Below are 122,436 nucleotides of genomic sequence, written 5' to 3' on the forward strand. Positions count from 1 at the left end.
AGCATGTCCCGCTATGGCTAAAGAAGAGAAACCACTTTTAATCCACATTAATGAACTATTTTGTCATGCTGGCCTACACAGTAACTGTATTTAAAGTTGAATACCTTGTACAGTGACTGGCCAAATAATTGGGGATTGTCCTTAATGGCTGGCAGGCCCAAGCAGCTCCTGACACAGAGTTCAAGTGGAAGCAGGTGGTGTTCAGGGTTGAAGGTTTCTGTGATTGGCGCTGCTGTAGCCAGTCCATTGCTTGTCCAAGTAGCTGTTATTCTAAAGCCTCGGTTATGATCCCTTGAACCCTTTGCATCTGAGAGTAATAAAGTATCTGAAGGTTAAACCCACATGGCAGAAAGAGTGCAAACAGCACATGCTGCTCCTGACTCTTTCCATCTTCGATAAGAACTGAAATACATATATTAAATTGTGTATGATTGTCACCACAGCAACATTCCTGGCTCCATAAACAAATACTCACACACACTGAAAACTCACTATTTTAATAATTAGCTACATTTCGTCTTCCGCTTCCTTCAGATTATATGGTAGTGATCTGAAGATTCATGACTTATGAGTATCCTATTGGATCCTGATTCTCCTTGGATATAGAGCTGTTTGCTGTTTTTGAATTCTCATTCTCTCTCTCTCTCTCTCTCTCTCTCTGTCTCTCTCTCTCTTTAGCTAGCTAGCTAGATAGATAGATTTACAAATGATTTAGATCCCATCCCTGAGTATCATTTTACTATTATCTACACACACATGCACACTTTACACATAATTTGCAGCTTCAGAATCAAACAGTTTGCACAGACACACACTTGCTTAGCAGTAGATGTAATCTGGTTCTTTCATCATTAAAACCTGCCTCTAATGACTTGTTTGTTGTCATAAGTCCTCGTCCACCCAGTTGTCTTCGAGCAGGGTCCTATAGACTCTTACATGGGGTGACAAGGCGCACAATTGGGGTTTCTCTCCACAGGGCTGTCGAGTGAGGAAAGGCTGCACACGAGCGAGTTCTGTCCCTGGTGAGAGCCTGTTGTTACACTACCTACTTTTAGTTTGGATGATTAAGGAGGTCAGGCGACAACACTGGATTTGTTTCAACCAAAATTAAAGAGACATCTGTCTCTGCTGTTGAAGTCGTTCATGTTCCCTTTGTTTAATTTAGGGTGCAAATATACTGGATACAGTATTACAGACAGTATGTGCTGTAAAATATTTTTGACTAAATACAATAGCACTTTTAAGATAAAAATGCAGCCGTGTTTGTGTGTGGTTTACTTTGGTCTTTTGATAAGTAGATAATTATCTTTTGTCTCTCAATTAGAAGAAGCTTTTCATTGTTGAAGTAAGGAATGTTTTTTTTTTTTTAAAGATGTAACGATGAGTACAGTATGTACAGCCACAAGAAATGTTTAGAAATATCAGTTTTCACTTTAACATTTAAAAACAGAAAACAATGAAAAGCGAGATCTGCACAGTAAATGTTTTTTTTTTTTTTAAAGCACACAAAGACACATATTGATTAATGATTTATTATAATTTTTGTAAAAGCGTAATAAAATTAGCAGTGTTACAAAACTAGTGACGAACTACACAAGAATATGTACCCTGGAGTAAAACACTGAGATCTGTGTAATTCCATCTCCAGTCTTTATAGTCTGCATATAATAAAACTGATGCACTGTAGATTTTGGTGAGAATGTGACACCTGTTGACATCATCACAGGCAGTGTGGTCTTGGGTTCCAGTGAAGGCCAGAGGAGCTCATGCCAAGGGCATGACCTTTGACCTGCCTGTGCTTCAGTCCTCTCATCATTAAACTGAATTCATTTCGGGACATTAAACTGCACGAGGCAGGTTTCAACAGATGGTGAAGAGTGCTTCCTTGGGCATCAATGCCTTCCCCATTGGAGAACTGATGCTGCCTCTCAGCTCTGTTATCCTGGGTAAATTATTTCTAAGTAACAACATAAAAAGTTAGATCTAATATGGAAGCAGAACAAAATTTGAAACAGTTGCCTATTGTGATTAATTAATATTAAGGTCTAAGCTAATTGCTAGCAATGTGTCTTAATGTACTAATCTTATCTTACCTCGATCTACAGATTTTATCTGTGTGACAGATTTATGTCACTGAAACAGCCCTTTTTTAATTGTACCATAATGGAGTACAGACCAACATTTTTTTTTTCAATTTTATATTTATACTACATTTCTTATTACAGGTTTGCAGCTCTTAATGAGTTATTTTTTGGTGAAATAATAAATAATAAATCAAATCAAATAAATACCTTTGGGGATCCCCACACCTCCATCTTGAAGCTCTTAAGGAAAAGGATTATTTTGTGTTTGCTTGAGTAAGCATTACACTTGGCACAGAGAGTAGGATCTGGGGGCACAGCCGTTATCAACTTGCAATACTGCAATAACACCACTGAAGTATGGATCTTGAAAGCTCTTGAAGTGGATCTCATTAAGCTAGATCTCCTCCTGCAGTGGCTCAGTGTGTCCTGATGACATCATGGATGAACTTTAATTGTGTTGCCCAGAGATACTGCAGACATGTGCTAATACAGTAGGTTCTTGTCTCAGCTATCAAATCGGTATCTTCCGCAGACACTTTTGTATAGGCTGAGACACAGTCTGAGAGTTAACACAGCCTGTACTGAACAGGATATTTACAAGTGCCTCCTCTAACAGACAACTGGTGCTTTACTTTCATAACCCAGATTTATTCGTAGTTATACAAATATTAAGCAGATGATGTTGAACAGATGCGTGTTTGAAGGAAGTACGCCACACTCTTATTTATCTGCAAGCATAGCTGGTTCAGGAAATGTGGTTCAATATTTTGCAGAGTTTAGAGCCAGCCAAACTAATATATGCCCACATAAGTCCCCTTTTCAGAGACAACAGGCAACATGGCTGCCAGCTGTCCAGCAGGGTTTCCCTGGACAATCACAGAATCAATATTCTAATGACACCTGGAGGTTCTCTGTTTTCTTTGGCTGAGGTTGGTCAGGACTGTATATCTAGGCCATATTAAATTAAGAATTCTTTGACAGTTATAGTTTTGACATATTTATATGTATACAGTAATTTGTTTATAATTTACACCTGGTTTGAAATGAAATACTGTAAAAAAAATAATAATAAAAAAGTAACATTTTTTCTATGCATTTCCTTTAGTATATTATAACTTTTGCATATGATGTAACTGTGCACTAATAAAGATAAATGGGACACTACTTGAGCTACCTTTGCCACAAATGATACTCTGCTAGTATTATGAAACAAGTTATACAGCAGAAAAACGTATGTGGGCGTGGATTTTAGTTACTCTGCCTAAATATGGTAAAATTAGGAGCCACTGGGAAAATTACTTCCAGCCGCACAAAACTACAGAAAAAGACATAAATACTGAAAACCTGGGAACGGATTGCTATCTGATTCATCGGTCTTGGTTTTAGTTTAGGTTTAAATGTGCTTAAACATTAGGAACAAGTAAACTTTCTGTTACCTCTGCACAGCTGATGTCAAGCAGCTACAACGTGACAGCTTTGATTTATTGGTAATTTTTTTTGGGGGGGGGAAAGAGACACGACGACTTTGTTTTTACTTTTACGTTTTTACTGTTTTAGAACTTCCTGCGTTCAGTTTAAGTTTTCTGTATGCAAGTAGTTTTCTTGGTGGTGTTACTATGATCACACAGACCGAACTTGTTTAGAAACAGTTATCTCCCCGAGCTCATGAATAATTAATGAGACAGTGCTGCAAGAGACGCCTTTGGAAAGTTGAGTTTACAAACTTTTTTTTAGCAGAGTCCCAGAACAGTGTAGGAACGTTGAGACAGTGGTTAGGTAAAAGGCAGCAGGAGTTTTAAATAACATTTTTTCCGAATCTGGGAATACAAGCGACCTGGTATATCAGGAATTAAAGCTAGAATCGATACAATAATATTATTATTCAGATCAATGATTTGGAGAATCGGAAAGAACACAAAGGATATAGTCTACGTATAAAACTTTGTTTTGAAGAAATATAATCTATTGTAGATTTTGGACCGACTGATCGTAACTAAGCGGAAAGATTTTAAGGATTTTAAAGAGTTTTTTTTTTGTATTGTCTATTTTCCCCACCAAAAATGAACACCAATTCTCTTCACCCTCTGCCGGGACAGCAAGTTATCCATGTCGCCCAGGACCTCGACACTGACCTGGAACAGCTCTTCAATTCAGTCATGAACCCCAAGCCGAGTTCCTGGAGGAAAAAACTTCTTCCAGAGTCCTTTTTCAAAGAGCCAGAGTCAGGCTCGCATTCCCGGCAGTCTAGCACTGATTCGGGCAGCCTCCCTCCCCGGTTGACGGTTCAACATGTCCGATCACATTCCTCCCCTGCCTCGCTCCAACTTGGGACCGGAGCCAACGGGACCCCCAGCCCGGCTCAGCACGCACATCTCCGCCAGCAGTCCTTCGATGTCGCCGATGAACTGCAATTGCCACCAGGTTGGGAGATGGCATTCACCCCGTCCGGACAGAGATATTTTCTAAAGTAAGTGATGCAAAGTACATACAGTATCTTAAAAGTTAAATGGAAATGGTGCCACTCTCTGTTAGTTACCTTCACTGCGAAACCAATGTTAATTGTAGTACTAAAATACTCATTTAGGTGTATATTAAAAGAAGGCTGCCTTTTTTGACAGCTCCACCACACACTCTTTTTGTGAAACCTTCATGATGTATATAACTTTACAGACTGAAACTGTTTTATCTGTAAATACATTATAGTACCCATTAATTGTTCGTTTTACATTTAAAGTAACATTACTGTTTACTAAAATAAGTGTCTAATGTGTGTTATTAATTAACACGCAATAATAATTCATATAACTTAAAAAACACGCGGCTAATACTAGGCTCAGTCCTGTGGTTATTAAGATAGATGACCTAAGTTTCATGTCGGTGTGTGATAAGTTCCAATACATACAGGGCCAACGAAAGAGGGGACGATATGGCTGCTGTTCTGAAGGTCCTTAGTGTCAGTGAATGATGTTAAAACTACTGGTGAATTACTAAATGATTGTCATTATCATCTATTTCTATGAAGCATAAGAGTCACACTCATTTCAATATTGATTATAACATTATTAGGGGTTTTGTTGACATAGGGTCCACATTTACTGTAAAACCCCCATATAACAGAATGGTTTAAAAACCTTTGACACATTATATTGTATGCATTTTCAAAAGAGCATTTTGACAGATGGTATTTAAATAGCTATAGTTCACAAGTGAAGTGTGGTATAATATATGAAATCAAAGGCTGTCATTGGTTTAGCTTTCAGATGACCCAACACAATGCGTTCTAGCAAGTGCGTAATAGGCTCCCCCTAGCCTGCCTGCCCAGTTTGATGGAGTACACTTTTATTGTGTCTAACTCACAAAGTCAAACCCATTCTCTTTGTAACTAACTGAACTTTTAAGAACTAGTCACCTCTCACCGTGCTCTGTGAAGAACATGATAGAAATCTTCTGTTGAATTTTGATCATAGCTGGGATTTAAGTTTAATTATGGTGTTACACCTCATACAAACTGTGAAAAAGATCATTTCAGTTCGGTTATGCTAAAACCTCTAATTTCCCCATCAAAATATCAATTACCTTTATCACATGATTTTCGTCAGTTGTTATGTGGTTCTGCTTCAAAGCCGATTTAAGAACAGTGGCGCCAGAATTTAAATTCAACCAATAAATAAGCAGGTGGCCACACAAGAGGGTCTGGAGCATATACACACTGAGGCAGAAGCCTCTCCACGGAAGGTCTTGTTTATATTCCACTGGACTGTCATGACTAGGCAGTTTTGTTTCAGTGCGTGATTTGTTTTCAAGGCAGTGTTTAAGTAAAGTCTGTTAAGAATAATGCCGCTTTTCTGGACACAGATACTAAGGGGCCTATTCCTTTCCGTGATGATATTGGTATTTTGAGACACAGCCCATGCTGAGAGCTTGTGAAGAATGGGAACGGTTTCTTTCTGTCTGGACAGGTTTTTCACGCATACTGTATGAACACAACACATAAAAGCATGTTGGAACTTGTTGAGGTGCTGGGCTTGAGATGTGAACAAGAGTGAAACCAAAGTCTACCCCACCCTGTAATTAAATCTACAGGAAAACAAAGTCTCCATGTCGGTATAACTACCTTTTCTTCTTAACAGGTAAAAACTCAATGGCTCTAAGATCTACCCCTTTTTCATAATACAGAGTGCCTACACATTTCTGGGGCACTGTTCTATGTAGGGCAGTAAATGTCACTGTTTATCATATACTGTGCTGCAGTGTAAAGAAGACCTCTTTGCTTGGTATTCAAACCAAGTAAGAAGCCACGCCACAACGTCACAGCTGTGGGTTTCTGTTTCTGCATTGCATGTTTTCAACTGTTATAAAATGTTTTCAGGGCACGTTATTTGTTTTCCCGTACAATTAATGAAGCATGAAGGTACAATAGGTGGTGGGTTAACATGAGATAACCGCACACTTAGGGCTTTATAAGGCCCGACGTGAAGCGGAAGACTGTTAGCCCGCAGTGTGTGGTTATCGCATGTTAACCCACCCCCTGGAATGCCTTAATGCTATCATAAATCGAATTTAAAATTACTACATTTATTTACTTTTTAAATTAACACAGCAAATTAAAAAAATATGTTCTATAACAGTAAATGTCACTACGCACAAAAAAATGGTTCCAGTGTAATGTAAACAAAATTTGTTTAAACATGTTTATTTTTATATGTTAACACACATTTAATTGTAAATATAGCATGCATTTTTAAAATGTTAAGTACATTTCTGTATATCAATTACATTAACATATTCTACTAATTCATTAATGGCCATATATAACTTTGTAAATTACATAAATAAGTCTGATAACACGTTTTTTTTTTAGCTTCTCCAGGTCTGCAGGTGTTATTGAGGGATAGTGTGTTGCTTTGTCAATTCCACTTCGTCTCAGTGTTTTTAATTACTGCTACAAATACATTGTTAGCTGTGTTAAATGCAGCAATTTTCTGCTGTACGGTGGATCATTCAAAAAGTCATTGACCAGCTCGCAGACTGATAAAGCTGGAAATGCATTTTCTAAGGAGACTGTTCAGTTCTTCCTGAGAAAGTAAACGAAAAGTAACAGGTTTACCTTTTTCTTGAAGCCAGTTTTCTATGATGTACACAGCCCATTTGGAAGCTTTTATTGTGTTTTTTTTTGTTTCGTTCAAGTTGGAGTTGATTTAGTTCTGATATTCCACTGTGCCATTTTTCTATTAAAGTAAAGTTAATTACTGGTACCGGTACTTTGTCAGATTCGGGAAATTGATCTTCATACCATTCGTCAAGAGTTTTTCCATTGAAAATATCAAAATGTGATTGTGGGTTTGACTGCCATTTTTTTTTTAAATTAATGATAATTTACAGATATTAAACATAGAATAATGCTTATGAATTTCAATTCAAAGCTTTTGGTGATAATTCATCCTTGAAAGGTTGTGTGGAATTAACGTATGGCTGATAGAACACAGCTAACCAATCAGAAAGGAGGATTTTTCCAAGCAGGTTTATAATAACAATTAATGCCACACAAAACAGTTCCATCGCTAGCTAACATCAAATAACTGGAGTGAGTAATCTCTACATTATTTAGCAAGAAATACATACATTGTTTACTAAGTACGCTAATGAACTGTTTAGATAAATACAAAATACTGGTAATGACTTTAGTGAGTGATCTCTCTGAGTTCAGTTGAAAATGACTAAATGTTTAGTTTACTAAAACAGACTACTCCATATTCTAAACCATGTACAGCATGTGGCTCGAAGCTGGGACCAACAAAAGCTGTAGCACTGATCTTTGGTTCGCGGTTGGGTCGCTCTCCCCTTGAATTAAACTATCAGTCATAGCAGGTCGCTCCTAAACACACCTCTGCATTATTTGTTTAACCTTTATTTTTCCAGGTTAAAAAAATGTTTAAATCAAGACAGTTTTGTAAGCTTTCCCCTTCTAGTATTTTTGTTGATAGACAGTCATGCTTATATCCCTTTCAAAGCTGCCTGTGGCTACAAAATGCTGGTAAACAGCAGAGTTAAAGACTTGAAAAGTTCAAGAAAGGCAAATAATACAATTGTATTGCTTTCTGTAACTTTAAGGGCAGTTCAACTCTTTCCTGTGCTTCTTGAACAAACACAATGGAAGACCTCCTTTATAAACCACTGGCATAAACCATATATTATGATGCCTCATGCCTGCCATTCGTTGCAGAAGTTTAAAGTTTATGCAAAACTAGTTAATGAATGCCTCTTGGAAACTAGCAAAAGCTCTGCCACTATCTGAGGAGACTTATACCTCAGAACTTGTTAATGAGTGTTTGAAGTTCTGAAAGCAACACTGGGCCTGTGTCTTCCACTGTTCTGTAATCATAAGGCATGACCTATATAATTTAGTAAAATTATGCAGTAATCACACTTTCTGTAATTATACTCTTTAATTCATTTTAATATTATATGTCGCTTAAACTGCTATATTTAACTTAAATGAAGGGTTCGACACAACCTTATAAAATAATTTATACTTGTATACGCCAGCTATAGTTAGTTATGCACAAATAGTACCTTTGCTGCGCCCTCATACTTGACTGTAAAACTTGTACATAGCGAAAACCAAAGTGTGCGTATTATTACTGTGATTAAAATAATGAACTAAAAATGTCCTGGTATAAATTCTGCCAGTGCACTGTAGAGATAGCATGAGCCGCAGTGGAGTTTTGATGTTTGTTTGCCACTTTGCCTTTGCTTAACTTGCTGAAGCACGTTCACGCAACATTCCCTCACTTGTCCAGACGGCTTTCTCCGGTCATCACTTGATTTCCTATGTAGCCTGGTCCCCTTTACGGATACTGTGTTGGCAAGAGGAAAAAAATGGACCTGAAACTGTTCAGCTTCTTTTTTTTCAAACTGCCTTGAATAATAGCCTGTTTTATTAAGTTCTTCCAATAAAATGGGGGAGTAGGAGGTTTTGTTCTTGCTGGCCTTTAGGTCTGGAAATCCAGTGATTGATGCAAATGTAGGAAAGGTCAGGTCTTAGTATTTAGTAAGTTGGAGAGAAGCGCATTGTGCAAGGAGCATTCAGTGCATGCTGAGACATGCAGGGGCCAAGGGAGTGCACTGTGATAATAGAAATAGAAGGGTACGAGCAATAAAACTGGATGGATGTTTTGCAATTAAGCTGGTCACTTTTTAATTCTGCTAGAACAACATACAGTTTCTTAACACGCTACACTTGTCATGTAAAGTAAGAGTTTTGACTAGACATATTGACGAGGGATTGAAATGTGAGGAGCACAGCATTGCCTAGGTTATGAACCATTTGAGATTTTGTAAATGACCGCCCCTTGGGGTTTTCTCAAGACACAAGCTGATTTCTTATACTCAAATACAAGGTGTTGTACCTTTTTCATTCAAACTAGATAATTTAGTTCTCACTTTAAAATGTGATTATATTGTTGTTACACCTGGATTATTCTGCAAGAAGTAATGAACTAGTCAACAACAGGGTTCTTTGTTTATACAGGTCTGTGTTTTATTCCCAATATGTTTGCAGTCATGTGATCTAATCTTCAAAATCTAAGCAAATCAAACAGAGCAGCAGTGATTTGTCTGTGAAAATTGCATACCCTTATGAAACACAATGAAAACCACATCCCCTTGTATCCCGATGCAACTGAAAGGCATTCAGGAGCAGTGGGCAGCCCTAAAGTGCAATCGGTATGACAGACATTGAAATCTTTGTTCGATTTGTTGAACGTAGCTTACGTTTTAATAGCTATCAAGCTGCTGACATTTACAGTAGAGATGGTAAACAATAGGACCTGATACAGATTCCAGAGGGAACGAGTACTTTGTGACCATTGGTCGCATGTGGTCTTAAAAACCTATGTATTTTTTGGACGGCACACTGTGATTTGTGGTACAGTCCAGTCCTGTCACTCTTAATGCTGAAAGTTCTTTCTGAAGTATTATTTCGGTTGTTTCAAAATATCCTTTATTTTATAGCAACGGTTGCTGTTTCTAAACATGCAATTTGTTGTTTTGAAACGCATTCGAAGTACAACAATTTGATTAAACAAAAACACACATTTTTGAGACGGGGCCAACCATTGGGAGCAAAGAAAGAAACGAGAAAGAGGTTTAATGGGGCCGTCGCAGGAGAAGCAGATAGACAGTATTTGAGCTTCCTCTGGCTATGGGAAGTGAAGGATTTCATCTAATGGTGGGTTTCAGGGTTGAGGCTATATTTGTAGGGCAGTGTTAGGAACCTTTACTGTGCTGTACATTTTGTCTGGGAATAAATGATCAGTCTTTAGTCTCCCTTGCCAACAAATCAGCTCTTTTCAATAGCACTCAATTTCAGATGTGTTCCATGTTTAACATACGGTGTGACCTGTCTGGAAGTTTTATACAGAAATCAAACTTACCCCTCTGAGATTCCTAAAGACAGACACACATATAGACACGCAAAAAAAAAAAAGAGAAAATCACTTCAGGAAAAACAATGGACTTGGCTCGCAATTGTAAATAACATCATCTCAATTCAGACCCCATCTGTTGAACAGCCATAATAGATTTGTCAAGACTGCTGCAGCCGGTCGTTCTCAGCAGCAGCAGTGTGCTGTGCACTCTATCATTTCAAGTTTTTTTTTTCTTTTTTTTTTTTCTCTCAGATTTTTAGTGGAAGAGCCAGTGGCGAGGCTTGAATCACTTCCTGTGTAGTGTGTAATTTGAAAGGGCTTGAAAACCTGTTTGTTTCACTCAGCCTGTTGGGCCTTTTCCACAGGCCTCTCTTCTGCTGATGGAGGGTATTACAGGACAAGAGTGTCTTTGTAACAAAGCATGTTCCGTGATCTGGGGCCTAGCGTGACTAGGAGATATAAATTGTATGGAAGCAATTAAACTTGAAGGAAATGTCATGTGGGCTGAATTTAAACCTACGGCTTTGTGGCCTGGTTCAAGTTTTCTCTGTTTTTTTTTTTTAATTATTTTTTTGGCTGGATAAGTTAATCTGCTGTATAGTATGTTGTGACTTCAGTTTAGTGTGCTTGTATTGGAGTATCTACCAGTCAAAAACACAGTTACAGTATTTTCTAATACCCTTAAACATATTATTGAAAAGCTCAGGTGGTGTACTGCTATTGTGTAGTCATGCATATCAATACTTTTATCGGAGAATCAGGGAGGCTGTTGAGAGTTTTGTGTTTATCCCTGTTAATTTAATCCTGGCACCCCTTCAGAAAACCTAAAAATAAAAAGTTGAGACACACACGCAGAGCTGTCATTGAGGTCTTCACTACCTAAAACATAGCAGCTGTACGAGAGGAAAGAGAAGATATTCCTAACACTGAGCAAAGGGATGGAGATATATTATGGATGTTGCTGGATTTGCAGAGCGAGTATATTGAACACTGCAGTTTGTTTTTTAACACTAGCACTGTCTGACGGCCTCACAGCAGCTGCTGTATTAGTTTTCTAGATACTCCTGGCTCGGGCCTCCCGGCACAGTTATTCAATACACAGAAACAGTTTGTTATTTACGGTCAGTGGGAACTAAACAGAGACTGCCAGACCCTGTTTGACTTATAACCTTTGATGACCTTTTAAGAGAAATAAGCTCAGATACCAGATCTAGGGCTGGATTTAGATCTGGACACACTCTCCAGCTTTTTGTTAGTGTACCATCTGAGCTTGTTATAAAAAGAAAACAGCAATTAATTACTGCTACACTAATGGCTGCCAGTCACTCAGTAGTGAAATATAACAAACAATAATTAACCCTGTTCTGCCTTCTTGAATTGATTGTTTACATTGTAACGTATACTGTCCTGGTAATTGAATACGATATGTGAAACTGAAACAAAAGCAAAATATAAATTTGACAGTAAATACTACCTGTTTTGTGAATCATTGATTCTGTTCCTCTACCTTTTTTTTGTCATAGCTTTTTGGTTTTATTAGGGATTTTATTCAGTGTTGGGTTTTGCATAACCAAACTTGTGTGTCTTGTTCTAATAAACACTAAAAAGCTATGGCAAAAAAAAGTCGCAAAATTCTACCAGAAGCCATAATAGTAGTACAGTACTTCATGTTAGATTTCGAAATGTCACATTTTTCTGTTTTTGAGAGTTTTTCGTGAAGTATATGGAAAAAGCGGTATGTAATTCAATATGTTAATGGAATATTATTCAGCAGGTTTCTTTTGACTTTCTGATGCAAAATGAGTTCATCCTATAGGGTGTGTGGCAGGGCAAGAGCCCTGGACATGGAGGGTTTTTTGTGCATGTATATATTGTAAATAGTATTGTGTGTAATATTGTAAATCATTAATGAAGTGCCTGGAGCTCCTGGGAGAGGCTGCCTGCTACGTGTGATTACCAGCTGTGAAATCTAATCAGCAGGTAGGTGTGTCCCAGCGGGGTATAAAAAGGTCCTGCTTATACACACCTCTATACTTTAAGGGAATCTACAATCCCTGAACTAATCTTGACTCTTCAATAAACAAACCCCGACTCCAGCTACACATTTCGGTTTCTTGTTTGGGCGTCGATCCCAGGTTACCCTCCTGGCAATCTTGAGGCTTTCAGCAAGGCGATCTGAGGCTTGTCCGGGTAGCGGTGGACAATCTTCAGCCCCTTGGCTATGGCTTTGCAGCAGCCCCTGAGGTGTATAAATGGGAGCCATAGCTGTATTTCCTCTGGTGTTCACAGCTTTTACCTTTTAACTTGAACAGCTTTTTAGAAACAGGACAGCAGCTGACTGCTTCCTAACGAGTGCAACAAGGAACATGAATATTTTATTTCATGCATTATTGCCAAGCAGTTTTTAAGTTTTAGGAGCAGTATACTAGTCTGATTTAAATACTGGAGCCAACATTTCAATACCATATAAGTGCTTCAAAAATGTCTTGATTCACTTGCATTACAGGCTTTTCTGAAAATATACTTACAATGGTTTTATTTTACAGTAATACCAGATTTTTGCTTGGTATAGATGTCATATTCTGTTTGTTTCAAAATTCTCAGAAGCTATGAGCCCACATTATAGCAACTTGTGCAGGAATTTCAGATTTTATGTAAGCTAGTTTTAGACTTACACTGAAACTTTTATTTATACAGGGTGATTAGAAAGTAAGTTTACCACATCAATGATATGGTGTGTTGATGTGGTAAACTTACTTTCTAATCACCCTGTATACTGAAATCCCAAACACACTGAGATTACTTTTTCTCCAAAACACTACATGAAAATTGTTAATATGTATTTTTTTTTTTTTTTTAAACCAGCAAAATGTTTCATGTTCCCACATTCCACCCCCCCCCCCCCCCACACACACTTGATAAGCCTAGAGAGCTGTCTCTTTCTGAGGATAGTGAGTCATGGTCATTTCCTTTGCTGCAGGAATAACGGCTGCAGCGACGGCATTGCTCACATGTGGGGTTTCTTTATTGCAAAAACAATAAACATGATTCATTTTCCTTTAAAAAAATAGGAAGAAGCAAAGTAGTGCCTCACTGGAAAAAGGAAAAAAAAAACATGGAAAAGCTTTCTTTTGCTGTTATGATTACAGAGATATCCTGTTAGGTACTGTAGAGCCAGGCAGAGTTGAAACACCAATGCACATCTGCACTCAATTTGTACTTCAAGATAACGCTTAAAGTGGTGCAGAGTGAAAAAACAAGAGCCTGTTTTAAACTTTGTTTACATGTTACCCATTTGTTTATACACTTTGTGGCTTTGAACTTGGTTTCTGGAGACTAGGTTTTAGGACACTGCATGGCACACCAGGGGAGACTGGGTTTGATACAGCAAAGTTGCCTCGAAGTAGGTCTTCTGGAACCAGATTTCAAGCCACTATTCCTGAAAAGGTGACTTTTTGTTTCTAGCTACTGCCTCAACTGGGAGTGACAGGCAAAAACGTTTTATATTTGCTATGGTTTGCCATTAAGCAAATTGTAAAAAATATTTCAAGTTGTAGGGTGGTGTAATGGGTTAATCCAATTAATGGGTTAATGACAAAGTCTCCCCTGAGTGTGTACAGGAGGGTCACTGTGGAGTTTACCCTGCAGGTATAGAAGACTGGATTGCGCAAGTTTCAAGCTCCTGGTCACTTAAGTAATATACTTAATAATGGGCAGTTCTGAACGCAGGGCAGGCTGCAGGTGAGTGTGGGGTTCAAGCCCTGCTTAGACCAGTACAATAACCTTGCTTGACTCACTGTAAGTGTATCACAATATGCAATCACTAAAGTGAACAAGTTGAATAAATAAACATTCACTGTAATGGGGTGAAAGGTCATTGAGCAACTTCCTTATGGTAAGAAAACAAAAATAAGAGTTAGACTTCACACTGCCTGTCAGCATTTTCACCAAGCGCTGCTTTAAACATTAAACACAATTAGTGCTTTCCTTTGACCTGTCCATGTTTCTCACAAGACTTTTCTTTCACCAGAGGGATATTCGCAGATGCAGAAGGTAGTTCCTTCTCTGTGATTGCACAAAATGTCACCTGTTAAACACACAAATAGTTATTTTGTAACTTTAGAAACACTGAGAATGGAATAAATCCATAATGCAGCTCTCTATATTGTTTCACATTTTCTTACAGCTACAAACTGTTGTTTTTTTTTTACCTGAGTAAGAGAAATTGTGATTTATTAATATACTATAAAATAAAATATATATATATATATATATACAAAAAACCTGTGAAATTACATGCCAACCCCCATCCCCATATTTTTTTTTGTACACAAACTGTAATATAGAATATATGCAGTAGGAATTACACACTCAAATACTGCCAGAAAGAGCACTATTTCCAGCATATCCTACTCTGTATGAATGCATTGGGAAGTTTCCAGTGTGTCTCTTATTGAGTTTAAAGCAGTGTTGCGCAGCGGTGAGGAGAGGGAGCCCTGCAGCTGCTGCAGCCCTCTCTATTCATCACCAGGAATGTGAGCAGTAGCTATGTGGGTGTATTGTTCACAACAGGAGAAAGGATTTATCAAACCTAACAGCAGTTCTATACTGTTGGCATTTCATTCACCAGTCCAGTGGTTGTGTGAACATTTGGCAGGAGTTGCAAAGATAAGACACCTGAAAGAGTACACAGCCTCATTCATTCATTCATAAATCAGCTGTCTTTAACCTTTGGACACTTAGTGACTACACAGAATGGTAACTCAAAGATAAACAAGGAAAAATCATAAATGGGAATATCCAAGCCTGGTTTACTGGCCTGCTGTATACTATGCCTTATTGAGTTATGCTTATAGACCTTTTAATAAAGCCTCATTAATGGATATCTCAGTCAGAAATGAATGGTAGGAACTGGCATATTTTACAGGATTTGTTCCTTAAGACCAACAAGACAAGTTTAATGCAACACCAGGATACTTTTTATTTTTTCTGGCAACTTTCCAATCAACTACGGGGTATTTTCAGAAGCTCAAATTAAGATTGTTTATGTATTGTGGCTTAAACTATTCACACAGAGAAAATTGATTAAAAATGTCCCCATCAACACGTTGCCCAGAAATTGCCCGGGAGTTTAAAATTTTAACCAGTGTGTTGGTCTTATTCCTACTGAATACACTTCATTGGATTTCCAGGTGTTCAAGTGGAGGGGTCTTGATTTGAGTTCCTGATGGTGCAGAGGAAGGAAAGAGCATGAGTGGCTCGGGGGCCCAGGGGCCTTGGTTAACAGCACAGCCTCCTCCTGCCACATAGATGGCTTTCCCAGTACCAGTTTTGTAGTTTCTTTTTTAATTATTACAGCTGTAACATCACACCCTGTTCATCAGGACAACATCAACTGGTGACAGACAATGAGTCTTATTCATGCACATAGTTGCAGGCACACAACCCTTTTTTTAAAGTCAGAAAATCGTGAGAAAGTTGCTGCAGAGCAGCTGTCAAGTTTGTTTTTTTTTTAGTTATTTTTTCCTGGTTCACTTTGTTCAGTAACATACAAGTGACAAGAGTTGCATGACTGTAGAATATATAGCTTTTATTTTTATTATTACACTTTTGTATCTTGGGCCCATTGCATTTTACACACACAAGTAGCTTTTGCTGTAGGAATATGTTGCTTAAGATTCTTGAATGTTATCACAAGAACTCTCGATTAATCCCTCTGTAGCACTTGTGAATTAACCTGTTGTTTTGTTCAGTCAGGACTTCTCGGGTTGTTTCAATAGCGACTGGTGACCAGTTTCAGATGGTAAAATGACCTTCTTTGTCATAAGTGCATTGGTCCTTATCCTGAAAGCAATATTCCAGTGCTAAGTTTGCATATGTTTGTACTGTAAAAGGAAATACAAAATGTTAATGCTGCAAAACTTTGAACAGGTAAATTGGTTGAAGCCAGCACAATCTCAGGAGGTTAATGAAATAACTGTAACAGTATAAAGCTAACAAGAGACAACTTAGTTGTAATAAAAAAAGTAATGAACTGATTGTTTGACATCGTTTCTTGCTAGTCTTATACTGTTAAAATGAGTTTTATTCCTCCCAGACATAGGGCCCTGTACTGTATATGTTAGGAGTCCATGCTGCACATACCCTAGCTCTGTAACATTACCCCTTTGTTTACCAGTGCAAACTTAGCACTAGAGGAAATGCTTTGTGATTCTATCCCCTGTTTTAGTGGCATTTATTGATCTTGTAATACATGTATGCATATATTTATTTAAAAAAAACAACAGAAGAGCAGGTTGTTACTTAGATCTACAATGGGCAAGTGCAGAAACACTGGTGTTCAAAGAAAAAAAAATGAGAATGGCTATTACTGACTACAAAAGCTATTTAATTACACAGATTCATGTTAATAATAATTTAAAAAGTCTGTCCTTGCCTGCCTTTGTACATGACAGGCTATAAAGAATGCAAATAGAAAGAAATAGAAAAAAAAGCTTTGTAATTGTATTGCAGGAGGTCCCTTATTCAGTCTACATGCTAAAATATTAATCTTAAATCTGTATTGAAGGCTGGATTCCTTATGGTGACTGTCTTCATTGGCATTTCTACTGTAAGGTTTTTAATAAAGGGCTCCTTTGTGTCCCAAGGTGTAGCTAATTTCAAGTGATTTATTATTTCTCAGAACGAAGTAGAGATTGTAGAGATGGTAGAGAATTCCTTACCCTGAATGTAGAGTAAAACAAGTTCTACCACACAAGAAGCAAAGAAAAAGATTGCATGTTATTGGAGGCATTCAAATGGAAGTTGTTGGTACAGTATGTGCAGTGCAGCTAACTGATCATTAATTGAATGAAAAACGTTTTACTGGCTTTTATATAGTATAGTTTTGTTGAAGCTGTCTGTGTTTTGTCATTTTGATGTGTCTGTCCTCTTATTTATAGTACTTTGTTACAGAACTGTGGAGATCAGCTCCAACTAACACAGCACTAATATTTTTAACCCAGCTGTCACGAAGAATGAGGAAAAGTGGGATTTCGGGAAGTCATTCATAACGATGGTGTCAAAAAACACAGGAGGTCGAGTGTGCTAACGCAGCCACTGCCTGAGGTTTAAGTTCTTGGACCGACACAGCCAGTATGACAAGAGCCCTGCTACCTTTCCAAAACAGGGGTCAATTAGCTGCTAGCAGACACAGTTTCTTTATTTTGGAAGGGTTTTCTATAGGCAAAGGACTTTTTTTATCCAGGCCTTGCCAAAGTCTGTTTTTGATGGCAACAGACCTTTTTTCCTCGTCTTTAGCAAAGAGCAACTGTCTGGTAGGGCTTCCTGCAAACACCACACCAGACTAGCAAGAGGACATCTCTCCAAATGAGTATCTATGAAAATTACTTTTAGGCACCCCGACCGCTCATCACAACGATGTTATTTTTGCATTGTTGTTTTGTTTCAGTGGCAACAGCTACTGTAGATTGTTCTTGTAATTTTTTCTTCACAGTAATATAATATACATTTGCATTAATGTGACTGAAATATATCTTTTTTTTTTCTTTTTTTTATCCAATATGTTTTGAGCTGTCATCAACATTCCTCTTTTGTACATGATTTAGTGGTCCTTTTTGAACACGTGTGATTTTAAATGTGTGCAGACAAATGCCTACAGGTATGTGTTGAATTAGTTGTTTATTCATTGTGTGTACAATGATTGTCTAAAAATAAAGAAATAAGGATGAATAATTGACAAATTGTGACATCAATATAGAATATATCACCAATTTAACTAGCTACTTGTGTGTGTGTGTGTGTGTGTGTGTGTTTAAAACCAGTGATTTGTTGGATGTTGCAACTTTTCAGCCATTTTCCACTCTGCATCTTAAAACCAGGAATGCTGGGCATTGAGAGCTAATATGTGGTAACCATGGCTACGACAGAAATGCAGTGTAGGCCTAGTACATCTGCATGGTCTGATTGCATTGCATTCCTATTTTCTATTAAACACCAAAAGAGTGTTGCTGCCCAAGGTCACCGAGGTACAGGCTGGAAGCTGTTACCATTTTCTGTAAGCTAATCAATTTATTGACCTGGAAGCCAGGGTTGTGAGAATTGGATGGTGTACCAGACTCGGCTTTGTACCAGTGTGTACCCATTTCTCTGTGACCAGCTTCCTGTTTACAAAATTCCTGGAGACCCTGTGGTCTTATCAGCTGGAAATGGCCTGACGTTCAAAGCAGGGAGGAGCCGAGATGGTGGTTTGGACTTCCATAGGGGAACTGCAATAAACTCATTCTGGATCTCTGTTGGTTATCAGTTTATTTTCAACTTGTGTCAAATACTGTAGTTAACATTCTTCGCTCTTGAAAAGAAAGCACTTAAGCACAGTGATTTCAAACTAATGCAAAACTTCAATTACAGAATACTCCCAACTAGCTCCTGCATTTGATAGACTTGCGTCTGTTGTCTTGGCTTGTGGAGTTGGTTCTTTTAGTTAAACTAGCATATAGTTCTCTTTCTAACCTCTTCTTAGATATTCATTTTAACCATTACATGTGATAATAATTAATACTTTATTAATATGATGATGTGGGTGATGTGTTAGGGAAGGAAACAAGTGTTTCCTCAATTTTTGTATTTGTTTGTTTTTAATGAGAGCATCTGATTTTGAAGCCAGTGTAATTTGATTTAGGTGTACCGAGTTCTTTAAGATCCTCTCCATCTTCTAGTTCAAATATGTTGCAAGCACTGCGGCCCCCTGCATCACTATTATGGTGTAGTTCTTAATTATTCCTAACTTTTCTGATTGCCATCAAAGGAAGTAATTTATAGGCCATGTTTGATATATTTTATGTTAGGGTGGATGTCTCCCCTCTGCAGCTCTTGGGGAATATAGAGTCACATGGCTTTGATCTAGTAAGGTAAAAAATAAATACATAAACAGTACAGGCAATGTTTGTGGTCACCCCAGCAAGACTGGAGATGTAACTTGATTCTCAGAACCTCTGCAGTGACACCAATGCCCTTCAAACTCAAAAGATCATACTGCAAATGCATTGTAACACAAGGTAATAGACATGCAGAAATGTATCTGGAGATCAGGAAAAAAAAAAATAGATCTTTTGTGTTCCCTTCAGAAGTATCTTTGCATATGAATGTTTAACTTGACAATTTTCTTCTTGTTTGACATGAGCCCCTTTCATGGAGTCCTGCAGTTATTTAGCGTACTGGGCCTGTAGCCAAGCTCTTCAGATTATATTATCAATATGGCTGAATGGTGCATTTGTTTCTAATTCGTGCCGCTGCCTCGCTGTTGGTGAGGTTCACATGAATGAATTTGCTACAGGGAAATTAATCTTGTTAGTGTTAGCTGTAATTAATTAAGTCATTAGGAGATTTGTTGACAGAGCGCACTGTCTACCAAGCTGTGTCTGTGGTAGTCGTCCTATGAAAGGAGCTGCTTTTTAAGAAGGTTAAGCTAATTTCCTAAATCCTATTCACTTATACAGGTTTTTTTGTTTCTGTGTGAAAACACTTTAATGGAAAATTCATTTCAAGGGTTTATCCAATTATCTTGCTCTAAAGACAATGGCGTATATAGTGTCACGCTGTGTAGCTTTTTTTTCACATTTTTACTTGGAGTCTGTTGAACGTACTTTACTTTAAGATTTCCATATCCTGGTATAATGTTAAGCCAATGAAGATTAAAAAATAATCAAATAAATTATTTAAAAAATAAAATGCTTTATAGCTGTTTGGAGTTTAACAGCAAAGTATTGGCACAAGACACATTGTATATGTATACGCCCTTTTGAATTTTTTAAAATTATTAAATTATATTTTAAAATCATTATATATCTACAATATCATATAAGGATTATGATTTTGTAATAAGGTGTCCTCTGAGTGTGTTGTTTACTGTCTGTTGCGTGCACAGCAATATTCTTCCTTGATGTTCTAGCTGTTTAAGTTTGGTGGCTCCACACTGTTTCTGTGCGAGTTTCTACTGTAAGCCCTCAGCTAGTGACTGATACTGGCAGAGAAGTGTGATAGCTATAGTTAGAACGTTCCATGAACAACTGTGCTTCAGTGTCTGGTGCAGGGTTCCCACCAGTTGTTTCAAGGGTAACAAGAGGAGCCACCCATAGTGCTTTGCAACAGTTGTAAAAGTGGACCTAAGGGAAACTAGCCCATCTACGAGCTTACAAATATTCCCAGATCGCACCAAGAATACACACTGCATTAAAGATTAAGCATTGGTGTCACATCTGCATATTAAGAAAAGCTTTGCTCAATAGGTTTTATTTTAATTTTAGCACTCAAATTCTATGGCATTGTAATCCTAGTGCTACAGCACTGATGAAGGCATAGCTGAAACATTTATCTTCTTGACTGTTAAATCCTATTTGTCATTAGTAGAAAAATGTTACCGGCATGTGACGTGGAGTAAAAAAAACTCATAAAATATAATATTCGTTTACAGTAAGGGCTGAGATTACAGCAATATCCACTTCAATGAAATTCTGCAGCTCATGCTTTTTTAATGTTTAAGAACTTGAACAGTTGGAATAATTAAAGTGACATGTATTAAAATGTCACGTTTTAAGGCTACTTTCAAATGGTGAAAACTCTTGTTTCTTGTGTGCCGCTTTGTTTCAAAGAATTTAAGGGCAGACTTGAGTTCCCAGATGCTTCTGTATCTGAGACACACAAATGTTGATGTTTGTCTTCTAGTGAGAACTTACTTTGTCGCAAATTACCACTCCTAACAAGGAATTGGCACGTACTGTATCCCTCCAGAACAATGAAACACCTTGCAGACTCATCACATTGAATCTGTGCTGATATTGCCAAACTATTAGCAATCTGGATATTTTCTAATGTACTTCAAATAAATGTTAGGATTGAGAATGACAGACATAACTTTCTTGAGGTTGAGCAGAGACATGGTTAAGTTCCAGTCGCACAGTTTGAGTTGTTCAGACATGTATTTGGTAGGCTCTGCATTACAGTCCCATACTGGCTTGATTATCCAGAGCAGCTTCATAGTGTTGTGTTGGTTAATGGAACAATCTATTAATAGCCCCGCATTCCATTTCCTTCTCGTCCCTCCCTTCCATTTTGTAATTCAATTTAATACATCTGGCTCCAAAATTCCAACTGGGGTGTCTAAATGTGTTGCAGCAGCTCCAAACAATTTGAATCCTAAGATTTCTCTGGGTGGGGAAACAAGTATTTACTCTCTGTTCTTTGAATAAAACAGTGCTCAGCAGAATTGCATGCTTTCTTTTTTTATATATATAAGTTACAAAATCAAACCACTTAAAACCAGACATGTGACTATTTCTAATTAATGTGTGTGGTCGAGTGGGGGCCCAAGATATTACCTTGCCATAGACATCAACATAAATGTACATTTCCAGACTGGTCAGGTTACAAATTAACCTGTTTTTGAACCAGTAGAATCCTAACCAGCGATTAAACGGTCAAGAGAAGAAATGCTTTAGCTATGTCTTCATCAGTACTGTAACACTAGGAAATACCTTGTTTCCTATTGTAAAGGACAGCCTATACGACTGCCCTCCTTGGCGCCCAGACCTTGCAGACATGCCGTGTGGAGAAGGACATCTTGTCAAGTGCTCCTGGATTTTATATTTTAAACTGTTTCAAACATAACCTATCTGGTGCTTTCTGTAGAATACATCTGATCAGAAACATAAATAGAAAATAAAGTTTAAACAGTACACTCAGGAACGTCCCAAAAGAAACGGCCAAGTCTATACAACGTGGGCCCCTTATTTAGAGTATATTGCCTTAAGAAATATGGGACAGGTTTGGGTATGTATACTGTAGGGCTTCCCTACCATGCCCCCCATGCGTGTGTGATAATTCAATTACCAAACCCTCATTCTTTGTTTTCAGAAGTCTCAACTTTTGTCTTTTGTCTAGAGTTTGCCCTAACAGAAGACTGTGTGTGAAATGTATCATATTAAAAGGGAACGGGGAGTTCGAATGAATCCCTTCAGTACTAGATTATTGTTACCTGTCTGTCGAGTCTGTTGTGGAATTAAAAAGGGTTATTGAGAGAGGTGTCAGTAGGAATGTAACAAAAGCAAACTAGTGTCACATAGAAGCTACATTAGGAGATCAAAAGCAGAGAGAATTTAAATCCTTTTAACTCCTTCTAGTCCATATCTGATAAATTGCCATGTTTAGGTATCTGATGAATGAATGGTTGAGTTGCAGGGATTTGATAGTTTGATCGACTCTCTGGTTCGTCTGTCTGTAATAGAAGGCCAGTTTTAACCTGATAAGATCTCTTGTCCTCAGAACACCAACTGTAGTTCTGTTCTTGTCACCATTTCAAGAATCGCCACAAGGTACTATACACTTTCTGTTCAGGCAACTTCATGGCAACATTCAAACATTTTGTTTGTGGGTCTGTGCCAAACTAAAAGATTACACGGCACAAAAGATAAAATAAAAAGATTAAACAGGTACTCAAATACCCCTGTGAGGTATTCTGTGAAAGTACAAGTTCAAGAGGCTCTGTGAATGTCAGTAGCACAGCCCCATGAGCAACAGCCTGAGACCAGACTCAAAGCCTGATTCCAGTACGGCCCTGCAGAAAGAACACGGCCCACTTGTGTCGGTGGAAACAAGGTATTAGTGCTGTGCACCGACCACTTGACCAAATATCCTCCCGAGTTAATTACAAAATGTCCTTTGACCTCTGCCCCTACACTGACATATGCTGCAAGTAAGATGTCTTTCTGGAGCTGATGAAAACAACCAGCAATGGATCTGGGAACTAGCCTAGAGCAGGATGGAAATTCCCAACAGCTGCCCATAGCTGCTGCCTGATTACGCCCAGCCTCAGCATCTTCATGGCCTGTTTATTTTTAGTAGGCTTTATCCACATTCTTCAAATAAGTCTGTATACTTGGTATGACAACAGTGGCAACTAGAAACCCCATAGGAACTTTAGAATCACCAATATTATTTTGTATAGTCTTACCAACAGAACTTTAAAAGCTTATACTTGCGATCATTTAGGAAGCCAAAATTCTGTATTTATTACCCCCCTCCAGAACCCTCCATGAGTGGAGTGTAGTGGAGATTGCCATACATCCAAAGGTATGACAGTCACACAAAATACAGAATCAACATTCCATAGCACAAGTTCTTGAAAATCTAGTAAAAACATAAATTATGGTTACATACTTAAGCATCATTTCTGATTTGTTGGGCTAATGGGCAGCAGTGTGGAGTAGTGTTTAAGGCTCTGGACTCTTGGCCGGAGGGTTGTGGGTTCAATCCCAGGTGGGGGACACTGCTGCTGTAAACCTTGAGCAAGGTACTGTACCTAGATTGCTCCAGTAAAAACCCAACTGTATAAATGGGTAATTGTATGTAAAAATCATGTAATATCTTGTAACAATTGTAAGTTGCCCTGGATAAGGCCGTCTGCTAAGAAATAAAATAATAATAATTAATAATAATGAAGCCTACATCTTAACGGCTTGCCTGGAATTAATGCATGGACGTTACCCTATTCTATTTTGGGCTTTTGAGCCAAATCAAGTTGCATTCAGTAAAATAGTGTGACTGACACAAGATATAGTTAGTAGAATAGAAGCAGGTCTGGTCCCAAAAGACTAAGAGCAGGGTGAGTTCAGTCTAGAGAGCAGAGACAAGACTTATTATAGAGTAATTATTGTTCTTCCTGTGAGTGCAGGCTGAGTCGTGGTTCACAGAAACAGCTTGGAAACACTGTTTCTGTGCATTTCCTTCACCAACAAAATCAGAGTCACGCAAAAACAGAAACAGTCGCTGCAGCTCATAAAGCATTTGATATTTATACAGCATACATGCAGATCTAACTAAAAGTCCCAATGTGATATTGTAACCTGGACCTTATCATAGACAGTAAACGTGTCCTGCAATAAAACTGTTAAATACATTAGGGCTCACGAAGACGCCCATTTTAAGAGATTGTGTGTTTATATTTGGTACTGGCAAAAGCATTCAAGCATTCAGCAGAACGCTAGACGGCCATTGTAGCAGGTGAGACGAAACAGGTTTTTTGAGTTCCTGGAAAAGAAGGCCAGTTTACGAACTGCTGTGTTTTTCTTTCTTTCTTTCTTTCGTTCTTTCTTTCTTTGGGTTTATTATATTATATTTCTGAATCAGTAATTTGATCGTTTTCTACATTACTACTGTGATCTGGTACTAAAATCTGAGACCGGTTCCTCTCCTCTTGGGATTAGTGAGCATTTTGCTCGCCCCTACCCTCCATGCCTCATGAGTGACTCGCTCTGCAGCTCTGCAGCTGCCCAGCACCTGTTGGGGTAGAATCCTGAGGTTGGCTGGGCCCCCTAAGCAGCAGGGAGTGACCCGGCAACATTGGCCTTGTTTCTAGGGCAGGCAGGCAGACCAGGAGAGGGCTGTAGATATCTCTTGTGGGAAACAAGGTCAACAAAGGAACAGCACTTTTATTTTTGTGGTGCTTTTATATCTAAAAAATTGCAACAAGCAGCAATCAGTTAATTTAAGCACTCAATAGGATGTATCTGTATTTCTATTGAACCTCAATAAAACCAGCTCTTGTGTTGTGTAACTGCTTTGATTTACATAGAAAAAGGGGTGACCAGGTTTCCCGGTGTTTAAAATAGGCAGTGTACAGTGCAGCAGGAAGTGGCTAATCTTTTCAATGCATTGTGAGTGGTGCAGAGTGAGTCACTCTGTGTGGGTTGGTTGTTGGTGGTGGTGAGTCAAAGATTTGTTGCCTGCACTGCACTGGGTTTTCTTTCAAGTATGTTTGTGTACAACTGAGTCAAACGGCACAAGAGAAACTCCCGCCTCCCCACCTCCGGACACACAAAGCCAGCCTGGAAGGTCGGGTGGTCATAACTCGATTTGTTCCTTTGATGCCTAAGAGTGTAGTAACTCCAGGGGCAAGCTTCCGACATGTTGCCAGGGCAACGTGGGGAAGCTCACTCTTGTGCTTGTCCCTGGTTTGTTAAATACTTTGCTGCCAACCCTGCAACTTTCAGGAACGCCAAAATGGTATCTGTCTGAGTGCAAAGACCTTGCTACTACTGGTCTACTGTGTGTTTTTGTATTTTTAAAAGTCTAATGGTGGTATTGCGAAGTGACACTTAAGTGTTAATGCTTACTTAAGGGGGCACAGTTAATGGTCACATGTATTTAGAAAGCTCACCTAAGTGTTGTTTCTAAATGTGGTCATTAAACTCAGATTGCCTACAACTGTGCCAATTGTTCAGGATTGAGTACAGGGATTGAAATAAGACTTCTGTTGCATAGCAGATTGATCCTTTCCTGGTTTAACTATGAGTTTAATAAAACACACTTGAGCTTGTTATACACTGTAGCTTATCAAACACTTAGTAATACCTGGAATGGGTGAAACTGCTATGCAATAGGAGTCTTATTTCCATCCCCAAAGTGGTGAATTAATTGAGACCAACTGGCCTCCAATACTTTCACATATTTGAATCTGAAACTACAGTACACCCTCGTTATAACGGCCTTCATTATAACGAACCTGGCACCTGGACCCCGAATACAAAAAATTAAAAAAATATAGTATAAACATACACTGTCAACATCCCGGTCTGTACGCACGGGATGCCACCTCCGCAGTGAAGTCAACTCTTTTGTCTCATTGTTCGAAGGAGTAATGCAGGCATGTCGTGTTTATCGGTTGTCAAATAGGTTTGGCTTGTTCAGCAACCATGTGGCAAAACACACTTGATTAAAGAAAAAAAAAAACAACAACAGAAAAACTTGAGGATCTGATGAACTTTTCATGTAGGGTTGATTTGGAATAAAAGCTCAGTTTGGGATTCGGGACTTTTGCTTTTTGTGCTGTGTTTTAATTCTTTAACAAATAGGATAAAGCAAAGGCAGAATACTGCATACACGAGATGAACAGGTACATGTAATTCTACTTTTATTCACAATCTCATCTCATTAACTTACTCCCAACAGTTTATTGTTCCTTTTGATTGTCCTTTCGCTATAACGAACCCCTCGATATAACGAACAAAAGGCTTGGACCCCAACAAGTTCCTTATAGCGATGGTGTACTGTATATGAATTTAAGACTTCTCTCAATAGCCACATGGTTAAGGACAGTGTGATTTCTAATATGCCCTTGGACAAAAGAGTAAAGCAAAGACATTTCATGTTTGTTTTTCATATAAATGGCTTCTGAGAAATTCAGCCAGGGTACAGATTAAAAGGTGGGAGTGCCTAGTTGAGTGCTAGTGACGGGCTAAGCTATCAGGCTTCATGGTGTTGCAATTCAGGTCATATAATGAATTCTGAGAAGTCAACACTAAGTAGCAAGATCTGATATGAAAAACACATGGTAAACAACACAGGAAAAGTTTATAGCCCAAAACTGGTGTGTACTATCTGAATATGTCCATTGTTGGATATTATAGTTTCAATATAAATGCATGTCTGGATTCACTTAGATTTACAAAACAAAATGTAAGAATAGTGAAAGCACCTGCTGTAAGTATGCAGTTGGAACAATGCGTTTTGTATAAATTGAAAACCAGTTTTTTCTTATTTAGTAAACTCTTTGCCAGCTTTGAAAGCAGGAGCCTAAACAATAGTCAATGGGCAAAACAAAATCTATCTTAAAAGACAGGGTTGTTCTTACTTAAGTGTTGATGCAACCTACAAAAATGCAGGACAGCCGGAATTTCAAAACAGCAGACGATTTACGAGACTGAGAATGTGAGAATCGGGTGCTCAAGGAAAGTCGGCCTCTGTCTATAGACTGAAAAGCAGAACAAAAAAGAAAATAAGGAAATTACGTTGCCCTCACCACAGCAGAAGGCTTCCTTACAGATTCCAAAGTATGGATAGACTGTAGATTCAGATAAATGACAGAATGTAGTTTTTGCTTCAATGACCATTTCAAAAAATATAAATGTAGATTCAATTCGCTGTCTTTAAAGTCATAAGACAGCTGAGGATTTGGGTTTCATTTTGGCAGTGGTAAATATTTGATTGTATTGCTCATTAAAACAAACTGGGGTTGAGAGTTTCAGTATACCATGAAAGTACAACATGAACGAGGGGCTGCTGTGTTGCGAAAGTAGTTTAAGAGTCAAGGATAATTACTGATTAATGAATGATCTAACACCAAGAGTGTGCCAATACATGTAGGTGGGGAAGTTTATTAAATGACATTAAACTACAGGTAAAGGATGAATCATCCATTTTGGCACCAGTGTTGCATGCTGCCATGACACATTAAAATCACCAGAGACTGAAAGGCTACCATTTCTTTCATGCTGGATAAATCTTGTTTTTTGCACATTTGTTAAACCTAACATTTTTAGACAATAAAGAATTTGATACCTCGCCAATCGGCTTATCAGTGCCCTTTTTCAGAAGCAGCGCTAAGTGCTAATTCATACAAAGTGTGTGCTTTCTAAATAAAAGCAACCATTAACTTTGCACACTGTAGTGAGAACCGGCACTGGAGTGCTGTTTTTGAATCAGGGTGAAAGTCTTCATTCACTGCCATAATGCTTATTATATGTAACTGTTGGGCGACCTGTAGCATGGAACTTAGAATTGATTCCTTGTAATACCTGCTAAACATTAGAGGGTGGAGTAGCCACTCTGTCTTATATACCCTGCTGTGCAGCATTCTTGAATTGATTAAGCAATAACCTATGTATTTCATTTTGTATACAACTGTAAGTCGCCCTGGCTAAGGGCGTCTGCTAAGAAAGTAATAATATTAATAATAATAATAATACCCGAGCAAGACGGGGTAGGCTGTCATGAGATAGTTGTTGTCAGTCAAGCAAGGCATAGGTGAAAGATTGAATACACAATGAGGGGCCAGCATGAGCCGCTGCATTGTTATTATAAAATATATTTTGCTGCAAAAGCATTGTTTCATTGTTTTGGCATCTAGCTGCTTTTTTTTACACGTCGGGTAGTTTGTTGAATTGCAGGACCCCCCTCCTCCCCTGCAGCCATAGCATAAACAGACATAACACATAAACCTCATGCATTTCAAATTTGAAAAACTCTTTGTAAAATCAATTCCTTTTTAAAACTTTGTACCTGAAGCAAACATAATAAGTAATACAATAGACAGTTAATGCTGCTTCTTTTTCTCTGCCCTGTACAGCCACATGGAAAAGATAACCACATGGCAGGATCCACGAAAGACCATGAGTCAAGCGATGAACCAGATGAGCCTCCATCCACCGGCCACATCCACACCAATGCAGCAGAGATCGATGGCAATGTCTCAACCAAACCTGGGTGAGCCTCTCTTTTTTGACACCAATCACAAAACCCCAAGAGCAGGAGATTGTTTGGGGTTCATCCTGTTGGCCTGTTCCCGTCCAGGGGCACTCCTCACCTGGATGAGCCACACTGATTAATGCTCGCTGCCAGAGTGTCTCATATTCCAGACCAAGAGTGTGTATGGGGTTCAGCAGGACTATATCGTACCAGCATTCCTGTGGGCCCTGCTATTTCAATACACCGGGCCATATTTTCAAAGCGTTTACTCCAGTCTTTAATTAACAGCTGCTTTTTGAAAGAGGTGCACCTGTTAATTTTACAAAACTAGACCCAAACAACTATGTTCTATATTTCCAAGTTCTCTTCTGCACTCTTGAGGTGTTTTGTATCTCATTTTGTGACATTAAAAATATTTTTTTCTTTAAAAAAAGATGTCACATAGCTTCTTATCCTGTGATCGCAACATAGTAGTCTCAAATGCTTTATACATGTATGTAGAGTTCAACCATATATGTTTTTAAAGCTTATCGTGCCACAACATCAGCTTGCTTTAATTAAATTAACAGTCATGAATTTTACATCTTTAATCAGTTTAGATATATCATGGTAGTGGAATGGGTGTTTGATGTAGCATTATTTTTAATTTTTATTACTTTCAATGATAGAGCTGATAAGTTCTATGGCTTAAGACAAAAACAGCTGTCCATAGCCGTTATGTTTTTTGCTTCAAATAATTTTTGAATTGGCATCCTGTTCACTACTTGTGTGTGTGTGTCATATCTTAGTAAAGCCTAAAATGTTCAACTCCACTAATCCCATTGACTGTATAAACTGTCCATAACTTTAAAATTGCTAGCTTAACATCGCTAACATCCGGAGATGGTAAAGGATATGGTTAAAAAAAAAAAAAACGGGGTAGTTTATTTGAGTAACTGCAGCTTCTTACGCAAGACAGACTGAAACATTAAACACTAAAGTTCATAAATTTCCAATATGTCTGGAAAGGAGCTGGAAACTAGATAAAACTGAAATCTTGGCAGCAAAACAAGTGGCAGCCTGTTGGAAAGAGAGTGTACGACTCAAGCTATGACACTCTTCTTTGTTACTTTCCCACTGCAGGCAAGCTTAAAGAAAAGCTGCCTTGCGGCATGTGTTTGAACTATTTCATCTCTGTCAGTCTGTACAGTAAATTAGTACCAAATGTGAGTTCCTCGTTAGGCGTCTTGTGATGAAATGGAAAAAGGTGTCTGCGAGTTTTGCCAGTAAGCACTTGAAAAGCTCCTTGAAGCTCTGTTATCTGAAGGCTTATTAGGGTGCCCGAGAGGAGTATCAGAGGAATCAAAAACAAGCAGACGTGTGAAGCAAGGCGTTTCTACAGGGCTTGGGGCAGTGGTGGAAACTCAGGATTAAATACACTGGAAAATGATCTTACTCATTACTGCAGGAAGCCCTTGATCAGCTCAAGATGCAAGAAACAGGAGTCCAGATATATAATAAATCAGAACTAAAAGCAGGTAGTGTAACAACAGGCTCTCACTGGGGACAGAACTCGCTCGCCCTGTGGAGAAAAAGCCCAATTGTGCGCCTTGTCTCCCCATGTAAGAGTCTATAGGACCCTGCTCAAAGACAGCTGGGTGGACCGAGGACTTATGACAACAAACAAAGTCGTTAGAGGCAGGTTTTTATGATGAAAGAGCCCGATTACATCTACTGCTAAGCAAGTGTGCGTCTGTGCAAACTGTTTGATTCTGAAGCTGCAAATTATGTGAAAAGTGTGCCTGTGTGTAGATAATAGTAAAATGATACTCAGAGATGGGATCTAAATCATTTGGATCTGTCTGTCTGTCTATCTATCTATCTACCTACCTACCTACCTACCTACCTACCTACTGCCTTTTTCAGATAGCATGGTAGAGATAGCTAGGTAGAGTGATGTTGTTGTTTAAGTTTGAAAGTTGCACAGCGATTTACAGGTTTTTTAAATAAATGGACCACATTCATGAAAATGTCACCCTATCGTTCAATATTTCTTATATACACATGTGTAACATTTTTATCTTTTAATGAATTGAGCCCTAATGTTTTGGAAAAATATCTAATGCTGTTGTTGGTGAAAAAGCACCAATGAATACCGCATGATTTATTGAAAATAAGAGCTGAAAATCTGAAGTATGCAACATAACACCGGATCAGGAGCTTTTCATGACTCCCTTTCAGTGTCTCTGAGCTGTGAAGTAATTGGTAACCCTAATGCTGTTGTGTTAATCGGGCATTCCTAGCAAAAGTCTGTTATGTTTGCTAATTCTTCAGCAGTATTAGACACCATACAAATCCATCCATCTTACACCTTTGGAGACTGTATTCTATACTTTCTTCAGCTGTTTAAACTGACGGTGTACAAAAACAACAACCAAAAAAGCTGAGGTATGTTTTTCACAAAGTTGACAAGCTGTTTCTGAAAGGTAAATAACCAAGTACAGTATCATCTTTGTGTGCTGTTCTGTCTACTTTATCCTGGCTTATTCTTTAGGGAAGCTAGAATGGATAAAACACTTTTACTGTGCATGACAGAGAAAACAATTTACCAGGCGGATGGGAGGATTAAAATCCACCTCCACACGTCAGCAACGCAGGGCCCCCCCTATTCTGAAGAGGGGAATTTTTTAATCGTCTGACCACCGCAGGGAGCAGTAAATTCACACTGGGATTCTGCAATCAGTCTTAACAATGTTTCTGGACTGCAGTGTCAACACGCTGGTAGCACCCCCTTTCTCATCTAGTAGCTGAGCGGAACAATGCTGGAACAAATCCCAGTGTTTTTAAAGAGCAGTTCTATTGGCTGAGTCTGTTGCTGTTATGATGGGTATTTTCCACTTACCACATTTTTTTTTCCTTTTTTGAAATGGGTAAAACAGAAATGTAGTAAAATTCACCAATAAGTAAGGATGTAAATCACTTTATTGATCATCTGTTTGTATGTACAGGGAAACATACTCTCTTTTTAACACTGATATATTTATATCATATTTTAAGTGCTATATTTGGAGCTAATAGTGCCTGTTGATAAATCTGTCAATTTGCCTTGAAAACCACTAGTAGAGTTTGACATGGATTATTATCATGAATAAACTACAGGGTGACAGTATCCGTTTTTACCAGAATAGCTGGTTGTATTTAGTAGTTGGATTTGAGTGTAAGATATTGATACACTTTTATATCAATACTAGAGCAATGACTGCATCTTTGTAACACAGTGAACCCTGCTGGCAAAGTTATTTCATGACTACCCCTGGAGATTCCTCAGACCAGTCTTAGGTTTTTCTTCACAGCAGCAAATAGATCATATATATTTCTCTTTATCATTAAACAGATCCAGGCAGATATATCTTTTTAAAATGTGTCTTCCGACAGGCAGACCTGGGTTTGCAACTAATATCCTTTGAATGTGGTGGATTTAACCCAATACTTTCCCTGTATGCGGAGCTATACGCATGGACTACAAAACCCAAAGCATGTCCTGGCCCCACCCACGGTTGGATGCAAGTAAGTACCACTGTCGACTGTGACCTGCCCGATCCAAAACCGTGAAACTAAAGAACAGAACACCTCCCCACCATCATCACCTTGTGACCTGCGTCGTACAAACACAGAATTGGGGGACTGCTTTATACCCAGATGAGGAATGAGGAGTGAGGAATGAGTGGAACGCCGTGCACCAGGGTCTTATAACCTAGTCCAAAGATGCATTTTCAAAGTACTGTTCTGGATTCCTGGTGCTCACTATGCTGTGTCAATTGTCAATGAATTCCGCTGGTCATGCACTAATTCCTGATGGACAGAATCTCAAATTACCACCAATGCCAATTACACCAAAGCAGATTCATTATAGTCTATGTTTTTCAAGTCTAGCAAGGCACTGGAAATGGTGCTAATTGCAAACTGTGTCTTGAAATCTGGTGCCAGGTGTTGCCAGTTAGTAGGCAGTTTACACAGTTCAAGCAATGGGTTTGCTGGTTTATAATGTATAGGTCCCATTTTTACACCAAAATCTCTTGGTTGTGAAACTCTGGCTGTTAAGTATGTATACAATGAGATAAGCAAATTGCAACAGTCATCGTGATCTTTTTACCTGCTATTTTGAAACCAGGGTAATACAAAGCTCAGTATATTTGCATTATGATAGAAATTAAATGTTCTTAAAACAAACAAATCTGGATACATAGTTTGGCTTTGAAAAGAAAATTGCTGGAGATTAAATATGCCTATCAAGGCCTGATGTGAGAACATTTCTGTATTGATAGATCTGGCAATTTTCATTTCATGTAGAAGAATGTCACCATAGAGCAGGCAAAAAAAATTACAAGCACTATTTACCATTTGCTTGATTAACAGACCCATATGATGAATAATAAACCCTCACATAAATCAGAAATCTGAGAAATAAAATATCCAGGAGATCTAAGGCGCAAGTTAAATATCTGGGTTTAGCTGTGAAGCATCCCCAAGATGAACCCTTTAAACCCTGTGTTGACCAAACCTTCATCTGTTTGAAACGCTCGCGAAAGCAAATGATTAAGGTGTTATAAATTCTCTTTTAAAGCAGGAGGATGTTCATAGAGATCACCACTTCTTGGTTGGTTTTGGCTCATGCTATGAAAAGAAGTCTTGTTTGGAGAGGGATTCTGCAGACTTTATGCTGAACAGATTTTTGGACTGAAAAAAGCCCCCCCCCCCCCCCCACCCCCACCCCTCCCCCACTAGAAAGCAGTGCTTTTTTGCTGACCCTGTTGGATAGCTGATGCTGTTTCTGGGAAATAAATGAATCAAGAAGCTCTTTGTTGGCAGAGCTGGAGTGCTTGCTCCTTTTTCTACAAGATGTCGTGACTACGTTGGGAAAGTAGTTCTGGCAGGTTTTTCTTTCTTCTCTGCAGACATATGTTTTTCATCAGTGTGCTGCGTGACACCTAGTGCTAGCCAGTGGAGATGAATTGAGATTCAAGCTGCTCGAAAACTGGGACTAAAGTCTTCCACAGCTGGTCTACTACACTTTAGACATTGAAATAATAACTTGTACAAGTGAGGCAGTACATCTGTCAGGGGCAATTTACACCTGTGTATTCGGAGATCTGTCAGCCTTAGGTTAAATAATATGTTCCCCTTTAACCCTATAGAATTCATTTTTAGATTCCCATTGATGTCTTATTCATATGAACCACTCTATAGAAATGTTTGTTTGAATTGGAATGCTATTTTTTTTTAAATGTGTAAAAGCTTTTCATGGGAAAAATAAATTGCTTTAGTATTCAGAGCTAGGTCCATCCAAAGATTCTCATTTGGCACGGGGCCTCAGGACTTCGTAGTATTAAAAAAAAAAAAAAAAACACTTTTATTTGAGTAATTTCAAGTAGAACTAAAAAACAAAACTCGAAACCCTTTAAAATAAATGTTGGTTTGTTTAGTTGTGCTAAACAGCAGTGGATCCGTATAATTTACTGCCTCTGTTTGAATCATTAAAATAGAGCCTTTCCTGATCCAAGATTTGCTTTTTGTTGGTAGAAGTGTCCTATTTAATTATTCTTAATTGTGCACTGACTTGAAGGACTGGAGATAATCTGCTATCCCGTTTTTTCAATGGACTTTTTATGTCGCTTCACTTCTGATACACAGACAATTTTGTAATATTCAGTCAGGTACTTTTTTTTTAAAGCATTATTCACATTGTTCACTATTATGGAAAAGTTTTTTGCAGTTTTAAATGAGATAGAGCAGTGCTTTGTTTTAGCCCAAAAGGTCTCCAGCAGTAAAACAATTGTAAAGGAGCTGACGTAAATGTCTCCCATTGTTAATGCAGCAGCTGTAATTTCCTTTTTTTGTTAGCATTCGTGCAATTTTCAAAGAAACCAATTTCAAGGTAACCCAGGCATTTAGCTGAAACCTCAAGGGGAAATAACTTGCAGGGACTTATCATGCAAACCATTAAGACCCTGCAAGAAAACAACAGCAGAACCTGCTTTAACCTGAAACTCACGGTCAAACACATGCTCACGTCTGTTTAATTATTACAGTGTATCGGTTGACAGCAGCAACTCGCTGAACCAGCAAAACCATCCTGCGTTTCAGAGTTGACCCCCTCAAGTATAGCAAAGGTTAAATTCATGGCTGGACCTGCTTCTGCTAGTGCTGTTTTGTCAGTGTTCATGTATGAAGGATTAGGTAATGCTCTAAGGAGACACTTGCATCGTTTGACATTAAACAGATCTAATGGTTTATTTGGAATACAAGCCTGCAGTATGTTCTTCATCTTCAAGCAGCTGGGAAAACAGCCATTTGACATTGTGACAATAAGCAAGTTATTTGGTTTCTCACGGCAGATTTCTTTTTCATACAACAACTTTTTTTTATACCCCTCAATTTGACTGTATGATTTTGACTATATGGTCCACCTAACTAGTAATTTCAGTCGGCTATCTGTATCAGACCTTTCCTGTGGGCTTGTCTCCTTCTTAATCCCTTTAAATTCTGACTAGATTGTTAGAGAAGAGTGCAAACCTAATTATTCTAATAGTAATGATCATACCCATGTGTGTGCACAGCTTTGATGTGCCCCCCTCATTGATGGCTTACCCACTCAGACTAATCCTTTCCCTTTAAAGATGTACATTGCTTGCCAGCCTCTTTAAAATTCATTTTCTTTCCTCCTCAGTAGCTTTAGTGCCACAGCTCTTCTTGTTAGTTGTTGTGTGTTTTTTTTTTGTTTTTTTTTTTTAATTTACTTTTCAGTTTTGGCACCAAAAAAGTCGAACTGGTATATTGTTGACAAACAGTTGACCTTGATTTTGTAAATGCTCTGAAATTCAAAACAAATGTGTTTCTGGTCCTTCTGCAGTGATGAACCATCACCATCAGCAGCAGCAGCAGCAGCAGCAGCAGCAGCAGATGACCTCCAGTCCCCCAGTCTCCCAGCAGAACCTCCCAACCCCCAACGCCCAGGCTGGGATGATAAACCTGCCCAACGCACTGACCGCCCAACAGCAGCTCCAACAGAAGATGAGGCTGCAGAGGATCCAGCTGGAGAGAGAACGCATCCGCATGAGACAGGAGGAGCTCATGAGACAGGTAGCCATAGCAACACTGGCCCACTGTTTAGTAGACCGCACGTTTCATCCACGTGATCGGCCAAACGAATGGCTAAAATCACTTCCCTTTTTAAAATGTGTTATGGGTTACCTCTGATGCTAACTGGATTTCCACTTTACCACCTAGAGACAGAATATTGTAAACCGTCTCCATGTCAGATTTTATCCACTTCAGAACACTTATCTCCTTTATGCTCTGTTCTCCCTATAGGAGTAATTGAAATGTGTTTAGCTGACAAATCACCTGCTAATTTATAGAACAGAATTGAGTCTTGTGGACAAACAGATCATTAACATCGTGACATACTGTACTGTGACTCGTGTACGAGGAGTTAAATACAACACTAAAACATGCTGCTAAATGAACCATGTGTGTTTATTAAGGGTTGTGTTCAGAGGCATTTCAGTACTGAGGGTGCAGTTTGCACTACTTGCTGTTTGACAGTGTTTGGCCTTTAAGGAAGGAATGCAGTTGGCTGGCTGTAAGAAATCAGTCCCTCGCTCGCTGCTGGCTGGATGTTACTATCCTGACTGAACACTGCTGCTGCTGCAGTGTGGAGCCACACCCTGCTCTGAGAGCTTATCTCCAAAATAGCTCCTTTTGTAATTCAAAAACAATAGCTATAGAAATCAAATACAGCAGTGGCTACCAGGACAAGGGTAAAATACTTTTGTTATCGTTAATATTAAGTCAACCAGAACACTAATTCACTGATTTCTGCTTTTAATTGCAAATATATACATATTTAATGTCCTGTTCTGCATAAAGGGGGTATTGCTTGTAACATGTTTTGGACACTTAAAACAGTGTTTTTATTTAAATGTTTTAAAGTACTCCTAGTATAAAAAAAAATTGTGGATTTGAACTGAGAAATATTCTTAACATTTAAGAATAATACCTACTAGTGCATTTTTTAAGGTAAAGTGGCAGTCACAATTTCACATAAAATACGTAAAATATCTTACAATACTGCTGTCCAATTTGAATTTTATTAGAATGCTTTATATTATAGTAGTGAGTGTTATTTTTCTGTTCTATTCATGTTTGTGTTAAAAATAAACATTGAACCTGAAAAAAACGACATCAGTTAAAAATGATCTTTCATTCATTGGCTTTACCCTGAATTAGGCACCCCCTCTTGGCGCCTGTTGGGAATTAAAGTGCAGACATGGTTTCTCACTAAACGTGTTTTCCACTCTGTGACAAGAAAAGGGTTACTTCTAATGCACCCGACTAGGAGCAATTATCTAACATTAAAACAGTGTTGAGCGTCAGATTTCTAGGATATCATTACCTGTGGTATAAACAGCAGACACCTGAAAGACAGTCCTCTTAGCAATTTGGCAGCAACAATCTAAAGAGGTAGAAAATTCTTATTTACATTGAGTTATTGATCATCCCTGCCTTGTCAAGAGGTCCTCAGTTAGGGTTACACTTAAATAATAGCCTCTCTGTTTGGAACATTCCTCACACAGATTTTCTTTAAAACAGCACTCGCTTAAAACAGCATAATTGATAGCTGGGTCTTTATAATGTCTTATTGAGATTATAATCTCGGTAACAAAATGCAGACAGGCAGGTAGTGCAGGTGACTAAAATACAGTAGGCTCTGTTTTTTCAATTCTTTTCACATTCTGTCACTTTGTTCCCTCCCAAAATGCAGATCCAGACATGTCTGGTTGTTTGAAAATGCCTTCTGAAAGTGGGACAAGAAGCAGCCAGTTTTGTTCACACAGGAACCTGGTTGCTAGTAAAACCTTGTTTAACCTTTTTCAAGTGGGAAAACTGTGCCATTTAGCTGTCACAGTGAAGAGAGGCGGTAATGCTAACCCTACTGTATGTCAGGCAAACTGCTTAGAAGAGTATTGCTGAGAAGATTAACTGTGTTGTTTTGCCCCAGGAGGTGGCGCTGTGCAGACAGCTTCCCATGGAATCGGACAATATGGCTCAAATACAGACAGCAGTCAACACACCCGCCATGACACAGGACATGAGAACCATGCCAACCAATGGCTCCGACCCCTTCCTAAACAGGCAAGTGCTTTCGTGTTTACTACCACCCTCTCCCACATTCTATAGTGGGACCTCAGTACTGGGTAGCAGCTTGGACCCCTGAGGAACTATTGGCATTATTCTTCGGTGCTTACACATTTTGAGTGGCTCCAAGTGTTCCAGTTGAGTGGGCAGCCCTTTCTTGGGGCGTATTTGCAAGGTTGCAAAGCAATTCTGTATTTGTAGTAAGTGAAAGCGCTATTGAAATATGTTCTGATGGCAGCCGTTTGAAAGGCAGGTTCATGGAATACGTTGTAACGCAGTGTTCCGCTGTTGTTTTTTCATTCTTTTAGCGGACCATACCACTCCAGGGAACAGAGCACAGACAGCGGGCTAGGGTTAGGCTGCTACAGCATCCCCACCACTCCCGAAGATTTTCTCAACAATGTCGATGAAATGGACACTGGTAAGAATGGACAGATTGATTTATTTTTCTAAATGGCCCGGAATACTAGCTCATTTCAGATACCGGTTGCTGTGTCTCTCTAACATTTTGCATATAATCTGAGAATTTAATGCAGATGATTTTGTAATGTGAGTTATTGTTTTTATGTCCTTGGCGGTGGAAGGGAGGGGGGAATCAAATTAAAAAAATGTTAGTGGCAGCAGTATTCAGAAAATACAGCCCCTTCGTGATTCCCCTTGTTGTATATCGACATTCACTCTAACTCTCCAGAGGCATGTTATATTTCTGCTTCAAATTTAAGTGACCGTTGAATGTTCACACAAGTTTCTGGAATTGTACTAATTATAGAGTGATTGAATAGCACCACAGAACTAGGAACTAATGTGGTCTGAAATTGTGATTGATTGTTTGAAGCTGGTGGAAAGTGTTCACAACTGTGAATGTTATTCCCGCCCCTTGCAGGAGAGAGCATGGCTCAGACCACCATGTCCGTAAACCAGCAGAGCCGCTTCCCAGACTTTCTGGACTCGCTCCCAGGAACCAACGTGGACCTCGGCACGCTGGAGGGAGAAGACCTGATCCCGATCCTCAACGACGTGGAGTCTGTGCTCAACAAGAGTGAGCCCTTCCTCACCTGGCTCTAGGCAGGGTGGAGCTTCAACAAACACAAACACAAACTGTCCAGATTTCCTTCTGGGACTGGAGGGTGAGGGATGTAGAGCAAACAAACACACCACCCCATCCAGCTAACAAGACTTTCTATTTCTGCTTTCTCTCATAGCATGTTCAAGTGACACTTATTCTGTCATATGTAGACAATATTCACTACATTTAATGTACTCACTGGTAGACCATTAAGCTAGACCTTTGCTTCATCCTCTGCCCCATGGGAATAAGCATCCGATGCTTGTTGCTCATAATGAACCAAAGGACATGCTGCATTGCTGACAAAGGCTTGGTTTGGTTCAGGCACACTGATGCAGAGTACAAGTTTGGTGAACTTATGTATAGATGGTACCAAATACTTTTATATAATGTATTTGTGAAAAAGTAAAGCTTTAATGATTATCCGTAAACTGTATGTTTACAGTTTCAAGTCTTTTTTTTTTTAAACACAATTACAATAAACACACTTTGCTAGTCAATCAGATAAACCAATTAGGTATTCTAGTCATTTTAGATTGTCTTTAGATGTCGAGATATACAGCCTGTGTTTTGATAGTGATCACATTAAGGACACTGTGGGTTTCTTTTCCCTTTTTTTTCTTATTTTTTTTTTTTAGAATGAATTTGGGAAGAACCATTGATTTTTAAAAGTAGGTGTTTGATGTTTGAAGCACTAGAAGTCAGCAATGAATTGTAAGATTTCTCAAAAAAAAAAAAAAAGAAACAATGTTGTATGTTTGGGAGAAGAATTTAAATACAGTTTTCAGGGCCCACTTTGTAAATTGTAACTTTTAACGCAAAAAAATGTGTTCGTATGGCATCATAAAGCAGACTTTTTTTATATTAACTTCAACTAGTGAGAATATTATATTTGCAAAGTGGGCTAGAATGATATACCTAAAGAGAACAACATAGAAGTGTGTTCTGCAGGGAGTCTGGGGAAAAAAAACAAAAAAACAAAAAACATTTTGTATTACTTGGGTTGTCCAAGTATTAATGTAAATAAAATTAGTGATATCTTCAGTTAGAAAAATATGGGTCGAATATCAGTATCACAAGACACTCTGAAGTCCACCTGCAGCACAACTTGATCATTTGTGATGGTAATCTTTTATTTTTTCCTGCATGTTGGATGCCTTACCTGTTTTTCCTGATATAGGTGATTTATAATCATGTTATTTATCATGTCTTCTGTATTATTTTATTTTATACAGTCCTATTCATGAAACTGTAGCATATGCCTTATTTAAAGACTGTTTTCATTTTTAATTTGGTATCCATGAAACCTTTTGTTACTGTTTATTAAAGAGTCTATGCAGTTATTTTTTTTTTTTAACAGTCTCTACCTTTTTAAATGTTTACAAAAACTTAAAGACTGTCTTTGAATGAAGAGCCAGCTAGAGTTTCATGCGAAGGGCTTATAGACTTTAAAGGACTGAGAAAGCAACAAAGCTGCTGGATTATTAAAAACAGAATGCATTCATTAAAGCAGTTCCTCCAGCACTGCTCATGACGTCCAAGCAAAGCCAGCTTCTGTAAACTGAATCTAAAGTATATTAACTTTTATTTGTCGGACTCTTACGTACACAGGAGTCCAGAGTTCTAGTTCCTGTGACTCATGTGTTATAAAGCGAGGGGATCACAGTCTGCCAGCTTTTCTTGCGTGAGGGGGAACAGTCTAAACATTCGCAGGATGTTGCGTTGGGTTTGCACAGGGAGAACTTTTGAGTTTATTCTGTCCGACAAACGGGGAAGAAGCAGGTAAAAGAAAGGTCAGTGTGAATGCTCTTGGCAAAAGCACTGAGAAGAAGATTGCAGTGTCTGAGAGTTAATGGATGGCTACATCTAAACAGAAAGTCAGTAAATCGTACACTAAATAAAGAAAATGCTCAGTGAGTATCCCAAACTAAACTGGGTCCGTGGAAATTAAGCTCTGTTGTTTCTACTATATAGTATTATTACAATAAAAAAAAAAAAAAAAGTATTAGTTATCCGAATGTAGATAATTGCCAAAGTCATTATAGTAACCAGAATCGCCCCAAAGTGGTATTTGTTGTTCTGCAATCATTGAATTAATTGCTGTATAGCAGTCAGAAAAAATGCCCAACAGCAAGGTAGATGAACAGGTAGAGCCAGTTGTTCCATAGGTCACATTCCCAGTCATGACACATGCAGTGCCTGGATTTACTGGGATGCAATGACAAGTCCTCCCTGTGCTCTTATCAGTAGAAGGTTTTAGTATATGTGAGTGGTGATAGCATGTCAGTGAATGCTGGAATCACAAACTAATGTTGTTACATGCAACAGTGTGGAGTTCACATATAAGAATGTAACCCTCCATGTGGAGACTTTGAATAGTCATGTAATGCTATATATATATGTTTTAATACAATATTGATTGTTGAGATATTAGATATGTTTCTCTGTAAACTTGATACATACTGTTTTGTGCCTGTTTTCAAGTGAAGTGTGTGTTTCTATTGTTGTTTTAGCATACAGAGAGTATGCATGCTAAACCGATCACATTACAGTTTATTATATACACTTGTTTGGTACTGGTTTTTATTTCTTTGGTCTTGTACTTGAACAAAAAAAAATGAATAAAAACAAATATAACTGAATTAAACATTCTACCTTCGAAGTTATATGTGATACCATGTTAAAAGAAAAGTGGGGCAAGTCAGCAGCAAGTGAAGTGACAGCATGGTTCCTTATCCAAATTGTATATATTTACATAAGTGAATTATCATGGTGGGTTAGTTTGGTAAGTTAAGCTGAGGGAACACAAGACCACTTTGTGGATTGGAACTTGGTTTCAGGAGACTAAGTTTCAGATCACTGCATGACACACCAGCGGAGACTTGGGGTTTGATACAGCAAAGTTGCCTCAAACTAGGTCTCTGTCTCCTGGAACCAGGTTTCAAGCCACTGTTCCTGAAAAAACTCTTAACACTAGAAAACCAGGCTGTAACTGATGATAAATCCTTACATCTTCAACGTTATTTTATTTCAGTGAACATGAAATATGTTTTTTCCTGTGTGTAACACATGTTCTGTAATATTAACTTTTTTTAAAAATGCATATTTAACACATCTATAAATGTGTTATAAACTGTTATTTGTAGTGTTAGACATTTCAAAACTACTTAAGTTAGGTCTCCAGTCTCTTTCGAAAGTACGGCACAATACAAATTGACAAATAAAATAAATTTATGATGACACTAGTGAGTATGTGCCATAGTCAACACTGCATACATTTACCAAAGTATATTTGGCATCTTTCTGCAAGGCATTCTCAACATCAAAGTCTGAGACATCTAACCCACAATGTGCAGCAGAGCTCTGGATCTTAAAAGTGAGACCTTTGATGAGAATCCTAACCTTTTATTAAGAGTTCAGCAGCACCCTGCATAGGCAGCATGAACCTATGTAACTCATTACAGCTGTCTGGTACAAAACAATCTAAGTGATAGATTCTGCAACATTATGCAGGTTGCAGAATCTATCACTTAGACACAGTAGTGGTTTTGACTGGACGGTTTAGAAAGAATCTGAAAATATGGTTCTGCCATTATAAAAGGTGAATTTGACACCATGCCATGTTGGTGTGCCTGGTTTGTGACTCTGGAGCTTGCAGACATCGGCACATGGTGAGAAGGTGGTCTTAATGATAGCCCGCAGCACTACCATTTCTTTCCCACACTACTCCAGACTGACAGATCATTCCTTCTCAAATGGAGTTCTGTAACAAAATGTACTTTCCTCTTAATTTCATATGGAGATCTATTCGATCAAACTGTTAAATTTGAAGCATAAAGCTTTGGCAGCTCATTAAATATATGTATTAAAACGCAGAGAACACTTTGTTTACTTTGTTACGAAATGTTTATGTTGCTCTGTAGGAATTCTACTCAGGCTGTTAAAACACAGCAAATTCTTGGTCATGCATGCAGTAGAAGGCAGCTGTTTGGAGCTTGTACAGGGCTTTTTTTAATCGGACTCGTAAATCATTCAGGGGTGATGGCACATTCAGATTTCATTCAGCTTAATATCTCCATATATAGTAAAAGATGGCCTTTTGCAAAGGGATGGGGATTTCAGGGATCGGCTTAAAGCAACAGCAGCCAAGTGGAAGTGGCCATGTTATATGAGGGGCTTAGTTTGTAGTCAGACAAATGCTGGACCACGGTCATTACAAATTAACCCAATGCAGTATTTCCTTGCAAGAAAGCTGCTTCCCCTTAAGTGCCCAAACGATGGCACTGCCCGCTGCATTTCATTAGCTCTCAAGAAATTGAGGAGGGAGTATCGTATCTGAATGGCAGTTTCAGGGAGTTTCCAGGATTAACAAAAAAAAGGTCCCTAGTTTGAACAATTATGGATGCTGAAGGCACAGCTGTATGAAAATGGATGAGTAATTGCCCTGAACAGTGTGTTTTGATAAGGCTTTCCAATGTAGTTATATTATTGTTATTTATTTCTTAGCAGATGCCCTTATCCAAGGTAACTTACAAATGTTACAAGATATCACATTATTTTTACATACAATTACCCATTTATACAGTTGGGTTTTTACTGGAGCACTATAGGTAAAGTACCTTGCTCAATGGTACAGCAGCAGTGTCCCCCACCTGGGATCGAACCCACGACCCCCTGGTCAAGAGTCCAGAGCCCTAACCACTACTCCACACTGCTGCCCCTATATTTGCATTACTTAATTCTGATTTGTGGACAGAGGACAGCTTTTTTGTAAAATTTGCATATATCTCTTGTTATTTTTTAAATTTTTTTAGCTAATGTTTGTGTTTGCCAGGACTTTAACTTTTTATACTGTTCAAAAGGCAATTTGACTGTTCTTTTGATGTGCTGAGGCAACCGGAGATTAACTCAGTTCAAATAACAGCACAGATGTGAATCAGAGTGCAAAAACAATGAGCACAAAACAAGCTTCTGAATGTGATATAGCTAATGTAAAAACTTAATTATTTCAGAAGACCTATTATTATTATTATTATTATTATTATTATTATTATTATTATTATTATTATTATTATTATAGCTGTCAATTATCAAATGTACATTTACAAATGACTAGAAATATATTTTAGATAAATTCCATCAGGGCTTCTATATGCCAGTTAGAATCCCTCCAGGAAAAAACAAAAACAAAACAAAAAAAACATTTGACCTTTTGCAAGAAGATCCGGCAGTTTTCAATTCCTTTTTCACCAAGGTAAAAATGCAGACCATTTCTAGACCATTATTCAGATTTTGAAAGATATCGATACTATACCCGCATCTGCTGGACATAATACAACATTGTCATGAATACTCGGGCCATTTTCAGCTTCAAAGAAAATGGCCCTTAGCATCTCACATGACCAATAAGTCACCCCACACAGCAACTACTGATGAGGGGCTGACCATAACAGCATATGTATATTGGCCTGGGGGGACCCAGCAGATATGTACATATTAAAAAAACGCTAACATTAAAGCTTTATAGCAAAAGGGATTTTAATATACAGTACACATCTTTTCTTAGACCAGCTTAGCTAGCTTCTCCACCAGCAACCCCCTGAACCAGCTAGACCATCTTAAAACCATTAATCCATGCGCTCTGACCAGTATACCCCGGTGCTGTTACGCTCATTTTTACTATTCAGCGGTTTGTTTGCATTCAAGGAGGCTGTGTGGTATCAAGTTAATTACGTCAAAAATGGGTTTTACTTCCACATTTCCTTTACACATTCTTACTACAGGTAAACACTTCAAAAACAAACTTGCTAACAAGAACACAGTTTCTAGGAAAGGTCAAATATCATGAACCGATTCACTAAATAATAATACGGAACCCATTTTACAAACGGTATCAAAGTATATCTGGAACTAGATCAACTCTGTTCTTGAGCGTCACCTTCACGCTGGCTCAACGCTCTGAAAAGAGACAAACACACACAGGTACAGCAATGTGAACAACAAAGTGGATATTACTATTAAAAATGTATATCAGGTGTTCCACAAATGGTTACAAACTGTACAATAAACGCACATGCTCAAACCAGAAGAGGTGGTGTAGTGTATGTCTACAGCTTTCAGTTCATGACATAGCGGGGAATTTACTTTCACAGTGATCTATTGACCAATATACTGCACATGAAAGGGATATTGTTCTGCGTTCGAATGAACAAAAAAGGGAAATTCTTATCTCATGTAGTACAAAGTGCTTTGAAATACCTGCTTGCAGCAGTTATAGTTTCCACAAAGCACAACCAGCATCCCGTTTATTAACTGAACTAAGCAGAGGATGAACTCGATGCCACTGAGAGCCAGGAGAGTCGTGAACAGAGTCCAGTTCCACAGCACGATATTTGCTGGTTCCGTGCATGTTCTCCATACGGAGGGATCAGACAGGTAGCTGTGCAACAAAAATAAAAACAGAATTACTATGAACTGTACAGATCTTTCTGAGCATTCTATTTCGGATTTTAAATGCCATTATTCCACTGGAATTACACATGTAACATGTAATGGGTTACCTATAACAATAGGACCATGTTTACTACCTTTTACATGTGGATACCTGCAAATATTATTTGTATGTGAAGTGAAACTATATTATTTAATTTTCATTAATCTTTATTTTTGCTTGCAAGATCTATGCTAGGCAAGGCTTATTTTCCAGCATAATAAACATGTGCAACACGGTACTAGGAATCAGTGAGTTATAAATAAACACTTTGTACGATTCAGGTTTGGATAGTACCTGCCAAAGCTCTTTGCAAAGGGATAGCGCCATCCTGTGGTGGTTAAACAGTAAGGACCTTGAGTAAGAGCCAGGACTGAAACAATGAAACAGTATCCTGAGCCAGCTATTCCAATCAGGACAACCAGCAGCCAGTAAAGCATCTATTGGGTGGGGGGGGGGGGGGGGGGGGAAACAAAAACTATAGTACTGTGAAACAATGAAATGAGCTTCATATTTATTGTATGATTTGAAACAAAACGAGTCTTACAGAACAGCCACGCCCACACTCAGCGTTTCCACAGCAGCCGCAAGAAACTGTTTTTTCCAAACATGTGAACATGACAGAAGGTAAAATCACCTGTAAATTAAGCAAACATAGCTTTTATTTGTGGATATATATATATATATATATATATATATATATATATATATATATATATATATATATATGGCAGCTGGCTCTTTGAGCTAATATATATATATATATATATATATATATATATATATATATATATATATATATATATATATATATATATATATATAAAGCCCTTGTAAAAGTTTTAAAAGTAGCCATTAAAACCATACTTCTTTTCCATAGTGTATAATCATTAAGACAGAAACAAAAACTATTAGAGCATACAAAATATATTTAATTTATATCAGATATAAACTCTATATTTAAGTTATATTTAGTGAAGAGCATCCAAACAAAATAATGGTCAAAGATGTTGACATGAATTTAAATGTTTAATACAGTCTCCAGATCTCAAATATTTGACTGGAAGAGTCAGATTCAGAAAACGCGTTAAATGTTATATTCCCACAATTAAATTATTCTGGTAGCAAAGTGCCACAGATATAAGATTACTGTTTATTCAAATGTGTAAAAACTGTAAACATTTGTATCTCATTGATACATCTTTTAAGAAGGATTTTTTCTTTAAAGACAGCAAACTATTTTCCTTTATTAGATGTTTGTAACATATGCAGTAGAATTTCCTCTAGAACCCATGAACATATTTATTATAAACACACTTAGTGGTGCACTGTATATTGCCTGTATTGAGAAGACTTACCAGAAGTCCGGCTCCAACAATTCCTTCAAAGAACCACACAAAGTTAGTGAGCTTGTTGTCGGTAGCAAATTGGAACTCCCCATTGGGGAAATACAGCAGTACATCAGCAAGGACACACAGCACAGCCAGTGGAATCAGAGCTGCTCCGATGTATTTTGTGCATTTCTCGAAACACATCTCCACACCTCACAGTGAAGCTTCAGTTAGCAGTTTCATTTCAGATAATACAGTATGAGGAAACCTGTACAGATCTCTCTCTCCCTTGTGCACATCTGTCTTCTATTTGTACAGGCCTGTGCGCATCCTGTATCTTCCCTATATTTTATTAACTGATTTGGTCTCTATGGTAGGAGAGTTTATTCAGAGATTATGAGCAAAGCTTCACTTCTTAACAACAGAGTCTATTACTTGCACCCGGCTAGATTCCTGTGAAAAATATTAAACCCAGTGAAATATCTTTTGTTTAAAAAGATAATTTGTTTGAGGATTTTGCAACTGTTTGGCCTACAATTCTAATTTTAGGATGGTAGAAGATCTCTCAATATGCAATATCTGAACTGATCATTGTTTTGTAATGATCCAGTGGGGGCTTTAACCACCACACAAAAGAGCAGTAAGAAAGTCTCTTGTATTATCGCTGATCACCTTGTCTTAACTGTAGAGGTCAGTCACCTAGCAATACTCTCACAACACGTTTACCTTCACCACCCACTCTACAATATTAGGGTAACACATAGTTTGGAGTCCAGGATTAGAGAATAAAAAAAACAAGGAGTCTCAGAGACTTTACAAACTGAATTACCAGATGGTTTTTCAAGCGTATTCTTTTAATAATGAACAAAATCTTTTGTCATAGTTACAGGGGAGTACATTCAATTGATTTAAACGGATCTAAATACTGCCATATTTCTTTTTACCATCTCTTAAATACAAAAATACACCAAAGAGATGTTGGTGTTCTCAAAGTACCCCTTCTAAAAATAATTAAAATAACGTTGGTATTTAGATCTTCCATGGTTAAAACCAATGTAATAGTCCCAACAGTGTTTTTAGGGTCACTTTGGTCTCCTCATGAGAAATGTCGGCCATTTTAGGCAGCTAGTGCAATTACATGTGCTGGCTGGAGCTACAGCGCCCTCTATCAGGCCTATAGTCCTAGAATCTTGTAGCCTGTCTGAAGTGAACAAGTGACTTGTGTTATTTATCACAGCAAGTCTTTCACAGTGCATTCTGACATATACTAATATATCATTTAATTAACTCAATTCTAGAGATTAAATCACTTGTTGTTGACATAAATATTTATTAAAAAAAAAAAAATCTCAGGTCGTTTATGCAATACAATTTACACAGGTGGTACACAGTAAATAATGTGTGAATATATAACCAACCATCAAATACTAATCTCTTCTAATTGATTTGTGATAAATGTTAAGAGTAAAAAAGACATATAGACATGCCATATAGAAGTACATAGCTGACTGAGTCATAAAATAGTCAGAAGCTTTTTCTCTGTATACAAATACAAAATATTAAAGGTAGCATGTTTGTATGTTTATGAGTTATTTAATGGTTGATGAAGATCTTTGGATACACTTCAAAATACAAGTCCAATGACTACTCTGTAGCTACACTTACACATTACTTACATCAGTTACCACTTTGTTAAACACATGTGGTTAATGTTGGAGTTCCATGCTCACAGTCATGGAATTGTGTACTAAATAGAGAGAATAACTGTTAATAAATGGTAACTACAATGCCATTATGTGTAGTTAATATATCTGTATTTTGAAGTGTATTCAGATCAATACGCCAACAGACACAAGTTGAAGGTAAATCTGCTAAAATTTTAATAATCAATATATATATATATATATATATATATATATATATATATATAGATAGATAGATAGATAGATAGATATAGATATAGATATATAAAAATGGCATCCGTTTTGTGCATCTGTTATCATAAGACAAACATCCTCCAACAAAGTATAATAAACAATGCCCTGAAACAATATTACATTTCTGAAATAGGAAAATAAAATGTAACACTTGTAAACTCGTTTTCAATGAGAAATGTGTCACGCTTTCTTCTTTTTATTCAGTGCAGTTAGACAGGTCCATTGCCCTAAAAAAATAAAGAATACAAAAATTAATTACATAGAAAATATGTAAAAGAGATGCTAGTGTGTGTTAAGTGTCATGTAATTAACTGGGCATTAAAACATTACTTTAATTTTCGCCTCTTTATTGTGGGAAAGAACAGTGGTGTGCCTTTATCAATCAAAAAGCAGACAAAAAAAGAAAATGAACGAGTGAGAGAGAAAGAAATACTAGCTAGAGAAAGTTGCAATTAATGGGGAGTTAAAACATCATTTTAAATAACTGGGATTATTGGGATCATTCTAGCCCAACTCTACAACATAGGTGATCAAAAACAGATACACGTTTGGCTCAGTAAAGCTGTATGCAGGATTCTCAGACTGTTGTTTGTGGGGTATCCCAGATTAAACATTTTTTTGTGGGGTTCAGAATTTTACAACGGTTTAAGACCCACAACCTCACAGAGAAGGTAAAACATACCTACAGTATGCCACATTCATTTTATTATGAAAACACAATATCAACTTTATAGAAACAAATGGAAGTGCCTCCATAAAATAATTACCCCACAGCAGCCACAACAGTCACCACATATTGCGCCGATGAGTCCGTTAATGACCTGGACTGCACACAGCACCGCCTGGACAGCGCCCATTATCAACAGCATGGAAAAGAGGGTCAGGTGCCAAGTAACAATGTCTCCAGGCCCTTTACATACAGTCCATAGTGTGCTGTTTGACAGATAATCCCTGTAGAATAAATGCATGGTCTTTACATAATTCAGTAAAGACAAACGATAAGAACTTCATATGTAAAGGATACTGGATAAAGGATTGCGTGGAGTCCATTATAAACTCTGTATATATACAGAGAGGATTTTGATTGCTTGAGACAGACAGTTGCGTTAATAATTATATACTGAATAATGCATGGCGAGGCCCGAGCAGTTTATCCAAGCGTCCCACCCCAAGGGTGGGCGTTCAGTTCTCATTTATCACACATTACCTACCCCTTGCAGTATTTTTTATAATCTCTGGTGAGCATTGTTTTCCTGCCAGAGTTCTAAAGTTCTGTGTTGCTTGTTGTGGGGGAGGGTTACTCTACTTAGCCTATATCAGTGAGTGATTAGCTCACGCGTGTTTTCTGTAATAACCATCCAGTTGAGCCTATTGAAAAAACTGCTCACAAATAATAATAATAATAATAATAATAATAATAATAATAATAATAATAATAATAGGTCTTCTGAAATAATTCAGTTTTTACATTAGCGATATCACATTCAGAAGCATGTTTCTTACCCATTATCAAATGGATACCTATATCCTTCAGCAGTTGAACATTTTGGACCTCTATCAATGGCAACAGCAGACACTATGAAAGAGTATCCTGCCCCTGCCAGTCCCACTGCAGCGAATATAATAGAGGTGAACATCTAGAAGAAGAAGCAGCATATACATTTTATACAAGGAGGTAGAGTTCAGTATGCCACATTGTGTTATTACAGATCATCTGTATTTCTGCTAGCTCAGTAGGGAAGGATACTGAATTGGGAACAGAGAAAGTACAACACTGGCAGCTACAGTCAGCTTTCCCCACACGGCACATACAAGCATATCTCAACCCTGCCTGGGACAGACTACAAGGTAGGGGGCGAGAGGGTCTCCAATTTGCCTATCCAATCCTTCGCCTCTGGGAGACCACCAGACAACATTTAAAATAAGCCTTCAAAATCCTTCATATCAATACAGTATGACTTTTAATCACAAACCAGTCCTGGTGCTTGTTCCAACCATGTTCTAAATTGTTTAATTGAACCAATTAAAGCTTCATCCAGACCCTGAACTTGTTAATTATCTCCTTTTACCTGTTTAACCTTAATTGAACCTCCAGGACCATGATTGGATACCCCTGCTCTAATCAATGACAGATCCAAATGCTGCCACCCTAAGATATGGTCTTATTAAAAATACACACATTGGTTTCATTACCTAAATACATAAAAAGTTCAATTTGAATTAACTTAAAGGGGGCTGTTATTATATGACCTACTGTAAAGGTTAGGGTGTAATTAATGACCCATTTCCAATACATTAGGCCACCCCAGGTAAAGGGTTTACTTTGGTCTTTAAATAAATTCCTATTTTGTTTTAAATAGAGAAAATTCCTTAATAATATTAGAAAACTGAGAAAGAACTTCAGAGACCTTGAATTATTTCACGAGGTTGTTTGGCTTCTAGTTTTGTAATATTAAGAACAATAATTTGTACTTAAAAAAAATAGGATTTAATTAAAGACTAGCGTTAACAATGAACATATCCAATACCTGTTTGCTGGATTTCTGTACAGCCCTATGAATGGACCATCATTACAAAGTGCAGTCGTTTCAGGTATGCTCATATTTGATGTTTCTATTCATTTCTTACCGCAAAGCGTTTCCCACAGCTCTCATTCCCGCAGCATCCACAGCAGTCATTGTTTTTCAGACCCAGAAAAACCAAGGCAGGGAATATCATCTACAAACGAATGCAATGCATATCTGAATTGAACCCCAGTACTGATAACACATTTCTCAGGATGTGTCGTGATACAGACTGCTTCAAACTGTGCATTATGATCCTTAACACCATGAATCCCTATAAGAGACAAAATAACACTACTTCTTTTTTATCCTTTGCTAAAAAGCTCTCTTCAAACGATCACTTGCAAATAAATGTTTATTTTGCCTGATTATACATGTTACAAACTGAATTTAGACAACAACAGAAAAACATATTTAAATGCAGTTATAAGTAGAGCATTCTTTGGAAGATTTTGGTTGTGCTCTGTCTCCTCTCCACCAGCTTGTGGCCAGAGCAGTTAGTTATTTAAAATGGTCCGGTCATACTTTATATTAAATAGGCAATAATGATTACAGAGTTATTATTGACAGTACTGCAGTTCTCTCTAATGTTATGATTGAGGTTAGTGTTACGACAATAACATTTAATATTACTAAATGGTTTGGTAATATCAATGGTAATATGTACCGTTAACTAAAAAAGATATTTGACTTATTTATGTATGTATTTACTTATGGCATAGTACTTCACACTTACTAGAACTCCAGACCCCATTAACCCTCCGAAGTACCACACCTCTTCTGTGATGTTCTCATTCTTATCTACTGTTTTCCCTCCTGGAAAAAACAGTAAAATGTTTGCAAGGGTGCAAAGAATAGCAAGAGGAATGAGAGTGATGCCAAGGCATTTGGCAAAGCTACCAGAACACATTATTCAGAGAAAGACAAAAAAGAAGAGCCAATCAAATGTCCTTGAAGTCTGGAACTAAAGCTTGTTCCTTTCTTTAAAGAATCCAATGTAATATGACATCCAAAAATCTTCCAATAACTTTGATCATTTCTGTTTGGTGAACTGTATATATAGATCCAAATGCCCATGATGTCACTGTGACACTCCTTAAAATAATTAAGGTCAGTTCCATGTGCTATGGCAACCATCTGCTTCAGTTAATATTCTACTTCACTGGTTGAGCCACTGTCATGTAATTTCAGAGATAACCTCATAATGTCTGGGTTATCACAGGCTAATACGAACCCACCCATCAGTAATATAATGTTGTGACAAATTATTTATATCAGTTAAAGCTTTGCTTTGAGCGATTAGGAAATCCATCAGTCTTTTAACCATGTTACTTTAAATTATAATCTTCTAATTCCAGAAATAATTACTTAAACTGTTATTTCTCACGATTTATGAAAAATAGAACTCATGTTTGGAACGCTCTACAGAAATATTTAACAATCTATTTAAAAAACAAACAAACAAACGTGCACAGGTGTGTTGTTATGAAGAATACCCTAAACAATAATTGTAACTGCTTAGGCCATTTGGTCTACAAGTTGCCTTTTTTATTTTTTAAATAAAAATCAGCTAACAGCTGCGTCACCTTCCAAAGTCCACATTTAACATTTTTACAGCTAAGTGAAAAAGTTCTAGTGCTATTAGACCTGTTCCTAAAGTACTTAATGTTGGGTGTATAAAGCTACAGTACCAACAAAATCAGCAATTAAACCAGGAGCATGAAAATCAACATATTTCCACAACCAATTATTATGTTGAGGGTGTGAGACTGTTACCCCTAATGACAAAAGTAATGTGCAGCAATCTTGGATACAGAAGCTCCTGCCAACTGAACCCCTTCTTTAGCAGGGAGATGCAGCCTTTAACAGGATATATGTCAGGGATATCATTTGCATAATAATAATAACAATAATAATGAATAAAACATTTAAAGACAGTTAGCTAATTGATACAACAAATAACAAGCGTGTGCTGCATTACAGGGGTTTCCCCACGGTCTAAAAACGAAACAATTTCTAAATACATTCCCATTTAAGGCGCTTAACTATGTTAATTGTGACAACCGATTATCAAGGGCAATGCTAGTCATGTTAATGAACAGCCCTTAAACAAATTAATAAAATATAAAATTTCGACTTCTTCGTCCACGTGAGTCAAGAGTAGATTGTACTCTCTGACACGCTACATTCCCCACAATCCTTTGCAAGCTACACTGCTGTTGTTGGTGAAGTGAAAGCTTTCTCTCTTGTCACTGGATGGTATCAAATACCGTAGTTTGTTTTTTTGTCGGCGTAGCTATTTAACATTATATTGCAGTGGGATCATGAGGGTTTTTTTGCCTGTTTTGTACAGCATGTTTATATGTAAACTATCTTACAACAGAAAGTGACAGCGGCGAGTAAAAAAAAAAAACTGAACGTCTGTCGAGTCTTTTTTTTAGCAACTTTGTTTTATTGAAAACATGCTAGCTCATTTTAATAATTATAATAATAATACGCACACACAGAAAGCTCAGTGTTTGTAATATGTAGTTTTGTTTAAGATGTTTGTTTACTGCAAAAACAGAGCTAAAGCCTTTTCACAGTCATGATTGCAGAGAGATTATTCATTAAATGATTTAAATCATTCACAAAGCATAACCATTGCAAATTTCAGTCTCTCTGGCCTATTTTAACCTGAAGAAGAGACCTTTGACGCCTTGTAAGCTTGTGATTAATTATTGTTTAGTCAGTCCAATAAAAGGAATCGCATCTCATTGTCTATGTATGCACTTACACAAATGCATGTTTAGAGGAAGAGCCCTGTAGAATCTATACAGAAATACATTCAAGGAATATAGGTATATATCTATAGGGTATTCTCACTGTTGCATTTAGGAAGACATGTCACCACCACACCTGGCCTTCTCCTCTAGACGGTCACCTGTTGTTTGCACTAATGGCTGTGTTGCCTCAAGCCAGCCTTTAGCAACAGCTATTGGCCTGGGTAAGTTTTTTTTTTTTTTTTGTCTTCGAGGTTACAAATAACAAAAAAATAATAATGAAAAAACGAAATAATATGTATTACACTGCCTCATAAAACATTAATCTAACTTCTGCAGGCAACTGGAAACATATGCCTTAGAAATGACCCAACAGTGTGTTTGCGGTTTATACAATATGTACCATCTTATTTGTATAACATTATAAAGCACACAATTAAAATACTGTTTTTTTCTTTCATTTTTAAGGTAAAAACAAATGCAATATAGTTATGAATTAAACATCTGAAACCTAAATATCTGGGTTAATTGCTGGATGCCCTCTGAGAGGGATGATCAAGTCTGAAGGGTCATAATTATTGAGCAAATTCTGCTTTTCATTTTACAACAAATGCTGATTGAGAAGATGCACGCAGATATAGAAAAATACACCATAGGATGCATTCTTGTAAAACAAGCATAGCCAACTTGGGCTCTTCCATGTCATTTCAGCGGGGTCAATGAAATAATCAAGGACTGGTTGAAGCAGTCTTGCAATGGAAAGGGCATGTTATGAGCAGATCTGCACAGCTTTTGTGTCAGATTTGCTGGCAACAGTTGAACTTAATGTACTGCAAAAACACATTACAAACACACAATAAATTAAGAAGATTTGTGTCTTCCCAAGCAAAAAAAAATGATACTATGCTTTGTAATATGTGATAATTATCCAAATGCATTTGATTTTTTTGGGGGGTTGGGGGTGCTGTGAAATGTCTTCCAGATATATTAAAGAGAGGAGGGAATGCTGCAGATGCTGCTGTAGCAGTAGCAGCTGCTTTAAATGTGACAGAACCCTGCAGCACTGGCATTGGTGGAGACTGCTTCTGTCTCTTTTACGATGCTAAAAGCAGAGAGGTGAAAGGACTGAATGGAAGGTAGGGAAAACAGAATAAAATAAATATCTTCTGCAACTGTCTGAGAACTCGTTTAATTAAGTTGTTTAATGTCTGATTTCACAGACCCTGATTAGCACTACTGATAAAGTAAATAGCAAAGGTGGTCCAAAAACATATTGTTTATTTATTGTTAGTTATTAGTATAGAGTATCAGAAGTTAAAAAAAAAAGTGTAAGCTGTATTATTGACTGGTTTAATTGTAGAGACCAGTACAGAGAAACCAGTGAGATCAGTACAATAAAACCAGTGAGACCAGTACAGAGAGACTGTTACTGTGTTTTTGAGCTATTAGGTTGAGTGTGAGTCTGCACAATCCTGCCCCATTCTAATTTGCCCTGCTTCAATGATGGAAGGTAGGCCCTTCGTTTACTCTCTCCCTTCAGTGGCAGAAGTCCTCAAGCCCTCACGCTCAGTTTGATTGAGCAGTATGGTTTTGATGAGGCAACCCCCCCTCATCCATTCCATGCCCTGAACATCACTGTACCTGGAGCAGCAGCTGGCTGGTGTGACACTGTTGATTTCTTTGGCAGCAAAAAGGTACACTTGAAACATTAATGGATATGTAAATAGTGTTACATGCCGTGGGACTTAAAAAACCCATGCCTTTCCGTAAGATACAATAATGGGCTTGACCTGACATTACTGATATGAAAATGTGTTAAGACTGTGCAAACAGTTACTAGCTACCAGACCAAGTATAAACACAATGCACAGACACAATAAAGAAATGTAGCTTATTTTTGTCATGTGTTTTATTGTATAGAAACTATGGAATGGATAGCCCCAATAGCAGAATTGCAGCAATAAGGTCCTTACCCTAAGTAATGTGTTTATTAAAACAAAAATACACAATGTACTATATTTACTAAAGCACACTTTTTCTCCAGGCAATGGAAAACTGTTTCAAGAAAAGAAAAAAAAAAATCCTAAATCTATTATGTATTGCCATAGTTCCATATTTAAACTGTTTTATTCTTGGCTTAAGAACAATGATGGTAGATTTCAGGAAGTCCCAGACCAGTACAGTACATACCACACAAATGAACAGTTTTAACTTAGACATACAATAGCCTTATTAGGGACTTAGGTAAATGTATTATAGGTCTAGAAATGTAAAAAAAAATGTTGCCAGCCTTTTGTAGTTACAACACGAACAGTGTGATAAATGTTCCTTTAACACAGGATTATGTTGCTCAGGAGTATTTTAGAAGTTTCAACAAGAATCCAAAAGTTGTTTATTTTATATGAAAATAAATACATTTTCAAGCAGTTCAGCCTTTCCGAATTAGATTTGTTTTATTAACTAATTTATCAATAATGCACATTTTACACACATGCTTGTTGCAGCTTTCTCTGAGTGACATTCTGCAGCCTGCCATTGAGCTTGCAGAGAGGGGGTTCCCAGTGGCAGAGATCACTGCATTCCAATGGGCAAAATGGGCGGAGGCCCTGGAAAGATCCGGAAAGAAACTGGAAGCCTTCCTAATCAATAACCAGCCACCAAAACATGGACAGGTGTTTAAGAACCCACTGTTAGCTCAAACTTTCAAGGTATTTATTATTGAGCATATGTGATTTGAATAAAACATTTCTTCTATTATATTCCACTGTCTTACTCAATCAATAAAAACTAGTCAAGGTAGACAGGCTTTCTCTTACCAGCTCCTCAAGCCAAAAATCTAGGAGACACGCGTTTAAACACTTTATTACTTGTGTTGGTTTCAGTCACAATGGGCAAAGAGATTCTCTTGTGTAATGTGGTGCTGGCGCCTATAATACAGGCTTTACCAACGAAGCAGAGTTTTTTTGTATAAGATGCGTCTGATTCACAAAAGAGGTGGGTGTGTCATGTTTTTATAAGGGAATTCTGGGTCCCATTGTTTGTTTATTATAGTGTAGTTGATAACTATGTTAACTAGGAGGCTGTGGTCCACTGGTTAAAGAAACAGGCTTGTAACTAGGAGGTCCCCGGTTCAAATCCCACCTCAGCCACTGACTCATTGTGTGACCCTGAGCAAGTCACTTAACCTCCTTGTGCTCCGTCTTTCGGGTGAGACGTAGTTGTAAGTGACTCTGCAGCTGATGCATAGTTCACGCACCCTAGTCTCTGTAAGTCGCCTTGGATAAAGGCGTCTGCTAAATAAACTAATAATAATATGTTAAAGGTAATCCACTTACTCTGATAATGGAAAACAAATATAGGGATCTAAATACCCATGTAATGTATTAGGCATACTATTAAGAACTATTTATTTATAGGTTTATTTACCTCTTATTAGGCTTTTAAACTACAGTATGATAACTTTAAAAATTGGTTAATGCCATCTCTAAAAACTAAAATTGCTGTTAACTATTTAATTACATGTGTATAAATATGTAAAAAAAATATTTAAAAAAAAATACAAGTGACTTATGAAATATTTCTCCTAATGTCTGATCTAGCACGATTAAATTACTTGCTTAGAGCATCCTATTTTAAAAATGAGCGGCAGGCAAGTAACAGAAAACGTGGTCTATTAAGTGTTTTATTTATTTATTTCTAAAACAAAATGTAACTGTCTTCCATTTTAATTGACATCACAGTAGAGACTACTGTCTGTTAACTTCCCAAGCCATGCAATGCATTGGTAATTATTAACTTCCATATCTCCGATGTTACTGTGGATATTCAATCAGCAACAATGACTAGTTCTCTTTCTTTGGTTTCTAAACTGGTACTAAAATAAGCAAATGAGCCGTTCAGTGATAGGGCAGTGATACAGTTACTTTTTATTCAAACATTGCACTGTATATACTTCGTCCAATGTCCACCTTAAGTCTTCTCTCAAGAAAAATAGATTTCTTTCGTAATATGCAAGTGACTAGGTTCAAAAGAACAGGGTGTAACTTATTAATTATATAACTTGATTATGGGTGTAAATGTTTTAGTTTAGAACCCACTGTATGTTTTATTTGTCACAGATGCATTTTCAGCTTTGTATATTCATTACTTACTGATTTGAGGGGAAAGGATTCCCTGCCCGTAACTGCATATAAATTCTTATTCGTTGTAGCGGTCTACAGTAGTAAAACCATTGACATGTTTATTTTGCCTTTTTAAGGCAGATTTTCATGTAACTTCAGTTGCTAAATTGTAAGTCAGGCAATGTAAGCAAACATACTTCTGAGTACCCATTTTTTGGGGGAAATCAATCAGTGAAAAAAATGATCACGACATCAGAAAAAGGCAGACTGTATTTCATCTGAAGAGCTATGTTTGTGCTTCTTCTCCAGGAGCTTGCTGAACATGGCAGAAGGGGATTCTATGAAGGAAGAATTGCTGAGGCCATTGTGGAGATCATTCAGCAGAATGGCGGGGTCATGTGTTTAGATGATCTTAAGAGTCATGCCAGTTTGAATGTAACACCAATTTGCACAGACTATAAAGTAAGCAAAAAAAGAACAAAAACATGCACGGTCGAATCAGAATAGCAGAATAGTGTTTCATATGAAGTTTGCTCTTAGAAGCATTATATCAAATGTACATGAGATTGGGGTGACTATAGGAATATGACTTGAGTTAGTAAACCAAGAACTTGTCAAGGGGGTAATGCCATAAAAGTACAAAAAAAAACCTGTAAAATACCCTTGATTTAAGTAAATCGGAGTATTAGTTACTCTGTGTTTTTATTGTGTATTGTTGTATATTTTGTTTTAGGGGGTGAGACTCTGGGAGATACCTCCTAATGGACAAGGAATCACTGCCCTGATTGCTCTCAATATATTAGAAAACTTCTGCATTAAAGGTATTTTACACATATATTATTATTATTATTTATTTCTTAGCAGATGCCCTTATCCAGGCCGACTTACAATTGTTACAAGCTGTCACATTATACATTATTTCACATTATACAGATATCACATTATTTTTACATACAATTACCCATTTATACAGTTGGGTTTTTACTGGAGCAATCTAGGTAAAGTACCTTGCTCAAGGGTACAACAGCAGCGTCCCCCACTGGGGATTGAACCCACAACCCTCCGTCAAGAGTCCAGAGCCCTAACCACTACTCCACACTGCTGCCCATATATACACATATATCATGCAGTAGTGATATGCTGACTAGATAATTTACTCAGCTAAAGGTATTTTACACATATACACATATATCATGCAGTAGTGATATGCTGACTGGATAATTTACTCATCTTTTTTTAAATGAAAGCATACAATATGTAATGATTAAACTCCAATTAGCACAAATATTGCACACAAATGTGAGTATAAAAAAAGTCTGTTTAGTGTGTTCTTTTCTGAGACAGAACCCAACGGTATTCAATGTAATAGCTTTTCTTTTTTGTTCACAGAGATGGGCCACAACACTGCAGATTACCTCCACATTCTTGCAGAAGCACTAAAACTCAGTTTTTCCGATACGTCTCATTTCTGTGCCGACCCTGATAAGGTTAAAGTACCAGTTCAAGAACTTTTGTCGAAAGAGTATTGCAAACGGCGTTCAGAACTTATCAGCTTTCAAAAGTAAGCTTAAAGTTAAATGACTAATTGTTGAGTCATTTTTGTTCTGTTTTTTTTTTATATTGGGCATGGTAATAGGGAGAAACTATGAAGAGCACCACACCAGCACCCTCCCTTGTGAGGTAACTGCGAGTACCAGGGACCGGAGGTTTATTTTAGATAGGAGTGTTTACTGACATTCACTGATATCTTGATCAGCAGAGCTTGGCCCCTGCATGAGCTGTATATTGATTTAGTCAATAACGAGTCATAAGCTTCTGTGGACTTTACTCTGTTTAGTAGCGTCACCAGTTTAAATTCAATTACATTTTTATTCTTCAGCCCACCCCCAAATGTGACCCTTTTCATTTCAGATGCATTTATATTACCTGGTGTTGTGTATATGTCTGCCTTTAACCTCCCCAGAGCAAACAGCCAGCTGGAACATGGCATCCCTGCAGGAAGTGACACGGTATACTTCACTGTGGTGGACAAAGAGGGCAACGCCTGCTCATTCATCAACAGTAACTACATGGGGTTTGGAACAGGTCTAGCTCCTGAAGGTTGTGGATTTACTCTACAAGTAAGCACTAAGGATGAGCTGGCACACAGCTGACATGAAAATAAATATTTCTGGAAAATTACTATAACTGACTGTACTTAGATGCCACTCATTAGATCTACACTTCCACATTAGACACAGATCTACCACATTAGCTTGTTCAGGGCCTAGCTTGGGATGCTCTCTATAGATGTTCTTGTACTACCCAATGTTACCTTAGGTAAGGTAGTCTGAGAATAATGCTAATCGGGGTCTGTGACACCAGACATCAATGATAAAATCTGATTAAAACGAAAGAAACCGACTCACATCTTCCCAAAATGTATCAGCACTGCCCTTGTATATTCTAAATGTATGAAAGCTTAATTACTCCTCATCACAAAAGCTTAAATATCATAAAAAATATTTTAGGAGAGGTTTGAATAATACAAGATAAGTCTTGTTTCAGCTATTGGAATCTTAATAAGTAAAAGCATGTTCTTCAAATGTATACAGACTAAAAGTATACAAACTTTTTTATAATGTTGGTACTGTTGTTCATAAATTGTATAGTGTAAAACACCGAAACAAAATTCAAATAACAACACGAAAAAACAAATGAAAACATGACCAAAACTGGAGAAAAAAAAAAGTTGGATTGGGAAAATCTTGATAAAAATAACACTTAATGGCCATATAAAACTTAACAGCTAATTACACATTTAGAAGGAAATTGAATACACAATGATATCGCAGAGTCATGAAAGAGGCTGACTGTTTGGACAACAAACTACTTGCCCTGCCCTGCCTCTAGTCTATTGTATGATTTCCTGTGGAAAAAATGATTTGAATCCCGAACTTTTTTTTTTTCTCTAATGTTTCTAATAAAACTGTTCTCTTGTTGTTGTTGCTACATTTAGAACAGAGGGGCTTGCTTCAGTTTTGCCCGCGACCATCCAAACTGTGTGGCTCCAGAGAAGAGACCCTATCACTCGATAATCCCTGCACTGGCAACATCCACAGCGAGTGGAGAGCTTCTGTGTTCCTTCGGAGTCATGGGGGCTCTCATGCAGCCTCAAGGCCATGTTCAGGTAACAACTGCTCTGTGACCTGTGTACTGTGGAGCTAAACAAAAAGAGTATGATTGTCTAGTTTCAGAAAACCATGCTAAATAAAAAATACCCCAAACCTTCATATCTTATCAAGAGGTTTTATTTATTGTCCTGTTATCTTTTTTTATTCCTTATGGAAAGTTAAAACAAAAGGAATTCAATATAACCGACACGCAGGGCTTTTTTTTTTTTTTTTTTTTACTGAATCCCACGGGTAAAGGAGTGATCATAAAGTGAATCCTAAACCTAAAGGTAAAAATAAATTAAATAAACAGCACCTTGCTGCACAGTGACCTAGTTCGTTTGTACCAGTGGGTGCTGCTCTACATGCCATAAACATATTTTGGTTTTTTTTGGCATTCGTGTGAGACAAAGCTATGGCCAAATGTTTTGCATCATCTAGATTATTAGGATTAAGGCATAATAATAATATTAAAAAAAAATGTATATATATATATATATATATATATATATATATATATATATATATATATATATATATATATATATAATTTAGATATTTTATTTAACATCATGTAATCAAAGAAACTGCAAAATGATATCAAGTGTCTACCAGAAGCCATAATAGTAGTATAGTGTTTCATGTTAGATTTCGAAATGTCACATTTTAAAATTTGTGTCACTTTTTAATTAAGTATACAGAAAACTACAAAGTTGTCTGCAATTCAGTATGTTAACATATTCAGCAGCTTTTATTCGACTTTATGAAGCAAAATGAGTTAATTCTATAGGGTGGTGCAAAACCTTAGGCCATAACTGAGAGCTTATTGCTATTGTCCTATCGTCTCTACTGTGTGAACTAAAGAATAATGGTCCAATTATTTTTCCGCAAAGGTGTTGGTTAATATGCTGGAATTTGGAATGGATCCACAGCAAGCTCTTGATGCAGCTCGTCTTTATGTGCAGTACAGCAAGCCTGGTAAGTTGGTATTAGTCGATCAGGTAAGACAGGGGAGGTGTACATTTATACAGTTTTTTGAAGGCTCCCCTTCAATCCCAACATATATGCAGCATACAGAGAGCTTTAATCAAGATACAATATCAAGGATACTGTAGTACATTGGTCCCGATTTATCAAAACCTTTTACACCAGTGGAAAACAAATGGTAACATAGGAAAAAAATAAGTTTTAAGTAAATATTACTGGTTTTGTAACATTATTGGTATTTTTTCATTTGATCTAAATTGATTCCTGGGGTAAATATCTTCAATAAATATGGATTATTGTGCAGATTACATACTAACACAGTACAATTCCCTAGGAAAAAGCTTTGGTTTATTTTTTACCACATTCAAAATAGTTTTCATGTTTTGTGATTCAATATTTACATGTGTACTGTCTGAATGAACTAAAAACAACAGGGTTTGATCTTGAAAGCTTTCTTTCAACGAGTGAACAGTCGATTAATCGCATATCTTACAAGTCGCAAATGACATGAAATTGCAGTAACACCCCATACATTTTCCGTAAAACAAGAAGTTATACTTTAACACCAGAACAGTTTTGTTTACATACATTCTTTTATAAATTTATAACAGCTTATTTAAGTTTAATCGACCACATTTAATTGATTGATTCATCTTTAATCTTTAAAAAACAAAACAATCATTTATGCTACCAAAAAAATACACGGTATAAGACTCATTTTTAAACCAGTCAACATTTTTAACAGACAAAAAATGGCACGTGTCACTGGAAGATGGAATTGCAGCTTGTGTGGCCGAGGATCTCATGGAAAGAGGTCATGATGTGCAGTGGCCTGTAACTGGACATGACCGGGCGCAGTTTGGACGAGGACAGGTTATTGCCAGTGGGAGCTGGTGGGAATCTTTGAGTTCATGTGATTCCAGTAAACAAGAAAGGGTTCTGTGGGCTGGATCCGATGCACGGGGAGATGGCTGTGCGTTGGGATATTAGGGTTTTAACTCTCACCTCTTTAAAAAAAAAAATAATAATAATAATAATTTTGATTGTTTAAGAATGGTGCATTTTCACTGATTTTATATAATCTGCAGAACAGTGCTGAAGAATCATCTTTGGGAATTTTAAATGTACTAAAATGTATTTCATTTAAAAATCACTCTCAATAAAGACATTTTCTTTTGAAGACTGTACTTTTGATTTGTACACCAAGGATGGCATGAAAAAAAAAAAGATATCGAGGTAACAGATTGTGCTTGGGTGGGTACGCTTTTGTTACAGAAACTGCTGTCCCCTGCTGGTAATGTGAGATCAATGCATTAGACTAAACCTCTAATGGGTAAAGTAAAAAATTGGCTTTTTAGACAAGGTCATAGTATATGGTAAGCGAGCCAGAAAAGCAGGAAAAACGTCATTGTAAAAACTAAACAACCCACATAAAGTATTTTGTAATCTAGTACAGTAGATAAGCAAATGAAATCAAAAACCTGTTGCAATATAAAGACATAATATTTGCAGACTGCATTTTTTAGCTTATCGGTTATTGCTTATTAACGCTAGAGTTGGCATGGGAAGAGGTCCTAGAACCCAGGCACAGCCTCCACGCTAGGCTGTAAAACCTGCATTACAGGACTCTTTCCCTCCCTCTACAATATGGGTTCTCACCTCCTAATGGGTAGGTTACAGGTTTCTGTATTGTACAATAATGAAAAAAATGTATTTGACTAAAAATGAGATCCGGCCTGGGGCATTGCTTCTTAAAATACACCACCAGCTCTGGCACATTAGGAAAACAAAGGTGTAAAGCAATGTGTAAGATATGAAGGAACATTTACTAATAATGACACCAAGTTTAACTTAAAGGTAATCTAACTTTAACAAATGCCATAACTTGTCGCATAGTAACACTAAGAACACAGCGTTGTTTAGGCATTATGTATTATTATTTGTTTGTTTAGCAGACGCCTTTATCCAAGGCAGCTTACAGAGACTAGGGTGTGTGAACTATGCATCAGCTGCAGAGTCACTTACAATTACGTCTTACCCAGAAGACGGAGCACAAGGAGGTTAAATGACTTTGTCAGGGTCACACAGTGAGTCAGCAGCTGAGGTGGGATTTGAACCGAGGACCTCCTGGTTACAAGCCCTTTTTCTTTAACCACCAGACCACACAGCCTTCGTTATGTGCTCCGGCCAGTAATAGGCTGAAGCTTACGTAAAGCAACACTAACTCATTTGGGTATTACCCAGGGATAATTGTAGCACCCATATTTATAAACGATTGTTGCTGTACAGTAAACACCTTAGTCTTGTGCGTATATAATGTAACCGATGCTGCAAAGAGCTTTTTTTTCACTAGCATGTCTAACTTTTGCAAATAATATTTTGTTCAGGACATTTAACAGCTTAGTTAAGTAAATTCTGACATAATAAAAAGTGCACAAAACCCACACAATTTACCACAATTTAGCACCTTTGTAGGTAGTCCTAACCAAAAATCATCACAAAAATGATTTAGATTAGTGTCTGAAGTTTTGAGAAAATGTTTTTAAAAAAGTGATTTTTATAAATAAGTCTTCACAAATCACCTGTTTCAAAAGTTTACAAACAAAAATATACATAGCCAAAAATTATTTATTGTGTAGTCCTTACTGACTGTTGTTATAAAATGTTCCAAAAAAGATCCCCTTTTCACTTGTGTTTGCATTGACATATTCTTATTTTAATTGTTTCTCTGAAGAAGGTAGTCACAATTGTCTAATTTTGTGTCCTTGCATGCAGTGTTACTTAAGAAGAAGACTTGAACTTCTTAGTAGGCTGAAACTAATACAAAGAACATGGGCACAGCATAGGTGAGCATGCATGCATGTGTTTACCAAGGTTAAGCATCAGAACAAAGCCTCGGTAGTGATTAGTTATATTCTGTGATGCATAATACCCCCACCCTCCTCCTCCCTTCCCTTTAGCCTGGTGACCACTGTATGAATCATGTCAGTGGCATTAAGTGGTTTTGTCATTGTTCTCTGAGTTGACAGAACTTGAGAAGTGCTTGCTTAAACAACTGGCTCATTGCCCTGGTAACCAGCTCTGTAGTTTGCTGTATATAAGGACTAGCACTCAGAAGAAGCCCTGTGAAGTCCTGAAAGGCTGTTTGGCTGCTGAGAGGTCTGGATCTGCTCTGCTTGTCCGTACACATATTTCACTTTCTACCATGTGTTTTCGGGGATGTGCAAAGTGTCTTGGTTACTCCTTGATGCCATTGGCAGTGTGCTGCATTGTTGCCAACATTTTGCTTTATTTTCCGAATGGAGAAACTAAGTATGCCAACGACAATAACCTGACTAACTTCGTGTGGTTCTTTCATGGAATAGTGGGAGCAGGTGTTCTGGTGAGTAATATTTATAATTAAATATGCAGTGTATGAAAATGCTAGCTAGCTTCCTGGGGAAGTTTATGGATCCACTTTTATGGATAAAACACATAAACATTGTTTTGGTGGTGTTTTTTTAAAATCTTTTTACAGAATAACACATTTATTCTTTAGTCATTAGAAACAGATATATGGTACAACAAGACAGGTACAGCAGATTTTTTTTTTATTTTAAAAACATTCTTTGATTTTGAAAAAATAATTGATATGTTTTTCACTGAGAGAAAGGATAACAGCAACTGACTCATATCATCTCATAGAATTGTATGCATATCATATTTCTTTTCTTTTTAGTGTTCTGGAGTTGTCTGGTCTTTATATTACACACAAATAGAGTAAAATGGGGCGATATGTTGTTTGCAATATTAAATAGACTGCATTTCTTACTGTTAAAAGAGAATAGCATTAATTTCAGTAAAAGGAAATTCAGTGTGATGTGTTAATAAATTAGTTTAATGTGTGTGATCACCACTGTTTCAAAGAAACACCACTTTGTAAATATTATTTGTATTGCCTGTTGTCTGTTACCATGGGGTTGAGTATGAAATACACAGCCATTGTATTCAACACCTGTTCTATGATGACCATATCTTCTTAGAAAAAAAGCTTGTTCAAACAGTACTTTTCAGAAGTATCTCTTGCTTGCACAAAAGCACTGTCTAAAGGTTTAAAAATGAACAATGTTTTATCTAGATTACTAATACTCTTCTTGCTCAGGGTCACACAATGAGTCAGTGGCTGAAGTGGGATTTGAACCGGGGACCTCCTGGTTACAAGCGCTTTTCTTTAACCACCAGACCACACAGCCTTTGTTATGTGCGCAGGCCAGTAATAGGCTGAAGCTTACGTAAAGCAACACTAACTAATTTGGGTATTACCCAGGGATAATTTTAGCACCCATTTCTATAAATGATTGTTGCTGTACAGTAAACACCTTAGTCTTGTGTGTATATAACGTAACCAATTACTATTATTATTATTTGTTTATTTAGCAAATACCTTTATCCAAGGCAACTTACAGAGACTAGGGTGTGTGAACTATGCATCAGCTGCAGAGTCACTTACAACTACGTCTCACCCGAAAGATGGAGCACAAGGAGGTTAGGTGACTTGCTCAGGGTCACACAATGAGTCAGTGGCTGAGGTGGGATTTGAACCGGGGACCTTCTGGTTACAAGCCCTTTTCGTTAACCACTGGACCACACAGCCTCCTATTTTTTTTGTATGATGCTGCAAAGTGCTTTTTTTCACTAGCATGTCTAACTTTTGCAAAGAATATTTTGTTCAGGACATTTAACAGCTTAGTTAAGTAAATTCTGACATAATGAAAAGTGCACAAAACCCACACAATTTACCACAATTTAGCACCTTTGTAGGTAGTCCTAACCAATATTATATATTTCTATTGCTTTGACATCACTGCAATATCTTATTTTATAATATGGGTACATAACGGTTCCAAGAATAGAAAAAAGTTGCTTTCAATACAGTAAGCTCAGGGAGTGGTCTGTGTTAAGATTTTTATCTATTATTTTCAGCAGTTGTTGACGCTCACTTGTTCTGTTGCTTTCTGCTACCAAAAACAATGGCAGAGCCTTTCTTAACACTATCTTTTCCTCTAACAAATATGCTAAATTTAAAATCATACAAAAAAAAAAGTTAGATTAGATCAGATTACGTCAGATTGCTTGATTGATATTTGATCGATTCCCTTATTTCTAAATGTCACCATTGTCTGCCTGTCTCATGTGCTGAAGTCTGCTGTGCCTTCTCTTTTTCTGAATTTTTGTAATTGCTCAATCATACTTTCAGAACGGGTATGGTGATGCAATATTCACAGCAATCATTACATGTTTGTTTTCCTAGATGTTCCTGCCTGCTGCAGTTTTTATCAGACTGGAGCATGACAACTGCGCCGGGTGCTGTGGAAATGTTGCTTGCGGGGAAAGATGTGCGGTAAGTGGTGGTGTCGCCTGTACTGGAATAAACAGATCACCATGGACTTCAAAACCATGCTAACCTTGCCTTGCTTCTCTTTAGATGCTGTCCTCAGTCTTGGTGGCCCTGATTGGATTAGCTGGATCTGGGTACTGCTTTATAATTTCTGCCCTGGCTCTGCAAGAAGGCCCATACTGCATGACAGGAACAACGTGGGAGTACCCTTTTGCAAATGGAAACGGAGGGTATGATATTGCATTCCATCCAGTGTGTTTTATTTGAAAAAGAATGTATATTTGAGACTCAAGGGATGGCTTGGTGGATTACCCATGTGTTGAAGCGTCCCACCAGGTTGCCAGTGTGCTTGCAGCTAGTTCTGCTGCTTATGATGTCCTGTTTTCACAACTGGCTCAGAAGTCTTTCATATTGGGGTCTATTTTAACAATCTACACAGTGTAATATTATATTTGTATTTACCCTGCTGGTGTTTTCCATTAGGGGTGATTTGCTGTCCTCTTAGTCCTCTTTCTTAAAATCAATACAGTAGTGCTGCAAAGGATATTATCAGTTTAGACACCCAATTGTCTTGTACTGAATTGATCATTCATTTGCATAATAATGCAGTGTATTTTAACGTTAATTTCATTGATTGACAGGTACCTAAAAGACCACAATTTGTGGACCAGCTGCCTAGAGCCTGCACATGTGGTGGAGTGGAACGTCATTCTCTTCTCTATCCTGTTGACCCTCAGTGGAGTGCAAGTCATCATCTGTGCAGTGCAGATCATCAACGGCTTGATTGGAGGAATATGTGGACCCTGCTGCTGTGGGCAGGAGTACAGCATGAAGGCATAAATGTAGAAACGCAGAGACTTAATGTAATTCCGAAAAAAAAGGTCACTCAAATACAGTTCATAAGAAATTTTGGGGACATCCGTAAAAGATAAATCCCCATCACATGTCCACAGCTGTTGGCATGGTCCCAGTCCCTTCTGCCATGAATGCTGTTCATGGGTGACCCCTTTTTCCAAGTGAATTTATACTGAATTAATTGCTTATTTTCTTTCACAAATAATGATATGTAAATTCCAGCCAAGTATTGTAAATTATATATATATATATATATATATATATATATATATATATATATATATATATATATATATATATATATATATATATATATATAGTGTAAGTTTATTTTAAATTTTAATATAAATAGTTTGACTTTATATTTAGGCTGAATGTTGTCAAGTACTGTGGGGTGTACAATATAACTGCAGATCTAAATCCTGACACTTAGAATTAAAACTAGTATGCAAATCATACATGTAACCCTAAATGCCTCCTTTTTTTTCCTATTTCAGTTTATAAAAAATATTTAAACACTGGGTAGGGTCCTATAATAATGATTTTAATAACTTTGATCAATTGAATTGAATGCGGCGTGTGTCTTCTTGTCACAGGGAATGCTGAGTAGACTCTCTCATTTAAACAGAGGGCATGTCTTCTGTGTCTACTTTTGCAATTTATCAGGCGTTATAGCTAATGGACCCGGAAGATATAACAAACCTTTTTTTTTTTTTATATTAATATTTACTGCAAAAAAGTAAAAGTGTGGAAATAATATTTCAGCATGGTTACTGAAGATTTGTATATGTAAGCTACAGTACTGTATATGCATTTTATATATCATTTATTAATAAGTATTCTGTGTGTTTTTTTTCTTCTTTTGAATGCAGTTCTGTACACTGCAATATACATGTATTTATTTTATACTAAAGGAATTGTATCTTTTTGGAGAACGAAGTGAGTTGAACTTGTTTATTGTAAAAGTGAAAAGGTGTATTAATAAAATATTTATATGTTAATACTTTGTTGGTTTTAATATTAAAATATAAAATGTATTTCCCAAAGCTGGGTATTAGTTTTTTGTTAACTTACTACTTGGTAGGCAACAAGCCAGGCACTGTACAGCACATGAGACACAGAGGCCATACACTGCCTCGGAATTAGGGTGAACTGAAAGCTTATGTCAGTGTGTCTCATAGCTTTTTAAAACAAAATGTTTTTAAATCCAAAGCACAGCATCTACACACACTTGAATAGATTGTATTATTACAGAAACTTGTATTGCTGTCAATGTTTGTGATGGAAAGCATAATCTTGCTTGTAAATTAAAAATGTAAAAAAAGTCACACAGTTTACATAAATTCTAGTATCTTGTAAAGGAATGTGTTTGTTTGTTGAACTGGTGGAAACGGGAGCAATTCTGGAAAAGCAGTCTGTACTAAACTGTTACAGGAACTGCTTGAAACTTTACCAGATAGGGTATTGCATCAATGAGGTTTGCTTCGGGCCTTGGAAACTCTTAGGCAATGCTTCCTAGCAAGCTATTCAATAGCTTTAGTAGTTAAGGACTGTATTATTACATTCATTTCTTTTAAAATAGTCTGTTTGCAAATATTTTATTTTTTTGCACAGGTACAAAACTAGCAAGATGTTAAACTGAAATATCAGAGTTGTTTCATTCAAGTCTTTTGATACTTTATGCTGTTTTTTTCTTCTTTGTACTGGTTTAATGGATACTGCTTCACCACAAAAGATACTACTGTGAAAGAACTACAGTATAACAAACTGTGTCTAAGACCACGTTCACACTACTGTGAAAGAACTACAGTATAACAAACTGTCTAAGACCACGTTCACACTACTGTGAAAGAACTACAGTATAACAAACTGTCTAAGACCACGTTCACACTACTGTGAAAGAACTACAGTATAACAAACTGTCTAAGACCACGTTCACACTACTGTGAAAGAACTACAGTATAACAAACTGTGTCTAAGGCCACGTTCACACTACTGTGAAAGAACTACAGTATAACAAACTGTGTCTAAGACCACGTTCACACTACTGTGAAAGAACTACAGTATAACAAACTGTGTCTAAGACCACGTTCACACTACTGTGAAAGAACTACAGTATAACAAACTGTCTAAGACCATGTTCACACTACTGTGAAAGAACTACAGTATAACAAACTGTCTAAGACCACGTTCACACTACTGTGAAAGAACTACAGTATAACAAACTGTGTCTAAGGCCACGTTCACACTACTGTGAAAGAACTACAGTATAACAAACTGTGTCTAAGACCACGTTCACACTACTGTGAAAGAACTACAGTATAACAAACTGTCTAAGACCACGTTCACACTACTGTGAAAGAACTACAGTATAACAAACTGTGTCTAAGACCACGTTCACACTACTGTGAAAGAACTACAGTATAACAAACTGTGTCTAAGACCACGTTCACACTACTGTGAAAGAACTACAGTATAACAAACTGTCTAAGACCACGTTCACACTACTGTGAAAGAACTACAGTATAACAAACTGTGTCTAAGACCATGTTCACACTACTGTGAAAGAACTACAGTATAACAAACTGTGTCTAAGACCACGTTCACACTACTGTGAAAGAACTACAGTATAACAAACTGTGTCTAAGACCACGTTCACACTACTGTGAAAGAACTACAGTATAACAAACTGTCTAAGACCACGTTCACACTACTGTGAAAGAACTACAGTATAACAAACTGTGTCTAAGACCACGTTCACACTACTGTGAAAGAACTACAGTATAACAAACTGTCTAAGACCACGTTCACACTACTGTGAAAGAACTACAGTATAACAAACTGTCTAAGACCACGTTCACACTACTGTGAAAGAACTACAGTATAACAAACTGTCTAAGACCACGTTCACACTACTGTGAAAGAACTACAGTATAACAAACTGTGTCTAAGACCACGTTCACACTACTGTGAAAGAACTACAGTATAACAAACTGTCTAAGACCACGTTCACACTACTGTGAAAGAACTACAGTATAACAAACTGTGTCTAAGACCACGTTCACACTACTGTGAAAGAACTACAGTATAACAAACTGTGTCTAAGGCCACATTCACAGTACTGTGCTGGCCCAGGGCCGCCTCATATTTAGGTCTGCAACCCTGTTCGCTTTGTGTGTTCACAAGTGTGACTGAAAAGCAGGCCTAAAATGTGGCAAATTGCTTTTTTTTTAATGGAACTATAGCCTGCAGTCAGAATGGAAGAGCTACTGGGATATACAGTAATGCAGGAAACAGCAACTTGCTAGTGTTCACAGGTAGAAATATTTATTTTCGTAACGGACTGCAAGTGACTAACAGGTTGTACATACAATGACTGCCATTCACAAGACGAGCTCACTCCTAAGGAAAGACACGGCATTAAATGTGAATTGTGCTTTGTTTTCGTGTAAACTCCCTGCGGTGATTCTGAAACAAAGGAAACCTGGGAGTTGTATTCATGTAGGTACAACCCTATCGTTAACCACAGAATCTCTTGATTTGTATGAAATCCTTTTACAACATGAAATCTGCTGTAACTATCAAATACAGCAAAAACCCTAACTACTTAAATAACTCAGTAACTTTTATGGTAAATTCAACTACAAACATATAACAACTAGGCACTGTAGAGGTCACGCTGTATTTTAATGATTAAACTGGAGGCCATATTTAGACTGGTTAGATCATTAAACTATGGTCCAATGCTGCAAAACAATATTATTTATAGAAATATACATAGCATTATTATTATGGGTAAATAACTCTATACTGTCACTCTACTTATCTATACTGTTAAAAAATCAAAAGGTTGAGACCAAGGGAGTGTTTAATTGAAACAAGACTTTATTAATTTGGCTTAAACTATGGAATATCTGGTTCATTCTAGAAGATAAGAATAGATAAAGCTTTGAAAGCCTTTGTTTGTTCATGGTAACTGTAGCAGCCTATGTTCTGTGTGTGCACAATTCACTTGCTATTTACTCTTTTGGCTGCTTTGATAAAATAACATATGAAACAGCCAACTGGGTATCTGAGCCTTTTGGTCTGATTTTCTAATTTTTTCTTTCAATGCAACAGCTGTGAAAGATGCAACAGGTTAAAGTTTCTTGTTCAACCAGCCTTGGCCTCACTGGAGTATTAACGCTAAGATTATTACACCTTTTTAGATGAGTAGGATGAAGATCCCAGCCATCACAATGTCACTCACATTGTCTCCTCAACACATGTTAGATTACAGATCCAAGTTGTTTAGCAGCATGAAGCTTTGGAAACAAAAGCACCAGTGGTTCTTGAAGATCACACCTCCATCGGTAAGCAAATCGTCACAATGATGGGTGCTGATGGACCACATTTCCACACAAGCAGCGCAATGTTAGATCATTAAAATAAAGAGCTGCATTGACAAGACAAGTAATCAGATCTGCTGTAATGAAAATACTTATTCTCCTATTTACCTTGATAACACTCGCCAGGTCATTGTGAAATCCCTGTCCTGCTATTGGTTAAAGCAAATAAAGAACCCACTGTGTGTCTGACCTATAAAAACCAAACAAGTTACTACGAGATGAGAAACCACCGCTCTTAGTTATGCAGTATTCTTAATCCAGAATAAAAATGAAAAACTTAAATATCTTTTTATTGTCCTTTTATTTTGCTGCTGGTACCGTGTGGGCAGCAAACAGAGAATATTATATAGGAATTGAAGAGATAGAATGGGATTACGCACCGAAAAAGATGAATTTAATTTTGAACAAGTCACTAAGTGAAGATGAGTAAGTGTTTCTTTTTTTTACTTTGATAAGACTGAAAGTGTTTGAATCTTTTGTTCAGCTGTGTGTGAGTTTGCAACTAGATACAGAAAACAGTTTTAAAAAAATTGCACAGAAAATATAGGAGTTATATATGTTTTAAACTAAAAATGAACAATTGTATTCTGATTTCAACGCCTTGTAAATTTTACAATGCCGCTAATTATTACTATTATTTTTTTATATAACTATGAATGACAAATAAAGTGCAAACAGGTTAATGAGGATTAATTTCATTACAGGTGTACTATACTACAGTGAGGTGGCATAATACATGTGATTTAGCAATACCACACGCACTCATAAGAAAGCATTATTGTCTGTCCTTCAACTGGACATTTTTCATATAAAAAAAACCTAACAAAACAAAAGGGGCTTATGAATGAAACAGTACACCTTTAGAGACGGCAAGCTCCAAATACGTTTTATGTTACAGTTAAATAAAAGTTATTTTGTGTTTCCACACACCTAGCCAAGTGCTATTATTTGGTACCGGCAATGACGAGCAACCCAATGACGCAGTCATTTTTTTTTTTTTTTTACATAGTGGCTCTGCAGAAGCTCTTATGTACATATTACATGGCTGATTAACTGGTATAAAATCTAAACAGAAAAGAGAGAGCAAACTGAAAAGAAACAAGAGATTTAAACAAACAATCAATAATCATAGAAATGGAACACCCAAGCTTTACTATCTCGTCGCTTCACCACTGCCCAATATATACAGCTTTATTTACAAATACATAAAATACACACCAGCACACACAATATATATATATATATATTTCACAGGGGTGTCCAAAGCTGGCCCTTCCATTCCTAGTCATTGTTCCAATCCTGTTCTAAATTGTTTAACTGAATCAATTAAACCTCCATCCAGAACCTGAAGTACATAATTATATCATTTTACCTGTTAAACCTTGAGAGGAATGATCCTCCAGGACTGTGATTGGACACCTCAGCACTCTACATTTAAAACTGGAGGTAAGGACAACAATTCAAAGTCTATTTGCTTCATGTTTTTTTAAAGGCACGCTGCCACCTTTCTGCAACGAGGGACAGACCGTATTGGAAGTGTTTACAAGAAGGCTGTGTACAAGCAGTACACCAACAGCAGCTACAGAGAGGAAGTGATCAAGCCAAACTGGATGGGTTATTTAGGACCATTGATAGCAGCAGAAGAAGGGGACACAATTATTATTCATTTGAAAAACTTTGCTTCCAGGCCTTACAGCCTCCACTCTCACGGAGTGAAATACACCAAAGAACACGAAGGTAAATTACACCCAGCCCACAGGACATTTTAACTGCACATTGTTGTATAATTCCTTTAACAAGTAACAAATAGGGCGTCTGATTTTGGGGTTTTACCCGATTTAATCCGATTCCCTCCCACCCCCAAATGCTTTTTTCTGCATTTGGGTTAAACCTGAAAACTCACCGAATAAGTTAGATTTTTCAAAATTACAGCAATATAGCTTTAAGGTTTTTGCTTTTTTTGCACACTTTTCTTTCCAATTATTGGTTTTATGAGTGTGTGTTTAAACCAAGAGCACTTAGATGTAACAGTCGATCGTTTTTCTTGGTAAAACAGCATGGAGTAAAGTTGTTTAGTTTTCCCGTATGTTCTGTGTGCAATTATACTCGCAACTCCACTACAAAATAAAACTTGATTGGAACAGAGAAATGCCTCTATACACAGTGTGTGTCTATGAGAGAGAAAGAGAGAGAGAGAGAGGGGAGAGAGACAGATGTCGTCAAAAGTTTGCATAACCCAATGTGTGGAAATATACATACGCTGGGGATTTAAACTGTTGAAGACAACTTTGTTGTCAACACTTTGTGCTTAAGCATTTGTTTATTTCTTTCTAAATATTTTTACCAGAATATTTATTCTTTCTTGTTTATATATTAAAAAAGATCCACCCGATTTCACCCGATTTTTTCATTAAATAAATCTGATTTTTAAAAAAAGCATTCACCCGAATTTGGAAAAAAATGTCACCCGAAAATCAGACGCCCTAGTAACAAATAAACAGACACTGCCAAGAGGTAAATGCAACAAGTTGTATTTATGTTTACCAACGTGGACAAGACATATCACATTCTGTAAGCAGCCATGTACATAAACTACTTAACTTCCTGTCCTCAAACTCTAAAGAACACCAAACACAACACAGGGATACAGGCCTCGTGTCAGGGTCAAGACAGCATCAAACGATTTAGTTAAAGAGTTCACAGAATACCAAAGCACTAAAGTCTTCAATAATGTGACTGCTTGAGGAAACCATCTGTTTAAGTGAGGAAATAATAGCCTGAAACTACTTCTGAAGCTACATTGTCATTTTGTGATTCCTAAGGTGCATTTTACCCAGACAACACCTCACAGGACCAGAAGAATGACGACCATGTTTATCCAGGGCAGAACTACACCTATGTGTGGGAGGTGTCCACAGACCACGCTCCAGCTAAGGATGACACAAACTGTCTGACTCGGGTTTACCATTCGCATGTGGATGGTCCCAAGGATGTAGCCTCTGGGCTCATTGGACCTCTGATCACTTGTAAAAAAGGTAATGAACACTATATTAAAATGGCTACAAAGTAGATAAACATTTTTGATCAAAAACAAACAGTTAGTAAGCTCCTATACACAGATGCGTGCAAAACCCATTTTTGCTGTCTGGTTCATTGAATAGATTGCGTTTTTGGTTTCAGGTTCATTGGATATCTATGGTGACAGCGAGGCAGAATACATATATACCTTGCTGTTTAGTGTTGCTGATGAAAACCTGAGCTGGTACCTGGATGAAAACATTCAAACGTATTGCTCAGCGCCCCCTGACACAGTCGATAAGAGCAATGAAGACTTTAAAGAGAGCAACAAAATGCACGGTGAGCAACAGACAAAAAAAACACAGTGCAGTAAATAAACAAATAGGCTGTGCAGTGTAGTCCTGAATGAATAGATAAACCAACCAGCTATGCGGGAGCGGGCCTGGCAATACACACCAGGTGCAGCAGGGGGTGCTGTTGGTGGCTCCGTTTTAGAAATCTACCAAAGATCCACACTGGTGTGAAGGGCACACTGCTGGTGATTCAAGCCTTCCATTACCTTTATAAAAGTTCTTACTAATCATACTGCATTAACCCAAGAAAGGCCTAAAGTGCCCTTTTATCTCACCTCCCTATACAAACCTTTTCCATTTGAATATATATATATATATATATATATATATATATATATATATATATATATATATATATATATATATATATACATAGTTGCTGTTTTTAAACAGACACGTCTTGTATTACAGCAATAAACGGTTTTGTTTATGGGAACCTGCCTGGTCTGTTAATGTGCGCTGGAAGTAAAATACACTGGCACCTCTTTGGAATGGGGAATGAAGTCGATATCCACTCGGTCTACTTCAGTGGGCAAATGCTAACTGACAGGACCCATCACGTTGACACCATCAGCCTGTTTCCTGCTACATTTGTCAATGCTGAGATGGTGCCACACAACCTTGGGAAATGGCTGCTCAGCTGCCAAGTCAATGACCATGTTCAAGGTATGAAACGACTTAAACTAGAAATAGTTTAATAACATTATGAAACTGCCATCTGAAACGGTGTAGGCGAAATTAGCCTACACGCTCATACACACTTCCATTATGTGGATGCTTAATTACTGTGAAATATATATTTAATGTGAATCTTATACTACGGTGCAAACGTCTATATTTACAATAAAACAGTAATAATAATACAAGAGAAAACAATGACTTTTACCTCAACACAGATGTTTTCAGTTTATATAAAACAACTTTAAACCCACATCTTGTGTCTCCCATGCTTTGTTTCAGCTGGCATGCAGGCTTTCTTTGAAGTGAAAACGTGTTTTCCCCCCGTGCACAGAGCTAGACCTCGTGGAGCACAAAGAGAATACTACATCGCTGCTGAAGAAGTGATTTGGGATTATGGTCCATCAGGGATCAATCACTTCTCTGGAGATTCGTTAACCACTGACAGGTAAAACAATATCACTGCCATTTAACGATGCATATGCGGCACCTGCAGCTGACGACTGTGCTACACTGAAGTGTTTTCTCTGAGCTGACAAATATTTCATAATGCTTTCACATCTCTTGCCCTTTTGACTGACTTGACTATCTAGTGATTCAAGGCCATTTTTCGAAAAGGGTCCACATAGAATTGGAGGGAAATACAAGAAGGCTGTTTACATTGAATACACAGACGAAACTTTTACAACGCGCAAGCAGCGGACCGAGGAAGAGCGACACCTCGGGCTACTAGGTAATAAAAGCGGGCATACATTCCATTTCTCTGCTTCAATGCTAACATGTATCTCACCTTTTTTGTTTGTTTGTTTGTTTTTGTTTACAGGGCCAGTGATAAAAGCAGAAGTTGGAGATACCATCCATGTCACATTCTTTAACAAGGCGACCCACCCTTTCAGCATTCAACCTCATGGTGTAGAATTCAATAAATATAACGAAGGAGCTTTCTACAACTCCGTTCCAGAAGGTACGTTACTTTGAAAACAAATACTCCACATACTAGGCAATATTCATTAAGGAATGTGACAAGTGAACTGTGTGAATAGATTCACTTTGTTGTTACAGAACGTAATGTATTTAAATACTATGTGTGTGTGTTTTATCTCATTTTGTACGCTACAATATTTACCAACAGGTCATGTAACTCCATCCTCTGCCTCCCATGTACTTCCTGGCTCTAATTTTACCTATGAGTGGACAGTCCCAGAGGATGGAGGGCCGGTGTCTGATGATCCAGATTGTTTAAACTGGCTGTACTACTCCGCAGTGGATTCTGTAAAAGACACCAGCTCGGGTTTAGTGGGACCCCTCTTGGTCTGCAGAAGAGGTAGTCTCAGGTCTGGTAAACAGGTACAGCACTGTGTTTTTATATACTTACTCTGAAAAGGCAGAAAACTAAATGTCTTTGCCTTTGACAGCTGTGATTTGGTATTTGCAAAGCATTGGCTTATACTGCCAGTAAAATATCTCTAATGCTTTTAATAGCTCTATACGACCTTGTCAGAAGTCTTTCGTGGAGTGATGTGGCTCAACCATGACTATTATACATTCAACAGGGCTGAATTTAGAAATCCCAAAAAGAAACTCAAATCCAGTAGAAGTCTTTTTCAATGCCTTCATTGTGTGGCAGAGACGCTGGAACAATTTTTATAGTGGGGGTGCTGAAAGCCATTGAGCAAAACTGTAACCCCTGTATATGATGGAAGCCGCACCCCCAGCACCCCTAGTTCCAGCGACCGTATTGTGTGGGGATTTTTTTTTCTTCTAATGTCTAATGAGGGCTAGCCTTAGATCTCTTATTCACTGTAACAAAGCCCTTTGTTCCACAGAAAAATGTAGATAAGGAATTCCATCTGCTCGCCACTGTGTCTGATGAGAACCTGAGCTGGTATTTGGAGGACAACATTAAGATGTTCGCAGGGAAGCCTAGTGAGGTGAATGTAGATGATGAAGACTTTCAAGAGTCAAACAAAATGCATTGTAAGTGTCACAGCTTGAACAGTGGTCTGGAAGTGAACTGCTTTCTAAAACAAAAAGACAAGTAGAAAAATGTTATATCTAATGCATTTATGAGCGTCAAAGGCCTTTGTCGAAATATTTCTTAGAAGTTTTACCATTTGAGTATTGCATTGATGTTTGAGGTCTGAGACACATTTTAAGCTATTCATTATGGGGTGGGTAAGGGTTCCAATGATATGGTAGAGATTATCACCCCTTCATTATCCCTTTGAAAACTACTGTATAATATCTACTTTTCTAATGCAGCGATCAATGGGTATATGTATGGTTCTCTGTCTGGACTGAACATGTGCAAAGGAGATAAGGTTTCCTGGCATCTTAATGGTATAGGATCTGAAGTTGACATACATGGCATATTCTTCAGTGGGAACACTTTCATAACTAAGGGGACCAGAAGAGATGCAGTCAACCTGTTTCCACATATATCTCAAACGGTTATCATGGAACCAGACTCCATAGGTAATGTACATTTTCATTTCTGTCACCCTGCAGTACTTGTGTTAAGTAAGGAGCATAGAAGGTTGTGTGAGCTTTTATCAAAGACTGCTACCGCACAGTACATTTACATTACTTTCAACACTTCATTTCCTACACTTCATTTCCTAAGAAACGCTCACAGATATTTCGGTTGCGATCTTGACAGCAGTTCTCTCCCCTATTACGTCCGACCTAAGTTTCCCTAATTAGTCTGGACGACCATCTAAATGAAAACAGGCGTGCTTTGTTAAATTTAAAGGGACACTTCAATGTATTTTGGTACACATTTTGATCACCTTAACACTAACCCCATCTACAGGCTGTAGCACTGAATTACAACTTACATAAAATTGAAAACCATTGATGTTTTAGTCATAGTGGCACAGAGATTTAAAAAATACAAGTTGATGTCCAGATCATTTTTAGGACCAACAGGTTAAAAATGCAAGATGTCAATACTATTTCTATTTGAAATCAATTTTCACTAGATGAGACCTATGCAGGATTGAAAGGTGGTCCAATGAAAGGCTGCACATTCCTAATGAATTCTGTCTGAATTCCACAGGAATTACACCTGCATATCTTATGCACTGCCTCTGACTTCTGACGTCATTCATTTTGAATTCAGCCCTGTTAGATTTAATGTCTCTTTTTAACAAATGATGTTGAGCACATGTATAATGGATGCATGAATTAGCACTTCTCACAATCCCCTGGGAAATGCATGAATGCATGCCTTATTCATGAGCACATTTTTTTTTTATATATATTTTTTATGGCAGTAAAATTAAATGTCTATCAACAGTAACATGAAGCTGTAAACAACAGAAACGTACTAAAATGAGACATTTGCTTGCAGATTTTGATAAATCATTTACAAGCTCAAGGTTTAAACTCGGTCACTCGATCAGGAAGTTTTGTTTGTGTTTCAGGAGAGCATGGCGTGGTGTGCAGGACGACAGACCACTTCACTGGTGGAATGAAGCAGCACTACAAAGTGGAAAAGTGTCACTGGTGGAATACTAAGCTGGACCTCTTTACTTTACATGAAAAGAAGTTCTACATTGCAGCTGTTGAAATGGAGTGGGATTATTCACCAAACAGGACCTGGGAGGATGAGATGCACCAGTTCAATGGGGAAAGGTACAGAAAGCTTGCTACTTCCCATACAATATATGTCTTTAATTGCTTGACAATTTAGCTTTAAGGTTCAAGTTCAACACCTCTTTGACTGTTATGGGTTGGATCGATCAACACCTCTTTGACTGTTATGGGTTGGATCGTTCAACACCTCTTTGACTGTTATGGGTTGGATCGGTTTCCTTCACTGTCTGTTTATTTTTCTTTTCCAATATTTCTTTTATTTTGAAGCCCTGGAAATGCCTTTATATCCAAAGAAGATAAATTCATTGGCTCCAAGTATAAAAAAGTTGTGTACCGTGAATATAGCGATGAGACATTTACTACACCCAAGGAGAGAGGAGAGGATGAGGAGCACCTAGACATCTTAGGTATGAAACAAAATAGACTGGAACAGTTTTTACTCTCCCCTCCAGCTCTCTTTTCCTTATTGCCCCTATCTCATTTTCTTTGAAAGTAGGCTCTGTAATAAACCTTTTTTGTCTTTTTTTTTCCACAGGACCGATCATTCATGCCAGTGTTGGAGACAAAGTCAAAATTGTATTTAAGAACACAGCTAGCAGACCTTATTCTATACATGCTCATGGAGTAAAGACAGATAGTGCCAAAATTCACAAAACTGAACCAGGTAAGGTTAATGCAGGTTTGGATACATCTTTGGAAGTGTGTGTCTGAGTATAATCTGTAGCTGTCAGCATCACAAAACCATTACACAATGTGAATTAAGAAGCACCTTTGCATGGCTAAAGATTAGACCTTACATGAACACCAACATTCGCTTTCCTGCCGTATATCATGGTAGAAACACTGCAAAGTGTTATAAACTTTAGTAAGAGCATAGTGACATTATATAAAACACAGATACAGCAAGCATGGTAAATCACAGATGTAGGGCAAAGCATTGCGAATGTGTAAAAAAAACCATACTAGGCTGCAAAATGATCATGCAACTTTTACATTCAATTTTTAAATTTGTTTTCTCTACATATAAAAAAAAGTAACCGTGATGTCTCCAACATCCCCGTACAAAAAGCAGATTTGGACTACCAAACAATTACTGAACCAATAGTTGAATATACTGGAACTTGATTGCCCTAAAGCATGTCTGTCTTCTCTCAGGTGAAACGCACACCTACACTTGGAGCATTCCTAAGAGATCAGGTCCTAGCCAAGGAGAATCGGAGTGCACTGTTTGGGCTTACTTCTCCACGGTGGATGTTGTCAAGGTAGAGAGACACCGTGTTGTGCAGTTATGTTTTAATGGAAATGAAGCTTTAAGTCTGATCGTGAATGATTTGTAATTGGCTGGCTACCATCTGGTATTCATCAATGTAGAGAAGGGATTGTACCCAGCAGTCAAAGTCAATCTGCACATCAATTTCAAGCATTTCTTTTTCTGATCTTTGTTTTTTGTAATTCCAGGATATGTACAGTGGATTGATAGGACCTCTTGTTACTTGTAGAAAAAGCATCCTGCGAATGATAGGATTGAAGAAGCAATTGCAAGAGTTTGTTCTTCTGTTTTTGATCTTTGACGAGAATAAATCCTGGTTCCTAGATGAAAATATCAAAGCCTACGTGTCGAATCCAGAGAAAGTAATAAAAGAGGACAATGATTTTATTGAAAGCAACAAGATGCATGGTATGTTGAACTGGAATCTAATTTGAAAAGATGAGATGTTTTTAGGTCTTTGTGAGCTGAACTTCTCTTGATGCTTAGTGTCGTCAGTGTCTAGAAATGGCTGGTTATCTTTTTACAGCTATTAATGGCAAGATGTTTGGAAATCTACATGGCCTGACAATGCACGTTGGAGAAAAGGTATACTGGTACCTCATGGGGATGGGGAATGAAGTGGACATACACACTGCTCATTTCCATAGTCACAGCTTTGATTACAAGGTATGCTGTTCATTTCCAATTCAAATCAAATCAGCACCAAAGCTTTACTGATGTAAAATCCATTGTGTAAAACCCTGAGGTAGAGGAGCCTGAGACAGTGGTCACAATGATTACATGGAAATTATCTCTGCACCAAGTCATTTCTTATACGAGACTTTAGTTGACTTTTGTTGAATTCCAGTTTGTTTTTGTCTTTCTAACCAGCTGAGTGGCACCCATCATGCAGATGTGTTCGACCTGTTCCCAGCGACTTTCCAAACAGTGGAGATGCAGCCTCTGTACCCAGGAACCTGGCTCCTGCACTGTCACGTGTCTGATCACATGCATGCTGGCATGGAGACCACATACACAGTCCTGGAGAAAGAGGGTGAGTCAGAAAATAGGGAAGTGTCCTGTACTATTATAGCCATGCAGCACCACGGATTATTTAGAATAAATGTAATACTGACCATTTTTTCTTGTGCTGTCTATTTTATCGTAGTTTTGTTTTATAATAAATATTTTCAGTAAAAACATCCAAAGCAGCAAATCATTTTACTATAGATTTCTTGTAGCTGATTGGAGTTTGGGTTGGAACACACATAGCAATATATATCTATCTATCTAATATATATATATATATATATATATATAGACAGTCAGCACTCGGATATCCATTACTCAGATACACGTCAGTCGCGTAATTAATGCACTTCCCGGTCATACTCTTCAATGTTACAATTTATCTGAATATCCGTCACAGCCCGCCAAATCAGTCTGAAGCAGATGCTGTTAATTAATAGATATAGACAATAAATCCACCCACTACCAAACCACGCCCCATGACAGTGGCAATTTCTTTATATTTTATCTTTATCTTTAATTATATTTTTGTTGTATTTTACTGTTTGCGTTTTGTGTTTTTTTTGCGGTAAATAGTGAGACCCCTGTGCAGTTACAAAGCGCTTCCTCCATATTCACCTGACGAAAATGTAGCCAAAGCGAAGAGACAAGCTACAGTAATGTAACAGTTAATCATTAAACAGTTTTAGATACTGGGATGTGCTTTTTAAATCTGTGATCTTTAGTTGTTTTTGTGCATTTTCATTTGCAAGTGAACTGTGACATTTGGGCCTTATCGAGCACTATATTCTGCAACTTTTGATACTGGTTTAATTCTGGAAACTGCGTCGTTGTGTGTGTGTTTTTTTTTGTGTGTGTTTTTGTTTTTTTAATCTTTTGCAAAATTGCATTACCTTTTATGTTGTATGCAGTTCTGTGCATGGGTAACATTTTGATTTAATTTTGCTGTTGGTTCGTTAACAGGGAATTTTACATACTGCTACAATACATATCAAATTTAAAAATATGTACTGTATTACAATCCACGGGTCGTCTCTTTTGGCAAGTGATATTTTCATTATCGTATCGTTCTGATTAAAATACTACTTCTGAAAATATAGTACTGTACAAACAAAACAAATACAGTACATCTAAATGGAAGGCTACTTAATTTAAAATACAGTCCTACATATATAATGCTAAGCCGTTTTCCAATTTAGAACAAAGCAAGTTTCACACATACACCACACAAAAAAGGTTTTACACACTACCTTCGTTCTGGATACCACACAGGTCTTTTTACAAATGACTCTCTCTCATTCCTATATATGTGGGTACTTCTCATTGACTCTCACTATATTTTTATTTACTATTTCTAAATCAACAAAACTCCATACAGGATGAAAGTCGACAACTTTTTTTTAGTGAAGGCATATCTTAAAATGTTTTACAAAGTGGGGATGTTCCCCACAACGTCGTTTTCTCAGGAGTTACTATCTTTGTGGGGACATTTTTCTCAAATTTTGTCCACAGTTTTGTGACAGTTACGCAATTGCCAAAACCGTCACATTATTTTTTTTACATTTTTGTCTTTGCAGAGCCCAGTGGCCCTCTACAGAATGTGAAGATGTTTATCAAAGAACACCTTGGATTCAGAAAGGACTAGAGGAACAGTGAAAAATACAAAAATAAAACCATTTCATGTTTTTTTTTTACAGAACACATTTCTCACATTCACACTGTGTTTCTGGATGAATTTCCCCACACTTTGAATCTGTATATAAAATGTGTGTACTGTACATCACCTGCCATAATGACTTACTTTGGTAGCTTTTTTTGTTCAGTTTTCAAATAAAATGATTTTTCTTGCAATACTACAGCAGTTCCCAGTATTTATGCTGAACTGCCTATTATCTGAGAAGATAATGGATAGGGCTCTGGACTCTTGACCGCAGGGTTGTGGGTTCAATCCCCAGTGGGGGACACTGCTGTTGTACCCTTGAGCAAGGTACTTTACCTAGATTGCTCCAGTAAAAAAAAAAAAAAAAAAAAACTATATAAATGGGTAATTGTATGTAAAAATAATGTGATATCTTGTAACAATTGTAAGTCGCCCTGGATAAGGGCGTCTGCTAAGAAATAATAATAAGATAAAGTAATTCATACATTTTGAGTAATTGAGACACAAGAGTACACAAGGTTTGTGTCTGAATAGTAATAATCTAATACTGGAAAAAAAAGTGTGTGGGGGGGGAAGTAGTCCCAACGGATTATTCAAGGCAGTACAGCTTATCTGTATTATTTAATTTAACGTGTATCAATTAATTTTGCAATAGCCACAGAAATATGTTTTATTACCACAGTTAAATATGTTTGTTTATTTTTTTTTAAGAGTATGTTTTACATATATAAGTCAACTTCTCCATATTCTAAAAAGGTAGCCAAAGCAGAAACCGATAAATTAAAATGAATATTTATATAACACTGGACTTAAACTCATTAATACAGACAAATGTATATTTGTTTTACAGACAAACAAGTAATTGCTACAAATAATACTTTTAAATAATACATAGAATATAATACATTGATTACAGAACTTGGGTGTAGCAGCAAGAAATCGATGTTCATCAGTAGCATTCTGTGAACTGAAGGGACAGACTCCCTAGATGTATCAGCCATGGAGTGAATGTATCCTGGGTCAATACCAGTGGAAGCTTGTATGGTTCTCTGTCAGCTATTAGGTGAACATTGCTGTAGTGCTTTTTTTGTTTTGGTTTTACAAACAATTGTTTCAACAGCAGGGAGTTTTCTTCATGTCATCAAATTCTTTTGACTGCATTCAAGCACATAAGGCAGAAAAAATGCTGCTGTTCCATCATCTGGTATCAAGTTCAGAAAATCCAGAGGGTCCAGCTCCATGGCAACAACCAATAATGTTTCTATATATCGAAAAAAAAAAAACATTATCTGAATGAAATAGTGTGCACTAAAACGCTTTAAGCCAATACCTGTTTAGATCACATATAGCTCCTTTCAGAATGTAAAATTGCAGAGCAAATCGTGGACATGTGACAAATCGTGGACTGTGGTGACCTTAGTAATAGTCCTGTACCACTGCAATCAGGACTAAACAACGCTATGCACATTCATCTTGTGCAAGTTAGCTGTGACTGTAGTTTTACTTGAGATGGGCATCATAAAAAGGTCACACAAACTGTCCCATACCTTTCAGTGAAGACAAGAAAGTGTTGTTTTCATTCCCCTCACATTTTGTTTTTTTACAAAGTTCAGGCAAAACCTTCTGCCACCAAAGAGGCTAGAAAAAAGAGAAAAAAGGAATTGTAATAACATAATATATTTATTATAACCTAAATTTATAAAGCAGCTTTTCCACACAGACCTGTTTTTCATGCTGAAGCTCATGGTTTGCATACGGTATAATGGCTTGTGGGCATCTCTCCAGTAGCTTGTCAATGCAGCTCTCATAGTCTCCCAGTTTCGTGGCACAGAGAACATGTATACTGAGCCCAGGGCTCTCGTTATCAGACAGTTGCTCCAGTAAAGGAAATATTGATGATGGATCAAGAGAGGGACCGCTTAACAAAGACTTATGGAAACGATAAGACAAGTTCAATCAGTGTAACAGCACTCCAAAAGAATCTTTGAATAGGTTTAAGAAGCAAGTTACATATTATTATTATTAATAATAATAATAATAATAATAATAATAATAATAATAATAATAATATATTTTTGAAAAGGTTCGTAACATACCTGTAATTTTTGCAAGTCTTCCTGGTAATGGTGATCCATGTTAAAATCAGACGGGGTTATAACACTCACCCATGGGAAAATCAATCCATAGTGAGAGCAAGAATTGATCTGTAAAAAGAGAAAACAATGTAATTTTTTTTTCTTTTTTTACAAAATGTTACATTACTGCGCCAGTATTACTGGGACTCAAACTAGTTACTATATGCTATTAAACTGATATAAATGCAACTGCTTACCAGATCTTCTGCCGTTTTTAGCGGCTTTATGCCAGAGTTCTCTTTAGTGGAGATTCGATCAATGTACACTGTTGACAGTTTAAACAGGAGCTCCTGGATTACTGCTTCCTGGGTAGAAGCCACTAAGAGTGCTTCCCAAAAATCAACTAACAGCTGAGGACCATCTTTCTCATCACCAGTCTCTCTGCAGAGCTCCTGAAGACACAGACATGAATGATACAGTAAAGCATACACTAGATCTGTTAAAATGGTACTTCTTTAAAACAAATTAATAATGGTACCATTTAAAAAGTCAGTATTTCTAACATCCACTAGGGGCAGTGTTGCAGGGGGCCAGGTTAATGGTTACACTGATGTGATGTGGAGAGAAGGTATAGAAAGGTCAATTGAGGTGGTTCTTTAAACACTTGTATTTTAAAACAGCACCAGGCTATGACGACGGAAACAAAACATGATATAGAAACTAAACAACTATGCATCTGTCACGATATTTCATACCTGCACCAAGTTTCTCTTCAAGTCAATGCATCTATTCACAGACCATTATTATTATTATTTATTTCTTAGCAGACGCCCTTATCCAGGGCGACTTACAATTGTTACACGATATCACATTATATTTTTACATACAATTACCCATTTATACAGTTGGGTTTTTACTGGAGCAATCTAGGTAAAGTACCTTGCTCAAGGGTACAGCAGCAGTGTCCCCCACCTGGGATTGACCCCACGACCCTCCGGTCAAGAGTCCAAAGCCCTAACCACTACTCCACACTGCTGCCCATTATAAGCAGCGTTACTAGTAAGACAGTAAAGACGCACCTTGAAGAACGTATCTGCCTCCCCCAGCTTCACTTTGTTATTCTCATGCAGTGCCACTACCGAAGCCACCAGCAGCCCCTCCTGGGTCTCTTTCAGATGGTGCGCCAGAGCAGTGGGTTCAATGGATTTACCTTCATGACTGAGCAGCAGCAGCAGCTTTGGCTCTTCAATGAAACCATAGACTTGCAGCATCTAGAGAAAAATAAGCCGTCCCTTAGTTGAACCAAAGTGTGTTTACCATCTGTAATTTCTCTCTCTTTCTCGGTATACATACATATACATATATCACCCTTACCTCTGCATGGCGCCCCATTTCTGTTTTATACTGTTCCAGGTTCTCCATTTTCAGTGCAACGGCCGCTTTGGTCAGTGTAACTATCACAGAGGGGAACGTTGCCTCCAGCTTCTCCAGACAGGTAAATGCAGTAGCATGGTTTGCATGAAGCATGCATGGACTGCACACAAGATGGGGCAGCTGGCTGGGTTCTGCTGTGCTGAAGATGTGCAAAACTTGACCTGCGGTCTCCTGTTCAACAACCAAATATATATATATATATTATATATATAAATATATATATATATATATATATATATATATATATATATATATATATATATATATATATATATATATATATATATATATATTAAAACAGGCCATACTCCATATCAAATAAAGTACTGTACATGGATGTATACATGTCTAGTATTTTAACACTTTTAAGGGATTGCTATTAAACATCTGTAGGAGAACGTCAGAGTTTTATATCCTTTCTATAAGCAGGCAGGTTTTAAGGCAGCCACACCTCTGCTTTCAATTTTGAATGGTCATGTTCTCCTAGTTTAGCTTCAAACTCAGTTACTTAGTTATGATAACAAATAGACCTACTTCACTTAGTTCTTCGCTTGATTCCTCATAAAGGGAGTGCTTCAAATAAAACAGAAAGCCTTTTCCAAAGCTTTTGGATTTCTGTGAAAACGCAACATTTCTCTCAATGACATCCGTCACTGACAGACCAGACATCTTGTAGTAGGGAAGGGCAAGATGAAAATCTCTTTTATCAAACCTAAAAAAATAAATACAAAAAACCCAACATAATGTTGCACAGTGTAAGGAGAATGGACTGCTGACTTAGGTCCTCCAGAGAGCTGGGGTCTCCTACCTGCTGTAGCAGTCTCCGAGCTGGGCACAGCTCTCCCGGAACGCTGCCTCTAGCTCCCCTCGTTCTGCTGGATCCCTCACGCCAGGGTCCAGGAGATCTGCCCTCAGGAGCAGGTGGGCCTCACTCAGGAGATGGATACAGCTCTGAGCTTGGGGGCTGCTGGTCTCGTACTTCTTACTGTACTCCACCTAAATCAAACACACACGTTTAAGGATAAAGGAAAAAATGTTTACTGTACTTTCTCTTAAGATCCCCCCAAGAAGTAAAAGTCCAAAGTCTAACTGATGGGGAACAGTGAGGCTTAAGGTAGGACAGCAGAGCTGAGCATTCACATGCATGTTTTTGTCATTCTCCATTCTTATTCATAAATAGTATAAAAGTACCATTTCACTGTAGAGGTGAAGTGTTGAAACAGTATTAACAACATACAGATTCCATCCGTGGCCACTTTCAGACAACACCCTTTGCTTTGTACTGGTTGACTTTTTAGACCTGTAGCAGAGTAAAACACAGCACACAAAAAAGTTTAACAAAGCAGGTTTATATGCAGAGATAACATTATCTTTTCAACGAGACTGGGGATTGAAGATAAAGGAAACATCCAGCCAACATGTCTGTAATGAAAGCACTACTCTTACAGGGAATACAGAAAACAGCAATGTTATACCCAAGGAGAGCACAGAAGCAATCACAAAGTGGTTAAGATTTACAGGATATCAAAGAGGGTATTCCTTGGTCATGAATTAGCTCTAAAATGTAAGCAGCATGGTATTCTTTCTTTAGTACTAATTTAAGACAGTGTGTAAGAGTAAGTCGTCATCAGAACATTAAAGGTTGCTGAAGCAGAGAGAAGCGAAGAACTTACGAGAGTGATCTGGACAGGAGCCTCTCTAGTCCAGGTGAAGGAGATTTTAGATCTATTGCTAGGAAAATCCCTGTAAGGATTTTTTGATCTTTCACTTGGCTAAAACAAAGTAGTAAGATATTTATGTATCGAACATACAAGTCGCATACATTACAGATTTGCATAAAAACATTTCCGAGATGATTTTTATATAAACCACAAAGAAGCACAGTACTAGCCAGTCATTCTGGTTGTTTTTGCAAAATTGTATTAAATAAAAAAGCACCCCTACTACGACAACTTAAACAGTATATATATATATATATATATATATATATATATATATATATATATATATATATATATATATATATATATATATATATATAACATTTTTGTACAACTTCAATCCCAAAGATGATATCTATCTACCTATCTTTGGGATAGAAGTTATACAAAAATGTTATAGAATCCAAATCGAAGAATAGGACCCGTTAATTGGTCTGCCGTTTTTAGAGGAGTTCAGATCTGCAGCTTTGAAAGTGGTCAACACTGAGCCTGCCTCCTTTGTGACAGGAAGGATCCTATTTCTGTAGATAGAATTTTGACCTCCCTCAGCCTGCCTTGGGCCAATTCCAAAGCGCAAGGCAAGTGCTGAGGGTGCTGGATCAGCAGATGAAATCAAATACCAGACAGTTCAAAACACTTGCCTTACTGAGTTGCAGAATTGAGATTTGTAATGCACTTGTTACAATTACCTGGCTGAGAGAGAGGCATGTCACTTCATTTTTTAATTCGTGGAATAAGTAAGGATGAGTGAGTCCTCTGAAGCTAGAAGGAAAAACAACTAAAAGCAGTTTATAGCAGCTAAAATAGCTGCCTTTGACTTTATTAACATCTAGAATACAAAGATGCACATGCACATTAATAATGAAGATATCATCAGATTTATATATATTATACACACATACACACACACACACACTTACGGTGCCTTTTTTGGCCCCCTTCCACTCCCTCCATCGCCATCAACGGCAGCTTTAGTGAGCAGGATGACGTGGTTTTTAAAGTGGCACAGGGCTTTCAGTCCAATGAAAAGCTGTATCCGAAGCGCACAAACGTCCATTGTAAAGGGAGGGCAGGCCTGAAAAAGAAATCCATTAAAGCAAAGCATGTGTGTTGTATTAACTAAATCTCCTTGTCAGTTATAAACTATGAGAGTCCTTACAGTAATGCTGCAATTACACATGAACTCACTTCATCACACAATCAGATTAGAAATGCTGTCTGAGGGTTGCAAAACTGCAGAACTTCCAAGTTTGGTTTTAATAGCTTTTATTTGTTTAAATGCTTGCGGAAAGAGGTTTGCATGAAGCTATCATGAATCAAAGACATAACAATTCCTGTTCAACACTGTTAGAAATTCTATGGGAATTGCACCTTCATGGTTGTGTCAACGTAGGGATCCTCAGTGCGGGCTGCTACTGCACTACACCTCACTGTAAAGCACTGCAAGGCGTTTCTGGAAATCAATGAAACACACAGATGCATTGTAAGGTACTGTAATACGGAACAGTAGTTCATGAAGAGGGGCACTGCCAACACACTGATGCATTATTCTTTAGAGGATGAAATACCTGGTGATGACATGCAGGAACTGATTGCTAAGCACTGCCTGCTGTGCCTTTTCTGGATACTGGTAAGAAGAGATCAGCTCCACACCATTTCTGATGCTGTAAAGGTAGCCAGTGTTCGGCATTGAGAGAAAACAGAACATGCTCAGAGGCTCTCTCTCTTTCTTTTCACAGGAAAGATCCTGGCTGCCTATCAAAGAAATAACATGTAGATAACAGACACAGTATTATTATTATTATTATTATTTACTTCTTAGCAGACGCCCTTATCCAGGGCGACTTACAATCGGAAGCAAATACATTTCAAGTGTTACAATACAAGTAATACAATAAGAGCAAGAAATACAATAACTTACCAAACTAGCTCTATAAAAAGGTACTGCATCAGGGTAGCAGACTGACGACTGTACCTCTCTGTACTAATAAATGAAGGACTTACTGGTTACAGTGAAAATGGGCAGCAACTGAAGAGAATGTAAATGTGTCTCCTCTACAGTATGTCCCTGAAAATAATCAGGAGCAAAACGTCTGAAAGAAAAAATAAAAACAATTATGTGCAGTATTATTATTATTATTATGTGTTTATTTAGCAGACGTCTTTATCCAAGGCGACTTACAAAGACTAGGGTGTGTGAACTATGCATCAGCTGCAGAGTCACTTACAATTACGTCTCACCCGAAAGACAGAGCACAAGGAGGTTAAGTGACTTGCTCAGGGTCACACAATGAGTCAGCGGCTGAGGTGGGATTTGAACCGGGGACCTCCTGGTTACAAGCCCTTTTCTTTAACCACTGGACCACACAGCCAACCTAAACCAGTAAAACCGAGTACTATAAAACCATATAACGTTTATAGGTGGCTGTACCATGTCACACAATGCACTGCACTCCCCACCAGAAGCTGTAATAAACAGAAGCATGCATTTACCTGTACAGAATGTATGACACTCCAAGACTGTCTCCGGCCTCGTGTTCCATGCCTGTCCACTCCAGTGTGACCGACACTCCACATTCCCGTGCTTCCTCCCCCAGCAACTCCTGGTGCTTCTGACAGATGTAGAAATCATCCTGCTCCAGCTGGGACACATCAGCCTGAGGCACTTGTCTCATCAGACCTAAAGGATAATGGTAGACACATAGGCTGCTGCTGGTAAATTAGATCTTACTGACAGCACACAACTTACAAATTCAATGACTATAGCAGCACAGATTATCTGTTATTACCTTTGGTAAAGTACCAAAATAAGTACTAAAACATGACTGGTGAAACCAGTCGTAAGATTTTTATCTTTGGAAATGTGTTTACCAGTCATTTCATGTTTCAGTGCCTTGAACTTGATTACATTTATGACACGGTGTGTCACATAGTCCTTAAAACAAAAAAACTTATATAGACACACACATTTTCATACACTCCACTTACCTTTATCTTCAATATCTATGGAAGTATTAATATCCTTGGATACAAGAACATTGTCATTTGTAGGCTGTTGATGAAAGTGTTCCAGTTTTACTATTAAAATTTCCAGTTCCATCTGTATAGCCACGTAACCGTCACAGAAACAGACCCGTGTGGGTGTCCAGCCCGGCACATGCACAATTAGGGACCGCTCAAAATCGAGAACAGACAGTGGATCGTTCACATCCTGTTTCTTTAGGCTAAAGAGAACCAAGCTCTTTCTGCAGCCCACGAGCAGATCACCTGTGACCTGACAGCATGAAAAGCACAGGGGAGGGTCAAAGAGGGGAATCTCAATTATTTCCATCTGCTCTTTGGGGGCTGCTCGAAAGGATGAGCCCCTCAGAAAGTGCCCCAGCATGCGGACAGCCACTCTTGTTTTTTCTACAGCCTGGTACCTCCAGTTTGTGTAGGCCCGTAAATAAGTGGCTTTGCTCTTCTCTTCGATTGTAACAAGGTAGTCCCCTGGGGAAAAAGCAGGCAAGAGTAAAGATGCATTAACATTCATTTAGAGAGCTGGCTTAACCCTTCCAGTGCTGTTGATGTGATTTTAGCATGGCTCACCTCTCCATATCAGTAGTGAAAGCAGTTCCCTCATGTTAATTCCCAATAACCACAGAAACACAATACAACAGTACCGGCCAAACATACTAGTTTCCTCAAAGCATACTGCAATACCCAGTAATATATTTTAGGTAACCACATTATATTTTAAATTAAACTATTAACTTATAAACTATATTCTGTCTAGAATAATTATTTCCTCTCACCAGAAAATAATAGGGATGGGGAGATTTATAAATGCTTCTGAAAATGTCCCAAATTTAAAACGTTTCCCTCCGAATTCCCCTTTATGAATATACACATCTTGTCCTGGTATTCAATGAAAAACAATATAATTCACTGTTCTTAGACTTCTAAATGCATCATATTCAATTAGGACTCATATGGTCTCTAGCATGTGATTCTTTTTCAACTAATTTTACTTAATCATTTTAACCAAGTTGCCAGGCATCTGTGTTTGTATGCATATACACTGCGGGGCATTTTTGCAAGAATCCTTCAATTGTTTACAATATAATCAATTACAATTCTGGCGATTATTATTACTAATTTTAAATCATCATTATCATCACCATCATTATTAAGGAAATATGACTTGTTATTACATGGAGCAGAAATATGGTAATTTATTTATGAAAAGTGAATTGTGTAACAACTTTTCTTTGCTGAGACTACATTGACCGTGTTGTTACAATTTCAGAATACAATGCAAAAGCAAAAATAGCTACACCATTTAGCAATATTTATTTTATAAATTTATTTTATAAATAAATTTATATTACCTATTTCACTGTGTGCGATGCTCAGCACTTTCCCCATGGTTGCAAATCTGCACAGAAGTGTGCATTCTTCCTCTCGCTGCAGCTGAAACGCCTCGATTCTACATCCTCCCGCAGACACCACGAACAGAGCATCGCCTCCGCAGCAGAACAACCCGGGCTCCTGGTCTGTGGGTACAATCTGCTGGGATGCAAACGGGTGGCAGTTGTATACATGAACCATCTTCTCCTCTATCAACCAACCACACGTTTACGATCCATAATATGCTCAAAATGTCAACTTCCTTCCGTATTCGACAAAGCGCTCTGTCCAAATACAGACTCGCTGAGTGTTTCAGCTGCTTTCTCGTGACTTCCGTGTTGGCTTTTGGTTCGTCATGTCACATGCGCTTTCCTGTCTTGTGATGCACTTGTTTGTTATAAAGATCGATGCCTCCGCCTTTATTGTAGCGTCGCTGGTTACATTTTAAATCAGGACTGACTCACCCGGCCACTGAATTGGAAGGTGTAAGACTAAACTTATGTTAGTGCAGTCAAATTTATTATAATGTGTTGTTGACAGAACGTCGTTTTAAACTTCAGTAATACAAAAAGCAACCAACATATATGCGGGCGGATCCATTACTATTTGCAGTCATGTACCATGTCAATCGCCTCGTTCGCTATTTCCGTCTGCGGCTCCTTCTTTGAGCAATGAGATCCTGATGTTTATTAATACCACTTAGCCATAGCTCCTGTCCAGTGAACTGATGCTTTAAGGAAACATTTAAATTTTGCTCTCACAAATATACCAAATTGTTATTATTCTTTATTGTAATTTTCTTATGTAAACCAATGTGTAAGCAATGGTATTGTTTTTTTTGTTAAGAATACAGTGTAATGAATTCACAATGATTCATCACTATATTTATTCTGGCAGAACACCACATTTGCTTTTCAAAGTACACTGTTTCCAAAACAAACAAGGTATAAGTTAATAAAGAACAGTTTTGTAATATTTAATTAATATTTTTTTAAGGATTTTTTTTTTTTAAGTCAAGTAAAATTAACCCGCAGAGCACTCAGAGGTGGAAAATATGGCTGTTAACATCAATAAAGATAGAGGAGGGCATTATATTTTTAGCCTAATGCTCAAATTCAACGCAAGGTGAGTTATCTGCTCAGCATCTTGTGTCTTTTTGGATTTTGTAATTGAGTGATTTCATATTCTATTTATTCAGTAGAACGTATCTATTTTTCTCATCTATTTAGAGAAAGCAGACTCTCTACCTTACCATTGTAAGTTGTGGGTGTACATTGGGCATTGGAAAATGGAGGCCATTTCTGCACAATTGTGGTCCTGTTTACTCTGAATATTGAAGAACCCAGGGCATCTTTTTTATCTGTTGGTAGCAGATAGAGGCAAGATACATTTAATGTTCTTAGTTTGAACTCTATATATATTGTAAGGTATAAAGTTGTATGGAGACTGTGTGGTCCAGTGGTTAAAGAAAAGGGCTTGTAACTAGGAGGTCCCTGGTTCAAATCCCACCTCAGCCACTGACTCATTGTGCGACCCTAAGCAAGTCACTTGTGCTCCATCTTTCAGGTGAAACATAGTTGTAAGTGACTCTGCAGCTGATGCATAGTTCACACACCCTAGTCTCTGTAAGTCACCTTGGATAAAGGTGTCTGCTAAATAAACAAATAATAGACTGAAGTAAGACAGGGTACACAATTTGGATAAGGACAGGCCAAACAATCAACTGATCTGAAAAGGAAAAAAAACATGGCCTGGGGCTTCAACATGGAAAGTGACATGATAATAACACCTTCACTTTTTCACTTAAAAGCCATTAATACAAACAATAGCCTATTTTTTTATAACAGTTATTGCATAACAAATAGAATTGTACCTGTTTAGATGTACCTTTTATTTAGCAGGAAATTACTTAAGATCTTTACATTGCTTTAATGAAAGGTCCCATGCAGCGAGAGAGACGCTGGGTCTGGCAATACTTAACACCACCATTGCAGCAGAGCCCATTTCCTCGCTGGACAATGGCGAGACAAAGCAGGCCAAGGACACCTCCTCGTGGAGTTAGCACGAATGAAAAGTTACAATTAACGCTTATTGGTATAGACAAAGAGAACTACAAATTATTCATATTTTCACATCATGTCGATTTAAAACCACCACGACCACAAAATATCCCCGACAAACGCAGAATATCCGTCAGCAGATCCCCTACACATAGAAACTATTTATAACCACAACCAAGAACCTATCTTGACATGTAGTATCTAAAGAAAGGTAATTTCTCGTGGGTGACGTAAAATAAACGTAGAATACATTATGAAACGTTTAGCAAGAGTTATTATATATATACGCTTATAAGTTTTCCCATCTTAACTCTTAGAAGGCATCGGAAAACGGGGCGGGCCAGAACGCCCAATATTATTCTTAGGCAACCCTCAGTGTAACCAATAAGTAAGCGCCGTGGGAAACTTATCAATTTTATTTGTTTAGAATAGTATAAAAACACGAGTCACATTTGGGCAAAGTTAAAACTGAGATTGCGTTGGCTCTGACGCAAGAAGAAAACAAAGATAAGACTAAGCTGCTCACCGTCTCATCTGAATTTAAGTATAAATCTGAATTATTATCTTAATTACTAGGGCATAGCTAGGTTTGGTGTGAGTTGGACATGCTTTGTTGTAACGTCAGTACATTCTGAATTAACTAACATTATATTTAGGATACATTGTTGCCTAATCCTTGGTTTTTATGATAATGTTGTTCTAGCGTAATGTTGACTGTGTAATTGTTGTATTTGATGTTCTGAATGTATTGTGTGAGTGCATGCTTAATACATGCCATTGTTTTGAATACATTCCTAGTAAATCAGCAGCGTGGTAACAAACACGATTTATGACCTTCGTAGTTAAGAGTTTATTATGATGTGTAGACGTGGTGTCGTTTTCAGAGCTATACCGAGAAAAAAGTTTATACACTATATAGTAATGTCTGCGATTATTATTCTAATACCGGTATAATTGGACCCTGAATTACCACCGAGATCCATTTAAGAAAAATATAGGCTAATATCAAACAAGCCTATCTATATTACTCCAGCTAGGGTTATTTTCAATCAAATACCTTCTTCGACAACCAATTTTCCAGTCACGTTTATTTCTACATTTGAGAAATCTAAGATGTGCTCTGCAGTAAGTAACACCTTTTTAAACCCCAAAGCACTGCAATAAACTATTGCAAAATGCTTTCTGGGACGTGTTGCAAACCAAATTGGTGCAAGTAAGGCATAGTTACAATAATGGGCAAAAACTAGTTTTACCCAGTGTAAAAAGTATACCCAGGGGTATATAATTAATCCACTACTAATAACTTCTGGTTTATATCCGTGTGGAACGACATGTGTCCAGGGTCACAATTATTGGTTAGATATGGCAGAACTGAGATATTTGCCAGCAGCAAACAAGAAGGGTCAGCATAGCAGTTAATGATGAGCAGATTGCTGGTTTTTTTTTTTGTCCAGGGTAAAATAAAAAAGGATAGTTACATTTTTTTTTACATGTATCCCAATTTAAAGTATGCAAATACATTGAATAAAGGATTTATTTTCATGTCATAACCACCCCATTGGATTTCTCCTTGGGCTTTGTCTTATATTCTCTTTTCAATAGCTATTTGGACCTCACTTTGTACTAACTGTTCACTTAATTCTAAATAATAACACATTTTAAAAGTACTTCTCTATGATAACATTTTTATACGCAGATGAAACTGGATTGCTATCAGTATTTGGTTTTGCAGCACACCGACTTTTGACCGTTGCTAATATTTACTTTTTGTAAGAGTGGCCAGTCAAACAAACAAGTTCTATACCTGTATATTAGGCAAGTTCACTGAGAACAGTTTCTGAGTAAGTTATTTTAATAAATATAATTAAGAAAAGTAAACTACTGTATTACATGTTAATAGATATCACAGACCAGTTTCCTTTTTTTTCAGCACAATGAATATTCTAAGTTTCCTCGTTGTCGGGACGCTGCTGGCTAGCACCTGGTCTCTTCCTCCCACAGGTTTTCCATTGCAAACAGTTTCTTGTAATGACACCGATGTGGACAGTGCAGCTGCTTTAGCTTTGCAGAGTATCAACAAAGAACGAGAAGAAGGCAACGTTCTTAGCCTCTTCCGCATTAATGCTGTCCAAAAGCAGCACTGGGTAAGTATCTCTTCCATGTTTTGGGACTGAAATCCTAATGGCTGGGACAGTTTGGAGATTGTAAATCCTAAAAATGCATTTGATCAAAATAAAATAAAGGATCATTTTACAGTATTGCAGAAACTTCAGCGTTCTTTCCAACATTACTCTGTTTGTTCTGATGCTGAGACAATGAGACATTGTGACACTTATTTGATTATGTGTTGATAGCATTAGAAGTAGTTGTATTTATCTGTAACACCTTTTTAAAATCTTTTTAGAGAAGGGGGGCTGTCTTCTACCTTGCCTTTAATGTTATAGACACAAAATGCCACGTCCTTAGCAGGAAGGATTATAAGGAATGTGAAGTTAGATATTTACATGAAGCGGTAAGTATTTGAGTTACTTCTTCTTTTGCAGGGTCTGTGTTTAAGTATTAAGTGTGGGCTGACTATCCCCCCCCCTCCCAAACAGAAAAAAACTATTTGAAAACAATAATAATAAAGTACAAGATAAAGTAAATGCCTTTTTAATTCGTTCAAGAAATACATTTCAAACCTGACATGACCATTCAGTGGAATAAGGTTCCACTTCCAGTAATATATAATTGTCACCAAGGTTATAATTTACAAACCTCGTACAGTAAAAGATATTGTTACATGTTTGACTTTTTTTTTTTTTTTTTAATATAAAGTATTTAATGTAATACATGAAGCTGAGTAGCATACATATTTTCTTCTGGTCAGTTTTGACTTGAGGCAAAAAGGTGGCTCCTAAGATTTCAAATTATAGATTTTGGTTTTGTGGTTTGGAGGAATCTGTGCAATTTTCATGTTTTAATGTCAGCATTCAGTTCCATTACCAGAGGCACAGTATGTTTTTGGTGTAATTGTTTATCAAGTCTGACTGGTGCCACAGAACATGGGAATGAAGCAGGTCAGACAGTTCTTTGGTATTTTTAGGTTGAATCCACCAAAAGACGACATTGAAAACAACAAATCATATTAATATTCTCTATTTTACCAATAGGTTTATGGAGTTTGCAAAGCCATGATATATATTAGACAAGGAAGAAGTGGTGACCTACTCAGCTATAACTGTACTTTAAGTCCAGGTAAAACATTTTTAAAACTCGCTCACACATCCAACAGTCTAATCAAACCCTAAGTGAACTAATGTTTACTGTATATTAACTGTATGACTCATTTCATTGCAGTTGCAAGAAGAAAGATTGCTTCAGTTTGTCCAGATTGCCCACCTGGTGACTCCTTAGACAAGCCAATATACACTGAAATTGCAAAACTGTCCCTTTCAAAATACAACCATGAAAGCAACAACAGTAAAATATTTGCCCTTAAAAACATAACAAGGACTTCTATGCAGGTAACATTCAATCATCCTATAGAAAAAGTAACCAGTTTTTAAAGCCCCTTTTCATTTTTATTTTATTGAGATTTTAAACTATGAATGTATTAAAGTTTATTAAAACATGAAACCTTGGTGCTAGTGTATTTCCCGAAAAATAAGCGAAAAAAAAATATTAAGGGCCATGTCTGTTTTATAAGAATTCCTTAACTAGCCTTTTGAAGTGAGTTGCAACATTAGATGTTCAGCACTTGCACGGACATCCATGATTACTGGGTTTGACAGTGATGATTGTACAGTATTTTAATTGTGTTGTTGATTTCATTGCTGATGGGTGGCATGCTGGAATAACTGGATTACGCAGGATTACTACATACTTGGTCATGTCAGTGTCCTCACTGATTAAATAATTGGTTAAATATATATTGATGCAAGGGTTGTTTATTATTATTATTATTATTATTATTATTATTATTTTGCAGTCTGGGTTTGGAACTTTTTATTTTGTCGAGTTCACTGTCTATCAGACTGGGTGTACTAAGGATAACCTTCCTGAAGATGACATCTGTAAGATTGTCGACCCATTTAAAGTAAGTTGACTTGCTTCCTGATAACTATTATTCTACCCTGGTCATAATCTTTAAAATGACACTGTTTTAATGTGATGATAAACCCCACTGTTTCATATCCTCTATCTGCAGCCTGAGGGGTTTCCTTGATAGGGCCATAACACCAACGTTTAATAAAAATGGAAAGTTCTGATTCTAGAAGATTTCACTGTTTCTTAATGGTTGCAACACAGATTCCGCTTCTGAGTTATTGAAAGTCTGATATGATAGTCTGTTAAGATTTTAATGCTTTTTCTGTGAACAATGTGGTAATAACTGTACTTTATTTTCAGCGCTATGGTTACTGTAAGGGTTCAAAAATTTCAACTGCCGAAGACCCAATTGTTTCTGCATCGTGTACAATTTATGAACCAGAGGTAAATACTATTGGACTTCAGATGTCATTTCTCGTTTGCACTGGTCTTAACAATTATCGAGTACTACTCAAGATGTATAATTTCATATAGAACCTGTCGTGATCAAACTAAATCCACTCAAATTTGATAGATAATGCCTTATCTTTCTTTTATTCATTTGCTATAAAATCATTTTGATTTCTTTTTGATTTTTTCCCCCACTTTGCTCATTTCATATAAATATATCAACTCTGCAGTGAATTCCATGATTGTAGTCCTGGGCACGATTTAACCTCAACAAAAAACACCTCTCAACATCTCTCAGTATACACTGTGGTAGATAATTCACTTTGATTGGCTCTTAAGGAATTGCTAGTTTCGCCACATGTGTTGTGTCTTTATGGTCACGGTACAACAGTACTCCCAGATTAAAAGGAAAATTCTATGCAGCTTTTAAGTCACTTTATGCGGAAGTTAATATCACTTGATTGACACTCAGCTGTATAGATGAGGGCAAACAAGAAAAATTCAGCTTTTCTAGTTTAAATGACTTGTTTGGGTTTCAAACATGTTAAAGGAAATTACTTTGAAAATCTAAGTGATTGTCAGTAATATGTACAATGAAATAAATATAATACATTGGTTTAATTGTACCTGATTATCAATTAAGCACTAAAGATGTTTTTGGATAAAGGTTTTGGTTCACTATATAATTTTTCATTTCTTTATAACAGGACAGAAGGGAGCATTATCACAGTCTTACCCATGATCGCTCACATGGGCGTGAAAAGAGACATGGGCATGGGCAGAGATGTGGACAAGGGCATGGACAGGAACATGGTCAGAGACATGCCCCTGATCACTCACAAGGGCATGGACAGGAACATGGTCAGAGACATGCCCCTGATCACTCACAAGGGCATGGACAGGAACATGGTCAGAGACATGCCCATGGTCACTCAAGGGGGCATGGACAGGAACATGGTCAGAGACATGCCCCTGATCACTCACAAGGGCATGGACAGGAACATGGCCAGAGACATGCCCATGGTCACTCACAAGGGCATGGACAGGAACATGGTCAGAGACATGCCCATGGTCACTCACAAGGGCATGGACAGGAACATGGTCAGAGACATACCCATGATCACTCACAAGGGCACACACAGGAACATGGTCAGAGGCCTGCCCATGATCACTCACAAGGACATGGATTGAGCCGTGGATGTGATGAAGGACTTGTTGAGGAAGGACTCGTTACAGAAAGCATCCAAGAGCGTCATAATGACTCTTTAGAAGGTCATGGCTTTCATGTCTATTCTAGACGCCCAGTAGGATCTGTGATTGTTCTTCCTCAGAGTACTAACCAGGTAGATCTTCCAGATCCTGTTCTCAGTCTCCCTGAAATCACCGGGCCTTGGATTTCCAATGCAGCCATCCTTCCATTCCCTGATAAATCTTCTCCAGAATGCCCTGCGGAACCAAAGCTTCCACAGCTGTGGGTTCTAGATCTATTAAAACCTATCAAATAATAATGTTACTGCCACCCCTCCCCATTAAAAAAAAGAATACTTTGAATTGAAATGCTAGACCATAATTTTTGTTTCTATGTTTTAATTAAATGTTATTAGCACAAGTTGAAATATAATGGATCATTTTAGAAGCTACTATAATTACAATTGCGAACAGCCATCTGAATTAAAACATACAATGGGCTTAATAAATCAATTATATGCACTCTGTTCTTAATTGTCTTCACAAAATAAAATAATAAAAAAAAAATTGTGTTTTGTTGGAAGCTTATCTACACCCTGCTTCATCTGTATTTATTCAGTCTGAGTCTTTTCTGAATGCCAGGGGAACATTTCCATTGGCCCTTTTTATTATTCTATTAAAATATATCACTGACTTTTATATTTTGGTTTAATCAGTATTTTTCTAGTACATGCTCAAAATAATGGAAATTCAGCAAAACAGTAGCAGTAAAAAGTTTTGCTTTCTATAAAATACTGTATAGTCATCAGCATTCATTTGGGGAGTCTGTTCTGTTACTGTTTCCTTAACTACCACAAAAATAGTAATCAACAACAAAAACCTGTTCGAGAATATACAATATTTATTTCAGACACTTTCTTGGTTTTTCCAAGACAAGAAATATTAAACATTTAAAGCAAATTAAAAACCTATTTCAGGAAATAGGATAATATTATCACTTTAAGAAAAGTCACCCAAGAATATCAACAGGGTGCCGGAGATCTGGATCCTCTGTAAACAGGGACTGAATGAAGTCCACTTGGTTTTTCGGCTGCCCAGGACACTCTTCTGAAATGGTTTCAGGGAAAGGAAAGATGACCAAGTCACTCTCCCCCCCTGCACCGGAATCCTTTTGCTCATCTGCTGCTTCACCAGGAATAATGGGCAGAAGAACTGGCCTCACTTGTTCTGAAACAACTGGAAGATCCAATAGGGATGCCAGCGATGACTGGTCAATAGCTGGGAGCAACTGCACAGTTCCCATTGGGATGGCCTTCTGAGGCTGACAGGAGTCATCATCGCCATGGTGATGGTGCTCATGGATATGCAGGTGATTTTGTTGGCGTTTGTGGTGAGGCTCTCCACCAAGCAGGCGTGGGTGTTCTTCAGGTTTTGAGGCCTAAAACATACAAGAAGTTGAAAATCTTGCACTAAACAGTATGCTTGTTTTTTATTCAGAGTTTGTAATGGACATGTTATCTCTGGTACCTCGCCCCAAAGGTTTTGTTGATTCAAGATAAGCGGTTGGTGGCAAATAAACCAAATAATATAAAGTAACTTCATACCTCTGGTTCAAAAACTTCACAAGATATATCCATATGAACTTCTGGGCCATTCCTATATGATCCTTTGCAATGACCTTTGTGCTGTAATAAAATAAACATTTTATTATAGCAGGGCATGAAAAATACCTGAATATTCTACTCTCCTGGTTGTTCCCCCCCCTTATACTGAAATGAAATATTAATATATTTTGATGTCCTACTATCATACTCACCTTGGTTCCTTAGGACCCTAGAAGAAATCTGCTAAACTCAACATATGAAAACAACTCAGAATGTTACTGGAAGGACAGCAATGTTGCTTCTTGTTAACATTAACATTAAAATAATCACATTTTTCCAAATGAACAATGAGCACACGACATTGTTCAAATGTACTAAGTGAATTGCACATTTTTACTTACAGCAAATTTGCAGCTCATGAATTCACATTGGGAAACCTTGACATGTGACATTGCTTTGGTGCAAACAGTTTCCTGGATGGTGAATTGCATAGAGTAGGATGTACCAAAATTCCACTAAGACAAGGCATAAGAAAAGAATCATCATTTTTAGAAACTTGTTACGCTACATACAAAGAGTTTATCCGAGAATACCAATACTGTACCAGTGGACCCGTAACTTGAAATGTAATTACATTTAAAAAAAATAATAATAAAAAGGGCCCTTTGTGTAAGCTATAGATTTTTTCTGTGTCTCCACTGACAAAATAGCACTGCAACCATTTATGTCATTTTACCAGAGGACAGGTCAAGTAGACCAACATTTCAGCAGATCCAAGGCACTGCCTACTCGATTTAGTTTCCTGTTGTATAATACTGTCATCCCTTGTCATTAAATGGGACCCATTGCTTATAAACTCCAATTACTGCTGTGTTGGGACTTCATGAAATGACAATAAACAAAATAGTGTATATATAGAAGCATAGTACTATATATATATATATATATATATATATATATATATATATATATATATATATATATATATATCCAGTACAATTATTGTTTTGTGTATATGTACTGTATTATACATTATATTTTCCTAAGGGTTAATGTAATCTCACCTGCACAGATGCTCTTGTTACATTCAAAACGCCAAAATAGTTTGCATTTCCATTTTCATTGTTATACTTATTAAGGAGCAAATCTGCTGTTGTTATTATACCAGAGTCGACGGTGTGTAATATTGGACAGTCAGGGCATCTATTCACAATTTTTTCAGCTGGAACTGTGAATAAAAATATAAATAGCAATAAATACATGCGTGAAATGCATGCAGAGTCAAACATGGACGAATTTCCTTTGACTTGTTGCTCTGTTATAGTTTGCCTTTAATAAAAACAGAGGAAATGTCATATTCAGCTATGAGGAATGATGTTACAAATGAATGGTCAACTACATATACATAGCAACAATGGGCCTCAGTGATACAGTATATACCACACCTGCTTGGTTTCCTTTTTTCGTCTACAAAATAAAAAAGGCTTGGTTTTACAAAACTATGAAGCCATATCTAATCTTAAAAGTAATATATTCATGATGTCCCTATCAAATGCATCCGTTTTGTATCTAGTCCAATTTAAACATGTGCATCAAGTGTATTATACTGTACCTGGCCTCATGGTGCAGTTGTAGCTGTACAGCTTATCTATTTTTCGAATCCGGTTAATGTAAATTGTTGCCAGACAGTGCCCATAGACCTGCCAATAAAACCAAAACTCAAATCAAAATCCACAACAGAAAAAAGATTGATATCTGTATGTTGATAAACATCAGTCAACTCAACATAATCAACTTGAAGATTAATTTTAGTTGCAATGTATGTATGTATGTACTGTATGTATGTATGTATGGATGGATGGATGGAGATAGCTATGTATAGAAATCATTATCTGAGCTTCATCATACAAATACCCCTAAAAAGCTTTCAAAAACAGGGCCCAAAGTTCTGTAACATTTAAAAGAGGGGTCCAGTGTAAATGGAATCAAAGATACTTACAGACTCATGTTCTGGTCTTTCGTTGCAGCTCTTCCACTCCTTCTTGCTGAGAACATGGCATTCTGTTTCCAGAACGTCTATCGTCAGGTAATAAACAATCCCCTGAGATCGCTGAAAGCACGATGGAAATAGCGGGTTTGAAACTCAGTATTGTACAATGAAGAATCTTTGACACCCATACGCATTTTGTAACTGGCTGTATTTTTCATTAGGCATGTTCATACATTTACTAATACAATACAGTCCTACATTGCATGGCTTTGGACATCAGTCAGAATTATTTTAGTATTCAGTATTTTAAATGAAAACAAATTTGTTTTAAGCCATAGAAAGGTTTTGAACAAGATACCTTTGGATTTTAACATCTCTATCTTTGTAAGACATTTTTTTTTGTCATTTTGTGCAATCCATTATTTATATGACCCCCTTCTTTTCAGTTGACCACTCTGCCCTCTCTGCATAAAACTGCCCCACCACCTGTGCTCATTGTAGATTTATGTGGGAAATAATGTCTAGATAACAAAAGGCATTACTGTGTTTTCGTGGGTGGTACAAACCTCTAAAACCACTCCCTGGCTACGCCACTGACCAATGCTTCACGCTTGACTCACCTGGTGCATTAGGTTGACATTGGAGAGTCGGTATAAGCTGAATATATAGCCTTCTTTCCTGTCAGCATTGATTTGACGCAGGGCCAAGTCAGCAATAAGTCCATATTCTTCACAGGAACCTGTTTCCATATGATTGGAAGGATTGTCTATTGCCCAGACAGACAGCTGTGTACACAACAAAAACAAGCCGACGAGTTTCATCTTCTTATCCTCAGACTCCTACGTCTTATCCCCGCTATGTATGTGAAGAGAAGGTGGACGGCAGTACACGAGTCAGGTTATCTACACACGTTGACCATGGCTGTCCTGAGATACTGGCAGTGATTATAAACTTTGATCCCTGTCCCCTTTGATGATACAGGATTAGTAAATGATCTTTGTGACAAGGCTGTGCGGTTAATGAAGTTACACACACACACAATAGAGAACTCCTGTCTGCATTGCTGCAGTCTAGCACCCCAGTTCACCATTAACAAATGAGAATGCCTTTTAGTTGTTAAGGTCAACCTTTTATAACTACAGTAATGATAAACAGGTGGGGCAAACCTTTAGTTCTAACTTTAGAATACTTGTGGGTAAACCATGCAACAGTCAATGGGAATATGGCATGCAGTGTGGCGTAGTGGTTAGGGCTCTGGACTCTTGACTGGAGGGTCATGGGTTCAATCCCAGGTGGGGGACATTGCTGCTGTACCCTTGAGCAAGGTACTTAACCTAGATTGCTGCAATAAAAACTCAAATGTATAAATGGGTAATTGTATGCAAAAATAATGTGATATCTTCTAACAATTTTAAGTTGCCTTGGATAAGGGCGTCTGCTAAGAAATAAATAATAATGCAACTCTTATTTTTTCCATGTAAAGTCCAATACAATGCAAATTATACATAGCTACTGTTTTTTTACTAGGGAAAATCATAAATTAAGTTTACAATACAGGTATTTAGCGACCCTCATCTACTACATACACGTCGTTTAACCTGCAAAAACAATGTAGTTTAGAAACAAATGTTTTTGCTTAGTTTCACTAAAAACAAGTTCTCTTCACAATAATATATTTGTCTAACCTTTTCAGATCTCGTATCATTTATTTAGTGGTAATCTATTAACCAAAAGTCAACAGCTGAGATATGTCCAACCTTGAGCCAGTCCACATGATGGCTGTATTGAAAGAGCTGGCATTCATACAGTAAATGTACACATTGACAACATTATCACAAACATCTAAATGTTGTTTTACTTTCCAAAGCTGTATACTGTAATTCAGTTGTCATTTGAGCATGACCTGATTACACTTTCTACTGAAATAAATATGTAAGCAATCGTGTAAGGAACTAAGGATAGTACGGATTATAATTAGTACAATATAAAAATTTACTCAGTTTCCTAAATATTCTTTCCCTATGCGTGTACTATATGGATTGTGTGTGTCTTTTTATTTGTTGTGTGCTTCAATTCACTTTCATAAGAAGTTTCAGTGCCATGATTTGACCAGTTGGTGGCACTGTGTCATATAGAACAACAACCACATAAAAAGATAAATACAAACAAATATTGTGCAGTAATGTTTTGAAAAAGCTAATAGGGTCACGGTCTCAAAAATTAGATGTTATTATGTGTTCTATACGTATGTGTGGTGCTAGTTGCACTGTATGAATAACAGACATTAAAGACATTCAGTAAAAACCACAAAAAAGAAAAACGAAATTCACAAACTGTTTGCAATATATTTTTTATTGTATTGCCTTTAATTGAGAAGATTTAGAAAGCCTTTAACTTTTAATTATTTGTAGCATTTTTACTGGCCTCTACCTAGTATTTTAATTTCCTCTAACTATATTGTTAGGATAGCTTACTCTCATTTTATAAACCGCAAAAGTTACGTCTAAATGCAATGTATCAAATTACATAAATACAGCTTGCGTTCTGATTTTATCAAAGAAAAATATATTTGGTACTTAGGGTTAAGTTACCCTATAAGCATTCCTTATTACTTACCATTGCTAAGACCGTTATGCCATGTGCCAGTGAGACAATAGCATTTTTTGACATCCTAATATACAAAATATATACAATACAAAAATACAAAAATATACAGAAAGTGCAACATGTGGGATGAAACCCACTATTTTGCTAATACTGAATATATTAAATTCTCTCTCTCTCTCAACGGAGGGAAAAGCCCTGTACAGAGCCTGTGTTCAGGTGCAGCACCAACCTCAGCTCACTACACTCCCTGACACGTCCTGGAGGGCTAGGCTGGGAGAAGAGAAAATAGTGCCTGCCTGGAACAGCTTGTACAAACCCCCCCTCAATAAAAGAGCTGGCGATCTGCAGTGGAGGGTGTTGCACACTATTGTGGCTGTTAATTATTTTATTAATATTATTAACCCCAGTGTGCCTGATTCCTGTCCGTTCTGTGCTCAGAGAGCAACTGTGTTTCTGTGTTTCATGGTTTCAGTACATGCTCCTGTTTAGCACCCATGTTTAGTCTTTTAGCTAGTCTTTTTTTCTGGTATTAATCTGATTTTTAATACCAGTTTTTTATTTTCTGTAGCAGTTACAGGGAGAAAAAAAAAAAAAACACAGACCAACTCGCAAACTTCCTGGTAGGCCAGACTAAAATGGCAATTTACATTAGTAAATAAAATAGAGTGAAGGGGGAGGGGAGTGAGGATGTGATAATTCTCTCTCTCTCTCTCTCTCTCTCTCTCTCTCTCTCTCTCTCTCTCTCAGGCCTTGTAAAGCAGCCTTCTCTATGAACACTGATCAATGAATAGATGATGCATGATTCCTTTCAGGGCTTTTGTTGCTTTAAAAAAAAGGGCACGTAGTGTTAACATTAGTTCATGAAGCACCATCAGACTAGAATTCCTAGTATAGGAATCTAAGCTGGGTTAACCCTGGACTAGGGCTGCCATATGACTCCATGTACACTTGAGCAGTTTGTTCAGTTCAGACTTTTCAACTCACACCCCAATGCATTCTGGTAAGCGCAGTCCTGCTGTGAAAGGTACCCAAGACAGGTAAAACATACTAGAATGCATTGTGGACACTAATTCTTTCAGACAACACTTGCCAAAGTTCCTGAATAGATTCTTAAAAGACCCACACATGTGAGGTAGGACCTGTATTAGCTTTCTACGTCTTTCTATTTGAGGGCAGGAAAACCACCAAGACCAGCCCTGATCCACCCTCTGCTGTGTGCGACGGAGCCCTGAGGCTTCTCTGCACAGCTGGGTTAATCTTGCCTGCATAGAGAACGCACGACTCTAGCACAAAGGCAGCTCTGTAGAATGGTGCCCTCACAAACTCTTCTTCAAGTGTTTGCAGGTATTGACAGCACACCCCAGTAAATGGGGTATGATATATAGAAATGTAGTAAGAGTCGAGACCCCTACCCAATATTCATTTCCTTTAGCTGACCAAAAAGGCCCCAAAGAAACTCGACTCTTCATCCATGTCTACTACACTGATGTTACTGACTGTGACAAAAACTCTGTCATTAGCTTTCAGTTCAAACACTCCGGCTTGGTAGATTGAATACAGCCCGTACTCTGTGTTTTTGGACCAGCATGTTGTCCTTGCATTTTTCATTAAGAGTATGGGGTCGGGATAAGAGGTTACTTTGTAAATGTACTGCAGCATCTGTTTGTTCCTTACGGATCTCTGAAACACTTCAGAGCCATCAGAGGGCGCTGTGTGTCGGAAATAGGTCTGGGAGTAGATGTGGTACAGTCCAGTTCTAGGAACAATCAGCTCGCCGTTCTTGAACTGCAGATTGTGCAGGAATGCCAGGCCTTTCTTAGATTCCCAGGTCTGAATCTTTTGACCTTTGACTCTCCTAATCATTGCACCTACAAAACAAAAATTAAAAAGTGTTTATAGGCAATCATCCATAACTTCATTTCCAATGGAGGTCCCAAACATATCTCAACACCTTAAATACAAGAACAATCTACTGCTGTAAGGATGCTGGTTTGTTTGCATGAGCTCCACTTGAATGCTCACAGTGACGCACTCCATCACAGCCCAGAATGCATTTGGAATCACTGTCAACAGTGAGCATGTATAAATAGATAAGAAATGCATTATATATGGCTGCATTACTTGAATGTGAAGGAACATCAGACTCTTGTAGCTGTCCACAGAGGCATGCTAATTAAACTCACTTCCTGCTTTTTGTTCATTGCTCATGAAATTCCCAGTGAGGTGAGCTGCTATCTCAGGGCGTGGAGATCCTTGGATTTCAGTGGAGAGGGATGGAATAACTCGGGACACTTCATCTGAAAGGGGGATTATAGTACGAGTTAAACACAAGCACAGACTTTACAACAATCAAAGTGAACTTCTGCACGCCAGCAGGACTGCAGTATATACAGAAATCCACAAAACAAATACGTAAATAAAAAAATAATATATATATATATACCTTTTACAACAGAAGATATTTCTTTCCGATAGCGATTTGACATGGTCTGTACAAATAATGAAATACAGAAAAAAAATGATGATTTTATACAAGGCATAGCCTATGCATGAAAATGGTACATTTGTTCTACTGACAAGCCTTTGATATAAGACGAATGGCCAGACCAAGATTTTTCTGGTAAAGGATCTGAAATAAACAACAGTTTGATCCACAAAATCTCTTAGGCTCGCCAACAGTCTGATATGGTTGACTTATCCAATGTAACATTTTCATGGCATGGCCCTGTACAACACACTTCTATGTTTGCAGGTTTTATTGTTTACAAATGATATGAAAAAAAAAATACCATTAAAAATGAAATACAAGTTTAATGTGTGCCTCTTTCATAAAAAAGAACTTGATATCTATTAAGTGATGGTAATACAGATCTGATGAGATTTACTGGAATTATTATGTTAGCTATCATTAATAATGGAAGGCAAAACTCTATGCAATGGTTTTTGTGTACCTTTTCTATTAAAAGGTGGAGCTGTTGCGTGACCTGCCAGCAGGGGTCGTCCTCGTTCTCTGCTTCAATGTCTCCCAACAGCTCCCGGATGGAGTTGGATTTCCCCAGGCAGGAAATACTGCTCTTGGAAAATGTTTCCTTCAGCTGCATAAATAATTATTAAAAATAAATAAATTATAAAACACACATATAATTATAACATTACATACAGTCTGAATTTTGATAAAACACAGATAAACTAAATATTACAGTAATACAGATATAGCTTGTCTTCTAGATTATTACGTTGTTTAATATATATATATATATATATATATATATATATATATATATATATATATATATATATATATATATATATATATATATATATATATAACTTTACTATCTATTTTTTTCTTTCATAAAACATGTGTGCATTTTGCAAAGGAGGGTAAATGAAGTAAATTGGACAATATTTGCTGCCACGTATTTTACAAGTCCAGATAAGTTTGAGTTTCAGAATGATTCAGATCCACCTTAACAGAGTTGTTTTTGTGTGCGACTCCAGTTGGCGCGAGTCCAAAAAAAAAAAAAATAGTTTTCTTCCTGATTAGTTCCATAAATCACGTCTCACTGAAGGTTCGAAAGCAACACAGATTAAATCTGTACTTTATGTGTTACAATATTTCCTTTTAGGCGATATCACTATTGCAATGTAACGTTAGGCTGTGATAAATAGTTTTTTTTTTATTCCATCGTTCCTTACGAAACATATGGCACAGCAGTTCTGCAATAAATTGCAGTCTAATGCAACATTTTGCACATTCGTTAGTATTTTTTTTATTACAGCACAGTGTGTATTCTGCAGTACAGTAAATACAAACGCTGTGTAAGTGCTGCAGAGTTGATGCTGCATTGTTTCTGTAGGGTTGCATTTGACTTACCGTAGTCAAGGCGTTGGTGAAGTATATAAAAGTGACAGCCACAGCTATGGTTTGCAGAAGAATTGCAAAAAGCAGTAGAAATCCGAGAATCTGTACAGAACTGGAGCAAGCCATGATGATCGCTATGAGAGTTCCCGACCAAACCCTGGCTGAACCGAAAAAGATCTGAGTTTTAATGTGAATGTGGGCGGGGCTATCGGCGGGGCTATCCCCACCCTACTAATAAGGAAGCTGAACCTTCAATTGCGTTTACAGTAAGTTCTCGTTCTTCATATAATTACGTCCTACAAATATAATTACGCTACCCTTAAATAAGATACTATATTGTGTACAGCTGAAGTTACACCACAATCCTAAACATGCCAATATTACCCGTCAAGTCAATTACCAAGTTTATAAAGCTGCTGTGGGTATTTCTGCTATGTGTGTGAAGGACAATAGACGCTTGAGTAGAATAAGGGTTTTCGGTAACACTTTTAAAATACTGGCAGCAAATTCAAAATGAATTCTGTCTGAATACCACAGGAATAACACCTTGATATCTTATGCACTTCCTCTGAGTTCTGAAGCAATTCATTCTGAATTCAGGTCCTGTTAATTAAAGTGGATTTAATTAAACATATTCATTTCATGTTCCTTTGCAACAAATGATCTCGATCACATGTATAAGGCATGCATTCATGGCACTGTGTGAACTAAGTGTTAATTCATGCATGCATGTGGCATTCTGTGGTATTCAGTCGGAATTCATTATGAATTTACAGCCATTATTTTAACTGTTTTCTTTAAAGGTCTAAACTGTATACAATATACTAACAGCCTACATACAGCAGACATCCGTCTTATTTGCTAACCTCCATGACTGGAGCATTGTATTTCAATACTCCATAATCTGAGATCAAGCTCTGGTTAAGGACTGCAGCGGGATCCTATATTTTCTATTTGGATGTATTGGGAATAGCGTAATACAACAGACCTGGTTTTCCCCTGTCTTTTTCCAATCCATGCAGCAAGAGGAACAAGGAAGAATCTGCCTTCCTTTTTAATGGTATACCATAAAGCGATAAATTGTGAAATGGGTTCCCCGTTAATTCCTGGTGTGGCTACATATTAAAAGAAAAAAAAGTGTATTTTAATTATGTAGAAGTAAAGCTGTATAGTATTTTTCTTATTATTAAACACACATTTCATAGGATAATCATTTACAGAAATTGATTTTCATTTTGTGTTAGGCATTTTTACCTAAATATTTAAGATATTTGTCCACAGTGTACTGTAGGAAACAATAAAGAATGGGTCTGTTCAATAAGCATACTGTGCTTCTGTGAAAACTAGTGGTAACAGTAGGCCTATCTTTCGAGTTTTGCACATTGTAAGGACCCCCACACAACACTGTGCCTGTCTTTTGTAAAGGCTGCAGTTGAAAACTGACTGCTGGTGGCAATTTTAATATCCAATGTTAAACATTCTTTTAAAATGTGTATTACACTTTGCTGTGGATGTGATTCAGTTCACAATAAACAGAATGCAAATCGTGATGCTTTTCAATGAAAACAAAAATAAAAATCCTTATTGAAAGCTAGTTTCTTCACGCTGCACAATAATCTCTTGCATTTTAAACAGGGCAGAGGAACCCCTGGCATCCAGCTTTATAAAATGGTGATGCATACAGTATAACACATGATACAAAACACATTTGAAATACAGTAATTATATGATTTTAATCTTTTGTGAACAAATACTGTGCAAGAACTTTTCTCTTATATTTTGTTCTGTGGGATGAAAACTCTTTCTTTTTGTAATCAAAAGAATGTTTTTTCTTGTTTCTTTCAGGAGAAGAATCGGGCAGACCTTGCGCTGGCCCGGTGCGTATCGTTTTGGTTAATTCTATAAACAGGAGGTCCTGCAGAGAAGACTTTTTATTTTTGAATCTGAAGCCCATCGATCTGCAAGTTCCTGCGTTTTCTCTGAGGGATTCCTTAGGAAATCCTTTTATTCTCTATTATTATCATTTTATGTTTAATGTTTTATTCCCTAGGATATGGATAACTGGGGTATAAAGCAAAATTACTCTCCGGCTCCCCTTGCTGACAGAACATATATTTAACATGTTCCTGTCTTGGACGCACATCGATGTCAATCTGTAAGAACTAGATGCCCATGAGAAGTGTGTTTCCAAGATTGAAGGAGTCTGTCTGCTCCTGCCCCAGAAAGCAAGTAGAAGAGAACCTCTTCTGAATTTGTAAGCATTGCACTGGTACTCATCACTTAACAAAAACAATTTCATAACCCTTGGTTACACTGTATGTATTTATACCTGACATTTAGTCCAAAGAGCCAAAAATACTGTATTGTGTGTACATGTGATCTAAATATGTATGCAAAAAATGCAGTGGAGCTACGTGTTTGTTCGGAGGTATGTACCACACAGAGCAGTCAGAGTTTCATATAGATTAGCATTATCACCTCTTTCACTTACGCTTTTCCTATTTTTAACTGTGTGCTGTATCTGGAAGCATTTATATCCTATTCCACCATGACCGTTAAGGGTGAACGATCCTTTCACTGTGGTAGTTAATTGATTAATTGATTCATTTAAATGACACCATTAAACCAAAGTAGCACACGATTTTGTAGTTGTTTGTAGCAAAGAGGTTTGTCTTTAAATGAAATCCATCATCAATGAATCTTGCATTGGTAAATATGCGCACACATTCAAAACTAGTAGGTACAGACGTGCTCAAATTTGTTGGTACCCTTACAGCTCATTGAAATAATGCTTCATTCCTCCTGAAAAGTGATGAAATTAAAAGCTATTTTATCATGTATACTTGCATGCCTTTGGTATGTCATAGAATAAAGCAAAGAAGCTGTGAAAAGAGATGAATTATTGCTTATTCTACAAAAATATTCTAAAGGTCCATGGAACTGTAGCCAACCTCCCTGGGCACGGCCGCAAGAGGAAAATCGACCCCAGATTGAACAGAAGGATAGTGCGAATGGTAGAAAAAGAACCAAGGATAACTGCCAAAGAGATACAAGCTGAACTCCAAGGTGAAGGTACGTCAGTTTTTGATCGCACCATCCGTCACTTTTTGAGTGAAAGTGGGCTCCATAGAAGAAGACCCAGGAGGACTCCACTTTTCAAAGAAAAACATAAAAAAGCCAGACTGGAATTTGCTAAAATGCATATTGACAAGCCACAATCCTTCTGGGAGAATGTCCTTTGGACAGATGAGTCAAAACTGGAGCTTTTTGGCAAGTCACATCAGCTCTATGTTCACAGACGAAAAAATGAAGCTTTCAAAAAGAACACCATACCTACAGTGAAACATGGAGGAGGCTCGGTTATGTTTTGGGGCTGCTTTGCTGCGCCTGGCACAGGGTGCCTTGAATCTGTGCAAGGCACAATGAAATCTCAAGACTATCAAGGTATTCTGGAGCAAAACGTACTGCCCAGTGTCAGAAAGCTCTGTCTCAGTCGCAGGTCATGGGTCCTCCAACAGGATAATGACCCAAAACACACAGCTAAAAGCACCCAAGAATGGATAAGAACAAAACATTGGACTATTCTGAAGTGGCCTTCTATGAGTCCTGATCTGAATCCTATCGAACATCTATGGAAAGAGCTGAAACTTGCAGTCTGGAGAAGGCACCCATCAAACCTGAGACAGCTGGAGCAATTTGCTCAGGAAGAGTGGGCCAAACTACCTGTTAACAGGTGCAGAAGTCTCATTGAGAGCTACAGAAAATGTTTGATTGCAGTGATTGCCTCTAAAGGTTGTGCAACAAAATATTAGGTTAGCGGTCCCATTCATTTTTGTCCATGCCATTTTCATTTGTTTATTATTTACAATATTATGTTGAATAAAAAATCAAAAGCAAAGTCTGATTTCTATTAAATATGGAATAAACAATGGTGGATGCCAATTACTTTTGTCAGTTTCAAGTTATTTCAGAGAAAATTGTGCATTCTTCGTTTTTTGTGGAGGGGTACCAACAGATTTGAGCACGTCTGTATATAAAAAAAAAAAAAATATATATATATATATATATATATATATATATATATATATATATATATATATATATATATATATGTAATTATTATAATAATTACCTGATCCTGACAAAAACATTACTGATATGTCAAGATCCTGATATCTAAACACAGGCATTGTTTAAATCATTGAGATAGGATCCTCCCCTGGTGCTTTGGACCCTACATACTTACATACAGCTTGCAGACAGAAATAAAGGTCTTTGTTACACAAAGAGCCCTATATCTAAGCAGTGTTTTGAACTGAGTAGACAATGTGGTCAGCATGGACTTTTGGACTTTAATTGCTGACAGAGACAGCAGCAAATGTGCAAGACTAGTTAAGCTTTACCCCCCCCCCCCCAAAAGTGTTTTCACAAGGAAGACAGAGGCTGTTTATTGTTAGGAGTCTGAAAGCTACAGTATGTGAGCGCCAGGCTTCAGATCAAGTCTGATAGTTGATATTAATATATGCATGCTCTTTGCAGATTTATATGTCTGTTTCTTAGTTTTGTGCTTATTGGCTAAGAAGGCAGTGCTATATATTATATATTGTGGTTTTCCCCAACCATATTGTTTAGCTGTAATAATAATAGTACGTTTGTACAGTGTGTTTAGGGCTCTCTTTTGTACCTGTGCTGGCACTGCTGGTACAAAGTGAATAAACTATAGGAAGCTAAACTAGTATTGTTTACTGTACAGTAACCACCCCCAAGGTTAAGTATAAGAAACCATGCAAATTCTTATTTCTTTGGAATCGTTATCCTGTTGGAGTCCATAGTTCAGATGGTGCGCTTGTAAGCATACATGAAACTTGAAACTCAGGCAGAGCCCACAGCAGAGAAAACCAAAACAAAGCAATGCTAGCCAATGAGCTGGCTTAGAATCTGGATTTTCCCGAGACAAAGATCAGTTGGTGTTATTGTATTGTCCTGGTGCCAGGAACAGCTCAAGCAGAGAAATTGAAACTTAAAACCTTAAGGTGGATCCACAGGGCTTGTTTTTCACTTTTGGATTGGACAGAAGTTATGGAGTTTGTTTGTTGCATTGGGCATCATGCATCAGACAACGTGGTGGTATCACAGCCACAAAGGGAGTTTCTACTGTGTTCTTACACCTGTGTCTTCATGTAAAATCTACCTTTGTGTCCTTAGTCTCGCAAGTATACACAGAACAAAGATGGACTGCACTGAGATTCTGTGACAGTATAAAATATGAGAGTAAAGCACACAAACCATTTTTAAAAATAATATTTTGATTAAAATGTGTAAAATAAATCATAAACACAGACTTTGTGGTTATAAACTAAATTAATTCACCACTGTGATGTCTCTACTGTTGTGCAGAAACACCCAGCCTTGCAATAACTGCAAACAACTGCCAATAACATCCTCTTACTACAACATGCATTTAAAGGTGTAGTTTCCAACACAGGGCTATTACTAATACCATTAGCAGAATAGCAAAAACACAAAGTGGAAAGAAGTGTTGATTCCCAATTGAAATTTCTATTCTGCTGAAAATGATAACAGAAGTGTTTGACTCTGAAGTGTCAAACAGGTTTGAGTGGGAGGAAAGATTGTGTCCCTACGACTAAAGATATTACCATTTATTCCATATTTTAGTATAGCTCTGAACTTTATTATGGTGTGAACTTACTAATGTATAGAAAGGGCCATGGCAATCTTTTTACTGTAACTGGAGGCAAGGATCTTATTTCCTGCATGCTGCTGCATGCTCGCTCTGTTGTTGGTCTTTGGTGCTCAGGTGTGATTAATGCAGTATCCATGCCAATGTTAAATTGCAACTCCCCTGTGCAGCTCAGGTGTCTGCCACTCTTCTCTGTTCTTACGCTGTTTTTTACACTGGGGCCTGTTTTAAAGAAGATACCAGAGGGATTAATACAGAACATTTTGATCTGTCCCACGTCCCCATCCCCCCTTTGTCTGAAACATCTGTCCCATTATGGATTTGAATTAAATAAACATCATGTCAACTTAAATTAAATCAGTTAATTCTATTTTTGACACCTTTTCAGTAGAGCGTTAATAAGATCTTTGCTTTCAAGATACTGAAGCGGACCATTGTTTGGTGGAGGTATTTGTTTCATCAGAAACAATGAAGAGTTCACAGTGAAGGCCAGGATATTCAGACACCCACTAGCAACAAACAGCAAAAATAAAACTGGTTATTCTAGACGGGGAAAAAAAAGCCTTGTGGAATTTCCATATTTTGCATGGGAGTGTTTTTATACACTACTCTGATGACAAACTGCTAGTTTAGACAGACTCAAACATTTCCACTGTGTTCAGTAACTTTGAGAGGGAATTAAAGGTTTATATTTCGTTTGATGAGTTCTTGAAATGCAAATTAATTCAACGTCACTTACCTAGTTTTCGTGCAAGTTTTGTTTGCCATCTTCATCGCATCCTGGTCTAATTTAATCTCATAGTTTTCTTTTGTCTGAGGTAGAACTGCATTTAGAGATGTGACAACCAAAGAATTGGTTGATAGTTCTAAACCCTGGATCCCATTTTAATTATGAGAGCAGAAGACCAAAAACTGAGATAACTGGGTGCAATAATTTAATGCCAACATGCTAAAAATATCAATTGTCTTTATCACAGTTGTTTGTTTGGTTACTTGGATGCTTTTTATTTAAGAAAAAGACTCTAAGGTTTGTGATGCCATAATTATAATGTAATCCTAAGCTATAGAGCCCAGAGAAAACAGGTATTAAAAATGCAGCACATTAAACATGTAGGAAGCATCCTGTATCCTGTTTATGGTCCTGACAATGAAGCTAGAGTTACTGTATTCTCACAGCAAAGGGAAAAGGAAGCTCTGAACACAATGAAGCTATCTAGAGTTGCAGTAGTGACTTCAGACAAGTTTTAAAAAAAATACTGGGACCCTGTAGAAATTCAGTTTAGTTGTTGTCACAACTGATATTAAGTTAGTGGATTGTTATAAATGAATTAGCTCAAAAAAGTTTGGATGCTTTGGAAGAAAATCTTTCAATGCATTTGTTTTCCTACTCTTTTTTTTTCAAGACACTCAGGTGCTAATAGTATATCTGAATCTTTTCAGCTACTTATTTTTATTCATATCTTAAAATGTATGCTTTCATTCTGATGGGAAATTCCCACTAAACACCTGGCAGATGTTTCCCTGCATGGCTTCCACTGTGTGGATCCCATTACTGTTTTCTTTACTTTGTTTGCAGTCTCGGGCGGTTGGGCTGGTCAGCCTGTGCTTGTGTCCCGTGCGGACACTGTAGGATGTGTCATCCTTTGTTTTGGTTGCCTCCAGACTGACAGTCAGCCAAGGTTGGAAATGAAGGGGACATTGGGGGCATTCCTGTGGGACAGATAGAAAAACACTTTGCTACAATTCTGTAATGCCTCAAGCCTCGTAAGCCTCTACCAGCACTAAAATAAAGTAAAAATGCTGAAGGAATTGCAGTGGTTAGTAATGGATTAAGGCACACGATGAAGTTTCAACGTCAAAGGTCGGTGAATCTTAACCACAGCAGGTCCACCCACCTGCTGGACCTGCCACTGTATGTACAATAGAAATGTACTGAGTAATAACAGGCTGTCTCAGTCTTAACTTTCATTTCTTTATTAATCCAACCACCTGGGTTTCTATTTCACTGCCACGTTAGCACATTATCTGCACTTTACAATGTTTCATTGTGTAGGGATTATGACTCACCCCCACTGAATTGCTTGGTGTTGCAGTAACATAGAGAGATAGGCCACATTATTAGGAACTGTAATTAACTACATTAGATACATCAGATGTATTATATATCTAAATACCACTGTCATTTATATTAATGAGTAAGCACCACATTTTTAAAGATAGAAATACATAAAAGAGACATTTGACTTTCATAACTGTCATACACAAAAGGTCTTTGAAACAGTGTCAGCCCTTTGATCCACTACTGTTGAGATCAGTTGAATAGACCCCATCCTGAGGCAATGTTATGGAAGCATGTGACTTGAATAGACATGACCGAACAAGGAACACTGTTCAGTATCTCTTGAGATTTATTATGTTTATGAGAACAGTTTGTCTGAATTTGCTCAGGCTTCGTCTGATGATTTACTTCAGTAGTTGTTGAACACACTGTACATGGAGATCACACTGCTGGAGAATAACTTCATGTTGTTCTTCATTTTGGACTGTAACAGGGCGAGGTGCCCTGTACATTGTTTTGTTTTATTTTATTTTTAGATCGGGGTCTCCCCCTCCACCCCTGTGCAGTGTATTTTGTATTTGTTTTGTATTATGATTTATGACCTGCGTTTTATTTATTTTGTGTTCGTGATTTGTTTTATTTACCCTTTTAGTTTGCTCTGTGGGCACAGTGTGTTTTTGTTTAAATATTTTATTTATTTTTGTTTTGCTTAATAAAAACGATGGCACAGCCTTTACCTGCAGTACTCCCTGGTGTCAGTATTTTTCCTTCCTGCTTCTGCCTGACGTCACCGACTCAGTCACCCTGTCACACGGACACAATTGCATGTTCTTCTATACCAGACTGGAATATAAATTCAAAATAAAATATAGGGGCAATGCCTAGCGATCCCCTGACAAAAAGAACTGAGGTATCACAATGTGTTTAATAAAAACAGTGACAACCCTTCCTATTGAATTTCATTAGCAATGATCAAAATGTTACTTTGTCTCCATACACAGGTGGGGGTTTTGTAATCTTTATAAATGAAAAGGGGCATATTCAGTAATCAGTTTCATTTGGGCATCAAGATTAAAGTGGAAATAGGTTAGTTGTAATCAGCTGAAAATAAGTACAAGCTCATTGCTTGGGTTTCCCTTGGAAACAGAAGCAAGTCTGGCCGGTTATAAGTAGTATCATTTCAAACAGTCACCATAGGCAAACAGTCACCATAAGCTAATATTTAATGAGACGAGAACAAAGCATGTGTTCTAAATGACCGGCCTGAGCCTAGATTCTAAAAACACCCTAAACTGAATTAAACAAGACATTGGATCTGAAGCTGAGCAGCCACAATACAGTTTTTCTAAAAAAAAAAAGGAGTGGAATATTATCATTTTTTCTGTAATTCAAAAGCTTGTTAGGTGTAATACAATGGCTTACATAGTTAGTCAGGCAACAACAATACATCAAAAATGAACTGAGATACATTCCCAACTCCCTCACACAATTATTTCCACATGCTGTAGAGGCTCACCCTGCTTTTTGTCAATGTAATAAAGCAGCCTTGATAGGCACATATCTTTGATTTTGATAACATCATTGCACGTTCTCTTATTAGCAGATGTACAGTAATGATCATTCAGAAGCTGCCAGCTAAACAACATCTTGCAATTGCTTTCATTATTAACTACATGCTCTTCCTCTCAGATTATGAAAAGCAGCTGTCACACTTCTTTAAGAATAGCGAAAAGCCTTGTAAGACATCTGATACAACGCCTTAGGGGAAGTTGAAGGTGTAGTTCTGTAACCCCTGAACGTTATTTTAAAGTGTAAAGTACAAGTATAATAAGCACTTTAAAATGTCAGGCCTTCCCATCATATGTAAAAAAAACAAAAAACAAACATGAGTCTGTTGAGTAAAACAAAAATGCAGTCAGTCCGCATTTTTGTATACAGGATTAAAAGTCATAACACATATTGCAGAAGATTCTCAGCCTTGCTCTTGCAGACACACTACTTCTGCACAGTCCTGGGACTCAGAACTACCCTCAATTCATTATTTATACGATCAGGGAGCAGGTTTGTGTGCTCAGCAGTATAGCAGGGACCTGATTGCTGAAATTCTGGGAGCCTGGACCTTTCAATAATATAAACCAGAGGAGTATTGAATCCCAGTGCTGGGTGCAGGACCAGTTAACTCTCTAACCCTGATAGAGTATATCTTGTGACTCCTGGATCAATTCTGAATTGCACTACACAGTAGGAGAGGCACATGAAAACTCAACTGGTCTGAAGCCATGTATCTACATATTCTGAACAGCTTGGGAATCTCCCTTCAGCACGTGCTGTGTTGTTAACCAATTACTCTTTGAGCACGTCAACTCCTTGATAGCATGGCTTGATAGATTGTTTACCTGCTAAAGGTGAAAATGAGTACGTGAACTGCAATAGGATATACAATTCACTCCGCCCACACAAACACAAAGGGCTGTCTCAAGAAAAACAACACCTTTCTAATATTCTTATGCGTATCATTTCATTCCTTCTTTCTGTAGCAAATGCAGCAACTCGTATGCATTCAATTGGTAAACATACCGTATTTGCTTTCGTCTAACAAAAAAACAAAAAAAAAAAAAAAGCAGGAAAGCATCAAAACACGCCCTGCTGGCCTAGTGTTACAG

General features: G+C 37.5%; 9 protein-coding genes across 13 annotated transcripts; 4 read left to right on the plus strand and 5 right to left on the minus strand.

Annotated features, from left to right (window-relative positions):
* The first annotated feature begins 3,392 nt into the window (after positions 1–3,392).
* On the plus strand, positions 3,393–41,700 carry wwtr1 (WW domain containing transcription regulator 1). 3 transcript variants are annotated; one of them, XM_059034456.1, is made up of 6 exons: positions 3,393–4,551; positions 28,692–28,828; positions 35,700–35,929; positions 37,851–37,984; positions 38,314–38,408; positions 38,871–41,700. In XM_059034456.1, the coding sequence occupies exons 1-6, from the start codon at positions 4,145–4,147 to the stop codon at positions 39,050–39,052; spliced, it is 1,185 nt and encodes a 394-aa protein (XP_058890439.1). In that variant the 5' UTR covers positions 3,393–4,144; the 3' UTR covers positions 39,053–41,700. The 3 variants fall into 3 exon arrangements, with proteins under 3 accessions (XP_058890439.1, XP_033885233.3, XP_033885232.3); XM_034029342.3 differs by having other exon boundaries at positions 3,395–4,551; positions 37,854–37,984; positions 38,296–38,408; XM_034029341.3 differs by having other exon boundaries at positions 3,404–4,551; positions 38,296–38,408.
* Positions 41,701–44,592: 2,892 nt separating this feature from the next.
* LOC117416780 (transmembrane 4 L6 family member 1-like) lies at positions 44,593–46,174 on the minus strand. Its single transcript, XM_059034172.1, has 4 exons — positions 46,091–46,174; positions 45,841–45,983; positions 45,312–45,492; positions 44,593–45,011 (listed from the first exon to the last, which is right to left on the minus strand). The coding sequence occupies exons 1-4, from the start codon at positions 46,160–46,162 to the stop codon at positions 44,994–44,996; spliced, it is 414 nt and encodes a 137-aa protein (XP_058890155.1). The 5' UTR covers positions 46,163–46,174; the 3' UTR covers positions 44,593–44,993.
* Positions 46,175–48,816: 2,642 nt separating this feature from the next.
* LOC117417436 (transmembrane 4 L6 family member 4-like) lies at positions 48,817–52,387 on the minus strand. The gene is made up of 5 exons (XM_034029588.3): positions 52,112–52,387; positions 51,440–51,529; positions 50,315–50,448; positions 49,579–49,762; positions 48,817–49,038 (listed from the first exon to the last, which is right to left on the minus strand). Exons 1-5 carry the CDS (start codon positions 52,283–52,285, stop codon positions 49,021–49,023), a joined length of 600 nt encoding a protein of 199 aa, XP_033885479.1. The 5' UTR covers positions 52,286–52,387; the 3' UTR covers positions 48,817–49,020.
* A 1,161-nt stretch (positions 52,388–53,548) lies between these two features.
* On the plus strand, positions 53,549–63,577 carry LOC117417348 (glutathione hydrolase-like YwrD proenzyme). Its single transcript, XM_034029443.3, has 11 exons — positions 53,549–54,361; positions 55,120–55,273; positions 55,678–55,831; positions 56,642–56,845; positions 58,568–58,720; positions 58,992–59,079; positions 59,648–59,819; positions 60,222–60,378; positions 61,257–61,427; positions 62,304–62,388; positions 63,143–63,577. Exons 1-11 carry the CDS (start codon positions 54,259–54,261, stop codon positions 63,385–63,387), a joined length of 1,686 nt encoding a protein of 561 aa, XP_033885334.3. The 5' UTR covers positions 53,549–54,258; the 3' UTR covers positions 63,388–63,577.
* A 1,845-nt stretch (positions 63,578–65,422) lies between these two features.
* LOC117417456 (transmembrane 4 L6 family member 1-like) lies at positions 65,423–68,850 on the plus strand. Its single transcript, XM_034029617.3, has 4 exons — positions 65,423–65,779; positions 67,688–67,777; positions 67,862–68,004; positions 68,416–68,850. Exons 1-4 carry the CDS (start codon positions 65,603–65,605, stop codon positions 68,612–68,614), a joined length of 609 nt encoding a protein of 202 aa, XP_033885508.2. The 5' UTR covers positions 65,423–65,602; the 3' UTR covers positions 68,615–68,850.
* A 4,388-nt stretch (positions 68,851–73,238) lies between these two features.
* LOC117416687 (ceruloplasmin-like) lies at positions 73,239–84,792 on the plus strand. Its single transcript, XM_034028041.3, has 19 exons — positions 73,239–73,443; positions 74,510–74,754; positions 75,840–76,052; positions 76,198–76,374; positions 76,800–77,054; positions 77,349–77,514; positions 77,660–77,799; positions 77,890–78,030; positions 78,199–78,413; positions 78,893–79,043; positions 79,329–79,541; positions 80,492–80,702; positions 80,931–81,070; positions 81,199–81,327; positions 81,819–81,925; positions 82,122–82,341; positions 82,460–82,599; positions 82,804–82,966; positions 84,519–84,792. The coding sequence occupies exons 1-19, from the start codon at positions 73,286–73,288 to the stop codon at positions 84,584–84,586; spliced, it is 3,252 nt and encodes a 1,083-aa protein (XP_033883932.2). The 5' UTR covers positions 73,239–73,285; the 3' UTR covers positions 84,587–84,792.
* Positions 84,793–85,269: 477 nt separating this feature from the next.
* On the minus strand, positions 85,270–94,744 carry hps3 (HPS3 biogenesis of lysosomal organelles complex 2 subunit 1). 3 transcript variants are annotated; one of them, XM_059034459.1, is made up of 18 exons: positions 94,202–94,744; positions 92,820–93,320; positions 92,325–92,511; positions 91,836–91,924; positions 91,400–91,586; positions 91,203–91,284; positions 90,752–90,906; positions 89,784–89,882; positions 89,302–89,410; positions 88,919–89,106; positions 88,645–88,822; positions 88,051–88,281; positions 87,756–87,947; positions 86,934–87,128; positions 86,698–86,805; positions 86,324–86,530; positions 86,149–86,239; positions 85,270–85,862 (listed from the first exon to the last, which is right to left on the minus strand). In XM_059034459.1, the coding sequence occupies exons 1-18, from the start codon at positions 94,419–94,421 to the stop codon at positions 85,735–85,737; spliced, it is 3,147 nt and encodes a 1,048-aa protein (XP_058890442.1). In that variant the 5' UTR covers positions 94,422–94,744; the 3' UTR covers positions 85,270–85,734. The 3 variants fall into 3 exon arrangements, with proteins under 3 accessions (XP_058890442.1, XP_058890441.1, XP_058890440.1); XM_059034458.1 differs by lacking the exon at positions 89,784–89,882 and adding an exon at positions 93,626–93,728 and having other exon boundaries at positions 94,202–94,311; XM_059034457.1 differs by lacking the exon at positions 89,784–89,882 and having other exon boundaries at positions 94,202–94,738.
* An 8,086-nt stretch (positions 94,745–102,830) lies between these two features.
* LOC117416697 (fetuin-B-like) lies at positions 102,831–106,488 on the minus strand. The gene is made up of 7 exons (XM_034028056.3): positions 106,162–106,488; positions 105,551–105,661; positions 105,164–105,251; positions 104,616–104,779; positions 103,953–104,066; positions 103,552–103,632; positions 102,831–103,385 (listed from the first exon to the last, which is right to left on the minus strand). Exons 1-7 carry the CDS (start codon positions 106,360–106,362, stop codon positions 102,957–102,959), a joined length of 1,188 nt encoding a protein of 395 aa, XP_033883947.3. The 5' UTR covers positions 106,363–106,488; the 3' UTR covers positions 102,831–102,956.
* A 1,387-nt stretch (positions 106,489–107,875) lies between these two features.
* LOC117416691 (tumor necrosis factor ligand superfamily member 10-like) lies at positions 107,876–112,194 on the minus strand. The gene is made up of 5 exons (XM_034028047.3): positions 112,026–112,194; positions 111,100–111,243; positions 110,592–110,637; positions 110,332–110,445; positions 107,876–110,016 (listed from the first exon to the last, which is right to left on the minus strand). Exons 1-5 carry the CDS (start codon positions 112,137–112,139, stop codon positions 109,577–109,579), a joined length of 858 nt encoding a protein of 285 aa, XP_033883938.3. The 5' UTR covers positions 112,140–112,194; the 3' UTR covers positions 107,876–109,576.
* Between the last annotated feature and the right edge of the window lie 10,242 nt (positions 112,195–122,436).

Source organism: Acipenser ruthenus, chromosome 12 (assembly GCF_902713425.1).
Source record: "Acipenser ruthenus chromosome 12, fAciRut3.2 maternal haplotype, whole genome shotgun sequence".
Lineage (NCBI taxonomy): Eukaryota > Metazoa > Chordata > Actinopteri > Acipenseriformes > Acipenseridae > Acipenser > Acipenser ruthenus.

Bases quoted from the DNA above. Each gene is read 5' to 3' on its own strand.
- wwtr1 (XM_034029341.3), top strand. From the start codon at position 4,145: ATGAACACCAATTCTCTTCACCCTCTGCCGGGACAGCAAGTTATCCAT. The intron at 28,829-35,699 runs GTGAGCCTCTCT...GTCCTTCTGCAG, and splicing joins AATGTCTCAACCAAACCTGG to TGATGAACCATCACCATCAG. The intron at 38,409-38,870 runs GTAAGAATGGAC...CGCCCCTTGCAG, and splicing joins TGTCGATGAAATGGACACTG to GAGAGAGCATGGCTCAGACC.
- LOC117416780 (XM_059034172.1), bottom strand. From the start codon at position 46,162: ATGTTCACATGTTTGGAAAAAACAGTTTCTTGCGGCTGCTGTGGAAAC. The intron at 45,984-46,090 runs GTAAGACTCGTT...CCCACCCAATAG, and splicing joins AGTGTGGGCGTGGCTGTTCT to ATGCTTTACTGGCTGCTGGT. The intron at 45,493-45,840 runs GTACTATCCAAA...TTTGTTGCACAG, and splicing joins TTTGCAAAGAGCTTTGGCAG to CTACCTGTCTGATCCCTCCG.
- LOC117417436 (XM_034029588.3), bottom strand. From the start codon at position 52,285: ATGTGTTCTGGTAGCTTTGCCAAATGCCTTGGCATCACTCTCATTCCT. The intron at 51,530-52,111 runs GTAAGTGTGAAG...ATTCGTTTGTAG, and splicing joins TAATGGGGTCTGGAGTTCTA to ATGATATTCCCTGCCTTGGT. The intron at 49,763-50,314 runs GTAAGAAACATG...TTTATTCTACAG, and splicing joins AGGTATCCATTTGATAATGG to GGATTATCTGTCAAACAGCA.
- LOC117417348 (XM_034029443.3), top strand. From the start codon at position 54,259: ATGTCACCACCACACCTGGCCTTCTCCTCTAGACGGTCACCTGTTGTT. The intron at 59,820-60,221 runs GTAAGCTTAAAG...TAACCTCCCCAG, and splicing joins GAACTTATCAGCTTTCAAAA to AGCAAACAGCCAGCTGGAAC. The intron at 62,389-63,142 runs GTAAGTTGGTAT...CATTTTTAACAG, and splicing joins TGTGCAGTACAGCAAGCCTG to ACAAAAAATGGCACGTGTCA.
- LOC117417456 (XM_034029617.3), top strand. From the start codon at position 65,603: ATGTGTTTTCGGGGATGTGCAAAGTGTCTTGGTTACTCCTTGATGCCA. The intron at 67,778-67,861 runs GTAAGTGGTGGT...GCTTCTCTTTAG, and splicing joins CTTGCGGGGAAAGATGTGCG to ATGCTGTCCTCAGTCTTGGT. The intron at 68,005-68,415 runs GTATGATATTGC...ATTGATTGACAG, and splicing joins TTTGCAAATGGAAACGGAGG to GTACCTAAAAGACCACAATT.
- LOC117416687 (XM_034028041.3), top strand. From the start codon at position 73,286: ATGAAAAACTTAAATATCTTTTTATTGTCCTTTTATTTTGCTGCTGGT. The intron at 82,342-82,459 runs GTATGTTGAACT...ATCTTTTTACAG, and splicing joins TGAAAGCAACAAGATGCATG to CTATTAATGGCAAGATGTTT. The intron at 82,967-84,518 runs GTGAGTCAGAAA...TTGTCTTTGCAG, and splicing joins CACAGTCCTGGAGAAAGAGG to AGCCCAGTGGCCCTCTACAG.
- hps3 (XM_059034459.1), bottom strand. From the start codon at position 94,421: ATGGTTCATGTATACAACTGCCACCCGTTTGCATCCCAGCAGATTGTA. The intron at 89,883-90,751 runs GTAAGTGTGTGT...ACTTTGTTTTAG, and splicing joins AGGGGGCCAAAAAAGGCACC to CCAAGTGAAAGATCAAAAAA. The intron at 87,129-87,755 runs GTGCGTCTTTAC...CTGTGTCTTCAG, and splicing joins AGGCAGATACGTTCTTCAAG to GAGCTCTGCAGAGAGACTGG.
- LOC117416697 (XM_034028056.3), bottom strand. From the start codon at position 106,362: ATGAAACTCGTCGGCTTGTTTTTGTTGTGTACACAGCTGTCTGTCTGG. The intron at 105,662-106,161 runs GTGAGTCAAGCG...TCGTGCTTTCAG, and splicing joins ATGTCAACCTAATGCACCAG to CGATCTCAGGGGATTGTTTA. The intron at 104,780-105,163 runs GTACAGTATAAT...TTTTATTCACAG, and splicing joins CAACTGCACCATGAGGCCAG to TTCCAGCTGAAAAAATTGTG.
- LOC117416691 (XM_034028047.3), bottom strand. From the start codon at position 112,139: ATGGCTTGCTCCAGTTCTGTACAGATTCTCGGATTTCTACTGCTTTTT. The intron at 110,638-111,099 runs GTACACAAAAAC...TTATTTGTACAG, and splicing joins TCCACCTTTTAATAGAAAAG to ACCATGTCAAATCGCTATCG. The intron at 110,017-110,331 runs GTGAGTTTAATT...TTTGTTTTGTAG, and splicing joins CAATGAACAAAAAGCAGGAA to GTGCAATGATTAGGAGAGTC.